The sequence below is a fragment of the Bolinopsis microptera genome, chromosome 11, assembly GCF_026151205.1.
Source record: "Bolinopsis microptera isolate Bmic1 chromosome 11, MBARI_Bmic_1.0, whole genome shotgun sequence".
In the NCBI taxonomy this organism is placed as follows: domain Eukaryota; kingdom Metazoa; phylum Ctenophora; class Tentaculata; order Lobata; family Bolinopsidae; genus Bolinopsis; species Bolinopsis microptera.
Window position 1 is genome coordinate 13228782 of NC_087082.1, and position 144179 is coordinate 13372960.

Genomic DNA, 144179 nt, shown 5'->3' on the forward strand with positions numbered 1-144179 from the left:
AGTATTAAAACTTATCTTACTTGATGTTTGTCGACAGCTGTTCCACATGTAGGATGATTGGTAGATGAATTGTGAGGATGGTTGTGATGTGATGAAATAATCCTCTCGTCGTGGTGACCTGTTAAATGATGAGTACAGTGATAATGGTTCCTCTAACTTATTAATTTTGAATAGTTCTAAGAGACAAGTGTACTTATACAGGTTGTGAACAGTTAACAATTTCTGATTCTTAAACAAGGGCTTAGAGTGTTCTTTTTTGTAAAAGTCCACACCTAGTCTTTGCTCACCAAATGGTCGTGTCCGGGCACAAGTTCTAAATTTTTCTAAGTAAGCTTCTTTATCCCCAAATAGAATTCTTATACACTTTTTCTGTGTTTTAAAGAGAGGTTCGAGTCGGTTGTTGCTAATACCACCCCATACAGATATTCCAAATCCCAAATGTGATTCGAATAAAGTATGGTATAAATCCTTATAATACTGTTTAGGGACAATGTGTCGTATTCTGCATAACTTACCTACTTCACATTTAAGTTTTGAGTTAAGTGACCGTGTGTGAGTTTTCCAATTAAGTTGATCATCGATAATGACACCTAGAAATTTAGCTTCTTGGACTTTTTTAATGACAACATTGTTCAAAGTTAATATGTTCTCGTCATTTTCTACTTCCTCTTTGGCACGTGACGGTCTAAAGTGGATAAAACAGCATTTCTTAATGTTAATATGTAATAAGTTTAGTTTCATATACTTATAAACAGATGCTAAAACTTCATTTCCCTTTTCGTACAGTCTTCTGACACATGTTTCTTCAATAAATATGTTAGTGTCATCGGCAAATAGTATAAACGTTCCTATAATTGATGAGTTTCGGATGTCATTTATGTAGATGATAAACAGCAGGGGACCTAAACAGGACCCTTGGGGCACTCCGTAAACAACGGGCAGTTTCTCAGAGTCTTCACCTAATACTGAGACATACTGGTATCTATTCGACAGGTAACTTGCTATAAGGTTGTTTGCATTTCCACGGATCCCATAATTTTCTAACTTATGCAGTAACTTTTCATGTGAGATTGTATCAAAAGCTTTGCTAAGATCAATAAATATTCCAAGTACGTGTTGTTTTTTCTTGAGACGTGATTCTATGTGGTTAACTGAGTAATTTAAAGCATAACTAGTCGAATGATTTTTACGGAATCCGTACTGGTTTTCATACAAGGAATTCTGTGAATGAAAGAAGCTATATAATCTGTTGAATATAATTTTTTCAAATATTTTACCAAATACTACAAGTGTCGACACAGGTCTATAATTTTCAAGGAGTTCCTGGTTATCTTTCTTGTAAATTGGACTAATCCTTCCAATCTTAAGGTCATCAGGGAATATGCCATCTTTCATACATTCATTGTACAGTACAGTAAGTAGAGGAGTGACTATTTTTGAGGACTGTTTTACAACATGAATAGGAATATCACTTGCCTTACCGTTCTTAAGTTCAGATATGATTTTGCTAACCTCGTCTGTTGTGCAGTCATGCATGTAAATGCTGGAGGTGTTTGAGAGCGGTAAATAGTCATAGAAACTAGGTAGATTGTTTATGTTCATTTGACCAAGTTCATTGTAAGCAGTATTTAGGTCAGAGGCCAATGATACGAAATACTTATTGAATTCGTTTGCTATGATCCTCCTGTTCGTTATCTTAACGTTGTCTATGGTGAACAGCGGCTTTATTTCACGCCGCCGTTTTCCTCTTATACTATTAATTAGTTCCCAGGTCTTTTTACTATTCCCGCTATTTTCTGCAAATTTACCAGAGAAGTAATCTGTTTTCACTGTTTGACGTGTTTTCTTTAGGACTTTTCTGTATTCTTTGTAGATAAGGTAGCGACTACGTTTTAGTGAGCATTCAGGGCACTGGCAAATCCCGCCCTTGTTATCAGTTTCCCCGAGTTTACATTTTCTATTTCTTATCTCAACCCAATTTTCGTACAGTTTATGCTGATTATTAATTGAGCAAATGAGACCGGGAGTTATCCAAGGGTTAACCTTAACAGTTCTCTTAGAGGTTTTCGGGGTTTCTAGTTTAAACGATTTTTCGATGCAGTTTTTGTAAGTGTCATGGAATTCAGTAAAGTTATGGATTATTTTAGTTTTAAGCTCATCTTCAAGATCCACTAGGAAGCCGTTAACATTTGATTGACAGAAATCATAATACTGTTTAATAGAAGTTTTTCCAGAGTTGACTTCAACATTCCAGTTAAATATGTTAAAAATAGGCGAGTGGTGAGTTATTCGTTCTTTTAGGGTGCCTGAAGTAATAACATTCTCAATGTCGTTGGTAAATATGTTGTCTATGCAAGATGCTTTACAGCCTGGTTTTTCGTGAGTAGCAATAGATATTAACGGACAAAATCCTTTACTGAACAATATTTCTTCATATTTTTGTACATTTTTGTTATCTTTATCATGAAGATCGATATTAAAGTCTCCAGCTAGATAACTAAACTTCGGCATGTGATCAAGAAGGTTAGAAAGTTCAACTAGAGCTTGGGAAATACAGCCACTTGGTGGACGATACAAAACACCTACATTAACAGGTTGATCTTCGTTACTTAATGATAAGACAAGTATTTCTAGATTTTCTGTGACTTGTGATATATTTTCAATTACTGTAGCATTTAATCTATCGTCAACATAAAGGGCTACTCCAGTGCCCTTTTGTTTGTTAGGTGCTGTGTCCTGATAGTAACTATTATAACCGTCGAGCTGAAATAGGTTGCTTAATTCTTTCTTTATTTGTAAAGAATCAAAGTTGCCATGCCGCTCGCCCGAGCGTTTGGAGTTTTAGGAGCCAGTCCAGACACTTGCCTGGATTGCATCGCAATAGCTCCGTATCGACTCCTTACGCCCGAGTAAGTTGTTATATCCTATATACTCTGTAAGTTTCACGTTAGCGTCTGAGGTACCAGTCCAGACTATGTGTCTGGTTCGCATCGCGAAGGTCCTATAGTGACGCTTTGTGCTTAACTCAAGAGATGTGATTACAATGAGATTTAATTTTATTGTATGACTGTAACTTGGATATGGGTGATCAGGATTAGAAAATGTATCGTTTGCAGTACCGAGAGGTTGGAACTAAGGGAGCCAGCCTGGACTCTTGCCCAGATTGCATCGCAATAGCCCCTTGTCGACCCTCGCTCTCGTTCCTGGTAACGGTGTGTGGTTACTATGGTAACAGTGTGTAGTTGCTATGGTAACTGTGTGTAGTTGCTATGGTTAGTTGCTATGGTAACAGTGTGTAGTAGCCATGGTAACAGTGTGTAGTTGCTATGGTATCAGTGTGTAGTTGCTATGGTAACAGTGTGTAGTAGCTATAGTATCAGTATGTAGTTACTATGGTAGCAGTGTTTAGTTGCTAGGTAGTGATTTGGAGTTGCTACGGTAACCGTGTGTGGTTGCTATGTTAAGAGTGTGTAGTTTCTATGGCAACATTGAATGGTTGCTGTGGTAACAATTTAGAGTTCTTCTTCGTTGACAAATTCTAGTAAAGTCGTTTCAAGTGATTAACATCGTTTAAATGAATAAAACTGAATAAAAAGTTGAAACAATAGATAATAAAATTACCCGCCATGCGCGCTACCAGAGTAGCTAGCGCGCAAAACGTATTAAAGGATTGACAGCGAGATCATTAGCACATACTGTGCTCAAATGGCGTTCGCGCGTTACGTAAAATATAGGAAAAATTTAAAATAGCAATCTCAATTCGAATCAAGATAACGCTGATAGGATGAATCAATCATTCATTGATAAACCAGTGTGTGCTACACTCATATCGTTTCATCTACACACTAAGTAATCACTAATCTATAATGATGAAGTAGTGGCAGAAAAGTCATGCCTTGTAACATGATCAGGTTTGACAGCGCTGCTATAGTCCCTTCGCATTTGATGGCTGAAGATTACTTCGGTGAGTCTGTTTGAGAGGTTGTGCTATTAGAGTGGAATTTACCAGTTGTAGGAGCTGCGCCTTGAGGGAAGAATGTAACCAGTTTTGGAAAACAGTCGCCCTGTCGTGTGGTAATATTTTAATTCTGTGAAAGCATGGTTCGAGGTAAAATTTATAAACAAGTAAGTAAAGTGAATCAATTTTACACGCTAAAACTTTATATAAACATGGGCTTTTAAGGAAAATAGATCATGTTAGGTCTGATATGTCTGGCCGGAGGCCTTTCTCTTTGATATGTGGTGTATGGCCATGGGCCGTTCTCTTTTGTATGATGTGGAGGATGAGAATTTCAATAGGTATATAATATTTCATATTATATTACAAATGACGAGATCAATTTCTTGCCTGTAGACACGGATTAGTAGATGGGTTGGTCGAGGGGGGTATAATGCATGTCTGACTGCGAATCTCAGTTAGACAACTCTGATTTCAGGAACTTGGATAGAGAGTTGAGCTTTGTCTTAATAAGAGACGTGATGTCTGATGTTGGCATTCTTGTAATCTGTGCGAATGTCTAGGGAGACATGAGCTGTATCCATCAGAGGAAAACAAATTTTTTTTTTTTTAGGAAAACAAATTTAAATTGGTTCAGAGCAGTATCTGTTGTCCTGCATTGTGGCTGAGTAGCTGTCTGTCTGTTTGGCTTTGATTTCCGTAGATATTTATGCCTGTTCCTGGGAATCTAGGGGTGTTAGTATACACACATGGGGGTGGAACGAATGTTAGTTTATAATTTTAGTTTAGCAGCCAATACGGAGGCAGGTAACGATCGAGAAAACAAGATGTGTTCTAAACGCCGTCAAAAACCGAAAGATGATGCAAAAAGGGTGTCTAGTCAACAAACAGAAGGACTGTAACTGAGACCCTGGTTCTATGAATGCTGACGATCTACAATATGCAGTAGAGAGAGACAGAATACAAATGAAAGAACAGAGCAATAGAATTATAACAAGAAACTTAGCCTGTAGAGTAAAACGGCTGAGAATTCCAGCACTCATATCAGAGAGTGTCCCCATTTCTGTTGGTGCTGACTTCCCAGAGAAGCAGCAGTGTCGTACTTTATCAGAGTTGCTTGTACCAGAGCGGTTGATATCAGTCTTCGTTAAGTTGAGGGGCTACTGATGATTTCTTGCTTCTATCCTGCTTCTGTTAGTTTATAATTTTAGTTTAGCCTGGAAGCTAAGAGGGGATTAGTAAACACGCAATAGTATGGTACACTGCTGCCAGCTGACTCACCAGCAACAATGCATGTCCAAAGGGGAGGCAGAGGGAGAGATACCACCGACAACCTGGGTGACAGGCCACCGACAGTGCACCCACCTCTGTAGGTCTGAGGGCGACAGGTCAAGAACCAGGTGAGACTAGTAATCAAACAGAAAAGGGACCGAACTGCTGAGGTGATTGAGTGAGTGAGATGCTGCATTGCTACTGGCTGACTCACCAGCAACAATGTAAGTCCAAGAAGAAAAAAGGAGAGACACTGTCTGTTATCTGGGTGAGCCACCACCGACAGTGCTCCCACTTCTGTGGGGCTGAGGGTGTTGGCTCCAAGAACCAGCCGTGAGCAAACAGCGCCTGTCCCCCTCTATGGTTAACTTGAGAGTAACAGGACTATGCCATTCTCCAGGCCAATCCGTTCAGTAACCAGCTGACCCAGCACCACCTCTAATGGAAGATGTGGTTCGGATTGGACTTCGCTAGGATTTGTCAGTTTTTCTGTAGACACTAATGCTCTCTCGAGGAGAGACATGAGCCCCGGCGAAACTGACCAAAAACGTGGCAGGGATTCTCACCCTACGCACTACCTAGTATAAGCCAAGCCGTATTTGATATATTCAACGAACGGGTGTTTTTGTTGTCATACGTTGTATGACCCGCCGCGCGCACGAAGTGCGCGGCTTCCCCTGTATCGTCAGGACAATAAAGTGAAACGACCGTGGGGTTGCAACGTGATACAATGTTTTTGACTTTTCATGTCTGCATTGCATTGTTGTGCAGTGCATTTTATAAATATAAATAATGTATAATTTTTTATTACATTAAAATTGACACTAATCAAAACATAATAATACATGAAATAATTTTAATTAGTACAGGGTGGGCCAAATGTAAATACCCATACGTTGGCCTTAACAGCTCCGCTGTGTTTTGTATTTGAGAGCTGTTGCTTTGCAAATGGTATACTGTACTTATTACTGGTTCGAGGATTCCGTCGTCAAAATTTGAAAATTCGAATATTTTAGACCACGCCCATTCAATATTAAAACACCTATATTATTTTCTCTGAACATGCTGAACGCCTAATTTTTTCAGAGACGGTAAATTATCAAATGTTGCTGATCTGAAAACATGAGGCAAAACGGATTAGAAATGACGAAGCATTTTCTGTATCTCGTTAACAAAATTGACTGGGTGATTATGTGCGCTCCTACTAAATCGCTCGCCCAAATTTTTTGTCATACGTTGTATGACCCGCCGCGCACGAAGTGCGCGGACGATAGTGAAACGACCGTGGGGGTCGCAACGTGATACAACAAATTTTAAGAAAATTCTTGTGAAAAGGCCCTTTCGGTATGAAATTAGTCTCGATCAGTTAAGTGTATTTTTGGACGCTGATTCCGAATCACCCCCCATGACGTATAGTATAGGGTAAAAATGCTTCCCTGGAGAGTTATGGGCAAAAAACCATTTTGGTCACGTGACAGGCTAGTAAAACATGAATTCGATTGTTTAGGGCTCGGGTTAGGGTAACGGTTGTGGTAAGGGTTATGGATAGCTTCGGGGTTATGGTTAGGGTTAGGGTTGGGATTAGGGTTTATGTAAAACCGTTTTGTACAGCTGCAATACCATAAAAACCAAAGTCATGTGAAATTTTTGGGCGAGCGAATTAGTAAGAGCCGATTATGTGACACCGTGACACGACACCTTAATTGGGCACCCTTAACAATTCCCATAATGTTTAACGGGGTAGTTAACGGGGTCACCTTATCACGTGATTAGGTAAACCACTCACCTGATCACACGTAATGAATAAACTCGTCATGCTTCATATTTTGGTCATCTGAGAAGCTGCAGTTTTAATTCTTTCAGGACAAACGTAATTCCAATGGCCATTGGCCAAACACTATTCAATAATATTTATTAGCTTGATCCGACTATCCAAACTATCAAACAAATGTGAAAATGAACCTCCATTTTAAAAAAATGAACGCGAATATTTTTCGAGTTGACAAATTCCTCGAACCAGTGGTGGTACTAAGTCATACCATGGTATACCAGAAGGAAGTATTTAAATTGGGCACTCAGTGAATGAGCTATAAAGGCCAACGTATGGGTACTGACTTTTGGCCCACCCTGTATTTGTAAAATATTTTAATAAATCGTTATTGATTATATAATTATTTATTTTGTATTGAAGATCAGGGGTTTTATTCATAATTTAACCATTCATACAATGCAAAGGTTTGTAAAAACATGATTCAATTGTCTTCTCCCATGTGGTTTAACTTTTTATTCCAATGACCATTACAACTATACAAGCCCTTTTAAAGTCAAATTTACTCAATGAAGAAACAGTGACACCAAAGTTACATGGTCAGTCATGATATCCCCTAAAGAACTGCCGTTAAAGCTAGTGGAGTGGTTGGTAACTGCCACCTTCAGTGTCCAAATTGCCGAGTATTATACAACAACTACCTCAGAATATTTTTCTATACCATGCGCAAAATCGTCATTTGAATGTGGGACAAAAAAACTTAACTGTTTGAAAAAATTAACTGAGGTACTAGCAAAACTGCGCATTTTGGGATTTGGGGGTGCATTTTTCGGGGGGGAATTAAACCACTGCTCCTACTGCCTTAAAACTTATTCGATTGGATGGCCACTTAAGTACTTAAATGTAGCTGTGCTAAACTTTTTCGACAGTATATTATTGTCTATTTTAAGTAACTACGCATTTTAATAACAATGAATTTGAGTTGGTTTTTTTTGTACTCTAAAAAGTAGCTGGAAATCCGGACTTCCGGTGGAGGGGGGGGGGGGGGGGGGGGGTGGGCGGCGGCGGTTTTGAAAATTTGGACACACCCGGACGGGGGAGGGGGTGGTCTGAAAATCTGCGATTTTGGCCTAAATGGATGGCCCCTTACAGCTCTCCCTACAGTGCTCTAGCTCTCCCTAGTCATCAATCAGAGAATAAATAGCTTAATCACATCTGGGCTCATCAGCAATTTAAGTGGCTGTATTTTCTTCCATTTGATCTTGGTACCGAAGTATTTATCTCTACTGTCATGGAAGGATTATTCTTGTCAATTTTCTTGTCAATTTTCATAGATTATGTTAATGCAATCACTGAGACAGGATTATTCCGGAACACTTGCTCCAACCAGAGCCCTCACGCTCGCAGTAACGCGCGCCTGCCAAACGGCACTATTTTACTTGTGAAACAAGCGCGTCACGCAGTATGCGTAGACTCATGGCTCTGTGAACTGGAACACTTCAACAATATCATATTTTTATTAACAGGACACATATTTTTCCCGCAACAAGGGCTATAACTAATTCAAATATGTAACTGTATAGACTTTTTATTATTATTAGTCAAATCCATACCCACCATGGCCTCCTAAACCTAATTACATTTAACCATGAAATTGAATCAGTTACGTGTTTTAAGACTCTACATCTCATAAGAATACGAAAATTATCCCAGAATGGATTGTCAATTTTAGTGAGGAAAATCCTATTTTTAAAAGACTCAAATCGTGCTGAAACATTACATTATATATTATATAGTAGTTACATTATACATTATAGTACAATTTTGTATGAATTTATCCACAGATGATTATAAGGAAATATATATAAAAGATAATATAAGAAAAGACATAGCTAGATTTTGAATTATTTAACCTTTTGGTGCTGTATAAAAATAACATTAATCTATTATTATTATATACAGGGTGGGCCAAAAGTCAGTGTGCAAACTTTGGCCTTAATAGCTCAGTCACTGAGTGCCCAATTGAAATACTTCCTTCTGGTACGACTTAGTACCACCACTGGTTCGAGGAATTTGTCAACCCGAAAAATATTCGCGTTCATTTTTTTCAAATGGAGGTTCATTTTCACATTTATTTGATAGTTTGGATAGTCGGATCAAGCTCAATAATATTGAATTGTGTTTGGCCATTCGAATTAGCCCATATATAAAAGATAATATAAGAAAAGACATAGCTAGATTTTGAATTATTTAACCTTTTGGTGCTGTATAAAAATAACATTAATCTATTATTATTATATACAGGGTGGGCCAAAAGTCAGTGTGCAAACTTTGGCCTTAATAGCTCAGTCACTGAGTGCCCAATTGAAATACTTCCTTCTGGTACGACTTAGTACCACCACTGGTTCGAGGAATTTGTCAACCCGAAAAATATTCGCGTTCATTTTTTTCAAATGGAGGTTCATTTTCACATTTATTTGATAGTTTGGATAGTCGGATCAAGCTTAATAATATTGAATTGTGTTTGGCCATTCGAATTAGGTTTGTCCTGAAAGAATTAGAACTGTAGCTTCTCAGATGACCGAGATATGAAGCATAACGAGTTAATTCATTACGTGTGATCAGGTGATTGGTTTACCTAATCACGTGATAAGGTGACCCCGTTAACTACCCCGTTAAACATTATGGGAATTGTTAAGGGTGCCCAATTAAGGTGTCGTGTCACGGTGTCACATAATCACCCAGTCAATTTTGTTAACGAGATACAGAAAGTGCTTGATAACTTCGTCATTTCTAATCCGTTTTGCCTCATGTTTTCAGATCATATGCAACATTTGATAATCTACCGTCTCTGAAAAAATTAGGCGTTCAGCATGTTCAGAGAAAACAATATAGGTGTTTTAATATTGAATGGGCGTGGTCTAAAATATTCGAATTTTCAAATTTTGACGACGGAATCCTCGAACCAGTAAATACAGTATGCCATCTGCAAAGCAACAGCTCTCAAATATAAAACACGGCGGAGGTATAAGACCCAACGTTTGCACACTGACTTTTGGCCCACCCTGTAGATACATTAAAACCGGGCCAAACATGGTTAAACATGAACATAATGTAAAGAATTAAAAGCCTGACTATCTGTAAACCCCAATTTACTGCAAACCCTGATTTACCACAGATTTTTCCTTTCTCCCAAATTCCGTGGTAAATCAGGGATTGCTGTAAAATAAGTTCATATTTTATATTAAATGACTTATTTATAGCAGATAATGGTTGTGAAGATAAAACCTGTGAAGAAAGAGAGTTATTTCACTCATGTGGACTGCATCATCTCTTCTCCCATTCAGGACAAGCTCATTGTGTCAACTAATCTGTGCAAGAAATATCTTGTAGATGTTAAAAGTGGCATCCTATCATGCAGCATACCATCATGTAAAATCCCTGCCATTGAGGATCAACGAATTTATAAATACTCAGAGCATAGAGAAGTATATGCCCTTGCAACTAATTCTGGAGTTTCTATCTGCAAATGGGACAATATTGTGTCCTCACCTGGCTCCATAGAATCAGACACATCATTCTACTCTGTTGACTGGATTGGTGACAACATAATCTCAGGTTAGGTCAACATTATCTTACAGACACATTCTGTATTACCAACATCAAACTAAGCAAAGAAAGCTATTTTCTTATGCATCTAAGGCATTTCAATAAGTCTTTATGATATTGCACCACTGATTGACTTTTAATCTGAACCTGTAACATAAAATTAATCAGTGAATTCTGGCTTGTAAACAGGGAAGATCAGTCATCATAGCAAGAGCACAGCAGGAGCTTTTGAGAAATTAATTAAACAAGCATTTTTTATATTCAGGTGGAGACAACGGTAAACTGATTGAAGTAGACGGTAATACCGGTACTTTAATTAACAATTATGATGGTCACAGTGGATCAGTGAATGTAGTGAGGAAAAGAGACCAGAACACATTCGTATCTGCTGGATTTGATGGAATCTGCAGGGTTTGTAAATTTTATAACTTCTTTAATTACTTTAATTACACTGTAAAGTGTAAACCCCCACATAAACAGCTTTTTTAAATGAGTTTAAATATAATGTAAATGTAAATTAATAAGTTTTCTTACCCTGGGCTCTGGAGTTAAAACTGAAATTGCTATTGTATACAGTTATCATATTATCCATAATTCAACGATCCACTAGAATTGAAATACCCCTAATAGATTTGGGACCGGAGGAGCAAGGAAGTTGAGCAACAGTTCACACCGTCAAGCTGGCAAAAAGCCAAGAGGAGTAAACTAGGATGTCACATAACTTGTCTAGATGTTTGGGATGATTGGGTGGTATGTGGGGGTGGTCCTAACCTCTCTTTGTGGTACCTCAAAGAAGGTACATACCTATTATCTAGTACCCCTCACAATATGCAAGTTAAAGTGTACATCTCTATTATAATTCAGAGAATTGTTTTTGTATGATAAAATTCGGTAAAAAGCAAAAGGTTGCAAAGTAACCATGGTAACGACCAAAAAGGGTTGTTACACGCACGTGCGCGTGCAAAGATTGTTAGAACGGCATTTTTATCGGTTTTGTTGATATTACGTTGTGTTTAGTGCGAGCAATATTTTTATCGGCTGTATCTTCGGTTGTGTAGGATATTTGTTGATTAAACTTACTAACAAAAAATACTATTAGCTTCCTTCCTGTGACCACGGGTTTTCTAGTTTATAATATAATATGTATTGCCTGTGCCCATGGAATTGGAAAGGAATATTTTCTAATTCTAAGGTCTGTAGAACTGTTGATTATTTTTTTCTTAAAACTTATAAACTTACTGACACTCTCTGTAAATATTTGTCATAGCTTTTGAAAACCACTGTTTTGCCAGAGAGTGGGATAGCCCTGTTGGATATGGGGGATGCAGTACCATCAGTTGTTCGCTTCATGCCAGATACCATTGTAGCTGCAGGAAACTCACCTTATCTCATGCACTGGGGATTATCAGGAAAACTCAAATATAAGGTAAGAATATCCTGTGTTTGATAGTTGCAGGCTGGGTGGTTTTAAAATACTAGATTGGACATGAAATTATAGTTAGTGGACACAGTGGGCTGTGAGTGGGGGTCATGCTAGCATAGGGTATTTTAGACCATCACACATGCCCCTAACTTTGTTTCTACGGTAATTTGGGTATAAAAATACGATTCCAATCATTTACAGGGCCGAAAATGTCTCAGAAAAAATTTTTGGACCGATTTTGAGCAATCTTGTAGTCCAAAAATAGGAGGCTGATCCCAGGAAAAGTTGTTTTTTTAGAGGTTTAATCAATTTTAAAGCTCTTTTATGAACTGTAAACGAAGGACAGCTATCTTAGAAACTCAAATCTTTTTGAATTATGAAAAAATATTGATCAGAACAAAAGTTGTGCCCATTTATATGACCAAAATTTTCTGAAACACCAAATTGTTCCTGTTATTTTCAAAAATTTCGTTTAAAATCACGATTTTTTGGATTTTTATCAATTTTAACTATAATAATTGAGATATCTTGATTTTTCATCCATATGCATCTGGTCTAGGATGCAAAAAATGCCACAAACATGGAGAATAACTAAAATATGTCAATTTAATAGCAAAATTGAGCTCATAAATTATCTAAAAATGCAGCAAATTTTACCCAATTTTTGAGTTTCTTAATTTTTTAAACAGATATAACCCAAAGTTGCCCAAAGTGATTCATATTGCATCTGATTGGGAATTGTCTAAGCTTTCTAATGATACCATGCATTATATCGAACTATTGCAAACAAACAACGATTTCTGTCATCAAATACCCCAAAAATTGCCTAAAATACACGCCATAAAAAAGGCGCGGTCAAAAATCAGGTGAAAATGTTAAAGTCATACAGTTTTTTTAGATGGCTGAGTATTCTTAAGTACTATACTGTATTTCAATTATTAAAAACTGCCTTAATCAGGCATTTTAGCCCAAAATAATAAATATTAGGCAATTTTTGGTTGAAAAATGCAAAATTTCTTGACAGTGAAAAATGGTATTTTTTCACGCGACGCCATTTTGGCATCTTACAAAGTTTTTAATTACGGTTTTTTGCATGAAATCGGGCTAGCTTTTCACAATAAGAAAAGCTTATTTTCAAAGAAATTTAAGAAAGTCGATTTTAGGCCTATGCTAGCATGGTAGCCCACTGTGGTGGAGGTGATGGATATGTTCATTTAATTACCCAATTATAATCACCCAATAATTATCTTGACTGCTCCACCAACTCTCCACACCTTAATTACACAGGTGACCAGTAAACTAGAATCAGTGAAAGACATATCAGTTAACACTGTTGCGAGAGAACAGCCTGTACTTCTCGCTGCCGGTACTCCTTCAGATATAAATGTGTTCTTAGACCTTGGTTATCTTAGTCACACTGTACCCTTTTTAGTGTAGTATTTGATGATGCATGTTGTGAAATTGCTTGACTTGCTTTCAATTCTTTTGCAAGATAAAACTGATAAATTTCAACTTAGATTATAAAAACTTAAGAACTGAAACACGTTTATTTATCAGGCCTGATATTTTTTGGACCACGGAAAGATTTTTATTTGAAAGCTTGTATAATATTAATGCTGCTCATGCCAAATTATTCTATTTAAAGATGTTATTCACAAACACCTAATATTTTACACTCGAACCAGTCTTTGCCAGAAATTAGGTCTTGTCTTCTCACGAGTATCAATATTTGAATAATTGAATTTTATGATGTTGAATGTTTATTAATTGAGTAAAACTTCAAAAACAGTTTGAATAGAGCTTTTTTATGGAACCTAGATGTAGCCTACAACATTACTGCGTACCTTCATATTACCCATATCCTAATTCTATTAATTCAAATTCTTTTCACTTGATGCGGAAAAGAAGATCAGTAAATAAACACTGTTTTATTAGACTGGTGTTTGATCACGAGTCTAGGCATCGTTATAAAATTCTTCTTTTTCTACTACTCATTACATTATCTAGGCACATGAATAATTTGAAGCACCTATGCTGAAAGAATGGAGAAGATAATCCCTTTAAGATCTTCAGAAATCCCCAAAGATAAGACCCTCTTTAAGCTTCAATTAAAATTTATTGAGGAAGGGTGGATTAAGGAGGAATGTACAGTTCAATTTTTCCGGTCGAAGCAAGGAAATATTTTTGGAATCATCTTCCATCTTGATAAGCAAGGACTGATTGACGGTCCTTTTGGGATAACCCTTTACATCGATGACAATGCAAACATTACTGAAGTTAATACATTTCTCCAGGATATTTTACTTTGTGAAGGAAATTTAGAACGCTTTAGCAAGCAGGCTATTGGAATTGCTTTACAGTCGTCAAAGTTGTATGAATGTGTATTAAAGCGGATAGAAGAGAAAATAGGTTCACGTTATAGAGAGGAGCATTCGATTTACAAACACAAAATGTTCAAGTCTCCAATAGAATCTATGGTGGACATACCAATGCCTCAAGGCTACAAAATAGGGCCATTGTTAGAGAACCATATCAACTTTATAGTAAAACATTGGGCAATTGATATTGAGCTGCATTCGGATCCAGACACACCGACAGAGAACTTTTCAGACTTTCCATTTCGCCCATTAGTCGTATCAAATATTACAGAAAGGCCTGGATTTGGTGTATTTTCTGAGAGTAACCCTGTTACACCAGTAGCATGGGCAGCGTTTTACCCTGGAGGGGACGTGGGGATGCTCCACGTCTTAGAGAAACATCGTGGAAAGAAACTGGGTCGCATTATCCTCCGACACATGCTGAAGGTACTTCGAGAGGCACACGGTTCGGACTACCGGACACAGGGCTTTGTAAAGTTACACAATGTTGCGTCTATGAATTTGTTATCATCCGAGGGGTGGGAAGAACAGCCTTACAATAACAAACGGATCTTCTTTCACGAAGATTTTCTTCAGCAACTTAAGAAATAGGCGCTTTAATCAGAAATTATAGATTTTTTTAGTAATTTTAATTTTAAACAGATTTTCTATCTTTTTATGGGGATATAATCTTATTATTAAAAGGATGACATATTTAATTCAAAGACATTATCTCTGTAATATCTAAACTAGTAACGCCGTTAGAGCCAGCCACTTTGGCTTACATTTTAAAGTTTGGCTAAGTGGTCATGATGATGATGAAACTAATACCATTATTTCGAATGACTTAGATTAACTTTTGATTAATTTGAATAAACGTTTAAGTACAGATATTTCTGTGCGAGGACCTAGAGACAGATCCTAATCCAATCAAAGCTGTTTGGTTAAAATTATATGTTGATCACCTTCTTCAGTTATATCAATATTGTTTTTAACTAATACTTGATACGTTTTAAAACGTAAAAAATATTCTGATTTATGTTCCTTTTCACTCACTTGTTGTTGACTGATGTGATCAGGATTTATATAATTTGAATTTAAACTCATTTATTTCAAAACGTGTCACTTCATATCTCAAAGTTCTGCAAACTAACCAAAATTATTCCTCACAAGTCATTGTCGTTAAGCTAGACTTCAAAACTGACTTCACCCGCTTTCTGAAAATGAAGAATAAGATACAACACACAGTGAAAGTGGTAACAAAAAGTGAAGTGATAGAATGCAGTGGAGCAGTGTTATGTCAACACAGTGGTATTCTCCAGCAACTAGTTGCTAAGGACAACGAACTTTTCCTAGATAACTACACTCACGTACAGGACTGTCTGCTAGTTCTTCACGGAGCTGAGGTTTCTCTTAACATGGACAATATCCTGGATCTTATGAAGTTCAGTGTTCAGTTTGGTATCAACGAGGTTTACTTGCAGTGCCTGGACTGGATTGAGACTAATTTTAGTGTGGAGAACTTTCTGGAGATATTTAATATATGCAGCAGTGTTTCAAAATTTGCAAAACTTTGTGGAACTGAGTTACTTAAAGATCCATGTATTCATATCGCTACGTATTTGAAGATGGTTGGACCTGATGCTGTAGTGAATCTTTATAAGAGTGATTCTGAGGTCAATCAAACTGATCTGCTCAAGTTTATGTTTGCCACAAAAGTTCTCGTCAGTTGTTTTGCTGATTTGATTTGCAAAATAGTTTCGGAAGAAAACGTCGCAATGGTGCTTCCTTTGCTTTGTAACAGCTTTGATGAGATTACGAAATTCTCCGAGAGAAATTTTCGCTGTCTGATCACGAAAATTGATTCCGCATCCATTGAAACTCTTGCGCCCAAAGGATATATTGATTATAAGAAGAAGCTTTGGTCAATTCTCATGGAAGCACGATCTCCTTGTAGTATTCCTCATTTTCTGTTTGATGGGGTGATTTGTCTCACTGATGCTATAGTTAAAGACAAGCTTTGGAAGAAAATGAACAAAGATCAAATTATAGAAGCACATAGGCTCTTTGATACACACTCGAAACATTTTATCTACTCAGAAATTATGATTGCTTGGATCGTTGAGAACAAACCATCCCCAGGAAACTGTGACTGAACTTCTTCTGGAATTAAAACCATACCAACTTGGTCCTGACTACGTTTCCATGTTGAATGATAAATTCAAAGTTCTTGGTTATACTGAAACCATATATCAGCTCCGTTATTTTCCACTTGGAGGCTCCCAAACCATTTCATATCAGAGACCATCTATCATCACCAAGTTAGTAATGGGTGCGGTATAGGTATGCAGTTTACAATTCATTGTAGGAGTAATGTCAGCCAAGTCAACCTCACTATGTCTCGTTTGGTCGACCTGAGAAGGGGGTGATGCAACGTCAATTAATGTCAGTATTCCATAAAAACCCCAAACTGACATTGACATTAATTGACATTAATTGACATTAATTGACATTAATTGACATTAATTGACATTAAATGACATTAATTGACATTAATTGACATTAATTGACATTAATTGACATTAATTGACATTAATTTGTCTTGAAATTTGAGATTATCATTATGTTTGTTTGTTTGTTTGGGCCCGGACGGTGCCGGTGGTTCTAATGACCATTTACTAAAATACATAAATACAAAATACAATATAGTATAAATATTATAATCAGAAGTTTTATAAATCCTATCCGTCCAAGTTAAACTTGAAGGGCGCTACACGCACGACGAAAACTCCCTTTAATGTGAGCTGAAGTAGACTACTAGTAGTAGAGCTAGTAGCGCTTGAAATTGACAGAACTGAAAACGAAATCTGACAATTGTCGCGAAAACTGACAGTTTTGTGTGCTCAAAGTGTCGAGAAATACTGACAGTGCAAGACTGGGCACACAAGAGTGAGTTAAAAACATCCTCCACATAAAAACTTGAATACACTAATAATAATAAATTATTACACACAAGCTCATTCTGCAGTCTTATTAGTCTTATCAGTACTCTTTATAGCACCGTTTCTGATAAAGTGTAGCTTATCAGGCTGCTCAGTTACCAGTCGTTTCATGTCCCTGACGAGTTCTCTTTGCTTGGCTCTCTGTTCTGGAGATCGATCTGGGCTGATAAAAACAGTTTAAACTTTTCCGTTGCTCGCAGGTTTCTCGATTTAGCGAGAATCTGATTAACAATTGTTGCACTTGCCGCAGTCACTTTAACTGGTCTCACAGCCTTGCCAGGTTTGAGCTTTCCGACTCTGCTAGCTTCGATTCTGGGTTTCTCTCCGATTGCTAAAAACACTTCACTGACCACGGTGCTGAGCTCCTCATTGTCCTGCTCCGATAAACCAAAAATCATCAGATTTTTGTTTCGGTCTTCCTCCTGTACCACAGTTTTCAGCACTTTTCTTGATCATTTCAGAACTGACAGGCTTCTGAGATTCTGGACAATTCGCCTGTAATACCGAGCTGAAGGATTTGAATCAGCCTTGACAGACTCTCCGACTGACGATTTTAATGACGTCTTGCAACGCTTCCAACGTTTCATTTTGCAGGCTAGTAGTTCTTGACTGAGCTTAATGATGGACTCCCTGTGTCTCGAACATCTGAGTTTAACTGAGTTTTGCGGCCATCTTGTAGTCCGTGGTACGACACCAGTGAACTCCCTCCAAATATCTTAATGCCTCGTGGCAACAAGTTACACGCAGTGTCCTTGTTCATCTTCTTCATTCACGCAGAAGGGGATAGTTGCTTCATTGCTGTGATCTCCACTCGTACATAGCGCTAGCTGAGAGGTTCAACTGAGTCTCTCCTTAACATGTTGATATCCTTTCACCATACTCGCTGGCGGGATGGTCATGGTCGGGTAACACGGTGATACACAAAGCCTCTGTAGCTGCACGTTACAATCAACAAGATAAGCACAAGATAAGAGAGTAAGAAAAGAGCAACGTATGCAATTAGTGTAATACTGAAACTGAGATAAATATCAAGATAATCCACTCAATGTAAGTTAGACCGGTTCCAAAAAACAAAAAGTCCCCTTGAATAATTAATGAGTATGTTCTTATCTTGTTGATCCATAGGTTCAAAACCACCAAAAAAAATTACAGCTTCCAACTCTTCCAGCTTCGTCCCCACCGGCCACTCCCATATTTTTATTGGTTTCTTATACGAGGTAAAATATCTTGAATCGGCTTTTTTAGTATGAAGAGTAATGTTAACTGTTTAAGAATTCGTTTATTCAAATATAAATGTCATGAAGGCATTTCGTTTAATATGTGGTTTTAAGTTTTCTGATGATGTTGAGAACCACGCCTTGGTGGCCACGCCCATTTAAGAAAATTAAATTGTTGGAAAAACCGTAATTATTTTAGTTTTATATTGTTTAATGATCTTAATTTTTCACATTTCACATTTCCATATGTGATTATTAGAGAATAAATTTATGATATAAACGTTCTAAATTGCAAAAAATGTAGAACTACATAATCTCTGGTCGAAAAATATCGTGTCAATTAAAGTCAGTATTCCGATAATTTTGCAAAACTGACATTGACATTATTGACATTAATATACATTAAATTGACATTACTTGACATATAATTGACATTAATTGACATAATTGACGTGCATCCACCCCCCCCCCCCCCTGAGAATGGTGACGAAAGATTCCACTGGGTTTGGTACAAAACTAACCCTCCATGTAACGATTCTGATGATTTCCTAAGATGTCCCCTTGATACAGTTCAGAACACAGGGGAGAAGGAGAGGATTATGTTTTATGGAACAACTAAAGATAACGTTCACCTTCAATTTCATACTGACTGCGATGATGCTATTTCTAAGTGGAACACTGGTGGACATGATTTGAATGTTAAATGTGTACAGTTTGATAAACTTTCAAATTAAAAGAACCGTTATGAGGTGAATGGTCTGAATAACTTCCGTTGCTCTTCAAACCTTGGAAAGAGAAACTGTAGTTGTAAAATATGGTAGATGTAATGGAGCTGTAATGTACGAGGTAGTGGCCGTCTTACAGGTCAAAATATATTTTATCTATGAATTTATCTTTTAAAAAACCTAAGGAAGTGTAATCGAACTCCTCGTTCATACTAATAAGTAGGATAAAGTTCGCTTATTTTACTTGGTATAGACTCCGACAAATCGTGTAAAGTTTTCTATACTTCTGCTTTTCTGTTTTCTAGTTGACTTATTTACTGACGCTGCCAACACTCTGAAGGCATAATGTCCGGTTTAACAGACATTAGGTATGACAATTACACTCTGTACGGTATCCAGAGCATGACAGAACGACAACTCCTTATTGGTTACACCTCTCTTATCTCAATATCTTCCCTTATCGGGGACACTCTCATATTAGTCGGATCTTCAAGGTACAATGCAATTAAACTTCATAAGATCATGGTGGTGTTTATCCAGCACATCGCTGTTGCTGATCTGGCTTTCTCCCTGTTTAAAGCTCTGCCTGGGGCCGTTTCTCTAGCTGCGAATGATTGGATCCTAGGTCGGTTCCTCTGCTTTGCTGCATACTATGCAACATATATCTCTGCATTATCCATGTGTCTTCTTATAAGTGCTCTAGCATTACCAAGCGCCTGATGTCAGGGATCCATTCCGCTGAAGCAATTATCTTCTTTCTCCAGTAAGTCTGCTCACATGATAGCTTGTGGTATTTGGGTTTACAGTGCCATCTTCCCTATTGCTGCCACAATAAAAGAGAAGTTCGACATTTATTTTAGTTATCTGGACTACAACTGTGAATCATACGGAGAGTGGAAGCCATTGGAGAACTTGATTTACACCTCGGCTGTTGGGTTTAGTATACTAGCCTCAGATGTGGTTACCTTGGTTAGCAGTGTAATGCTCATTCACCTGGCAAGGAAGGCCACTCAAAGAGGACTTGGGGAACTTCAATGGCGAGGAATCGCTACTGTTCTGCTGACTGGTAGCTGTTCACATTGTATCTACCCTTCCTCTCGCCGTATACTTCGTAGGTTCGGCAATTACAAGTTCAACTCTTTTCCAAGTGGAGTTCCACAGATACGCACTCTACATAGCCCTTTTTGATACCATGGCAAACTTCTACATCTACACTATTGAACTCTCAGGAAGCTTAGAAGTTCTTGAATAGTCCCAAATCCGGTGTAAGTTTCCTCTCTTTCGGTTGGATCACGTGCTCTAAACGAAGACAGAACAATCACTACTGATGCAGAAGAAACTGAACGACAGAAACTTCTGACTTAGCTGGGAAGCAGGTCCCACTCCAGGTTTCAATAATTGTTTCCATGTCCATATATGTTATATTTTCTGAATACAATATACATGCGTTTTTGGGAATCTTATCTTCATTTACTCAATTGTGGTACATAATATCAAATTACGAACTATTTTCTTTAGCAAGATTTTTGTGTTGAGGACCTAAAAAGTTAAGTTTCAAACCAGTGATTTTCATGATTAACTCCGACATGATTGCTGGATTCATTAATTGTAATATTTCTGAAACACTCTAGATAGTGGTTCACCACAGACCACCTCCTGTTGATTAATTTGTATTTACACAGCTGTGGAAAAGAGGGAAAATATAAGTTAATCCTGTACCGTGGGCAAAATCCCCGCACGACAATTGGGACGTCCTCTAAGTTTCTCGATGTAAATCCGACTTTTATGACCCTAAATAACACTATTCACTCGAGTACACTATTTCACCAGTGGGGCATTTCTCGGAATCACCCCCGCTATAAATTATCTCAGCTTATAATTCTGATTGATATACAGAACTCGGGGCTTGAAGAACTGCACCGAGAGAATCAGGCTCGGGTATTCAGAAAAACAGGTCTTGCATAGATCAATTTATTCGCACCGTACTATTATCACAACAGCATTGAGTTTAATCTCCCCCTTTACATAAAGCTGACTTAAAAGCTGCATTCGATTCACTTAATCGGGAGTTTATATCTGGAAAACTTCAGTCATTATGGCTTTGCCGTGTAAATACATTCGCATAATGAAGCGATTCTTTTGCGGCACCGTCAGCGCTGTCAGACAGTAATGGCGAGCTCTCTGAGTGGTTTGACGTTACATCTGTTCTAGGCATGGGATATTCCCGTGTCCCCCTAAATCATTAATGTATTGCATCAACTCGCCTGCGCAGCGGCGAGAGATAAACAAAGTGAGTTGTCAACACGGGGCAGTGCTGCAGATGAGTTTTACCACCTTTGCTCTGGTCATGATACAGTCGTCCTGGATACTGACTATGCAGGATGATTTAGCTATCATGGACACCCCCTAGGACGGTCTCCAGAGTAGGAGCGACTGATCTTTTATGCAAGATCTCGATGCGGCTCAGGCTGGACTCCCCCCCTCAGAATCAATGCAAGAAACAGATGGTTATGGCCATCGGCAAGAATAACATCCACAGAGGGCCTGATACTGAAGCATCAACGGTGGACATTACAGTAGGAGACACGGCTATCCAGCACGTCAGCAACTTCACTTACCTTGGGTCATTATATTGAAAGTGATGGGACTATTGACCGGTACTTGTCTGCACGGATCCAGAAGAGCCTCAGTAGCATTCAATCAGCTTCGGTAATACTTTGGAAGAATCGCCATCTATCCAACTAACACCAAAATACGGATATATGTTGCATCGGTTCAAACAATATTTACTTTATGGAAGCGAAGTCTGGAACACTACTTCAAAGCAACTACAGCGCTTCGAAGTTTTCATCAAAACTGTTTGAGGAGAATCCTTCGAATTAAGTTGTCTTCCCACCGACGAGCAATGTTCAATGTTGGAGCGGGCAAGAATAAACCCGGATTATAACTACATCAGTGCCAACCCGTCTTCGCTGGTTTGAACATGTTTTCTAGAATGCCGGACACCGAGCAATCCAAAGTAATCTATATGATGGACACCTGCTCACGGCAGAAGATCACGTTGTGCGGCCAAGAAAGAATTGGCGAACCTGTGACCTAAAGACGCAGTAACATTAACAGGAGATCCAGACATTGTATTTGATAAGGTCCGAGCGTTGGCAGGAAACCGAAAGCCCTGGAGAGAGATGATACGACATAAGCGGCAATTCCTTGTGCAGGCCACTCGAAATGATTGAGGAGACCCTCATCAAGTAAATCAAGTAAGTAACAGAACTCAGCCATGAACCTAAATGTGCCTAAGATTGCTGATCTTATCTTAGTGCTATGAAACAAACTTAAGGCCTAAGAGACTTAGCTTTTGAGAAATCGCCAAATATCCGATTTTACTATACATATTAGCAGTCTCACGAGTAACTATTATCACACTTATTTCAAGGTATCTCAGCTTCTGATTGTAGCTAAGCGATCATCTAGGGCATTGAAATGGTCAGAGTCATCATGTTGAGTGAGGTAGAGGATCGGTTTTAAAGTTTTCAGACTTCAGGTTGTTGAGTTATTAGGTCAGACCCCATTTTTATTCTCTCACAGTTAGCGATTGATGTACTTAATTCAAATTAAGCTGAAAAGTATACATCCATGGAAACCTGCACAATATAGAATTATGTAAATCTGTTCACTCATTTAAGGAGGGTGATAATGATAGCGGCAGCTCGTTATTGAAATATTTGCAAAACAAGATGTAGCTTATTTACCTTCTTCAGATCTCTTTTAACTAGTAGTACTAGTAGTAACCGACTAATAATTACCATTAATATTTCGGATACTATGAACAATAGATTTAATTCGGGGTACGAAATTTGAGATTTTTATATTACAAACTTCTTAGCATTGAGACATGACAAAACTTTTAAATATTATCAAATCCCATTCTCAGGAAAATCAAGACAAGGATTTAATTCTAGGATCAAATTTTTGTTGAGTCAGCTATTCTCAATACCATTAATTATTTCCCAACTCCCAGAATTTCCATCTCAGGCAAGCACTCTGACTGGCGTCTCCAAGTAATCGTAATTTCCTACTCAATTTGTTAAAATATGGTTAATCAACCTAACCCGCGTGGAACGTACAAGGAACTGAAATTTAGTTCTACGAACTTCTTGGCATGAAAATTAGTAAAATATATATCACATCCTTTCTCATGGAATCTGGACCACGGATCAAATCAAGTAATTCAATTATTTTATTGCCAGTAAATTTTCATAAGAATTAATTAAATTGTATCTTTTCAGCTCCTCCCTCAGCCTAGCTGATTGAGCGATTGGTGTTTTACCCCAATTCTTTGATCTACCATTTATAAAATGGTTAACATTTCTCACGGGTATGCTGTATGCACGTGCACGGTCGTTTAGTTATTAGGTTATACCCCATTTTTACGCTCTCACGAGCCAGTCACTTTTGGATATAATAATTGTTGCTATTTAAAGTTACCAAATACATTATTTAAAGCAACGAAAAGTTCGCAATTTTGCTTTAAAAGTACGTTAAGTGCGTACAAACCAAATATGATGACTCTGACCTTTTCAATGCCAAAGATGATCGCTTAGCCGCAATCAGAAGCTGAGATATCTTGAAATAGTTGTGATGAATGTTACTCGTGAGACTGCTAAATAGTAAATCGAAATTTAGGCGATTTCTCAAAAACTTAGTTTCGTAAGGCCCTTAAGTATGTTCATAGCACTAATATAACCAAACATGCCATCTTAGCACATTTTTGGTTCATGTCAGAGTTTCTGTATCTCAATCAGAAACTGAAGATAATTGTTAGTGGGGGCGCGATATGGGGTGTCGGGTCAAAAAGAGTAACCCGAGTAATGGTGCTATTTAGGGTCATATAAGTCGGATAAAATCGAGAAACAAGCCGGACGTCCCCAACTGTGTGCGGGACTGTTGCCAGGTACATGATTAAATTAAATAAAATACTCGGAATAAAATTTTAATTTTGTAAAATTTGCACAAATCAAGTGTTATCAATAAATAGCTTAATTTTGCATTGTTTACTTTTGATGTTAAGATTTACTAATATTTTAATTTTGTTTACTAAGATGTATTGTTTATTTGATTTCACAGATTTTGACTTTTATCATTGATTGGTATTTTTGATAATAACATTTGATTTTGTTATTAAGATTTATAAATACTTTAATTTTTTTTACTAAGATGTATTGTTTATTTGATTTCGCAGCTTTTGATTATGTATCATTGATTGGTATTTTTGATAATAACATTAATTGCTTTATTGTTTCCCTTACATTGTCATTTTGACAGTGAAAAAAAACTTGTTCCATGAAATATTAACGACTAATTATAATTATACAGAGTTCAGATCTCGACTATTGAGGAACTATTATACCTATTTTTTGGGATCATTATTCATATCTTCTGTTATTCAATATTCATAGTGATTCATTGAAATTTAGTAAAGTGTTATTTAAAAAAATCCAATCTAAAGCTGACATTCACTTTAGATTTACTAACTCAATAACTTGATTAGAATATAATTCGCGAATTGCGGTACTAAAGAAATATGGAGTCAACGCGCAGAGAGTTAGGTTTTGCGGAGATGATATTGCGAAAGGGACGTCCGAAGAAAAAGAAAGTTCCGGTGATAAAGAAAAGTGAGGTAGAAGAGAAGTTACTGTTTGAAATGGGGATGAGGGAGGCGGCACAAAGACTGCTATCTTCTGCGTGCTGCCCCAATCCACCAACAAAGGGGGGAGGAACCGCGCCGCGCTAGTCATATTATTAAGTGTCATTTATTTGTTAGGCACTTTTTTAACATGGCCAGAACAGTTAAAGTCACTCTTTTAGTCTAATTCCCTTATAATAATAATAATTATTATTTAATTACTAAATAAACCGCAACTAAGTAATATTTAATTTATCACCTAATTAATCTCAATTACGCAGGTTAGACGCAGGTAAGACAATACTTACCTCCAACAGCAGAACACTAGCACTTATGACAGCACTACAAAAAGAACATGTTAAAGAAGTAGAGGATGCTCACGGTCTCACTGACTTGTAAGTTATTTTTAAAAGTTAACAATTTAGAAGTTTAATTTATTTTGTATCGCAGAAACAAGGCCTAGACAGCCAGCTTCGTATTCCTCTGCAGTTAACCACTGATAGCTAATTACTACAAACCGTTGGATTGATTATTCTGATTCTCCAAACATTGAGAAACTTCCTTGTCAGGAAAGACAAAGACGAGCTGCTGAGAGAGGAAATGATGGAATCAGTCTCACTAGCAGACGTGACAATCTCAAACATAATCGTGCCTCTGAAATGGTGCAGGATCGACCACAATAAGTACAAGACAGACTGCTGGAAGTACCAGGTGTTCTGTCTCATTAGGAGTGGGATACAGGTTCTAGATTGTTCCGAGCTGACCAAAGTGGACATTCTCACTGAGAATATCCAGCTTAAGGATACATTCGTTCTGTAAGTGCTCTTATTCTGAAGTTTTAGTAAGTCCGAACTGTATCATTTTTGCCAGATTATTTGATTGGAATAGTGTGTGGTGCTTAACGATAGCCCTCAGGGTTTTAAAATTGATTAATAAGTCTGCCCTGATCTGTATCAGGTAATTCGATGGTAGTTAAACCTCCTTAATTGCAGGAAGGATATGGGACCGGACTTTGTTATAGACCTTGAGTTTTACTACACCCAAACTGAAGATCCTGTAAAGAAGAAAGATAAGAAGAAGGTATGCTCCGCTCTTTGTTTCTATTGTTCTCGTTAATTTCAGTCGGCGGTTCATATTCCATGTCTTTTCGATGTAGAGATATTGCTTTTCCGTGTCTATCTGTGATGATTAATTAGCATTTCCCTTAAATATGTTACATATCTTGACATATTCAGATCATCAGGTCTCTAGTCCTTGCAAGATAATCTGTGATATCATATCCAAATACCTTACACGGCGATCTTACACCAATATTCGAAATTGCCTCCAAAATGTTGGAGTACTTTCAGGCGGGCGCGGCGTCATGTTTGTTAATGCATGTGCGCAAAGCACGCACGTACGTACGTAACGTACATTGCATACCATGACAGTTTATTTATTATATTTTTTATATTTCTTGATTCATTGCCATTCGACGAAAACAAAGCCTTCAAAATTTTGAATTTTGCTTCACAATCAATCAAACTGTCAGCAAATTCAATAAGTCGCACTATCAATTTACACTATCAGATTCAACTTAACTGAAAAGTTAAATTAGTTATTAAAATTTCTCAATTTCTTCTGTTTTCAGGCCGAACAAACAGAAGCACCCGCGTAAGTACTGGGTGTTAGTCAAAAATATTCAAACAAACCCTTGATTTATTTACTTTTTCTACATCACTACAGAGCACATCCTGCATGAAACATTACCTTATCACTTTTTCAAACAACTCTCTTCTATCTCCCTTCCTGACAGGCCTGTGTTTGCGATAGCAGCAACCGCCTCCCTCTCCCTAGCACACTGCAATATCTGGTCTCAGAAAGCAGTCCCTGAAGTCGGGTGCTAAAGGGCTACCAGCGCACATTACAGCCCCTACCTCTCTCCCTGACCTGCCTCCTCTACCTGTTCTCAACTTTTATAGAGCAGAGATAAACGTTACTCCTCATTTCACTTTGAAACCTTCAAAGGAAGGGTTCCTTGGTTAGTTTGACGGAATCCTGCAGTTCATGTGTTTCACGGAACTTATATTTTATCTAATTTAACAGGTCAAAACGTTTAAAACTATCTAAAAACACCGTGTGCACAGTGATCCTTCGCAGCGTTGCTCAGTGCCTCTGAGGCGTTATTGTGATAGATTAGCCACCGTATCATTAAAATTTCTGTTCCAGATGTCCAGCAAATGAGTCAAGGTATGCCTCACTGGGTAAAGTGTTGGTGCTCACTCCAAGGAATGTACTTGAAGTCATGGAAACAGCCAGAGGACCAATTCGTTTCAGAGCCGCTACTCATTATCGAGATTAACGAGGTAACTCATAAATGATATGCGTATTTCTAAACTTGCTACCGTTAGTTAGAATGAAAAACAAGCTTTTTCTGTAACGTTTTGAAATGAAAAAGATATCTGGATGGAAATCTAGTCAATGATTGAGAAATATTTCAGCACATGATGCTGGATCACGTACCAAGGACATCAGTTCAGCGACCCAACAATATCCACATTAGTTACTGCAAGGCACCCTATGTTGATCATTTCCTTAGTACCGACACAAAGGAGGATCGCATTCTTTGGGAGATCGGTTAGTTCATCTCAGTACAGGTCCTGTTTCCTGGAAAGTTGGATGTGTAAATGTTTAACTAATTGAGAGCACGTTTCCTTGATTCTTGTAGTGGATTTGAGTGCTTTTTTCACCACTGCAGTGCTTTTATGTTCCGGGGTAGGTGGAACATATTTTGGTTAAAAATGGTTCTGGCCTGTCCCTAACCATCATAAAAATCAAGTTTCGAACTCGCTCAATACTCTCAACCGCCCACTTCGGGGCGGCCACTCCCAGGGGCCACGCCCCTCCCAAAATGAACCGAATCCCAGCTAAAATCAAGACTTTAAAATCTTTAACCCCTGTAGTGCCATTTAATGTCCGGGTAGGTGGGACATGTTTTAATTAAAAATGGTTCTGCCTGTCCCAAACCATCATAAAAATTCAAGTTTCGACCTCTCAACCCACCCGGGCCACTCCCAGGGCCACGCCCATCCTAAAATTACAGAATTAATCTAAAATCTAGACTTTAAAATCTTTACCCCTGTAATGTTTTATGTTCCGGGGTAGGTGGAACATGTTTTAGATTAAAAATGGGTTCTGGCCTGTCCCAAACAATCAAAAAATCAGTTTTCGACCTCTCAACCCTCTCGGGCCACTCCAGGGGCCACGGCCCATCCAAAATGAGCGAAATCCAGCTAAAGTCCAGACGTTAAAATCTTTCCCCTCCTGTAGTGCTTTTATGTTCCGGATGGTGGACATGTTTTAAGATTAACAATGGGTTCTGCCTGTGCCCAAACCATCAAAAAAATCATGTTCGACGATCTCAACCCACAGCGGGCCACTCCCAAGGGCCACGCCCATCCAAAATGACCAAATCCAGCTAAATCCAGACTTTAAAAATCTTTACCCCTGTAGTGCTTTTTATGTTCTCGGGTAGTGGACATGTTTTAGATAAAAAATGGTCGTCTGCCAGTCCCAAACCATCATAAAAATCAAGTCTCGACCTCTCAACCACACGGGCCACTCCCAGGGGCCACGCCCATCCCAAAATGACCGAAATCCAGCTAAAATCCAGACTTTAAAACACATCGTTTTACCCCTGAGTGCTTTTTGTTTCCGGTGGGTGAGGTGGAACATTTTTAAGATTCAAAATGGTTTCAGCCTGACCCAAACCATCATAAAAATCAAGTTTTCGACCTCTCAAACGCCACTAGGCCACTCCCAGGGGCACGCCTCATCCAAAATGACCGAAATCAGCTAAATTAATCCCGACTTTAAAGATCTTTACCCACTGTAGTGCTACTTATGTTCCGGGGTAGGTGGACATGTTTTAGATTAATAATGTTTTGCTGTCCCAAACCACCAAAAAATCAAGTTTTTCACCTCTCAACCCACCCTAGCAAATCCCAGGCCACGCCCATCCAAAAATTACTGAAAATATGCTAAAATACAAGGACTTTAAATCATACCCTGTAGTGCTATTATGTTCCCTCCTGGGGTAGGAGGAACATGTTTTTAGTTTAAAAATGGGTTCTGACTGTCCCAAACCATCATAAAAATCAATTTCGTTACGCGACCTCTCAACCCACTCGGGCCCTCCCATGGGGCCATGCCCATGCCCAAAATGAACCGAAATCCATCTAAATCCAGACTTAAAAATCTTTACCCCTGTAGTCTGTAGTGCTATATGTTCCGGGGTAGGTGGGACATGTTTTTAGTTTTAAAATGTTCTACCTGTCCCCAAAACATCATAATAATCAAGTTTTCGCTCGACTCTTCAAACCCACTCAGGCAGGGCCACTCCCAGGGCCACTGCCCATCCCAAAATTTCCGAATCCAGCTACAATCACAGACTTTAAAATCTTTACCCCTGTAGTGCTTTTAGTTCCGGGTAGGTGGGACCTGTTCTAGTTTAAAAATGGGTTCTGCCTGTCCCCCAAACCATCATAAATAATCAAGTTTCGACCTCCTCAACCCACTCGGGCCACGCCCATACTAAAATGACCGAAATCCAGCTAAATCCAGACTTTTAAAATCTATTACCCCTGTAAGTGCTTTTATGTTCCGGGTAGGTGGAACATGTTTTAGATTACAATGGGTTCTCTTCCTGTCCCAAACCATCATAAAAATCAAGTTTTCAGGTCCGATCGACCTCTCAACCCACTCGGGCACTCCAGGGGCACGCCCACCCAAAATGACCGAAATCCAGCTAAAATCCAACATTAAAATCTTTACCTCCCTGTAGTGCTTTTATGTTCCGGGGTAGGTGGACATGTTTTAGATTAAAAATGGGTTTCTGCTGCCTGCCCCAAACCACATAAAAATCAAGTTTCGCGACCTCTCAACCCACTCGGGGCACTCCCAGGGGCCACGCCCATCCCAAAATGACCGAAATCCAGCTAAATCCAGACTTAAAAATCTTTGCCCCTGTAGTCTGTAGTGCTATATGTTCCGGGGTAGGTGGGACATGTTTTAGTTTTTAAATGGGTTCTACCTGTCCCAAACCATCATAATAATCAAGTTTCGACCTCTTCAACACCCACTCCTCAGATGCCACTCCCAGGGCCACGCCATTTCAAAATTAACCGAAATCCAGCTAAAATCCAGACTTTAAATAATCTTTTACACCCCTGATTGCTATTTATGTCCGGGGTAGGTGGGAACAAGTTTTAAAGATTAAAAATGGGTTCTGCCTGTCCAAAACCAACATAAAATCAAGTATCGACCTCTCAACCCACCCGGCCACTCCCAGGGGCCACGCCCCATCCTAACATTACTGCATATAATGCTAAAATCTAGACTTTAAAAGCATTTACCCCTGTAGTGCTTTTATGTTCCGGGGTAGGTGGAAATGTTTAGATTAAAAATGGGTTCATGCCTGTCCCAAACCATCATAAAAATCAGTTTCGACCACTCCACCCTCTCGGGCCACTCCCAGGGGCCAGCCCAACCCAACATGATGAAATCCCCCTACTAAGACCAGACTTTAAAAATCTTTTACCCCTGAAGTGCATTTATGTTCCGGGATAGGTGGACATGTTTAGATTAAAAATGGTTCTGCCTGCCCAACCATCATAAAAATCAAGTTTCACCTCTCAAAACCCACACGGGCCACTCCCCAAGGGCCACGCCCAACCCAAAATGACCGAAGATCTCATGCTAAATCCAGAACTTTAAATCTTTACCCCCCTGTATTGCTTTTATGTTCCGGGGTAGTGGAACAGTGCTTTAGATTAAAAATAGGTTCGTGCCTGTCCCAAACCATCCTAAAAATCAAGTTTCGACCTCTCAACCCACACGGTGCCACTCCCAGGGCCACGCCCGATCCCAAAATGACCGAAATCCAAGCTAAAATCCAACTTTAAAATCTTTACACCCCTGTAGTGCTTTTATTTTCGCGGTAGGTGGGACTTGTTTTAGATTAAAAATGGGTTTCAGCCTGTCCAAACCATCATAAAAATCAAGTTTCGACCTCTCAACCCACTCGGGCACACTCCCAGGGGCCTCGCCCTCCTAAAATACTGAAATTAATCTAAAATCTAGACTTTAAAATCTTTAACCCCTGTAGTGCTTTTATGTTGCCGGGTAGTGGGACATATTAGATAAAAATGGGTCTGCCGGTCCCATACCATCATAAAAATCAAGTCTCGAACCTCTTCAACCCACACGGGCCACTCCCATGGGCCCGCCCCTCCCAAAAAGACCGAATCCAGCTAAAATCCAGACTTAAAATCTTTAACCCTGTAGTGCTTTATGTTCCGGGTTAGGTGGAACATGATGTATATAAAAATTGGGTTATCTGCCTGTCCCAAACCATCATAAAAATCAAGTTTCCGACCACTCACCCACTCAGGGCCACGTCCAGGGGCCACGCCCAACCCAAATGACCGAAATCCAGCTAAAATCCAGACTTTAAAATCTTTACCACCCCTGTAGTGCTCTTATGTTCCGGGGTAGGTGGGACAGTTTTTAGATAAAAAATGGGTTTTTGCCTGTCCCAAAACCACCATAAAATAAAGTTTCGACCTCCAAAAACCCACTCGAGCCACTCCCAGGGCCACGCCCATCCTAAAATTACTGAAATTAATGCAAAAACTAGACTTTAAAATCTTTACCCCTGTAGGTGCTTTATGTTCCGGGTAGGTTGGAACATGTTTTAGGTTAAAAAATGGGTTCTGACTGTCCCAAACCATCATAAAAATCAAGTTTCGACCTCTCAACCCACTCGGCATCCAGGGCCATGCCCATCCCAAAAGACCGAAAACCACTAAATTCCAGACTTAAAAAAATCTTTACCCCTGAAGTCATATCGTGCTATATGTTTTCCGTATGTTGGACATGTTTTTAGTTTTAAAATGGGTTCTACCTGCCCCAAACCATCAAATAATCAAGTTTCAGAACTCTCAACCCACTCAGGCCACTCCCATGGGCCACGCCCCATCCCAAAATTACCGCAAATCCAGCTACAATCCAGACTTTAAAATCTTACCCATGTAGTGGGCCCCCCTTTTTTATGTTCCGGGGTAGGTGGGACATGTCTAGTTTAAAAATGGTCGCCTGGCCCAAAACCATCAAAATAATCAAGTTCGACACTCTCAACCACTCGGCCACGCCCATACCAAAATGACCGAAATCCACTAAATCCAGACTTAAAATCTTTACCCCTTGTAGTGCTTTAAGTTCCGGGGTAGTGAACATGTTTAGATTAAAAATGGGTTCAGCCTGTTCCCAGAACACATCATAAAAATCAAGTTTCGACCTCTCAAATCAAACCCACCTCGGTCCACTCCCAGGGCCACGCCATACCAAAATAGGACAGAAATCCAGCTAAAAATCCAGACTTTAAAATCGTTACCCCTGTAGGCTTTGATGTTCAGTGTAGGAGGGACATGATTTTAGATTAAAAATGGGTTCTGCTGTCCCAAACCATCATAAAAATCAAGTTTCGACCTCTCAACCCACGTCGGGGCCTCCCAGGGCCACGCCCATCACAAAATGACCGGAAATCCATCTAAATCCAGACTTTAAAAATCTTTGCCCCTGTATACGTAGTGCGATATGTTTCCAGGGTAGGTGGACATGTTTTAGTTTTTTTAAAATGGGTTCTACCTGTCCCAAAACCATCATAATAATCAAGTTTTCGACCTCTCAACCCACTCCAGGCCACTCCCAGGGGCCACGCCCATTTTCAAAATACGCAGAAATCCCAGCTAAAATCCAGACTTTAAAATCTTTAAACCCCTTTAGATGCATTTATGTTTCCGGGGTAGGTGGGACATGTTTTAGTTAAAAAGGGATCTTACCGTTCGCAAATACCATCAAAAAAATCAAGTTTTCGAGCCTTTCGACCACTCAGGGAGCCACTCCCAGGGCCACGCCCATCCCAAAATTCACCCGAAATCCAGACTAAAAATCACAAACTTCAAAATTCTTTACCGCTGTAGTGCGTTAACGTTTACGGGTAGGTGGGACATGTTTTTGTTTAAAAATGGTCTACCTGTCCCAAATAACCATCATAAAAACAAGTTTCGACCTCTCCCCCTCTGAGGCCACTCCCAGTGGGCCACGCCTTACCCTGAAAAAGCAACAGTAGTGGGGTTGGGCAAAACAAACGTTACATACGTTTGAGTCTTATACCACCACTGTGTTTTCATATTATGTTACCGGCCCCCCAAAACTTTGCAGATGGCATGCTGAACAACTCATTCGGAGGATTCCTCGCCAATGTTCAAAAATTTGAATTTTTAGACACACCCATATAATATTAAATCACCTATATTTTTCTTTCCGGACATGCTAGACGCCCATTTATTTGAGATTACTGCAGATTATTATTGTTGCATCTGATCTGAAACATAATTAGGCAAACGTATTTGAAAATGACGAAGTTATCAAGCAAATCAATGTATCTCGTTAACAATATTGATTTGGTGATTATGGAATATGTCACATTGAATTTGGTTCCCCTGTGCAATTTGACGGGGCCAGCTAATCACCTCATCAGTAATCGAATCACCTGATCACACGTAATGGACAAACTCGTCATGCCTCGTATCCTTGGTCATCTGAGAGGCTACAACTCTCATTTTTTTTCCAGATACAAACGTAATATGAATGGCCCAAATAACACCCTATACAACTTGGCTTCGATCGGATTATCAAAACATCAATAAATGCATTCATAAACCTTCATTAAATAAAATATTTAAAATGAAAAATGAATATTCTTTGATTTAATATATTCCTCGAATGGAGTGGTGATAGTAAGTCATACCAAAAAGAACACCCCGGAACAGGGGTGTAGGAAGCGGGGGGGGGGGCAGGGGGCCATCCCCCCTCGCGCCCTCCCCATGAAATCAGGCAAGGGGCAAAAAGGCCAACAATTTTTTGAAAAAATTGTTTTTCCCGAAAATTTTACAAGTCAAAAATTTTGTAAGTAAAAGATTTTTGGACCTGAGGGTCCCCCTTTGTAATGCGATCTCGGAAGGCAGGCCCCCCTTTGCGAATACGAGCTTCGAAGCGGGAGCAACTTTCAGAGGTACCTATCGAGTATGACTTGACCGAAAATTTTCGAAGTCAAAAATTTTCAAAGTTTTCCTTGGAAACTACTTTGTCCAGTTTTCCTGCTACCCTGATCATTATGACCAAAACTATTTTTTCGTTTTCCGAAGTTCGATATAAGATTTTGACTCGAGGGACCCCCTTGTAATGCGATCTCGAAGGCAAAGGGCCCCCCCCCCCCCCCCCCCCCCCCCCCTTTTGCAAACGAGCTCGGAAGCGGAGCCAGCTTTCAGAGGTACGTATCGAGAGATGACTCGGACCGGAAATTTTCTAAGTCAAAAATGTTCAAAAGTTTTCTCGGAAACCTACTTTTGTGTCATGTTTTCTGCAACCCTGATCATTATGAAGCCAAAAATGTTTTTTTCGGTTTATTCGAAGTACGATATAAGATTTTTGGACTCGAGGGTCCCCCTTTGTAATGCATCTCGGAAGGCAGCCCCCCCCCCCCTTGCAATACGATCTCGGAAGCTGAGCTCAGCTTTCAGAGGTACGTATCGGAGAATGACTCGGACCGAAAATTTTCAAAATCAAAAATTATTAAAGTTCTTGAAAACTACTTTGTTCATGTTTCCTGCTACCCTGATCATACAACAATGTTTACCTGGGTAAGGTCTCCCTCCTAGTCGGTTATGGAGTGGCCTGCATACACACATCGCGTTGGCGGCGTAAAACATATGTCTCCCCAACTGTACTCGTTTGGTAAGCCAAGCTTTCTGTTGTGTTGTTGTCGATGTTTTTCAACACCTGTAAACTTAGCAGCATCTAGCATCTTCGAGTACGCAGGACTTCCCAGTTCTTACGGTCTGCCCTTGACCACTTTCCATAATTTGGCTTCCAGTTCAACAGAAATCTCGTTAGGGTAGAGTCCTGGCATTCTAACTAACATTCCATATCATACCAACGTAGCCTGGCAGCACTGATGAAAGTCCTCAACAGACTTGATGCCAGCCCTCAAAGAACTCTTCGATGGTTCACATGAAAGAAACCTTTAATCCTAAGGATCCTTCTCAAGTAGGTTTGATGGAAAACCTCGAAGCGTTTCATCTGCTTTTTGTGAGAGGTTCCAGACTTCAGCTACAAACAATAAGATGGTGAGGACAGCAGCCCTATAGATCCTGATCTTGTTGGAGTCTCTTTATAGTCTGCTATTCCAAATGTTCCGAGCTGATGAAAGCGCCATTAGCCTTCTGGATACGGACATCCAGGTCTCTGTTGATTGTCCCACTCCCCACTGATAGTTTCACCTAGGTAACAAAGTGCTAACCTGCTCGACGGTTCACCCTCAACCGGTCTGTTCACTACAATCACCTTGATGAAAGTGAAGGTTCCCCCCCGCTGGGAGGCGCACTTGCTTACAGCCATGCATTGGGTCTTCTTTGCATTTATTCTGAGCCCACAGCGTAGGACAGTAATGAACAAATAGATCAGTTGACTCCTTTAGCCCTTCCCTGAGGTTTCCCATAATAGCCAGTCATCAGCATAATCGGTGTCCAGAATGACGCATTTCCTCGACCGTCTTCATCTCTTTCTGCAGCACTGCGCCTTGACTGATGAACTTGTTGGTCTCAGCCAGAATGCAGAAAATTTAGGCATAATAAAGACAGGAGGTCTTGAATGTCACCCTGGACCTTGCCTGAGTTAACAATCAAAACCAGTCTGTTAGCGCCCGCATTAACCCTCACCGGAACGTCATGTACCCCCAAAAAATGACTGAAATATTCTGACAATATATTTCAGGCAGCCCATAGTGTCTCATACAGGCACCAAATAAATTGCCCTAACTGATAGAATTTCGAAACGCTGCCCTTGAATCGACAAAATTAATGTAAAGAGAATTTAAAACCCCGACATTTATGAATAATAGTTTCAGAGAATAAATCTGATCAATACATGAGCGTTCTGTCTAAATCCGCACTGATTTTCCCTGAGAATACACTCCATACCAGCATGTAACAGCTTAAGAAGAATCATCCCCTGAAACAGCTTTGATGCTGTAGACTTAAGGTGATCCCTCGTTTTCCCGCAACTGAAGTGTCTCCTTTCATCCCAATACAATGAATTACACCCTTTAACCAATCTCAGGAACATCTCTTCTTCCCACACATTCTTTGAATAGACACCTAGTTGATTCAACTAGAGCACTCGCACCTACTTCAGTTGCACGTTTTCTTTCCCTCGTCCACATCTCTGGGCTTTTGTTGTTCTTAACTTTGTCAGGGAATAACTAATCTGTCTCTGGTGGTTGGTCCATCCGAACAAGAGAGAGAGTCAAAGATGGGGGTTGGGGTGTACTGTATCAAGGTCTGCAAGGTCGACACTTGATAATGAGGGTTCAGAAGTTCAGTAAAGTGCTCCTTCCACCTATCTCCTCTGCTGTTGGGAACCGTGATCTCCTACCGTCTTGTCCCGGACACAAGATGCTTGTGGCTAATTTCTTGTTCTTTACCATAGAACTTCTTGATCTTTGCCCATACCCTCACGCGCTTCTGACCTTTGCTCCCTGCATCCTCAAGATCAGTAGCTACACTAACTGCCAGTTATTGTCGACTAGCTGCTGCTTTTCTTGACTAACTATTAAGTTTTAGAATATTCTGACCTGTTAGCGTCCGAGTTTGGGTCTATTGCGCTTAAACGTGCCCGCTGAATCAATAAAACCCATTGGATTTCCCGTGACAGGTTTTGCTCCTTTGCCTTCCGGGGTCTTTTTCCTAGTACCTTCCAGTGAGACCTCAGTGACGGTCGACTGAGGATTACTCACTCGCCCGCGGTTGAGTGTCCCGAAGGGACGACCTCGACTATCCAGACTTGCAAATTCGTTTTGAAAGCACAGTTGTACTTCTGTAACCGTAGTACTATCCCCTCCAGGCGCTCGATGGCATGCACATTGGGCCTGTTTGGCGTTGATCTTTGTCACTTGAACTGAAGTTTTGGATTTTCAGCAGTCCTAGAACCAATAGATGATCGGGAGGCCGATGTCTGCCTCCGCGACAGTACCCTAACATCAAAAGAGATTGACGAAACCGCCTGTTTCCCCCTTCCCCCCCAATGCAGATATGATCTATCTATTGACGGTGAGACCCGTTGGGGGACCGCCATGCCCTTGTAATGTCTTTGTGCAGAAGAGAGTTCCCCCGATGACAAGCTGGTTCGTCGCACAGAAATCCACAAGTCTTTGTCACCGTAGTCATTTGATGAGCTATGGAGTGATTCCCCACCGATGAGACCGCTTCACTTCCATTCTGTCTGATTGTTACTTTTGCTTAAAATCGCCGAGCAGTAACTTGATATCGTGACGAGGTACCCTCAAAATTATCTGTGAGTGTCCTATAAAACTTATCTTTCTCATCTCCTCTGGGCACCCTCATTTGGAGCATAGGCCACAACAACAGAGATTGATTTCTTACTATGCAGCCTAGCAGTTAAACCCGCTCCGATGTGGGAGTGAACGAATATCAGGGAGTTTTCTGATGTTTTGAAAGACTGAGACCGACTCCCTGTCTCTTGATCCCGTCGACTCTACCGGAATGGATGAGTAGACTGCCATTGTCCAGTAGAGTGGTGCCAGATCCAGGCATGTGAGTCTCGGTGATCCCCAAAAGATCCAATCTGTACTGATCAATGTTTTGACTAAGTTGGTAGAGCTGTGTAGATGAGCTGACAAGAGATAGAACGTTCCATGTTCCAAAACGTAAAAACTGTTTGCAATAATTTACTGGATTGGATTTGTTGGAAGCAGGGTCAACAAGGATGATCTGTTGACTAATAAATCTGGTCGGATGACGAGTACCCTGATCATTATGAGCCAAAAATATTTTTTTCGGTTTTCGAAGTTCGATATAAGATTTTGGACTCGAGGGTCCCCCTTTGTAATGCGATCTCGGAAGGCAGGCCCCCCCTTTGCAATACGAGCTCGGAAGCGGGAGCTCAGCTTTCAGAGGTACGTATCGAGAATGACTCGGACCGAAAATTTTCTAAGTCAAAAATTTTCAAAGTTTTCTTGGAAACTACTTTTGTTCATGTTTCCTGCTACCCTGATCATTATGAGCCAAAAATATTTTTTTCGGTTTTCGAAGTTCGATATAAGATTTTGGACTCGAGGGTCCCCCTTTGTAATGCGATCTCGGAAGGCAGGCCCCCCCTTTGCAATACGAGCTCGGAAGCGGGAGCTCAGCTTTCAGAGGTACGTATCGAGAATGACTCGGACCGAAAATTTTCTAAGTCAAAAATTTTCAAAGTTTTCTTGGAAACTACTTTTGTTCATGTTTCCTGCTACCCTGATCATTATGAGCCAAAAATATTTTTTTCGGTTTTCGAAGTTCGACATAAGATTTTGGACTCGAGGGTCCCCCTTTGTAATGCGATCTCGGAAGGCAGGCCCCCCCTTTGCAATACGAGCTCGGAAGCGGGAGCTCAACTTTCAGAGGTATATATAGAGTATGACTCGGACCAAAAATTTTCAAAGTCAAAAATGTTCAAAGTTTTCTTGGAAACTACTTTTGTTCATGTTTCCTGCTACCCTGATCATTATGAGCCAAAAATATTTTTTTCGGTTTTCGAAGTTCGATATAAGATTTTGGACTCGAGGGTCCTCCTTTGTAATGCGATCTCGGGAGGCAGATTTTAGCTTAATTTCAGTAATTTTGGGATGGGCGTGGCCCCTGGGAGTGGCCTGAGTGGGTTGAGAGGTTGAAACTTGATTTTTATGATGGTTTGGGACAGGTAGAACCCATTTTTAAACTAAAACAAGTCCCACCTACCCCGGAACATAAAAGCACTACAGGGGTAAAGATTTTAAAGTCTGGATTTTAGCTGGATTTCGGTAATTTTGGGATGGGCGTGGCCCCTGGGAGTGGCCTGAGTGGGTTGAGAGGTCGAAACTTGATTTTTATGATGGTTTGGGACAGGTAGAACCCATGTTTAAACTAAAACATGTCCCACCTACCCCGGAACATAAAAGCACTACAGGGGTAAAGATTTTAAAGTCTGGATTTTAGCTGGATTTCGGTAATTTTGGGATGGGTGTGGCCCCTGGGAGTGGCCTGAGTGGGTTGAGAGGTCGAAACTTGATTTTTATGATGGTTTGGGACAGGTAGAACCCATTTTAAACCTAAAACATGTCCCACCTACCCCGGAACATAAAAGCACTACAGGGGTAAATATTTTAAAGTCTGGATTTTAGCTGGATTTCGGTAATTTTGGGATGGGCGTGGCCTGAGTGGGTTGAGAGGTCGAAACTTGATTTTTATGATGGTTTGGGACAGGTAGAACCCATTTTAAAACTAAAACATATCCCACCTACCCCGGAACATAAAAGCACTACAGGGGTAAAGATTTTACAGTCTGGATTTTACCTGGATTTCAGTAATTTTGGCTTTTTGTGATGGGCGTGGCCCCTGGGAGTGGCCTGAGTGGGTTGAGAGGTCGAAACTTGATTTTTATGATGGTTTGGGACAGGTAGAACCCATTTTAAAACTAAAACATGTCCCACCTACCCCGGAACATAAAGAAAAATCAACAATAAACTATTACAGGTTAGATGTTTACCTGAGTTCTATATCTTTCGATAGCAACTCCATCTATAAATCTGATTAGCAAGTCATTCTGTATTCCACCAGTACTTGTGATCCTGGTTGCAGCTTTCAACATGTTTTATGGGCCCAACACTCAGCTTTCACAGTTTATGACTTCTGGCCTCCTTGCGATGTCGTAGCAGGTAGACCATTTCTTGTTGTCGCGGGCTAACCAGATTGTATAGGAACATCGAAGAGCGACCAAAGCAGCCTCATTCAGGGCTTTATTCTTCGTTCTCTTCGCCAATCCAAAGTAGTTGAATAGAGCTGGTACAGTATGGTGCCAGAAGCCCCTACACCCAATCTCTATTGTAAAGAGCAGAGCTTTCCAACCGCACCCGTCGATGCCAGGAATCAGCTCTCTGTTGTAGCGTGCTTCTTTACGTGCTACTTGGTCACTGAAGTTACTCTCGTCACCACAAGTCAGTTCAATCAGAACTACTTCTCTCAAACTATCCGACCATACTACCATGTCGGGTCTCTCCGCTGTGTTGTAGATGTGCTGTGGGAACTGGGCAGGTAGTGTATCCTCGTCCCATATCAGCTTCCAGTCTTTCGCTCTCTCAAAGGGCCTCTCCTTCCTCAGCTTTGGCTTTGGGTGTTCATACTTCCCATCCTTCGACTTGAACCGTATCCATTCTTTGTCGGAGGTCGTGGAACCTGAGGAATTGTACATCTTGAGTTGGTCAAGCAAGGCTCCGGCTATAACACGTAGGACGTTGTCATGTCTCCAGTTGTACCTTTTGGAGTTTCTTGCTATACTGCAGACGGCTAGGATGTGCTTGATGTTGCACGTCTTCCAACCACAAAGTGTACAATTTCCTGTACTCGAGTAGTTCCACAATTTCATGTTTGCAGGGGTATTAGCCACGTCGTGTGTCGAGTTTAGGTGGAATTTAAGGAGAGCCGGGCTCATCTTGTAGTTGTAGATAAGGCTGTTCCATCCTAAGTCTAACTGCATCGTGTTCTCCCATGTCAAGAACTTGCCCTGTACTCCCTTGTTTACCAGGGTGACTAGCATGTTGTTCTCTGACACCGATTCTACCAGTTGTCTTAGCTTCTGCCTCTCAGTCAACTTTGGTTTGCATCCGAGTCCTACTCGGTCTTTAGTCACTACTCCAACCAACTCCTGGAAGTAGAGATCTCGCTCTCTTGCCGTCAGCTCCGTTGTATAAGACCATCTCGGGCTGTTCTCCTGTTTCTCTCTCTTGTTATTATAGGCTTCTACAACTTTGGTGTCATCACTGTTCTTCAGGGCGTGTCCCTTTGATACCTGAAGAGACTTGTATAAGTCACTTAGCTTCTTCAAGTTTAGCCCGAAGTAATCCTTGCTCCTGTACAGGACTGTCACAGTAATTGATCTAGTAACACCCAACCACTTCTTCAAGAATCTGGTGCAGATAGCATCCAGTTCCTACACAAAACTTACAGGAAGGTTGTAAATCATCAGATCCCAGGACATCTTGCTAGTCAGCATGTTATTGTAGATCCAACACTTCATGACACCGTTGAGACCACACTCATCCACTGTCTGAAACAGAGTTTTTAGTTTGTCTTCAATCCGTTGTTCAGTGGCGTAACGAAAGGCCCTGCTGACCCCGCTGTGCAGGGGGGCGCCGTCTTAGGGGGGCGCCAAATCGTCGTTCGAATGTGGGACAATTTCGAAAACTTAACTAAAGTACTAGCAAAACTGCGCGTTTTGCTCTAGATACACACTTTTTTAGAGATTTTACCGGCGTATTCTTTAAAATCACCTAGTTTGTTCAATTTTAGGGAGGGGCACCAAAAGGGGAGGGGGCGCCAACAGGGGGGCGCTTTTTTCGGCAGGGGGGCGCCAACAGGCAACGTTACGCCACTGCCGTTGTTTAGTGTCATTTAACCCTAGATCGACATAGATCCAGTGGCCCAGGAACTTAATCGGGTTGTTTCCTACATAGCTGATTATCTGGCCGTCAATCAATATCTCTGGGTCATAAGCCTGGTACGTACCATCTATCACCTTCATTCCCAGGGAGACACACTTGCTAGGCTTGGCCTTCATTTTCCTACTCCAATCCAAAAACTGCTCCATCAACTCTATCTGCTTCTTTACCTTCTCTAGTCTGGAGGACATAAGTGTTAGGTCATCTGCAAAAGCCCGATTCGATGTAGGTTGCGAGCTAAAGGAGGGCTTATAACCCAGTTCTTTTTGATCTTGTAGAAGATCTAACAGTAGGTTGAATACAATCAGGAACAACACTACTGAAAGAGGGTCTCCTTGAAAGAGGCCTAACATGTAGTAGAACCAATTTGACTTCCAGTCTTTGGTTACCACCCTTACAATCAGTTCATCATAGTACTTAAACATGTAATCTATGAGCCATTCAGGGAATTTGTAATGCCGGAGGGCATAGAGGATCAAGTTGTGTGGGACTCTGCCATATGCATTCATTAAATCTACCCAGACAACGAATATCTGGCGTCTAGTAGTTTGGCGTCTTTTAGTTCTTCCATAAGCACTTGGGTGTGTTCAAGACAACCAGGAGTCTTCTTCAGAAAGCCCTTCTGAACTGACTTGTCTATGTACTTATTAGACACCATATAATACCACTACAGGGGTAAATATTTTAAAGTCTGGATTTTATCTGAATTTCGGTAATTTTGGGATGGGCGTGGCCCCTGGGAGTAGCCCGAGTGGGTTGAGAGGTCGAAACTTGATTTTTATGATGGTTTGGGACAGGTAGAACCCATTTTTAAACTAAAACATGTCCCACCTACCCCGGAACATAAAAGCACTACAGGGGTAAAGATTTTAAAGTCTGGATTTTAGCTGGATTTCGGTAATTTTGGGATGGGCGTGGCCCCTGGGAGTGGCCCGAGTGGGTTGAGAGGTCGAAACTTGATTTTTATGATGGTTTGGGACAGGTAGAACCCATTTTTAAACTAAAACATGTCCCACCTACCCCGGAACATAAAAGCACTACAGGGGTAAAGATTTTAAAGTCTGGATTTTAGCTGGATTTCGGTCATTTTGGGATGGGCGTGGCCCCTGGGAGTGGCCCGAGTGGGTTGAGAGGTCGAAACTTGATTTTTATGATGGTTTGGGACAGGCAGAACCCATTTTTAAACTAAAACATGTCCCACCTACCCCGGAACATAAAAGCACTACAGGGGTAAAGATTTTAAAGTCTGGATTTTAGCTGGATTTCGGTCATTTTGGGATGGGCGTGGCCCCTGGGAGTGGCCCGAGTGGGTTGAGAGGTCGAAACTTGATTTTTATGATGGTTTGGGACAGGCAGAACCCATTTTTAAACTAAAACATGTCCCACCTACCCCGGAACATAAAAGCACTACAGGGGTAAAGATTTTAAAGTCTGGATTTTAGCTGGATTTCGGTCATTTTGGGATGGGCGTGGCCCCTGGGAGTGGCCCGAGTGGGTTGAGAGGTCGAAACTTGATTTTTATGATGGTTTGGGACAGGCAGAACCCATTTTTAAACTAAAACATGTCCCACCTACCCCGGAACATAAAAGCACTACAGGGGTAAAGATTTTAAAGTCTGGATTTTAGCTGGATTTCGGTCATTTTGGGATGGGCGTGGCCCCTGGGAGTGGCCCGAGTGGGTTGAGAGGTCGAAACTTGATTTTTATGATGGTTTGGGACAGGCAGAACCCATTTTTAAACTAAAACATGTCCCACCTACCCCGGAACATAAAAGCACTACAGGGGTAAAGATTTTAAAGTCTGGATTTTAGCTGGATTTCGGTCATTTTGGGATGGGCGTGGCCCCTGGGAGTGGCCCGAGTGGGTTGAGAGGTCGAAACTTGATTTTTATGATGGTTTGGGACAGGTAGAACCCATTTTTAAACTAAAACATGTCCCACCTACCCCGGAACATAAAAGCACTACAGGGGTAAAGATTTTAAAGTCTGGATTTTAGCTGGATTTCGGTCATTTTGGGATGGGCGTGGCCCCTGGGAGTGGCCCGAGTGGGTTGAGAGGTCGAAACTTGATTTTTATGATGGTTTGGGACAGGCAGAACCCATTTTTAAACTAAAACATGTCCCACCTACCCCGGAACATAAAAGCACTACAGGGGTAAAGATTTTAAAGTCTGGATTTTAGCTGGATTTCGGTCATTTTGGGATGGGCGTGGCCCCTGGGAGTGGCCCGAGTGGGTTGAGAGGTCGAAACTTGATTTTTATGATGGTTTGGGACAGGCAGAACCCATTTTTAAACTAAAACATGTCCCACCTACCCCGGAACATAAAAGCACTACAGGGGTAAAGATTTTAAAGTCTGGATTTTAGCTGGATTTCGGTCATTTTGGGATGGGCGTGGCCCCTGGGAGTGGCCCGAGTGGGTTGAGAGGTCGAAACTTGATTTTTATGATGGTTTGGGACAGGCAGAACCCATTTTTAAACTAAAACATGTCCCACCTACCCCGGAACATAAAAGCACTACAGGGGTAAAGATTTTAAAGTCTGGATTTTAGCTGGATTTCGGTCATTTTGGGATGGGCGTGGCCCCTGGGAGTGGCCCGAGTGGGTTGAGAGGTCGAAACTTGATTTTTATGATGGTTTGGGACAGGCAGAACCCATTTTTAAACTAAAACATGTCCCACCTACCCCGGAACATAAAAGCACTACAGGGGTAAAGATTTTAAAGTCTGGATTTTAGCTGGATTTCGGTCATTTTGGGATGGGCGTGGCCCCTGGGAGTGGCCCGAGTGGGTTGAGAGGTCGAAACTTGATTTTTATGATGGTTTGGGACAGGCAGAACCCATTTTTAAACTAAAACATGTCCCACCTACCCCGGAACATAAAAGCACTACAGGGGTAAAGATTTTAAAGTCTGGATTTTAGCTGGATTTCGGTCATTTTGGGATGGGCGTGGCCCCTGGGAGTGGCCCGAGTGGGTTGAGAGGTCGAAACTTGATTTTTATGATGGTTTGGGACAGGCAGAACCCATTTTTAAACTAAAACATGTCCCACCTACCCCGGAACATAAAAGCACTACAGGGGTAAAGATTTTAAAGTCTGGATTTTAGCTGGATTTCGGTCATTTTGGGATGGGCGTGGCCCCTGGGAGTGGCCCGAGTGGGTTGAGAGGTCGAAACTTGATTTTTATGATGGTTTGGGACAGGCAGAACCCATTTTTAAACTAAAACATGTCCCACCTACCCCGGAACATAAAAGCACTACAGGGGTAAAGATTTTAAAGTCTGGATTTTAGCTGGATTTCGGTCATTTTGGGATGGGCGTGGCCCCTGGGAGTGGCCCGAGTGGGTTGAGAGGTCGAAACTTGATTTTTATGATGGTTTGGGACAGGCAGAACCCATTTTTAAACTAAAACATGTCCCACCTACCCCGGAACATAAAAGCACTACAGGGGGTAAAGATTTTAAAGTCTGGATTTTAGCTGGATTTCGGTCATTTTGGGATGGGCGTGGCCCCTGGGAGTGGCCCGAGTGGGTTGAGAGGTCGAAACTTGATTTTTATGATGGTTTGGGACAGGCAGAACCCATTTTTAAACTAAAACATGTCCCACCTACCCCGGAACATAAAAGCACTACAGGGGTAAAGATTTTAAAGTCTGGATTTTAGCTGGATTTCGGTCATTTTGGGATGGGCGTGGCCCCTGGGAGTGGCCCGAGTGGGTTGAGAGGTCGAAACTTGATTTTTATGATGGTTTGGGACAGGCAGAACCCATTTTTAAACTAAAACATGTCCCACCTACCCCGGAACATAAAAGCACTACAGGGGTAAAGATTTTAAAGTCTGGATTTTAGCTGGATTTCGGTCATTTTGGGATGGGCGTGGCCCCTGGGAGTGGCCCGAGTGGGTTGAGAGGTCGAAACTTGATTTTTATGATGGTTTGGGACAGGCAGAACCCATTTTTAAACTAAAACATGTCCCACCTACCCCGGAACATAAAAGCACTACAGGGGTAAAGATTTTAAAGTCTGGATTTTAGCTGGATTTCGGTCATTTTGGGATGGGCGTGGCCCCTGGGAGTGGCCCGAGTGGGTTGAGAGGTCGAAACTTGATTTTTATGATGGTTTGGGACAGGCAGAACCCATTTTTAAACTAAAACATGTCCCACCTACCCCGGAACATAAAAGCACTACAGGGGTAAAGATTTTAAAGTCTGGATTTTAGCTGGATTTCGGTCATTTTGGGATGGGCGTGGCCCCTGGGAGTGGCCCGAGTGGGTTGAGAGGTCGAAACTTGATTTTTATGATGGTTTGGGACAGGCAGAACCCATTTTTAAACTAAAACATGTCCCACCTACCCCGGAACATAAAAGCACTACAGGGGTAAAGATTTTAAAGTCTGGATTTAGCTGGATTTCGGTCATTTTGGGATGGGCGTGGCCCCTGGGAGTGGCCCGAGTGGGTTGAGAGGTCGAAACTTGATTTTTATGATGGTTTGGGACAGGCAGAACCCATTTTTAAACTAAAACATGTCCCACCTACCCCGGAACATAAAAGCACTACAGGGGTAAAGATTTTAAAGTCTGGATTTTAGCTGGATTTCGGTCATTTTGGGATGGGCGTGGCCCCTGGGAGTGGCCCGAGTGGGTTGAGAGGTCGAAACTTGATTTTTATGATGGTTTGGGACAGGCAGAACCCATTTTTAAACTAAAACATGTCCCACCTACCCCGGAACATAAAAGCACTACAGGGGTAAAGATTTTAAAGTCTGGATTTTAGCTGGATTTCGGTCATTTTGGGATGGGCGTGGCCCCTGGGAGTGGCCCGAGTGGGTTGAGAGGTCGAAACTTGATTTTTATGATGGTTTGGGACAGGCAGAACCCATTTTTAAACTAAAACATGTCCCACCTACCCCGGAACATAAAAGCACTACAGGGGTAAAGATTTTAAAGTCTGGATTTTAGCTGGATTTCGGTCATTTTGGGATGGGCGTGGCCCCTGGGAGTGGCCCGAGTGGGTTGAGAGGTCGAAACTTGATTTTTATGATGGTTTGGGACAGGCAGAACCCATTTTTAAACTAAAACATGTCCCACCTACCCCGGAACATAAAAGCACTACAGGGGTAAAGATTTTAAAGTCTGGATTTTAGCTGGATTTCGGTCATTTTGGGATGGGCGTGGCCCCTGGGAGTGGCCCGAGTGGGTTGAGAGGTCGAAACTTGATTTTTATGATGGTTTGGGACAGGCAGAACCCATTTTTAAACTAAAACATGTCCCACCTACCCCGGAACATAAAAGCACTACAGGGGTAAAGATTTTAAAGTCTGGATTTTAGCTGGATTTCGGTCATTTTGGGATGGGCGTGGCCCCTGGGAGTGGCCCGAGTGGGTTGAGAGGTCGAAACTTGATTTTTATGATGGTTTGGGACAGGCAGAACCCATTTTTAAACTAAAACATGTCCCACCTACCCCGGAACATAAAAGCACTACAGGGGTAAAGATTTTAAAGTCTGGATTTTAGCTGGATTTCGGTCATTTTGGGATGGGCGTGGCCCCTGGGAGTGGCCCGAGTGGGTTGAGAGGTCGAAACTTGATTTTTATGATGGTTTGGGACAGGCAGAACCCATTTTTAAACTAAAACATGTCCCACCTACCCCGGAACATAAAAGCACTACAGGGGTAAAGATTTTAAAGTCTGGATTTTAGCTGGATTTCGGTCATTTTGGGATGGGCGTGGCCCCTGGGAGTGGCCCGAGTGGGTTGAGAGGTCGAAACTTGATTTTTATGATGGTTTGGGACAGGCAGAACCCATTTTTAAACTAAAACATGTCCCACCTACCCCGGAACATAAAAGCACTACAGGGGTAAAGATTTTAAAGTCTGGATTTTAGCTGGATTTCGGTCATTTTGGGATGGGCGTGGCCCCTGGGAGTGGCCCGAGTGGGTTGAGAGGTCGAAACTTGATTTTTATGATGGTTTGGGACAGGTAGAACCCATTTTTAAACTAAAACATGTCCCACCTACCCCGGAACATAAAAGCACTACAGGGGTAAAGATTTTAAAGTCTGGATTTAGCTGGATTTCGGTCATTTTGGGATGGGCGTGGCCCCTGGGAGTGGCCCGAGTGGGTTGAGAGGTCGAAACTTGATTTTTATGATGGTTTGGGACAGGCAGAACCCATTTTTAAACTAAAACATGTCCCACCTACCCCGGAACATAAAAGCACTACAGGGGTAAAGATTTTAAAGTCTGGATTTTAGCTGGATTTCGGTCATTTTGGGATGGGCGTGGCCCCTGGGAGTGGCCTGAGTGGGTTGAGAGGTCGAAACTTGATTTTTATGATGGTTTCGGACAGGAACTACCTATCTAAACGCTAAAACATGTGCCACCTACCTCGGAACACAAAGGAACTACAGTGGTAAAGATTCTCGATCTGGATTTTACCAGGATTATAGTAATCTTGGGATTGGCATGGCCTCTGGGAGTGGTTTGAGTGATTCAAGAGCTTAAAACTAGGGGTTTGTGATGGTTTGGGATATGTACTACCTATTTAAACACCAAAACATGTTTCAAATAGTCAGCAACACAAATCATCTCAGGGCCCAGGGGTAAAGATTCTCATTCTGGATTTTTAGGGATTTTTCACAGATTTCAAGCTATTTGGGATTGGCGGCCTGAGTGGGATGGATGTGTTACTTAGATTTTCATATCTTATAAGTGTCTATAAAAGTATAAGCACGAGCAGTTTATTGAGACTTCTGACTTCTACCGTCGTAGATTCTACAATGATAAATATTGTAAAGTACGTGCGGCGCGCAAAATCCACTACAAAATCCACTACAAAATTTAAGGAAACGTCTTCTGACTAATTTTCACAAATCATAATATCACTCTCAGTTTTATTTTATGACTATAATCTTTTTTGTTTTTAGCTAAATTTAAATCATGTAATTCCCCAGTGTTACGTAAAGCAATGATAAACTCGAGCACATGGCATCCCAACAAGCTAAGTTCAGCTGAGGTACGTATATTTTTTCCCGATCCATGACTCAAAGTGCCGAAGGCACAAAAGAGTCAAGGACAAGGGTTAGCGATCGAGGTTTTTTTTAAATATGGTAGCTTTGAGACCGTGCGACCGTGCCTGCGAGTGTGCGACCGTACCTGCCCTCGCGCACTGTTATCGCCCACGTGACTACCTGCGCAAAGTTATTTTGCGCACAAATCTGAATTAAATAATTGTCTCGCTTGGCATGTCACTTCGCCATATTTGCATGTTTATATAAACAGTAAAGACTGGGCCGTCCCCAGGTTGTATGGAATATGATAAAATACGCCATCACGGATCGGGAAATTGAGCGGCCATCCACAAAAGAAAAGCGGCCGCATTTCTTGTTCTTAAGGGGGCCGGGGGGGGTCTTCATCAAAATTCTCTCGAAATCGAGTTTATAGTTGTTTCTGATAGAGGGGAGTGATATCTATCAGCTGCTTTTGGTCCCATGGAAAAATATTGTTCCTAGCCGAAATTATCGCCGGTCAAAGGTTAGCGCTTATGTGTAATTGTATTGCGCGAGCAATTTTCAATCGCGCGTTCTGAAAATCGAGTCTAAAAATCTATCTTCTCCTACATTTTTTGAGCAATCACCCTAAAATTTTCAGGATATGTTCTTAGGATCAGTTAGAAGAGAACTCTAGAGCCAGAATTTTGAGATAGGCCTTTAAAGATTTTTAATCCGATTTTGAAAATCTTGGACCTTTAAAAATCAAGGTCCAAGATTTTCAAAATCGATTTAAAAATCTTTAAAGGCCTATCTCAAAATTCTGGCTCTAGAGTTCTCTTCTAACTGATCCTAAGAACATATCCTGAAAGTTTTAGGGTGATTGCTCAAAAAATGTAGGAGAAGATAGATTTTTAGACTCTATTTTCAGAACGCGCGATTGAAAATTGCTTGCGCAATACAATTACACATAAGCGCTGACCTTTGGCCGGCGATAATTTCGGCTAGGAACAATATTTTTCCATGGGACCAAAAGCAGCTGATAGATATCACTCCCCTCTATCAGTGACAACTATAAACTCGATTTCGAGAGAATTTTGATGAAGACCCCCCCCCCCCCCCCCCCCCCCCCGGCCCCCTTAATACAATGAGAAAACTATCGATCAGTTTCCATCTTTAAAAGAACCTTCTCTATCTTATATCAAATATTTTGTAATATTCACCAAACCTACCATGACCCTCTCTAGAACCAAGGAACCTGCCCGTCCCCACTAAAGTCGCCTCCCCCTAAACCTCCTAGACCGGTTACAGGGCCCCAGTTCTGCTACACGCCTGATAATCCTTGTCTGCCTTCTTACCGAGCGCGGTATGAGGCCGGAAGGAGCTCCAGGTTCGTGTCCGTTATTAAACTTTTGTATTTTTATGGAACAGTTCACAATATTATTCGAAAGAGATCAGAATGTGATGACATAACTTCCATCACAAAACGTGTATTATATTTGATTTACAGAATGGGAAGTGGTTCTACTAAAACTCCCATTATACTGTCAGATTAAATATTTACGTCCCTCTTAAAGAGGCTTTGACATAGCGCTCTTTAGGAAAGATAAGCTGGTGGATTGGACACCAGGGAAGCGAAGTAAGAGCGCAGAACGTAAACCCAAGACTCCAGCCACTCATGATACGCAGCGATCTAGAGCTAACACGTGGTAAGTTACTAACACGTGGTAGGTTTCAAAGGTTGAACGCTGATGTTGGTAGTTCTCACCCCTGGGGACAACTGATAGCTAACTCATATCACCGTGATCAAAATAACATCGGCTTTACTATCTATGAATCATATGACAAGAATTAAGCTAAACTATATATTCTGAACTTATGATATATTTTGCAGCAAGAAGCCGAACAGAAGAAGGTCGAGGTCTGTAGAAATGACTCCCCTCCGCATGACCGCCCCAAGTACTCCTAATCCTCACATTATGGGAACTCCTAAAGATCCTAAAGATCGGGTGTCCGACGCTACGTACGTGTCCATGCACAAGTTCAGCAGAGTATCTGTGGATAGTACCCCCAAACCTTCCAGAAACCCGCCCCGACCTCCAAGTCTCAGTAATCTGCCCGGGTGAGAAATTTGCTGTTTACGTTACAGTGGTTACTAAGGTTACATGTCATGTGAACGAAGTCATACCACGACTGATTTGGCTCCGAGTGCTTATCTTGTTCTTACTAAATACTTGTCAAACATCAGGTCTGCTAGCAAGAAAACTCCCGGAAGACCGTTAAGCAAGATCAACGAGAGTTATAGGACAGCGCTGAACAAGAACACTCCTCCCTCCGCCTCTTCTACAGGGTAACACATTTTTAACGTTCTTGTAAAATTATTTGGTATTTTCTGTTATCTTGTCTTGCCTTGATAAATCTATAAATGGTAACAGCTGTATTTCAGATTAAATGGTTTCATACAGATTGTTAGTAACTTGCTACATTCCATTAAAACTTGTTCTTGTTAACAGCTCGTTTCCTATCAGGAAGGGGTCCCCGTCCAAAGGAACTCCTCGCCGATCACCAAGACAACAGAAGCTGCAAGCAGATTTGAGCAAGAGAGAGAACAAGAAAAGAGCTCCTATTCCACAAGGGACGAGTCCTCAGAAGAATTGTAATGTTCACGCCACCAGGTCAGTAATCGTGTCAGGTGAAACTATGCGACATTAATCAGGATTCATTCAAATTCAGCCAAATTTTCCATGTTTTTCTAATCTCAATTTGAAATTGTTGCAGATCTAAGAAGAGTCCAGCGCCGGAACCTCAGCGCAAAGTAAGAGTGCCCAGACATAGTCAAGGTGGAACGAACAACCTCGACTCTCCTAACCGATCAGATCTCAAAAATAAGGAGGGGCTCATGAATGTCTACATCGGCGAGGTTGGGAACTCCAAACTTCATTTTTTAAATACGTTTCAGTCTCAAGTCGCCCACATGTTTATGTTTGATCATCTTAACCGTATTCCCTGTGTAAAATGAAAAAAAAAACTGACTTCCCTGAATTTTTCAGGAATCGGACACATCACTCTCTCCCTCGATAAAGATATGCAACACACCTTCCAGCAGTGTCACCTCTACCCCAACCAGCTTCACCTTCGATGTAGAGAACTACATCGACGAAGCGTTCGGTTGCCTCCAAGCGGAGAGCACTGCCATGACAAACGATGTTACCCCTTCGTTCCACTCAGCAAGTGCAAGGAGAGCTGCCCCGAGGGCCCCGTCAACCCCTAAAACGCCAGCAGGGAGGACTCTAACTAAGACCCCTAATAGGAAAGTGTCCAGAAACACGCCTCTCACCTCCACCATGAAACAAGGAGCGCCTGATTTCGACCTTCCAGGTGAGATATTATAATCCCTCCCTGTGAAAAGGAGCCTAGTATTTTATGTATATATTTTTTAAATTCTGTCCAGGACTCCAGGATTGTATATCATGACTGCCATTATCAAGGTGGTAATTAAGTTGATGTTTGATTTGTTGATGATTAATGAATTTCAGGAGACGTAACCGCGATTGACAGCGGATCTATGCGACGTAAAGCAATGAAGGAGGTACTCGACATCACCCCCATCATCGAAGAAGAGGAGGAAGAAAAAGAAGATAGCAAAGAGCGAGGAGCAAGTATCTTAGATGGTTACTTTGACAGCTCTATCGACAGCACTATCGACGAGGATGAGGACACTAAGGAGAACGAAACACCCTGTAATATGTCCGATCTTTCTCCTATCTATGCAACTTCTCAAAAGAGGAGATCTGAGTCTCCTGTAAAGGAGCACAACTCTCCTTCAAAACGTCTCGCTACAACTGGAAAATCTCCTGCGACTCCTGCTTCAAGAAGTAGGAAGTCTCCTGCCACCAGAAGTAAGATTTCTCCAGCAACACCTGCATCCAGGAGTAGAAAATCTCCTGCTTCAAGGAGTAGTATGTCTCCTGCGACTCCTTCTTCAAGGAGTAAGAAGTCTCCTGCTGTGACAAGCAAAAGGAGCAGTCGATCTCCTTTGGGTTGTTTGAAAGGATCCAACACTACCTCTTTTAAGAAGGGTGAAATGTCACCAGCTGACCCTGATTTTAATGGCAAAGAGAGCCCGATAACCGTCCGACCGAAGCCTAAGTTTAAAGTGGTTAACGGAAAACTGATGCCCATATCATAAGGGCGTGTACATGCCCATATTAGGACAATAAATGGCGCAGGATTTAATGGAATCGTCATTTGACTCCGTATCGCTCGAAATGAACTGGTGAAAGAAATGAAACAGTTTGAAGATGATAAGGAACTCGCATGGTACTTCTCCTCAGACACATAGTAAAACAGTCTGCGAATATTTGAACATCATGAAAAATATCAAACAAAATTCACGCCCAAAAATGTACAATCAGCAATCAGAATATGTACAGGATATGCATTTTTATTTTTTTGATTCAATGATAATTGATTTATGATATGTCACGGAAAATATTAGCATTTGATTGGATCTGGATCTTTTTTTCAGGTTTTTATTTCATTATTTTTATGAATACAAAGTGAAGCAGTTAAATTCCCAGTTTCTTGAGATACAGTTTTTGCATGCATTTAGCTTAGACTCATCTGATAGTGATTAGTGATTTAAATCTTAATTAAAATGGGTACGAGATCTTGTGAAACTCCCATTTTTAAAGGTATGTGAATTTGTTCACTAATTTTCACTGCAATCATTTCGCTGGATTGTTTAGCCAATGGTCAAATTTTGATCATGTTTGGCAACGATTTGATCTAATTTTTTGAAAAAAATTTTCAGCACAGTTCAGTTTCAGAACTCAGACAATAACTGAGACCATTTTTTAATTAATCGTTTTCCATGTCAAAAATTAAATTGGCAACCCGATGCAAAAAGAGAAGACTCGTTTTTATTTACAGGGTTATTTTGTAATTCCAAAATTTTGCTGAAAACATTTGTATCGTTAACATCTCTGTTTTGTTTATTATCCTGGAGATGTTATGTGGTTTAAAACTTGACAATAATTTGATAGCTGAAAGTGGAAACATTGATTAAAAGCAAAATTATTGTGAGCTTGAAATTACTACCCATCATCACAATATGATGAAAGCATCGCTGAATTAAACAAAATATGCTATGATACGGAAGTATTATAATTACAATTGACCCATTACAATATCTACGATGAAATACTAGTAGGAACCCTTGTCAGAGTTCAATATCCATTGTCCAGTTTCAGTCCGTACAGATAAATTTATTCCATGCCAATTTGCCAAATCAATAAATGTAAAACTAATGAAGCGAGCTGAGGTTTTGAGATTTTATTGAAGATCAAAGATGATCCAATCTTTAGTGCTCGTGAGGATTTGGATTCTGGCGGATCTTCTTGTGTTGATCTTTTGACAACTTGTCCTAAATTGAGCTAGCCTTTACATTTGGTAATTCCAGAGCTCAGTCTGAGATACATTTTGCATTCAGCATTGGATGAATTACGTTAGTTTTTGGTATTCCTCAATTTGCGAGAGCAGTCCTCTAATCTGATAATTTTAACAAGTTCCCTTCTCAATGATTTTGGAGTTAAGAGATACACTAAGGGAGAGAATCCAATCAGGATTTGTAGCACCGAGTAGAAAACATCAAAAACAAAGGAAAAATATCTTCCCTCCACATAGCATAACAAGCATTTTAGTTATATCAACAGTGAACAGTGTAGACAATCATCCCAGCCCAGGGTAGCGTTGTGGTAAGACAGACTATCACAGTGGAGTTCCCACCTACGAGTGGTGGCTGAGAGGTGATGTACAGCGCAACAACAAAAATGTTTGGTAGAAGAAGCCCCACCACCAGGACAGTGCTGTAGAAAGCCTTGCATTCCGACTTGTTTCTATCATCGTAGCTACAGTAAACCATCTTATCGCTTTTGTCTTTGAATAATATGATTTGAAGAACCACTTTACAGAGCCCAAAACTTGGAGCAGCTGCTATAAGCCCACATATAAATACTGCCCCTCCGAATGCAGCTAGCTGGTATTTCTTCTTTATAAAGTCGAAACAACAGAGAGGGAAGGTTACGAAGTTGCTCCTTACAACAGTGATGATCAGAATACTGTATCCAAGCAGAAGAAGAGTTAACGGGTGATACTTGTAATATATCTGTTCCAGGACCGTCGACGAGTCCAACTCGGCGCGCGTCCTGGTAGGTTGTAAACCTACAAAAGAAGAGCAAATGTTTGGAGAGCTTGCTTTATTTTTGTATCACGTGGTGACGGCTCTTACTAAATCGCTCGCCCAAAAATTTCACGTGACTTTGGTTTTTTTGGTTTTGCAGCCGTACAAAACGGTTTTACATAAACCCAAGCCCTAAATAATCGAATTCACGTTTTACTAGCCTGTCATGTGACCAAAACGGTTTTTTGCCCATAACTCTCCAGGGAAGCATTTTAACCCTACGTCATGGGGGGTGATTCGGAATCAGCGTCCAAAAATACACCGGTTTAGATCACTTTCATGCCTAAAGGGCCTTTTCACAAGAATTTTCTTTAAATTTGGGCGAGCGATTTATAGTAGGAGCGCGTGGTGACCCCCACTGTCGCTTCACTATAGAGTTTCACCTGTAGAGTTTCTACGATACAGGGGAGCCGCGCACTCGTGCGCGGCGGGTCATACAACGTATGACAACTTTATTTCACATCTAGATTGTGTTTCTTTAGGGTCCAATAGTTCAGTTATCCATGAAACTGTGAGAAGCATTAGAAGAAGCATTATATATAGAACAATATGGAGACATAAATATTAATCAGTGATCTAAAGCGTTTGAAGATGATGTAGAAAGCCAAAAAACTGAATATTATCAAAGCAATGGAGCTGGGAAAAGAGAAGCTCATACTAAAAGTAAGATTGTGTTTAAATGGGTTTGGAACAACAGGATCTGGTGCCTCAGATATTGGGTAAGATGTATGGCCGGGTGTTGTTGATATAGTAGTTTACCAACAAACTAGGACTCGACCGGTGACCGAACTTTTGAGGGGGTCCCGGACCCCAACTGCCAAACGGTTCCCGCGGGGCAGCCACGCCCATATTTGGCCCAAATTAGGCTCAATTTTGCCAAATACCCTAAATATGCCCAAAACCCAGATTTTAGGTGCCTAACTTGTAGCTTGTAGTCCCTTGAACTCGTATATACATTTTCATCAAGATTGAAAAAAATGACTGAGTAATATGAGCCAAAAACCATATGACCATATTTGGGCATACGCACCAAATTTGATCGATTTTGGCCCATAAATTGGTCAAATATCAATATTTTTGAATGAAACCAAATTTATATGGAAGGTAAGCTTATACTACACATTCTCTATGATTAACAGCTCAGTATCTACCTAACTATGGATTCTGTGTTCAAATAATCGCAAAAAATGAACAAAATTGCCCATATCTTAGTTTGCGATATTTTCGAAACTGACTTCGCTCAAAACAATAGAACTCAATAGGGTTTCAATATTTTTACATCAAATTTTCAGAATCAATGTAGGATCGCATTTCGACCTTAAGTTTTAATATGGAATTTTGAGTTAGGCCTTTTTAAAAATTTGGCGGCCAAATTCTGAAAAATGCCCGGCTAATGAGTTGCGAATTATAAGGGTATTTTAAAGATTCTGTGCCGAATTAGGCTGCATATTGAATAATAATATACCCTGTATTTCATTTTGAGATTATACCACGAATTGATTTAATAACCTTTATTAAAGATAAACGGAGAAGCTGAATGAAATGCCTCGCAATTGAAGACCAATAATAGCTCGGCTAGCAGATCACGTGACGATGAAGCGAAGCGGATGTTAGACAGGGAGACTAGTTCATGGTAGTAAGTTTATTGGGGTTCCTTGATCTGAGTGGGGTTTTAATTAAAAAACGTAGATTTCAAATTAGCAGGCTAAAATTGATCAATGCAATGATAATTTATAAGTGTTGTAACAGGAGCTTATAATAAAAAGAGAGCTGAGGTGAGTATGGAGAGTGGTTTGGAATTTTAAATTTAGTGATTTTCTAATGAGCCCGGTATTTATCAATATCATTGTTACTGTTGAGTTCAATTATTATTAACAGTGGCACTAGTACGCTATTGATAAAACTTTTCTAGTTGGCAGATCGTGCGTTTTAGCTCCCCTCGGTCTGCACGTTTTCGACTCAATTAATATAAATGAACTCATTTGTAAAACGTGATCATTTGATAGATTATAGAATATAGGTAGTATTGTGTAATATGTATCTATGTTAGTGAGTTATTATTATGTAGTGGAAGTGGAACATCGAGTTCTGGTCTACGTGAAAGGTTGGGCGGATCTGCACCTGGGAGAGTGCAGTTAATGCACCACCTCAGAGGAGAGGGGCTGTGAGACAATAAAGTTAGAGTTAAGGGCTTTAAAACACAATGATGTTCAGCGATTTAGACTGCACCTGGGAGATGATAAACATATCGCTTCAGAGTTAACTTTAAGGATAACAGCCTCATATAATAGAGATCATCATCAAAGGGGTAGGAGTGGCTAGTCAACAGAGTGCGAAGGTAACAGCTGAACCTGTAACTCTGGTTGAGTTCTGGTTGGCCGGGAGAGGGATCGACAGGGGACATATTAGTGTCATGGGTCATGGTTTATTTAAGCTAGGATTTTCAGCGTGAATATATACAAGTATTGACGGCCGACTTTATAGTATGTCTGGATATAGTAAGACTAATAGTGTAGTGATTGTATTTTATATAGTGTATATTTCTATCGTTTTATAATACGTGTATTAAATTATTAATCATTAGGCCTTCAACGTCAGTGTGTAATAATCGCCACTGTTCGTATCAATTAAACTTAAAGCAGGAATACCCACTGCTTACACATTTGCTAAACTTGTGTGCTAAAACCGGGAAATCTGCATTTCTTAGTCTTACACGTTAACATGTGGTCAGGTGGTACTCATAAAGTCATAAGAACTTTAGAGCATAAATGATATTGATATCAAAAAATTATCCGACAATGTTTAACAATTCTTTGATTTATTAATTTTCATCACATTTTCATCATTATCATTATCGATTATTTTTCTATTATTAACGAAGAAAATTTGTATTTTGTTTTCCAACTGTATACTTGCAGCAATGAAGAAATTTACATATTTTATGGTCGGTTTTCTGCTTCTTTTCGGAATAAATACTGCTAGAATCAACACGGTACGTATTTCCGAATTCCAATAACAATTATAAAAACGAGCGTGCTGAATCACTCTACAGTCGATCTTCGAAATTTTTCTAAAAGGGCCCCTAACAGTTGAAACCAACTTCGATCGACGTATTTTCGGACGCTGATTCCCAATCACCCCCCATGACATAGGGTTAAAATGCTCCCCTAGCGAGATATTGGCGAAAAACTGACTCGATCGCGTGATATGACCATATACGGAAGTTAGTCTAATTTCTCGTTAGGGTTAGGGTTTCAGCATATGCTTTTGTTAGAGATTGGGTTAGGGTTAGGGTTGGAATCAGATTAGAGGGCTATGATTTCGAATAGTCATTCAGGGCCACCAAGAGAACGTGTTTAAGAAGTCACGTGACAGTCGAGTGTAGAGTGATTAATCATCATCCTTATAAAAACATAACTGCTGCATCTCCCACATATTGTTAACTCCTTAGAGTAGTAATAGTATACACTATAAACTATACAGTAAAACCCCGAAAATCAGCATAAATTGAAATAATATTAATGGTATTATTGCAGAGTTCATTTTAAAAATTAACCTTATCCTTATTAGTATTTTTTCATTTCATGGTGCTTGCCCCTTAGCTATTTTACGTTTTTCAGGAACAAGAATCGAAAGAAATTGCTGCGGACGATCTCAAGGACCTTATCTTTACATCTATGCACAACATCGTATCCCTAAATGGTCTGGTTACTGAACTTACCCAAAGAATAGCCCAACTTACACTCTCGTTCGTTGATACTAAAACAGAAACAAAAATGGTGAAAACAGATATAGAAGACTTGAAGAAGGAGATGTATAAAGTAAATGAGGAGTTAAAGAAACTGAAGGAGTCTCGTGAGGGAAAGTGGACTGAGTACGGTGACTGGTCAGAGTGCTCAGCTGAGTGTGGGGGTGGAATACAGAACAGAACCAGATCCTGTACCAACCCTGGCCCTGCTAATGGAGAAGCTAATTGTGAGGGAGATGAAGAACAAACTCAGACGTGCAATATGGACAAATGCCCAGTTAATGGAGGATGGACAAGTTGGGCAGATTGGTCCCAATGTTCTGTGCCGTGTGGAGGAGCTGGAACTAAAACGAGAAACAGGACCTGCACAAATCCCTCTGTAGCACACGGAGGTAACGAATGTACTGGAACAGGCTCGGAAACTGGATCCTGTAACAAAGGAAACTGCGGCAATGTGGCCCGGATAGGAACAGCAACTCAAGTGAATACATACCATTCGCCTTCAACTGCCGACAAGGCAATTGATGGTAACACTGATGGTCATTGGAGTAGAAATTCTGTTGCAGGCCCTGCAACGGCTGGAAGTGGCGGTTGGTGGGCTCTTACGTTTCCTGAACCAATGTACATAGATTCTATCGATATTTATGGTCGAACGGGTTGCTGCGAACACGAAATCGACGGATCTACTGTCTCGATTGACGATCGAATAGTCAAGACCCTATATCACACCGGAAGTTTCCTTTACCAACTGACAACAATCAGAAGGGTTGGATCTCGAATAAAATTCAGGGGTCACGGGTCAGCTGATAGCAATAAGCATCTCGTCTTGGCTGAAGTTATGGTCTATGGAACATATGCAAACGGTTAAATTGAAAACGCGACTCTCCTCACGATTGTATTATGAGCTATGCAATGAAATATATTACATATATTAATATAGTGTAACATAATCAATTAATGATACGTTTGTCTCACTGTTTCCTTTATTGTTTCCATTAACTCATTAAGATTGTTAAACATATAGAAAGTAAATCAATAAAATTCTGTTGGGATAAGACTGAAAAGCACAAAATCGTCACAGATGGTTCCAGATATGTATCGTATATCTCCCATACTAATAGTTTTTAAGTAGGCAGATCTTGCGTTTCAGCTCCCCCAATTCAACCTATTTGTTAAAACCAGGAAATTTGTATCTCTTACACGTTAGCAGCTCGCACCTTTAGACTTAGAGTATAAATGACATTGATATCAGAAATATCCAGCCTCTGGCTTTAGTTATTTGACCTCGAATAGTCCAATCTGGTGACCCATTAACAAACACTTGCAATCAGAATCTCCATCAAAAGATCCGACTAGAGCTTAAAATTCACATGTTCGAAAAATTAACGTTTACACCACCACGTGTGCTGATTATAATGCATAAACGGGGGTTTCAATAATTTGATTAGAATTTTTACACAGTTCATGTTAAATGTCAATGGCTGAGTTGTCGCTGTTCATTATATACGGATCACTGCATAAGCTGCATTAAATTTAATTCGGAAAATTATGGGTAGCTGAATCGAACCAATGATCGGAATTTAATTTAATAAGTCAGGTCTCCGTCTAGGTGGTGTGTTACATCTCTGATTCACGTTCTCATTTTCAACACAAGTGTGATTTAGTGTGAACTTATTATGTTGCACTCTTGTAGTACAGCTGCTGCTCTCATTATGAATTGTATTTGTAAAACGGGGGTTTCGATAATTTGATTCGAATTTTTACACAGTACATATTACTATATACAAAGAAACACTATTTTGATGAGAAAATTAAGTACAAGCCTCATGAAAGATCTTCGAATACATTTTTTGCTAAGGATTATTATAAATATTTTACACTGCAACGTTCAGTAATGCTATTTAAAATTGAAAGGTTTCTATTATAATTCGAAATTGTAATGATAATACATGAATAAAATATAGCGCACGACATTGATCAATTCCTGGTACCCCTTCCCTAGTGACATTTGTAATATCTGCAAGTAAATTGTTTCGGAATCCCTGCCCAACATTCCTTTAATAAAAATTCTGGAAAATCTCCCCTCCTCTTAACCCAGCTCGTGCCTGAAAGCAAACATCTACTTCTCCTAAAGTGCCACCAGTTTCTCCCTCTTCTCTTTCTCCAGCAATTTCATTTCAAGTTCCTTGATCTCGGCAGTAGTCAAGTACCTCAGCACTCCATGCACTCGGTTATCCTCGTCTTCAGTCATTCTACCGTCCATACACCGGTACACGATTCTACCAAGCTCGATCACATCTGGGAGGGTATAAGTCAGTTTGGAAGTGTCTTGAGATGAGATTTGAGATGCAGTTTGCCGACGATACAGTTTGCTTACGGTTAAATTAAAGATAACAAGTAAAAGTAGCTTAGTTTGCAGCATAAATTCGCAGAATAAGTAGTAGTTGATAACCTATCGAATATGATTTGACTTTAAACATAGTCTTCAATTAAATCACAAAAAATAACTGTGGACGTACCATTGTGAAAGACGATATTGTTGTTGATGAAACAAGGGCAGTCCTTCTCCTCGCAGTGAATAATGTCGTTACCGTAACACGTGCACATCTCACAGTCCTTCTTGAACTTCTCCCCAACATCGTAGTTCATTCCGTTCACTGAGCACTTGTCAGGGCACTGCAAAGTTTGTTTGATTTTTGAATGTAGGTATTGATTTCTTGGAATCTATAAAGTACAGTTTATCTTGATAGTAGATCGGTTCCCCGACAGACGCCCTAAGTTGATGTGCTTGGTTCCTCACTAAGTCTGGTTATTAAGGCGTGGTTAAGCCAAACTTAAGGGACACTTAAGGCACAGTATTCACTGAACTTATAATTCGATGTACTATGAGGCCTCATGTTGTTGTGTTAAATTTTTGCTCTGTGAAGAGAGAAATAAGAAAACATTGTTATTGCTAGAGTTTTTATTGTGAAGAGCAACTCTGGCGAACACACGAAACTAAAACATCAGTCGAACAAAATATAAGTTCTTCGAATTGCATGGGGTCAAGCATAGTGAGGAAGTGTTACTGTCATGACTCATGATTATAGAGATAACGTTAATTGAAAGTTAGCATTGCAACTATTCATAAATTATAGTGGATGCAAACAAAAAGCTTGCAATAGATAAACAAAGCTATAATGTATTATTGTTACTTAAACTTAAAAGTTAAAGCAACTATTATACGAGGGGAATAAATTCCAACTTTTATAATTAAACAATATTCAGGACGCACCTCTCGGTTAATACAAGTGAAAGATCCATCATCGCACTCGCAGTTGTCACATGTTTCGTCATTGTACCACTTCGTTCCATGGTCGTATCTATTCCCCTTGTAGAAACACTGTCTGGGGCACTTTAGTGTTGCTGGGCACTTAATGTGGCCTGGGGTGGTGCGGTTGAAACATAGAAGTGAATACGATAGTTTGTAAACAATAGCTTTAAAATAACAGATGTTAATTGTCTTCAGCTGTGCAGGTGGAAGGGTTAAAAGTCAACCTGCAGTCTGCACCACTTTATATAAAATATCTTATGATATTCGGTCCTATCACGGATTGGTCTGGGAATGATATATCATATTTATAAGTTGAATTAAGTATGCATTGCTTAAATATGAATATCACATGACTTCAGGTTGAAACTATCAGCACCTTTAAATCGTTATCCTAGTCAACATTTCATTCTTACCGGGTAAACAGACGCACTCATCACATCCGATCGTTATTATCTGGTTGACTCTGTACTCGCTGCCATCGTGACTGCACCCATGAGGGGCTAAGTGAGCCAGACTCACCAGTGTGCTCAGTGTTACCACAATCAGCAACATCTCTTCAAATTAGTCCTTTATCAAAACTTACCAGGGTCTCCTAAATGGAGTTTTGAACGAAATTAAATGGATGAATCAGCTTTTCTAAATTTAATACGGCTTTGAGCGGCATTTATAATATAGGTGTCAAATATACGTTATGGGTGATAATTTATAGAATTGGGTCACGGGACTCGGAACATATTTCAAAAATATGCTTATATTAGCCACATATGGCTATATTCCAAAACGCTAGAACTAGAAGTACATGACATTAAACGGCACAGTTCGAACCGAGTACGGTAAAATCGGTATCATGTGTAAGTTTATAACCTACTAAAAGTACTAACGACGTTATAATATTTCAAATAAATATTTGACGGGTATCTGTACCATCCACCCGTTAAGGTATCATCATCACAGGTTAAAATTGTATTTGTCACCTTAAGGGGAGATACACCAAAAACGTTTTTGCTCCGAACATCGATTTTATTTTATATTATGGTTAAATAGACAAAAAGAATAAGATTGCAAACCTTCAAAATTTTCTAAAAATATTCCCTCATCGAGAAAAAAAATATTTTTCTTTTTCGAAAATTTTTAAAATTTTGATAAGTCTGTCACTGTGATACCGATAGTTCGGCCATTTTAAAAGTTTTTTAGCTGATTTTTTTACTGAACATTACTTACAATCCGTACAAGAAGCCATTGAAAGGATTATATAATTCTTCCAAGCAGAGTTACTGGCTTTACTCCACCTCTGTATCCACCTCTCCAAGAACTTTTACGAAGCTACTGAGCTCCACATCTGTATCGACAGCAAAGCAGTTCTTCTTGCCTTATCGGGCACTATAACCCGATCCCACCTCATCCTAGACACTCTAGGAGCCTTCAACGCACTTAGCAGGACGCTATCCGTCACCCTCCACTGGGTACCGGCGCATAGTGGAATTAAAGGCAATGATCTCGCAGATTCTCTGGCAAACAAAGGATCCGACTCTCCTCCCATTGGACCGCCTCCTTTTGCCCCTTACACTCACTCCTCTCTCTCTAATATTTTAGACAGTTACTTTTCTCGACTTCACTATATTCGTTTATTACTCTTCAGATCCTCCACTGATTTTCACCAATCCAACATTATTAGTTTCTTTGACAGACACCTTGACGTTAAACGACATAATAGAGACAATATCAGAATTCTTACCCATCTATTCACAGGATGCAGTTATCTCAGATATTTCCAAAACAAGATTGGCAACGAACCCAACAGCATATGCAAAAAGTGTGATGAAGACAAGGAAACTACAGCACACTACCTCACAAGCTGTCCAGCATTCTCCATACACAGGAAATACTACCTTGGTAACTATACCATCAGAGAGGACACCTTCCATCAAACCTTCTCTATCAGTAACATAGTGGGGTTCGCTAGAGCTACCAAGTATCTAGATTTCTATGAACCCCCTTAGTCTCTTTCTCTTAGCCATAGCTGACGTAATTGTCCCTCTACCACAATCACCCTCCCCTCCCCAGATCGTGTTCAGACTTGCAGCAGGTCCTGCTACCCAGCCAGTTCTAAGGGCTCAATAGTCCACTGGACGGCTCTCGTAGCTTGACTTAATGCTTGTCTCTCTCTCCCCCCCCCCCCCCCCCACCCCTTTTTTTCTTCTTTGCTGATTGTGGAAGGGACAACCACGTTACATACTCAGTCTCCTTTTATTTCTCATTCACATGATTCAGTGACCTCCCCAGCCCTCTATATCTTTAACATGATACCTCCCAGGACCATAGTATTCCATACCAGACATTTCTTTAACTCCTCGTTACAGCAAGACTAATACAACACGGAGAAGAAAAGAAATAGAGACAAGAATACGACAGCCATGGACTCTTACAAAAGACTAACAGAAGGAACATCCCGGTTTGATCCTTCTGAACTATGCATCTTATATCGGTATAGTATTGGTATCTATTTATTACCTATTGTTATTTTTTATCTTTGCTAGTTAATCAGGTTTTTGGGTACCGGGCCATCCTGTTTACCTTGCTATGGGCCGTTCCCCTGGCTTCTGCAGGTCTAGTTTACCCATATATATATATATAATTGAACGATAAATGACGAAGTTACAGACCAAACAAGGTCGAAAAAATACAAATTGAAATGTTTCCCACTTCTAAAGTTGTACATTTCACCAATCACCCGGGTCAGCAGATATCGCTTCAAAAATTCTTGTGAGTGTAGCTGATGATCATATCAAACTTTTTGGAGTAGGATTTCTCTCAGATTTGAGTTTTAAGCTATGCAATGTGGCCTCAAACGACTTAGTAAAATTCATCGTAAAAAAGGGCAAAAAAAGGCAGATTTAAGGCTTAAAATGCCTATAACTCAAAAAGTATCAGTTTTTTTGAAATCATTTTTAGCTCGAACACAAGGGTCCCCCCTTGTATAAATTTTGTACAAATTGTACACATTTTTTTACAAATTTTGTGTCTTTAAATATTATAAATGTCGTACTAAAAGATTCGTCTTACCAAGCTGATTACGATCCTGTAGAAATTATTTCAAAAAAACTGATACTTTTTGAGTTATAGGCATTTTAAGCCTTAAATCTGCCTTTTTTGCCCTTTTTTACGATGAATTTTACTAAGTCGTTTGAGGCCACATTGCATAGCTTAAAACTCAAATCTGAGAGAAATCCTACTCCAAAAAGTTTGATATGATCATCAGCTACACTCACAAGAATTTTTAAAGCGATATCTGCTGACCCGGGTGATTGGTGAAATGTACAACTTTAGAAGTGGGAAAAATTTCAATTTTTATTTTTTCGACCTTGTTTGGTCTGTAACTTCGTCATTTATCGTTCAATTATATAATCCTTTCAATGACTTCTTGTACGGATTGTAAGTAATGTTCAGTAAAACAATCAGCTAAAAAACTTTTAAAATGGCCGAACTATCGGTATTACAGTGACAGACTTCTCAAAATTTTTAAAATTTTCGAAAAAGAAAAATTTTTTTTTTCTCGATGAGGGAATATTTTAAGAAAATTTTGAAAGTGTGCAATCTTATTCTTTTTGTCTATTTAACCATAATATAAAATAAAATCGATGTTCGGAGCAAAAACGTTTTTGGTGTATCTCCCCTTAACCACCCAATTAAATAATGAATAAGCTAGTACTGTACTATAGCTCCATTTTACCCTAGAACAGGGCAGAATGTGTTTACTATATAGTTGACGAGGGTCGAGGACAGCAATTCACGTACTCTTATAGTTCGACACAAATTCTAGTTCGACAACTTAAGTTCGTCAGAAATCACCCCTTTCGAAGTTACGGTACGTGTGGAACTACAGTCCAGGTAGCGTACTCTATGACTATAATTCAACAAATAGTATCTGCTTGTGATTCAATAGCTATTACTGGGTCCTTATCAATATCATAGGATAACAGTGTTCAATGACAGGTGCACGGGATCATAAATTTCAAAACGTTTGGGTTATTAAAAAAAGTATTTTCTGACATCAAGCAACCAGCGGTAGGAAATTTAAAAACCATTCAGTATCGTTTTAATTTTCCTGTTTGCCACTCAGTTCCGGTCTAGCAAACAGGAAAATAGATTGATATCGTTTGTGTTTATATCTAAAAAGATGTGTATAGATCTAAAAAGTACGAGTTACCTGGGACACCATGACGATAGCCGCTTAGTGCAGTAAATTTTGCTCACTGACAATTATCCACATTACACATATTATTAGTTAAACAGCATGCGATTAAAGTGGAAAGGAAATAAAATTAAAAATTGCCAATGTGATATCAATGAGGACCGATTTTCGTGTTCTTTCGCGATCCCATATTGGCAAGCACTTAAAAGCACTGGTGGCGGTGCTACTCATATTAAACTACTTAACTGTTGCTGCACGCTATTGGATCACATTTGATTGGGATAACAAGCTCTCGTGGTATATAGGCCTCTCTTTTAGTCTTGCTGTCTCTTCCAACCGGATATTATCCAACTATCAGTATCGGTATATAGGCCCAATCCCATGAAGGTACAATAGTTTTATTGAACATCATGTCCTCTACTGTTACCTTAATTACTTCTGGCTCACGGAATGTTGTCAAATTTCATATATGACTCAAAATTGTTCGATAAAAAACTAAATTGAAAGATAATCTGAATTACAAAATTTATCTTTATAAATATCTTTTAATTCATCCAGTCGAAGTTCTTTTGTCGAACATTTGTCAGCAAAGCAGACAAATGTCATGTCAAAAATCAAAATATAATATTATTATCGAGAACTTCAGTTCGATTAAGATCAGAGAAATTAGCCACGTAGCAAAAGACAATACAACAGGTGTAAAAAGCTTCTTCTAGCGACAGTACTAGCGACAACAAAAAGCTTTTTGATGAGAACATATACACATTAGCGCTCATCAAGCTAAATAACGCCCTTGAATTTGCAATCCATATTAATCACCACATGAAAATTTTCTCATGGCTAATGAAGTGATTGCGTGTGCTGCTCAGTGCTAAGACGGTAAAATACATTTGCACATGGTCCACGTACTAAGTACTTATGTTTCATCGTAGAGCGTACTTCGTCTTCACTTCATAGGTATGCATATGGACACCAGGAAGAACTGAACTTAACATTGGTCTTTAAAAACACATTCCAACTCGAGTCGTTTCGTCCCATAAGTTTGTGATAAATCATGCTTGTAGAGTGAAATGCGTTTTGAAATGGGCACTAGGGGACTCGATGGGCGTGACTACCATCATAAATCATTCCTCGAATTCAAAAATTACTAATTACAGTTACACGATCTCCAAATAATAGATTTGCTCGATGTTTTTAGAAATGTCCCATCCTTGAAACTGTATAAAATTGCAGGGTTTGATTGTACAGGAGCCATATTTCCGTTAACACATTTTATACAATCAATGCTCGTTGGTCGATCTAAGATTAGATTTATCCTATTATTTTCATTTATTTAATACGAATCACCAGTAAATTATCATTTAACATTAACGTTTAATTTAGTCAACTTCGCAAAATCAATTGGTGATGTTTAGATCTGAGAAGAAGTACTGTAAAACTAAATCACCCTTAGTACCCTTGCCACCAGTGGTACTAATATCGTGTACATAACACAATATCAAGTCTTCTCAACAAACGTGCTTCAAGTCCTCATTTTCAGTGATTGCTGTAAAACTAACTTGAACTTTGAAGTATAAGAGTTGTTGAACTTTGAAGTATAAGAGTTGTGAACTGTGAACGGCAGTACGCAGGTCCAAAGCGTACATCTGACAAACGAATCTATGATTGAAAAAGATGTAAATCAGTCATGGTTTTGTTGACTGTATTGCAGAATACTGATTTTCAAGTCCTCTCTCCGTTGGTTGAATCGTAAAGTTCATTTTCAGTTCCACTTTCACTGCTATGGTTTCTCCTCTTTCCCAGAAGGGGTGAAGTTGCTGAGGTGTATTCTGATTTTGCTCCAATTACTTCCCTCATGTAAGGCTGAAAGAACATTTACTGTTATACTCACTGCTCTATTAACATTAAGTTTAACATTTAATAGATAGCTGCGGTTAAATGTATTTCAAACTGTGTTTATCATTTGTAATTCTCAACAGATTCTTTCATTTCATTTACCTTGTCATAAGCTGATATGACGAATATGGTGTTGATGAGACCATGAAGACAAAGAGAGAACCCGAAGATGGTGGCTATAGAGTTGTAGGACATGTAATCGTACAAAATACCTCCCACCGCGTTACCTGCACCCTGTTGGGACATGTCACATGAAATGTAGCACGTGGTCTCTTATACTTCGGTACGTGGGTTTAACATTGATCTTATAACGGAGGCACTTAATCTTACGTTCAGGAACTAATTTTATAATTAAGCGCATGAGTTTATGTGACCAATCATTCATGCGGTAAGTTTTAGATTAAATTAGACCAAATGTTGAAGAATTGTGGTCGATTGAATCAGATAATCAGGAATCAGCTCATAATTGATAGAGGGTGTTTCAAAAGTCTGGAAAGTATGATCTTATTAACGATTAAATGTATTATACTCATATAGCTCAGACCATACGACATCATATTAAACTCCGGCCTTACCTCACCCAAAGAGAAAGTAACAAGGAAGATTGAGGTGATGTAAGCAGAGTAGTCGGTATCTCTGTCAGGTTGGATTCCTCGCCACATGGCTGTCAGTGATCTCAGACCTGGTCCACAGGCCACTCCGAACCCAGAGGCTGTGTAAGTGAGATATTTTAACCATGAAGCTGTTTTAACGATGTTGTAGTGCGATGTTATATGCAGTCTTAAATTATAACAAAACCTAAATTAGGACATCATTCGAGTTTAAGATTATTTCACTCGAATGATTTGAATATTTTTATTATTGAAGCAATGCTGGATGTTTTTTAAAGTGACCATTTTGGTTTTTACAGTAATTAATGCAAAGTGTACAACTACCAACTTACAGCTGATTGCGAACCCAATGAGGATCCAATTGTAGGAGGGAGTGAAAGGGAGGAAGAACGCGGGACCAATCAGTAGATTACCGAACGCTTGGATGAAGGGACATATTGCAAAGACCCAAAGTGCCAATTTTTTGAACCTGGAACGAAATTTATCGTTTGCAGAATAAATATGTATAATCTTGATTTGCGTGACAACATGAAATCTTTGGTACTTTAACGCTGATACCCAAATTCAAACATCATAGATTGAAATGCAGCAAGAAAGCTTTAACTTTGTAGCTTGTGGTATAACAGTAACTAACCTGGGGATATCAGTAAGGAAGCCTGATAAGATAACAAACACTAAGTATCCTACTGCGTCCACTAGAAACAGGACTCCCGCCGAAACTGATCCCTTGTCAAAGGCATCGTCAATATAGGGTGCTGTAATTATGATATCTAGATTAGCTTTAGAATATCACAACGAAGTTCTGCTATATGGATTCTTTGTAAACAAATAGAGATGATGGAATGATATTTCACATAAAAGGTGAAAAATGGTACACAAAAAGAACCGATGAGAAAAGAACCGAACAGATAATTTAAGTAATTTCAGGTATTTTAGTATCAGTGACAAACCTGTTATAGTTAAAGGTAGATTAGTAACAAAAGATCCGTAGAAGGGTAAGAAAAGAGTTAGAACAATTTGCCAGTAACTGAAAGTAGTTAGTTTCAGAAATTTAAGCTTCAGATCAACGTTCAAATTTTATTGTCAATCTTTCGCAGCTCGGCGTCGCCCAATGGTGCATGATCGCGCTAAAACGTTCAAATGATGTTAAAAAATGATCTTAAATTTATAGATGATTTAAGTTACGCTTTATGAAAGCTTAACAATTAACTGTATTGTCTTTTAACCTCAAAACTTTCAAAAATCCCCCACTGCTGTTACATTCTTCTGAGCCAGAGTTTGGTCTAGAATAGGTTCTCCTTTTGAACTTAACGTTCAACTCTCGTGAAACTTGTCCCACAAACCACATAAAAACCACCGTTGCCAGGCACATTGGTAGTAGACACGTTGTGGAAAACTTCCCTGTCCTGCAAAAATATCTTAAACACAAAGAAATGTCTGAATCTCAGTTGAATTATCAAAATAGCCAGCGCAGTGAACTTGAACTATCAATAACATATTCTTACTAATACTATATAGCTAAAAATTTATTTACCATGTGTATAGAGCTCCTCCTAGAATTGGTCCTATCAAACAGCCGACGTTAATAGCGGTTTCAATGGCCGCTGAAAATGAGAATTTAATGATAGATTTCAGTTATGATCTAGCAATTATAAACTTTTCAACATTTATGCTTTGAAAACTATTACAATTACATACTACGCACAATTGAAGTAAAATTGATTTAGCTTGCTATGTTCAATATTAATCGGTGACTTACCGCTAAAGGCACCTATTCTACCAGGAAATTTCCTTACAAGAGTTGTGCTAAGAATATTCTCGAAAACCCCTGCTGAGAAACCAGCCAGTGCTCTCAACGATATCCCCACGCCTGGAAGCTGCAAGGAAATTTCAATGTGGTTATAACTTCCTAAGAAATAGTAGTAGTATTAATAATAAACATTAAATCTAAACACGCGATGTGGTGACATTAGAATCTAAACATAAGACTAAATTTGAGTCACAAATCTGCGGAACGATGTGCAATGGATTTTAACAGAGGCCTACCTTGAATGAAGTTGCCATTATTATATCCGACACAAATTGGGCTACCTCATTCAAGTTCAATTGTTAATCATATGATAGTTTACAAAAGACTTGATTGGATAGTAAATCTCACTCACCAAATATCGAGGTAACCCGATAATGAAGGAGAATGCGATCCCAGATATTAGAAAAATGAAATACGATACGACCATTATCAAATTTGAATCCAGACAGTCGTCTAATTTTGGGGACACGATGCACGACAAAATGTACGTAAACCTGAGGATGAGCTTGGTTACTCGGCGCTAACGATGATCGTTCGTAATTGGATCGACTTAGCTGATTGAATTAAAGTTATACATTTCTTTTTGCAATGTAACCAACAATTTTTAAATAAAAAGAACAGTAAATTTAAATTGATATATACATAAAACCTATTAATTCTTTGCGAATGAGTTCAAGAACCTAACAGAATAAACAAAAGGCACAGTGATTTTCAACCATGCCGAAACCCAACAAATATTTTGATTAGTCCCACAATTTAAATTAGTTGTAATATCTAACGTTGAAGATGATATGATGATGGCAGATGTGCTCTCCGGAATGCCATAATCTTGTCTGAGAATGACTGGCATGTATGTGGAGGGCATGGTCTGGAACAGGAATGTAATCCCAAGAAGTATGAGTCCAGGCGTTGCGTCCAGTACTTCCCGTAACATCCTCCTTTTCAGGGTTCTAGTATCCTGCTCATATCAACAATTAAAACTGGAAACATGTTCGAAAAATTGTAAAACTAAGCAAAGGCTTTTAATTCACGAAAAGCGTTTTTATTTCTTAAATCACTTTTAGGCAAGAAAATAGGAATTTTGTGTTTCAGCGTTGGGAGTCGGAACTGATGCTAGTATTTCAAAACATGATTTTTAGCTTTCACGAAGAGAAGTTTGGGAGCAAAATAACACAATTATGCATATGACACCATCTGAAAACACCAATGTGCAAGAGCAAGAAAATTGTCTAATCGCAACTTATTCATCATAAAAACTGAAATAGGATCATCTATTTGCTTCCTATGTGATATGCAGTGGCTTGAGTGGTAAGTGGCTGGGCTATGACAAGGATGGTAAATGCGTTTTGGGGAGACTACGCGTAGGTACTACGCATACGTATTTCCCGATGATAAATTACGTATTTCAAATTAAGTTGCAGTAACGCGCGAACATCTATATATAAATATTACATTATAGTATATGGAATCGTGGCTTAATTGGTTAATACGCTAGCTCCATATCAGCAGATTGCGAGTTCGAGACTCGGAACACGGAAAGGATAATTTTTTCCCATACTTTTTGGCAATTATGAATAACTAATGAATAACTAAAAATACCTCTGTAATATAACTAGCAAGGTGAAATGAAATCGTCATCCGGCCGAAAAATTTATTATAGCCGTTTTAAAAGTTTATTATAGCCGTTTTTTCTTTCCAGGCTGGATTCCTAGTCACTTTTTAAACTTATGCCACTGGGAAGTCCGTGTTAATCCGGTAACCGGTTTCAAAATTCAAGCAAGAGAGACTTGTGATCTTAGTCTGCGAATATTGTAATAGATAAAAATGCACTGGAACTGGGTCTCGGTTGAAAGTCTATTCCTCGAGGGAGGCATAACTGCTTTATAACCTGAGAAGCTCTGCTCTGCAGCAGACTGACTGATTGGTTGGTTCAGCATAAGAATAGCAAGTCGCTGCAGCGTTTTCATTCGAGCACCGTGAAGTCTCCAAAACGACTGTCAGTATTGCTATATTAATATACCACTGCACACTGGGCCAGCGACGCACGCGCAAATATCACTAATCTGTAATCACGTATTTCGAAAGAGATACGCGCGTATTTTGAAAAATTTTACCATCAAAGAATTTAAGCGCCAAATTTTGCCGTATTTCACGTATTTCTTAGAATTTTTGAATACGGCGTATTTACAGGCGATTTTTTGACGTATTTACCATCGATGGATTAATCACGAGTCATTATTTCTGTCTACTTTCAACAATTATTGATAATTCGACTTGTTTCACAAGTTTTAGCAATGCGAAAATTTCTAAACTTGATTATCTCTAATAAGGAAATTTACATCTGAGACAAAATTTTTGAATCTAAAATTGAAAGGTTTGACACCGGTAAAATGTCGACCGGGAAAATGTGATGGGTTTTGAGCAATTTCGCCATATTTTTCCCGAACCATATTTTAACCGGTCGTTAAAGGGATCATCAAGTGTCCCCGACTTAATCGTCAAAACATTTCACATATACTATCACATAGAAACACTAATATAAGAATAGGGCTCGGAATTCCCAGATTCGTAACTTAATTATGTCGCGTGAAATCGATACTGGAATATCGCCCTATTTTGTTGGATTGCGGCTAACTGTCAGACACCGCAATAGAAACAGTGTTAAAATACACATTTTTATTCATGTGCTGTGGCGCCAATTTAATTGATAAAATCTTCAAATTAACGACACTTGATAGATTTGAATTGACTTTTATCTTTCGAAAATTGTGGTTGTATAATGTGCATAATATACACAAGCGTCAAATAATTGTCTTATAAATTTCCTAGTAAAAGCTCTTACGGGCATTTTCTGCTCGATACGCTAGGGACTCCACATACATCTTTCTAGACGTACTTTTGACCGTAGAATCGATTAAACGTGGTTTTGAAATGATAAGTCTGAGTTTCCCCAGGTAAAATCGCAAAAACTGATTTTTGGGCCAAAAATATGCCAAAAAACCATGTTTTTTGAATTTTTGAGCAAGTTAATTTCGTTGGCATATCAGCAAAATGTGCATGAAGATAGCTGATACACAGCCGCACATGATGGCATTAAAATTAAGCTATTATTCCAGGATTTCGTGCTACATTCAAGTTCCATGAAGTGAGCTGCCTTTAATTGCTTGTAGGAACTAGATTAATCGCTGTACACCAAATTTAGGAAGATATGTGAAATATAATGGTTTATACCTGATGGTAATCTTGTCGGTTCAAAAACATAACCAACAGAAAACTTGTTATGGACGATTAAAATCAGGTGTTTTTACACATGTCGTATATGCTATCCTGTCACCTAGCCGCAACTTGGAAAAATGTAATTGATATGCCCCATATTATCTCAGCTTGTGAAGCAATTACGACGGAGCTATTTTGGGATTGCGGCAGAATTACCAAGCCTAGCTCACTACCCAAGTTTCGAGTATTTTTGAAGAATTCGCAAATTTACACTTCATGATCTCGTCGCAATAATCCCGAGTAAGGTATAAGGACAGCTGTGCTCATCATATTTGGTCTCAACATTCCTCCTTATCTGCTTACTTGTATCAAGATAATATATATCTGTATCAAGATATATATCTGTAGTCTCGTGCGAACGTAGTATTTAAACTGTGCTACACTTCAGTCTGTTACTATGATCTGTGATAAATTTAAATTAAATTAAAATTTGTAAATGTTCAAGTAAAAGAAGGCTGTTATAAATGAGAATTTCACTGTAGTTTGCTTGCATCAAGATACCTTACTAGCTTGCATCAATATTAAACTTATAGTATGGTAGTAGTATGCTGTTATATGGTAGATCTAAATGAACTCTACTACACTTCAATCTGTTACTGATCCGTATAAGTTTTAAAAGGAATTTAAAGTATACAGCTGTCGAAATGGAAACTCGTTACTGGACTGGAGTGGAATAAAGGCAGCGATCTCGCTGCCCGGGTGGTCAGCAACTCTGATGACCCGATAGAGGATTCTATGAAGCACACCAAAGTAACCAAAGTAAATATACGAACTGAACTCATCTGACCGATATGGTGCGCAAATTTCTTTAAAACCTCTACATTACTTTTTCTTATTCATGTCATCTTTAACATTGAATTAGAATTTTGAACTTGAATATACCTGCTGAACTACTTTCGATGAGTCTAAATGCCTGAAAAACAATTAAGGGGTATAATAGTAAAGGGGGTATAAAAGTAAAAGGGGTAAATAGTAAAGGGGGTAAATAATAAAGGGGTAAATAGTAAAGAGGGTAAATAGTAAAGGGGGTAAATAGTATTGTGAAAATAAGAGGCACGGTCATGCTTGCCAGCATTGTGATACCGTACACCCCGATATTCCATTCCCAAAACTGTACGGTAAATCGGGGTTTTGCTGTATTTAAAGAGAACTGAGGTAAAATTAAATGGATACCAAATCAAATTCAAATCAAAATTCCAGTCATTTCTTAGACTTAGAGATAGTGGGATGAAATAAACTTATAAACAGAATGGAATTTTATCGGTAGGGATCAAAGTTTTCTTCAACCTATCGGGCTTATTATTTCCATGGTAACAGTTGCGGTTCAAAGATAATGGAAAATTGAATAAACGCACAAGGATAAGATAAAGTGGCAAATAAAAATCACTGGCATACCATATATTATATATTTCTACGACCGAAAGTTGGCAAGGATATCAAAACAAATGCTTTGTTATAAACCGAGTATGTGACTATCAGAATTCAGATAGACACATAGCTGTCAACAACTTTGGTCTTAGTTAGTTCACAGGTTCACTGTCTCTCTCTCTCTCAGTCTTACGGTCAACGGAAACTGGCCTCCAGCGGTAAGCGGGAAGCCTTCTCGCAAAGTATATGCATATAATCATAAAAAAATAAATATCAACAGAACAGACCTCTGGAGTCTTGAAGCTGTCACTATCTGGCTCAGAGCATGAACCCGTTGTAGAACTTTTGTGGGCAGACAAGGGACTTACGAGTAAGGTTAGTTCACTGTATTAAGTTACTGAATTCATCTACGTTTAGCATTTATAAAACCTTACAGCAGTGATAAACTTTAAAATGACGCTTGACTGTTGATTGTTTAATGGTTAAAATTTCAAGTTATAGCATAATCAATTTTAGTGACAAAAAACTATTTGGTTCAGTTATTAGATTTTGACTAATATTTGGATCTAAATTTAAGTTGAAAGTGTTGCAAACCAACGTCGAGTATGAGTGCGCACGAATTGGACATTAAAACATATGCTCTAGTAGTAGGGAGAGGTTGAGTGTGCACTTCACTGCATAACGTTTTTTTATACTGAATCGGGTTAAATAGGTCATTGGTAACTCAAATCACCGAACGGCAAATGTTGTGTCGCTAGTCCCAACCCTGTGGGGGCCACGCCCATATTTTACATTAGGCGCATATATGGAAAATCTCAGCTTCTAAAATAAGTCTTAGGGACTCAAAGTTTGACATCAAATAACCGCAATTCACATGCGTCATTTTATGTCAAAATCAAACATGCGGTCATTTTATATGAAAATTTTCACTGGGGCGAGAGTGAAAAATCTACTACAACTTTTCTAGAAATCAGGTTCTTTGTATGGTCATTCTGGATCAGAATTGATAAGGTACGCAATTTCGATCAGTAGTTCCAACCCTAGGGGGAAATTTCTAAATTACCCTCAGGCGCAAATATATGACTTTTGTATCTCGGCTTCTGAACGTTGTAGGGGCCTCTAAAGCAACATAGGGTTTATAGTGCTTAGTTTTGGAGATATTCATTAAAAACTGTTTTAATTTTCGTGCATCCTAAAATAGTAACATCAAACATGTACCTAATTTTGGTATTCCAGGCTGAAAAATTCTTACAGACACTTTATTTGCAGCACAGCAAAATGTTCAGCATGAACACATTCAGATAATATTTAATATTTATGGAGCAAAACAATTCAGTTTCAGAAGCTCCTTCCAGCTATTTTATCTTATCCCCAAATGTATACATCTAACCACCAACTCTGGTTACCTCAAACTACTTCAATTATACATGAATATCTAGCTATCTCGTTATAGCTACCACAAGTTTGGCCCTCTCCAGTACTGTTTGGCTATTATGGCTAGTCAACTTCAATCCCACCTCATGAAGTAGAATCTACTTCTAGCTACCTTCAATTCTGCTACCTCCATGCCATGCCAATTCTACCCAGCTACCTCCAGCACGTTATAATTCTAGCTCTTTCTAGTAACCTCTGAATGCTACCTCCTGCTCTATACAGGTACCACCAGTGGGCAGAAACCAAAAATTCCAGCTCTTTTCACCTACTTAGGCTACATCTATTTAGCTACCACCAAGGCCCCCTGGCCCCTACAACTTCTGCTGTTTCTAGCAAACAGCAACATTGTATCATTTGGGACGGTAGTGTCAATGGTAAAGTGAGTATCATGTGATCCGCTTTAATGTCCATTTGACGTAATGTCCAGATCGCCGTGCCTATACTGACGATATTTATGAAACCATATAAACATAGTACAAGTACAAAATTCATTCAGATGTGAAAGTATATTATATTAAATCTCAGTCATATTATTCTAGACGACAAGTTTATGATTAATATAATCATACTGTCAAACCTTGCAGCCCGAGTAGTATAAAGATAATGAAATCGAACTGTACATTCTAGCTTTAATACACTCCGAGAATATAATATAGAATGGTATGTATTCATGAATTGAATCCGGGCGAGTGATCGATCATCGAAGGTTACTAAGAATTAATGGTGACTGTTTGATAATACTGTTAAACATGACTCAAAAAGCATTTGAAATAATACGTTCAATATTTCAAATCGATTCCATTCATGAACTTGTCAAACAAACGGAAACTATTCAATCCAATATTATTACACAATTCACCTGCCTAGAAGATGTTGTTATCTCTTCAAGCTTGGAATCAATCTCTTGGTACCCAGTGATCAAATCCTGGGATTCCAGCACATGAACAGAACGAGTTCCGCCCATCACCTTACTGGATTTTATACTTGATGAAAGTATTGTGCCATTCAAGCTTCCTTCTCGTGAGTGAGTCAACGTCAGGGGTGGTCTTGACATTCCTCAGCATCAACTGTGGGAGATCAGGTTAGTCTCACTTTTATCTGTCATGGGGGGGGGGGGGGGGGGGGTGGGTGGGGGTCAGGCTCTAACCTGAGATAAGTCAACATAACAATTAACAAGCTACGACCTAGGTATAGTAGTTGGTACCCTAATATTAGGTACCCTTTCCCTAACAATTGTTGAAAACCACATGTTTCTCTCGCTCTGTTGCCTTTTGGGATATTGCATATGGACAATTTACTTTCAATAAAGGTATTGAGTCAGAGCCTTCGTCGCTCGGCTCGACTATTATATTGGTTGCAGGATCAGGGTTACGCAACCTTCGAAAAGCAAACAATGTTGCAATAAATAATTAAAGGGATAGATCAAAGAGGAATCCAAAATTTGGCAATCTGGCTGCCGAGGCCCCAACATTAGTGCGAAATGATCTCTGGTTAATTGTAATGTAAGATTACAATTAAGATTATAATTAATGAATTCATGCATATGGTGAACGTGTGAGAACTGAGCTTATCTTACTTAGGTGATCCTGGTGAATCAAATAACAATCAAAGGTTTGTGATAAACTAATGTTTGGGTCAAAGTACGGAAAAGGAATAATTAACACGTGGCGAAATATACCAAGGTCGAAATTGGGAAGTTGCCAACTGTGCCAGACGGTACCAGCCAATGTTACTAGTTAGTAGTTAGTCTGCAATTATGACGTTTAAGTTAAACTTGATTATACCATCAACTTTTCCATTTTAACAACTTATGTACACAAAACTTATTTATAGACCATAAAACTATTGTGCATTTTAGTTTAATTTGAGTTCACTTCACACTTCTTCTCTTCTTCAAACATGATCAACACCTAGACAAAACACCTGTGTTCAGTGCCACCTTTCTTCATAGACCAGCACAGGTTTCAAATTTTGGACGAATTTTCTTTTATAGATCTCATCAACTTGTGCAGCTGTGTTGGCTCGGCCAGGTTTTAACAAACAATAGGCCGAGGCGAGATGGATATATCGATTGGGGATCAAAATCTTAGGTATCACTAAAATCAACTGTGTTGTGGAAATTTGAATCGTATTGTCACCATAAAGTCAAAGCTTTAAAGGGAGAGAGTTTTAAATTTATCATTATCTTCATTCGTTAAGCCCTCTCAATCGACCGATGAAGACACGTAACTGTAATCATTTTGAAACCGCCCTTGCATTTTATTTGCAGAGATTATTAAGTCTAAGAAATTTAAGCCGATGGAGTTTATTTAACTGCTGCCACTGTTGGTTGTAACGCAATCATCAGATCTTATGTATAGTGTATGCTCCTTTGCATCGGTCTGTGTAAGTAATAACAGGTATATGTAATAACGTACTTAACTAATAGTTATAATTAATGCTCTTATAACTAAATGGCTATACGCATTACATGAACAACAGCTTTCATGCTAACAAGAATGGAAAATATTGTTGCGGAACAAATGATACAGAATTCGTGTACTTGTGCCAATAATCACAAAACAAAGAAAAATTTTAATTCACTGCAACACGCACTGTAAATTGTATTCAGGGTCGAAGCGTTCAATTATATTTGAGGGTTATCGTATGACTTATTACGTCTTCAAATCAGACCACTTGAGGTAACTTGACCTGTGATTTGAACCCGACACAGACTGAACCATGTTAATATTAGAGTCTAGAGCTAACTAGTTGGCATGGCAGGTCTGACCGTTCTGTAACTCGCTAGCGTTAGTTTTGTCAGTTTATCAAACCAACTTTAAGTTTAATATTCGTATCGGTTGTTCTCAAGGCGCTAGAGTCTTTGAAAAATGTTTTTGTTATAGCAATAAACCGGCCATGTGTGTCACCTCAAAGTTAATTACCTCAAAGTAATTATCAAATTAGCAGACAATGTCGGACTGTCGTGGCATATTTGAACCCACCTAGTATAGCCATAGGAACCGACCACATATCCCGCTGAATCCGGTTCCGGCCGGATATTCGGCTTCAATATCCGGTTCCAGTTCCGGTCCGGTTTCCGAAAATTTTGCCGGATATTTCTTGAATAAAATGTATTAAGTATTTCTAAAATCTTGAAATGCATTTTTTTCGTCACATTTTGACGAATTATTACATCAAAATTTGTTTGACTTGAAACGTGGAGAAAAGTGGTTTCCAGAAAGACTTTGAAAACATTTTGACTTACAAAATTTTCGGTCCGAGTCATTCTCAAAGTCAATACGTACCCGCTTCCGAGCTCGTGTTGCAATTGCAAAGGGGAGGCCTACCTTCTGAGATTGCATTACAAGGAGGAAGCATCGAGTCCAAAATTGTGTATCGAGGCCCGAGGTACGGACTTCGGAAAACCAAACAAAATATTTTCGGCTAATAATATTAATGGACAGGGTATGATGAAACGTGGAGAAATGCGGTTTTCAGAAAAACGTTATTAAAAAGAGTTCGGGAAACCGAAAAGCCAACCCCCACCCCCTAGTACTCTGAACCGGGAACTTCTGTGCCGCTTAATTGGAAGTACGAACCAGTGATTTAGTGCGCCTGCATGTTATAAAGGTAATATATATTGTGCCCTGAATATCGGGAACTATTGTGCTTTGATAATTGATATTCAGACCTGCATGACAAAAAGGGAACAACTGTGTCTCACACGTGCAATCGCGCTTAAGGGGTCTGGTAGGATATGCATATGCCAATTGCACATAATTTCTGATAATAATTTGTCTACTCTTGTTACTTCTTGTTAACTTTGGTAACAACGTACTGCTTGTTAATTTGATATTTGACTTATGTCTACTGCTAGGCCTAAACAGCAAAACTCATCGGTGTAGTTGTATTACTCTTAGGAATGCGGAACTTATTGTATAATTACAAACTATGGCTTATAACATGTATGTTATAGGATGTTTGTATAAGGATTAATATCATAGTTGATAATGACAAAAGCCCAATAATAAGGATTAATTTAAATTTTCCGGAAAAATGCGGCATATTCCGGCAGCTTTATATTTGCCCTTCCTAACAACCGGTTCCGGTCCGGCTAACCGGATAATAGATTGCTATCCGACAAAATTCGGTCCGGCAGCCAAAAGCCCATTCCGGTCGGTTTCTAAATTTATTTACCCTGCACCAATATAGTCCTCACAACATAAACGCTCTTATTTACAAGCACAATAACGGTAAATCTTTTTGCAGATGGCTTTATGAACGTTGGAAATGCGAAAAATGATAACGTAACACCAAAAGGTTTGAAGTAATCACATAACACTACCTTACTCGGGATTATTACGACGGGTTTATTAACGACCGGTTAAAATATGGTTCGGGAAAAATATGGCGAAATTGCTCAAAACCCACCACATTTTCCCAGTCGCCATTTGACCGGTGTCCAACCTTTCAATTTTAGATTCAAAAATTTTGTTTCAGACGTAAATTTCCTTATTAGAGATAAGCAAGTTTAGAAATTTTCGCATTGCTAAAATTTGTGAAACAAGTCGAATTATCAATAATTGTTGAAAGTAGACAGAAATAATGACTCGTGGTTAATCAAACTTCGAAAGAATGCATCGTTCACATTGTTTAGAATTATGAATAAATGACTGATGAAACTGATTCATGTTATTGACAGTTTTAATTAATTCAAGTTTTAATTTAACTGTTACTTTTACTTTGAGTCTTATTTCATTATGTAGAAATAGTCAATACCTAAGAAATTAAAAATTGGCCTATTTAAATAAACAATTTGACTATAAGGATATATGACAAGAATTGGGCAAAAAGGTGAATTTTTTGCAATTTTAGCCAAATGAAGTCGAAAAACCTACAACAAGTGTCCCAGTAGTCTTCTTTAGTGAATATAAGACAACGATTAAAATATGAGCACCCATACCCCTTGGGAACCCTAAAAGCTGAGACGGCGGGTTTATTAACGACCGGTGAAAATGTGGTTCGGGAAAAATATGGCGAAATTACCCTAAACCCGCCACTTTATCCCGGTCATAATAATCCCGAGTAAGGTAATCGAATTGGGACTGATCAGTTGGTCAATTATCTTAATTTGATTTAATGAGAACGATCAGGGTCCTTATCTTATAAATATCTCGCCTAAATTACTAAACCAAGTACATGTAATAAAAATAAAATTAACCAACTGATCAGTCCCAATTCAATTATTGTTATGTGATAACTTCAAACCTCTCCATGCATGAGGGGCACTGCACGGTTCACCGTTCACGGACCAGTTTAACGCGTACAACGTACGTGTTTAATAATCAAAGAATCCAGTTAGGGATCGTTCACATATTCTCGTAATCAAGACCCAACCCCCCTCCTATATTACGTAATCAAGATTAGACACCCCCCCCCCCCCCCCTATCACAACGGATTAATGAATGAAATAACTTACTAAACGAAAATTGGTTTAAAAAACGAAAATTTTGATAACATAATTAACGAAAATTGTCCAATTGGTATTTCGAAAATCGGTATAAAATTAAAATTTTGATTACGTAATCAACAAACCCCCCCCCCCCCCCCCCCGTAATCAACCGTAGGCGTAAGCATTTGAAACCCCCCCCCCCCCCCTGGGCTGATTACGTAATATGTGAACGACCCCTTAATCTCTCATTTTCCTGTTAACATTTGATACAAAAAATAACAAAAAATCGTGCCAAAATCTGGAAAAATTAGGCTAAAAGAAAATAATTGCCAAGACTAGGAGGCAAACATCACGAAATGTTTATTACTTATGGTGGTCATAAGGTAGCAGTTCGCGGTTCTATGCGGTGCAAATACAGAGATAATCGCCGCTGGAGCTTTATATGAAAAGCTGCATGACATTGCGATACTATAAAATTGCTAAAATGAAAGACGTGACATGTAAAATCATCAACAGTGAACAAAGATTACCAAATACAGAAATACACAGCAGAAGAACCGGATATTGGACTGACATATCAAACTAGTCTATTTGGCTGCTGAACCAGCTGTCACTGCATGCTGTGCAGATAAATTTGATTCATTTTCTGATAAGAAGGGAGAGATAAACCTGTTTGCTTGTTTACCAGCTTTGTGTTGGGTTTTAATACATTAATTGTAGATAAAAGTCTGTATTCCTCCGCTCAGTACACACTACACGTGGAAGATGGAGTGATACTAACGGTGTTCTGACTAATTAACTGATTAGCTAATTATCGGTGGTAATTACGCAACTGAATAAGTAGTCTTCCTCAGACGATTTAAATTACAATTAGTTTACAATTACATAACATACAGGGTGGGCCAAAAGTCAGTGTGCAAACGTTTGGTCTTATACCTCCGCGCTTTATTTTATATTTGAGAGCTGTTGCTTTGCAAATGGCATACTGTACCTTCTTGTTCGAGGATTTCGTCGCCAAGATTTGAAAATCCAAATATTTTAGACCACGCCCATTCAATATTAAAACACCTATATTGTTATCTTTGAACATGATCGATGGATGCCTAATTTTTTAGAGACGGTAGATTATTAAATGTTGCATCTGATCTGAACAAATGAGGCAAAACGGATTAGAAATGACGAAGTTATCAATCATTTTGTGTATCTTCGTAAAGAAAATTGACTGGGTGATTATGTGACAGTGACACTGACAGGACACCTTAATTGGGCAGCAGCTTGACGATTCCTGTAATGTTTAACGGGATGGTTAACGGGGTCACCTAAGGAATACAAAGAATACAAGGAATACAAGGAATACAAGGAATACAAGGAATACAAGGAATACAAGGAATACAAGGAATACAAATTTAAATCTTAAGTTACAAATACAACAGCAACTGTCAAGATAATAAATATAATAATATTATAACTCGCCCCTCTCCATAATGATAATGCTAATATTCACAAATATAAATAGAATTTAACTACATTAAATCTTTTATTTCATAAACTTCGATATATCGCCATTTGCATAGGGTACCCTTGCTCGATGAGTGTAGCTTTGTAGGCAACGGTGCTCAATCACGTGATTAGGTTAACCAATCACCTGATCACACGTGATGAATAAACTCGTTATGCTTCTTATCTCGGTTATCTGAGAAGCTACAACTCTAATTCTTTCAGGAAAAACTTAATTCGAATGGCCAAACACAATTCAATAAAATATAGCTCGATCCGACTATCCAAACTATCAAATAAATGGGAAAATGAACCTTCATTCGAAAAAAATGAACACGAATATTTTTCGATTTGACAAATTCTTCGAACCAGTGGTACGGTGAGTCATACCGGAAAGAATTATTTCGATTGAGCACTCAGTGACTGAGCTATTAAGGCCAACGTTTGCACAGTTACATTTGGCCCACCCTGTACAAAATTACACGACTAATTGGCGATAATCAAAATTATTTATTTCAATCCCCTATATGTACAAAATATATATATATATTTCGTACATATAGGGGATTGAAATAAATATATATATACAAAATTAGATTTAAATAACAATAATAAACATGACTACTGCAAAAGACACGTTGTTGCTGTTATTTGCTGGCAACGGCTGGACTAGGTAGTTAAATAATTAATGGCTAATTATCGGAAGTTATTAGACTTTTGCCAATATTATTATTGGTGTATTATGACAAATACTTGACCATATACTACGTTGTTTTACCTTGAAGTCGAAAAATTAAAAACAGATTTCATAAGTGGTAGTTTTTGGTGCTATGGGTAATACAAGGCTAGGTCCCTCCCGGTGTTGGGATGACCTGAGGTGCTTATCTCCTTTTCATTAACCTTAAGCCTGAAGCCACTCTGTGCCAAGGCACTATACTACTGTAGTATACTAGCTGTAGGGGGGTTAGTCGGGCGGGTGGTGTAGTGGTAACACGATTGCCTCCCAAGCCCCGGCTCCCAAGCAGAATGCCCGGATTCAAATCCGGTCGGATGCAAGTCGGCCAGTTACCAAGCTGTGATTTGGTACAACTTCGGCTGGTGATACGCACTCCCTGGCTATGGGTAATAACCGATGGCAAATATTAGTCGTGCATGGTATTTACAGAATCGCGTTTCTATCATTTTCTGTGGCGAATCAAGAATATATCTTTTTAACGCAAAATATCGCTACTTTTCGTGTGAATTTTTGTCTTGAAATGACTTAGTGTCACAGTGATTGTCACTAGTAACGTGACACCACAATATTAAACTTGTTAACCAGTATGTTAACTACTCTGTGGAATTTCACTTGTAAGATGTGGGGGTTTGCATATTGTTTAAAGATTTTCTGGACTGAAAGGGTAGAGCCCTGCATGAAGTGTGTAAATGCGTATCAAAGAGGAAAAGAAAATGCAAGATATTGGCCAGAGTGCAGAATATGATTAGAGTAATATTATGGCCGTGGCCTGGGAAAGATAATCCAAATTAACAGTATCTTCGATGAACTGTTAAATTTCTTATCTGATTTCCGAACTGCTGTTTTATCTTTGTACATTTTAAGATTATATGATTGGTGAACGCTACACATGTTTTATAACTTTTAAAGTTGTGCAAGACCTCAGATTGCTTATAATTTACTTTGAACTTGATATCACGAAATTGAACAAATAAAATAGAAGAAGTTCAGTGCTATCAAACTTAAAAAGTTGAATTCACATAATACAGTATGGCGAAAAACTAATTATCAATTCAATTGTAATTATACCATTTAAAAGTTACCAAGCATCTCACCAATAAATATCATGATCACAACCTTGAGTTATAATACGATTAACAAAAAAAGTCGATTTAAAATGTAATTGCATTCTTAAGCAACCACGATAAGTTCGATATCCAGTTATTTAGGGTCTTTAATTCTACTGACCGCACGAAGATTAACTATGGTTAACACGACTTGAGTTATCTATGGGGATTGGGGATCGTTCACATATTATTATCATCAAGCCAGATTTTTCCCATTTTAGACCCTCTCTCCTCTACTAAATTACTTTCACACATAGCTATTAGACATTTTGTAGAAATTAAGATAGCCTTAGCAATTCCAATCACCCTCCCCTTAGGCTGCTAACGTAATATCTGAACGATCCCAAGCCATTAAACACAGATGTTGGTAACATTTTGTGGGAGTGGCAAAATATATAAAGTTTTATTGCATACAAACAACCGAAACATGGACGAATAATTGATAAAATTTATCAAGGTTTACTGCATACCAACTTTAACAAAGACAAATAATTGATAAAATATATCAAACACAGACTAATAGAGTGACCAATAGCCGCACAGAAACATTGGCACTGGTACAGATCAGTAAGAGGGCAATAACAATAACAGCAATAATAATGAATTGACCCGATAACAGTGCAGTAATTACCAGTTACAAGTTCATGTTTCTTCGCTGCACAGAAACATTGGTAACTTTGTTGTATGGCTCTTTAATCATTATTATACCCAGTAAAAATACTGGCATTATCGTAAGTCTTTAGTCATCATGCACAGTTAATCAATTCGTTAAGATAATCAAGTGATCCTAAAATTTCAAAATATCGAAGAAACCTTAAAAATTGCAGATCGCTAATAATAACGCTATAAAGTATAAACTATTAACATGATCATACAACTATTATCTTAGTTTGCATATAAACTCGATGACAAAACCTTACAAATATACATACACAGTAAATATGCATTACCAAATGAGCTGTTAACAGCGCCAAATATCAGTCAAAATGTAGATTATGATACTGATCGGGAAGTGAGCAATAGTATTTCTGACACGTGATAGAGATCAATAGATCAGCTTTTACTAATGACCAATCAAAACCCGTAATCACTGTCACGTGTCAAAACAAAATTGGTTAACCTCCCCGCCAGCATCCATATCTATGAAGAGTGAATATTGTTGCTATGAAGGCGATGCTCAAGAGGAGTGAATATTTGTTCATGTTCATTGTCCAACTAATAGAGCAGCTCTTTAAGCTGATTTCACCTCTCGCACATAATATGAAGACAATAAACCAAAGTTATGAATTAATTAGCAAGTATGTCATCTCTTTGAAAGAAACTGCACTAGAAATGCAGCCGCGAGGCTAATCCCAAATATCTTGAAGTAATATGCAGCAGCGCCCGTAAAACTGGATTCAGTTTTGATGTTCAATCTGTTTTCAAGTGTGATCACTTTTTGATGGAGAGCTAGGATTCGATTGGCGAGAGTTAAGATGTCTTCGTCTTGTTCGAAGTTTGGTGCAGCAGGAATCGGCCTAAGAATATAAAACAATGAAAATATGAACAATCCATTAGCAAACACTGATACAAGTGATGAGTTTTAAACAATCAGAAAAGAATGTTCCCAACTGACAATTTGATGGACAGAACATAATGCAAGGAAAGTTTCCCTATTAGTCAAATAAACCTCTCATCTACAATCGCCCAATATTCATATCTTAATCAGTCCAACTTACGCGGAAACAGAACCGTTGGTGTTGACATGAGATCTTCTTTTAACGTCCCCGACGGTAAGGACCCTGGGGGGTGTATCCAAGTGTGGAACGTGGTAAGGGTTAGTCATGTCGTCTACTAGCAGCCTGTCTGGAACCATCATCTGAAATATCTAGTTGAGTTGGAAATATGATGTGAACATTTGAGGTGTCCGTATAACAGTGAATGTATTGATGGAACCCTTTCCGTCAAATTTATACCCGTATTTGAATGTGTAAAATGAAATATCGTCTGACATCCCGATATCAGTTGTACAAAGTGGTCTAAAATTGTCGGGATTTAGCTTTTTAAACATTATAAAACATTGAGTCAGAAGGCCTGGAGGAGAAATCAGATACAGTGGCAAAACGACCGCTCCTGAAGGGGCCGGCTTTTTCCCGAAATTCAGGTATTTATCAAAGAAAAAAAGCCCAATTAGTGTATTATGCTGTCCAATTTAACGTTCGGTCAACGTGAAAAAGTTGGGGTCTTTTTTGCTTCCAAAAAAAAGCTGGCAAAAAGAAGGCCCGACGTTTTTTAAATTTTATTTAGGACCAATAAAATTTTTGGGGCGGCAAAAAAATTAGCGGTGGGGGCTGGGGCGGCACACATGTACGTTTCGCCACTGATTAGATAACAAAATTAATTATAAAACCATCAGAGCTTATCCATAATTATCATGCAACCAATGCTAGGAAAACAATCATAATTTTGAAACTAGAGATAATCCAAACCCGTTGAAAAACTAACGTTATCGCTGGTGTTACTCAAATCAGAGTTCTTCCTTGTTCTCAGATCGTCCGGGTCCACACTCAAATGTTCCGGTACCGACATACTGGAGAACCGATCCGTGCTCGAATTCCGCTCCGGTGTTCCCATGCTAAAATAGGAATATAAAGTGGAGTTAAAGTAGACGATACATTAGATCATACTACTCAGTATAAAAGTTTCGAATATTGAGTTAGATCATGCCCAGGTTAAACTTTAATATCTACAAATATTGCGAAAGAACGCGCGTGCAACAAATGCTAACGCGCTAAGATATACTGCTTCGCGCGTTCCTAAAAGTGAAATTCCTGAGTTCATTATTAGGGTGGGTCAATCAATTTGACAGCAGAGTAAAGCTTACACCCACTTTAAAATCTTGACTAAAATAACACAAGAGCTACCGTGAAAAAAAGCATTTTATCAACAATGCAATTTCATTCATTGGTTATTAGCGAATAATTCAAGATCCACACTAGGATTTCGCAACGTCACACCACACTGAAATAGTTCACAACACGGCAAAGTTAAACTACAATTCTACATAATAATCAAATTTTATTATTCAATAATTTAGATAAAAGGTAAATCTAAAACTGAAGTCTGATCACCTTAGAAAAAACAACAACCCAAACCGTATAAAGATCGTTTTTGGAAGATGTAAAAGATCGTATAAAGTTAAATCACAATTATTATTCACATTAGATGTTCATACATCATAAAGCACGTTTTTTAATCTCTTTTCTGATAAGCATTTCTCTTATTCTGATTTATTTCAGAAAACCTACCAAAATATCAATATATTATATTCACATAGTAAATCACAAAAGACGTTTCAAGAGATCCAAGATCCAAGACAAATCTTTGTAGATATATCAAAAGCACATACTTTTATGAAAAGAAAAAAAGTGTCATAAAACAGACAATTACACTGCGTACTAAATCACAATTCTACGAAAGATCTGTTAGAAAATTCGGCAAATAACTGAAGTGATTTGAAATGGCAAAAAAGTTGAAATTATAACGCACAATCACAAAATGCTACCTCTAAATAGCAAATACCGGCCCCTTTTTTTACCGCAAAACGATTTATAGTAACACTGAAACCTCAGCGACAGTTCACGATCAAGAATCAACTTGGCTAGCTCAACAATTTTACTCTTTGTATACCTCTATCGTATAGTATACATCTCTGTATAGTATAGTATACATCTCTGTGACACTACATGTTATTTTATCTAAGGTCGATAACTTGAGCCGTTAAACTGTTGTCCATTCTCACGTGTTTACAGTCCTGAAAGTTTAAAATTTTAATAGCTAATTGAATGATTAGCTAATTAACTAACACGCGTTAAAACCTGGATCACTGCCAAACATAACCGGTATTATTTATCAATCCAGCATGATGAGGACTAAACAAAACAACACAAACACGTACAGCCTACAGGCCACATTGTAAACAAGATACAAAGTATAATATTCAAACAGCAAACAAAAGCGAGGATTAAGAAATACGAAATGTTGGAGAACCGGGCAAGCTTTACAAGTAAAATGATCTGTCATACAACGTTACATAACGTTATGTAATGTTATGTAATGTTATGAAATGTAAGATTACAACAATAGACCAGGAAGTAAGAAACAAAGAGCCAGCAGCGAGCAGGGACTAATTGATCTGGCAATCTCAACACTAGATGTATACGGTCTAATGGCTGTACGCTGCACTGGGCCATAACATTGGTGTAAGTTTGTGAGTTTATTAATTAGTGACATTTAGCTTGGTATTCATGCAATGATCCGCTGCAGTTTGATCAGTTATTCGATCAAATAATTGGTTAATTAATTAGATAATCGGTCACGTGATAACTGTTCTTACCTCGAACAATGCAGGGATAGTGGGGTGGGGATGAAAGCCTGATTTTGTACACCTGCTAACAGATTCCATTCCGTGTGGGTCCGTCAGTGAAAATATTCCTGTACTGAAAGAGAGGTAAATTGAGGTTAAACTTGTAAACTTGTAAACATGGTAGAGGTTTTACTGATAAACATCTGGAACACATTTAGTTTTTTAATAAATTTTTGAAGTTTGTCTATGGTATAACTCCAATAGTTTGTCTATGGTATGGTATAACCGTATCGTATGGTATAACTTCAATATTTTAAGTAATTAGTGTAAGTAACATTCAATAAGGTCCAGGCACCTGGCACATTGCAAACTCCAAAATACCACCAAAATACCGATCATACTAGTGCTACATAATACATATCATGATATGCGTGTAATTTCAAATATTCAAATAATTACCACGTGTCAGCACAGTAGATTAGATGCTTACATTACATTATAAGATCTCCACATTTCATATTATTCTAATTGTCAACCAAAATTCGTCACCAAAATATTGAGTTATCTCTTATCTAGATCTCTTATCTATATTTCTTATCTATATCTTTATCAGATATAAAATAGGTACTAGATAAAATAAAACAAGATATTTTTTAAAGTTACACTCCAATCTTGTAATTAGTAATTACGTCATTAAAAAACAAGGATTGTTCCAGAATTGTACTGGTTTTTGAAACATGACCTGCTGCTAGTAATTAGTATGATGTTACCTTGGTATACCGTTTTAACATTAGCTGTTACGTTATAAACATGAGTTTGGATTTGACTTATGTGATGAAAACCTCTGATAACAAAAATTGGGTTTGCGACATTCTTGCCACGCTCGGGGGTATGACTAATTTGACAACATCATAATTAGCAGATAATTTAACCAATTACCCTTCTTTAATTTGACACAAATTCTAAGACCAAATCTGTGTTTCACATACATTACACCCCTTAAAACTTTAAAAAGAGGAATTATTACCTGTTGTGTTTAGGCGCACACACGATAGCTATAGCCTCCTTTAACATCAGCTGATAAGAACAATGTGTGTGTAGATCTACACTCGAAAGGAATGCTGATTGAGTCGGGTGAGTCTGAAAATAAAACCACTATATTACATTAAGTGTATTTATCATGTGAATATTACGTGCATAATGCATATTGCGTGCAAGTTTACCTCTCCTTGTGCTGATGATAGAGCAGTGTCCAATGTCCACTGATCAGTTTCTTTCTTAGCTAATTATTGTGACTGTTACGTGGCTCAAGTACATTGCATATCATGTTACATACTGAGTTACTAAGTTACTAGCTCAGTCACACTATAGTAACACTACAGTATAGTAACACTACAGTAACATTATAATAATGGTACATTTAGTTAAAAGCATCAAGATATCAGTATCAAGACTTATTTAATTGTCCGTTAAATATGTTTGTTTTAAAGTTAAGTAAATGCATCATGTATGTTTGTTTGTCTCTTTGTATGTCTGTATATTTGTTTGTCTGTATGTTTGTACGTACATGTATCCATCCGACAGTTATAAGATCTAGTTTGTCCTGATACTCGAACAGTTCCTCCTCCGCAAGCGTTTGACAAGAGTCAGGTGTTCCGTGCTGTTTTGGTAAGATCACGTGCGTTACTGAAATTATGTAATTATATTTCAGCTGAATCTTTTTGCTCACATTCCATCCCATTTACCAATTAATAGTGAATAGTTAATATAGTTAATAGTACTATGTTTACAGTATGTACTGAAGGGGTACTCTAGGAAGTTTCTTGAACTTTTAACAGTTACCCCTCCTCATTTAACCCTCAATCAAGTTTCCTATCATTCGGCTGAATCGACTGATGAGATCACATAGATCCAATGGATCATTAGCTAGACTAAATTAATTCCCTAGACTAAATTAATTAAGAATAATAGAATTAAAAAAGTGCCGGTGTAGACTGCAAAAGCAATTTTCTTTCACTTTGCCGTATTATTTGAGCTAAAACACATCTTTATCGTGGAATGTGTCCAAATTTGATCTAATTTAAGGCTCACAAAAAGTTAATAAGACTTACTTGTAAAATTATTAGCTGTCAGTTTAGCAGCCAGAATGCCACAAGTCTCAATGTTTTTCTGCGTATTGTCAAGACAGACCGACAGGAATTTGTCAGGTAGCGAGGTGGGCACAATAACTTCGCGCTGTGAATCCTCCTTCATCATGTCTGCGAACATATCGCTAGCTGCTAGGGCGGCTGGTTTCGTGGACCTTCAGGTGAGAGGTTAGAATTATACTAATGTAGTTATAAAAAGGGCAGATTAAATATACTGAGTTAATGATCTCCGTGGTGTGAAATAAATTTGTTTTCAAACTTGAAAGTATGAAAACAATCCGATGTTCTCTCACGGACTCTTTGGTCAAAACAAGCCTAAAAATGAAAATTCTCACTTTTTGACTTTAAAAGGCTATAAAATTAAAAACACAGCCTTTTGAGACACGATATATTTACACACGTGCAGAACAGCACGTACAAATGATGGTCAGTAAACTGTCTGGACAGATTTGGTGTATGGGCCCTTAACACCACACTAGTAATCTATAAAAGAACTGGACTCTTCAAAGTTTCCTAAAATGGTCTAATAGCTAGTGGATCGCGGAAAATATTGTATGTTAATAACAAACGTAAAACTTAACTTGCAATAAGTTAAGCTATTCAAATTTCAAGTGATTTTAATTTATGCATTTGCATTATATACAGCACTCACGTTCTAATGAGATTTTCCTTAAAAAGAAATAGCGAATTCGTTGCAACCCACCAAAACACTTGGATCGCTTTAACGATTTAATAAGAAACTTCAATGAAACCTGTCAATTTGAGGCACAGCAGGTTTTGTCGACCTATCAACTGAAGGGAAAGGACCAGTGTCGCTTATAATCTGTATTGGCGCACTGGGCGGTAAAGTGTGCTGTAACTCCAGAGGGGGCAGGATAAGAGGTGCTGAAGCTGCAGGGCTTATTGCATTGTTGTATGCTTCGTTAAAGCTGATAATGCTAGCACTGTTGTTATTACTAGGTGCAGGACGTGAAGGCTCTGCTGTTTGGAGGCTTGGGTAGGTGGGCTGCCTGAACAGTTTGCTAAATTATAGGATCTATTTAAATTTAAATTAAAAAATCGATAAACTTAATGCCACAAAAAACAATCTTATTTGGGATGAATTATATAAAGCAAAGTTACAGTACATCCTTCTAAATACTAGTTCTTTACTTACCTCTGCATTGGTGGAGGAATAACAATGGGTTTTTCACTAGCTTTGACGGCAATAGTTCGAGTTTCTTCCAATTGTTTCTCAATTTGTTCCAACTCGAGCGCTAGTTCTGTTTCACGGCGCACCATCTCGGCTCGCTTTGCGGCAACTGCCTCTTTTTCTAATTGTGCTTCTTTTTGTAACCTCTTTTGTTCTGCCTCTGCTTGCTGTGGGAAAATGTCTTGTTATTTGATGAAGCTTGCTAAAGTAACTTTGTGTTTTTTATTTTAAATATTCCGTAAAATAGTGCTTTATATCCAGTATTTACCATTTAACAGCAGGTTGCTCAGGAATTTACTACATTTGTTCTTGCAGTTATTCAAATTGTCACAGTTTTGGAAGTTTTTATCAAATTCTCAAAGGATTTTTGTCTTACCCTAATCTGTTCCTCCACAATCCATTTCTTATGCTGTCCCGCATAAATTATGGTAAGGTTATTCTTGATGATCTCAGCTCTATCAAATATTGTCTTCAGCTTACCCCGGACAATTTTTCGTTCATTTGAAGTTTGTGGGCTTTTGTATTCGGGATGTTTTGGTAGACACTCCACAAACAATCTGTACAATGAAGAATAAGATCATACTAGCAAGAGGGATATAATCAAAATAATCTAATAAAAATGATGAGAGATATTTAATTAGTCTTTAATGCCTGACTGTAGCTGACTGGATACTGACTGGACACTGACTCAATGATCAGATAGTAAGCACTTACGTTGTGTATTTCATGTACAAGAAGAATCCTTTTTCCAGATTCTTTTCGTCCTCATACACTTTTGCCTGGGAGTACCCATTAAAAGATAGTACCCCGAATATTCCACGTTTATTCAAATTAAATTTAAATTTACATAAAGTAACCAGTCACCACCACACTTTTGCAAAAAACAATCTTAAACATACCATTCTTTCGAGCTCCACCCCTGAGCGGTAATATCTCTTGATAGGAATGCCATGATTGATGCTGACACTACCTGAGGCGAGCTCGCTCAGTGCCTTAATTCGTTCTCGTGGGTCTATACTCCATGCTTTAGGGAGATCACTATTCTCCATGCCTTCTAGGAGATGTTTGGTAAAGTTGAACAGGTAATTCAGCAGCTTTATAAAGATCAATTTGTGAACATTGCATATGAGTGGCAAGTTTAAACTTAACCAAACATAATATTATGGGACTTTCCAAGACTTTTATTTGTCTCAATAACGAAAGTTTTCTTTAATTGTTTGCATACAACAGAAGAACATGTTCATGTTGTGACAAAGTAAAAACGGTGAATAACCACAATTTTAGTTACAAATATAGTATTATGTATTTTTATCAATCAACTTGATTTGTATAAATTAATCACACAGCACACTCATAAATAATAATTATCATTTTTTATGCAGATGGAATTGTTAGAGAAAACTTTGCAAACTGTTCAATCTATACTTGTAAACATCCACAATTCATGGACATAAACCATAGCTTCATGATAAAAACGTGAAAAGATTTTTTGACCCAAAATTTTGAATGAAGCAGAAAATTATTTATCATATATTATATCTAAATCAAATTTCTACAATGGTGAATTGTTATTCTGTCAATGATCTGACAGTTAACATCTGTGATATTTACAGCTAGCTTCCATGATCCATATTCAGCTTACATCCATGTCACAATAAGGCATATTTAATACATCATATGGCTCAAAATAGCTTCTTCATCTCCTATCTTTATACACTCAACCGTCTATTCACTACATATTGCTAATTCACATTGCATACAATATTGCCTTTCACAGCAATATCTATAGCACATACTGATTATTGCAGCAATATCAACATCGACTATCACATCACACCAGCTCAGCGTCAATGATCCCCACTAGAATCCCAACACCAACAATTCATAGTTGATATCAGAACCTCTAACCAGCACCCCACTACGGATTATCAGAAATTGTATTAGTAGTCCTGACGCCCACCAGAGGAATCTCCTCCAGCTCAGTGTACCTGCACAGGTACTCTCCCAGAAATGTGGACACAATGCAGGAGACCAGAGTGAGTAGCCACCATGATAACAATGTAGGGAATCCAGTGTAGAGACAGGTCAGGACAAAGTGCCAGAAGTGGATGGTAACGGTGAAGTCAAGGCACTGCTTGGAACGTTGGACTATGTACCACAAACCTACAGCTGTGATGAAACAGTTTGTAACATACGCAAAGAGAGTCACCAGATCCAACATATCACCTTTTTTACTGATGAATATTCTGTCCAGAGAGATGTCCTCAACGTGTAAGAAAGCAAGTAAATACATGACAGTACCAAGTCCAAAATAGAAGGTGCATTGCATAGCTAACATTTGAGATATGATCAGTAAAGGGTCCCATGAGTAGTTCCTGAATTGTGCCATGTTCCTGAAGAAATGGTACAGGTTTAATAGCATAACGTGATTATTAATCTTAATTAAAACAGTGTTCGGAAAGAATTTGTATCATCAGTTATGGATAAATTTGATATGCACATGCATCATGCACCCTAATACAATTGGTAACTTTAACCTCAACAAAATTCTTGACTAGTTTAGCTACCTGATATATAACTAAGATATTTTCTATAATTGGCACAAGAGAATTGCTGTACTTAAAATCTACAATTATTATCTTTATTTCAAATCCAAACTAGATTTATGGTCAATATTAATAAGGTAACAGTTGCAGTGGTAATACAAAATTCTGGATAAAACATGGATAAAGAAAGTTTATATTTCACAGGGGATCCATGATATAATATAACTAGATATTGAGAACTATTGAAAAACATAAGATCAAACATCATCTTAAAAAGTTGAAAGACTGAATAAGTTAAAAATAACCATAGCATGGTATAAAACATTGAGTTGAATGAGAGATGTTATGCAAGTTTTAAGGCTAACATCTGACAAGAAGAATCAGTATGAGTATGCAAATGCTTTTTGAATTTTTTCAACCTGGTAGTCTTAAACGTGCATTTTGGACACTGATAATAACTATCTTTGGATTCTTCTTGATTCTTTGTGTTGTTAATTTCTGAATCATGATTACTTTTTGACAAAATAGATTGTTTATATTTGATGGTTTCGGTTTCAGTAACCCTGATTTGGGCTGTGTCTTTTGCAATTTGTTCTTCTAGGCTTTTAATTTCTTCATTGATCTTGAAGAGATTCTCCTCTACTGTATTGATGTGCCCTTCCTTTTTCTCCTCTGCATTTTCTACATTTATAGCATGTGAACTAGATTTGAAATGGTTAACAAGTTTGGCTTTGGTGTTAAAATTTCTGCCAACAACAAAGTTTGGCTCACAAGCAGTGCATCCAACTTCAAATCGGCTAATAAGTAGCTGGTCGGGTGGCCCCAGCTTAGAGATGAAGTTGTCTATATCTTCGAGATAATTCCCTGACATAATCTGAATACAATGCAGTTACAATTCATAGAGTTAACTACAAAAGAAACAAATCACAAAATGAATGACACAAACCTGGAATAATTTGCTCATTAATCAGAATAAAGTAATCAAAACATTGGGAACTTATAACTATTTAAAGGAAGAGCTATAAAATATAATTTCTGTCAAAGAGAAAGCAAAAGTTGATAAACAATAGCTGTCCCAGGTCAGAAACGAATCACAGGAGGGGAACTCAATACAAGCCATTGCTACCTTACCTCTCATTTATTAGCTGTATCAGTGACACCACTACTACAGTGATGATGATTGATAATAGTGTCCCAGTATGGAGCTTACTGCTTAAGGTGGCTGGATAAACAGCTGATAGATATCACTCCCCTCTATCAGAGACAACTATAAAGTCAATGAAACATATAAATGGGACAGAATTTTATATACAAAGCCTGTCAATCAATCATCTTTTTTTATTTGAAAATTCAATTAATTATTATATATAAATCAAGCGTTACATTTCAGCCATGCAAAATTACAATGACATATTTTGATAAACTAATTGATAAATGGTACTGCAATATAAGTTGCTTATTGTTTGGCCGGATGACAACTAACTGAAAGAGAAAAATAAACTTGATTACATAATAATTAATTCGGCTGAACCAACACATAGCAAGAGCCACATTAACGTTGGGGGCGTTATTATTACAAATACAAAATAGATCAACCTGATAACTTTACAAAATTTTAAGTCTTTGAGCAGGGTCCCACATTGTTTTATTTACAGTAACTAATATAAAATTTATTTGTGATCAGTTACTATAAGTAAACAGTTATTTGGCGTTTAAGCACAGCGCCATGAGTTTCATGAGCGTGCTTTGGAATTTCAATATTTTTCTAAAAGGGCCCCCAATACACAATCATGCTAAATCACTTTACCATATATGTACACTCGATCTTTTAGATTTTTCTTAAAGGTTGACACTGATTCCGCGCCGAATCATACTCCATGACATAGGGTTTACATGCTCCTCTGGCGAGATATTGGCAAAAAACTGTCTCGATCACGTGATATGACGGTATAAGGAAGTTGGTCTAATTTCTAGTTAGGGTTAGAGTTTCAGCATATGCTTTTGTTAGGGATTGGGTTAGAGTTAGGGTTGGGATCAGATTAGAGGGTAAGGATTTCGAATAGTTTTTTAGGGCCAGCTAGAGAACGGGTAAGAAAAATCGCGTGACAGTCGAGTGTCGAGTGATCAATTATCATCCATCAATACAAGTTCAATTGAAATCAGCTTAAATCGATGCATTCTTGAACGCTGATTCCGAATCACCCGACATGATATGATAGGGTTCAAAATCTCCCCTGGCGCACCCCGGCTAAATCGCTTGCCCCAATTATAAATAGATCCTTATGAAAAGGCCCTGACGGTAAAAAATCAATCTAATTAAACAATGTATACATTCAATTAAATCAAGTGATGCAATTGGCAGAGCACAACCAAGTTAAGTGTTGCAATAGGCAGAGCACAACACATTGCTACCAATATTTAAAAACTTTAACAATCCAATATATACAAGTTTCAAAACAAATGATCTACTCCATTATAAGGGCAGAGATGAGGTTGTACGAGACTTTTGATAGATGGGTCCCATGTTTGGTGTCCACCTTCTTTCCTCAGTACCCTCGTAGAGCAATAAGAGTTGTTGCAAATCTTATCCTCGTTCTCACATGCCTTACTAAATTGCAGTATCTCTCCTTTCTAATTTTTGTTACTCTGTTGACAAACTGCTTACACTCTTTAGACATTTCTCCAGATGTGAGAAATACAGCCGAGGTGAAGGTTGCCTTCTCCACATTCGACACTCTCTTAGGACATCCGCCAAAATTGCAGATTTTCAGACCACCCCCCCCCCCCCCCCTCCCCCAGAGGCCAGATTTCCAGCTACTTTTAGAGTACGAATAAAACTCGCACCCCAGCGAACGCCGCGGGCTTCATGCGCCGCTAAAACGTTTAAATTTCATTTTTATAATTCTCCCAAGACTCCTGTTAAGACAAATTGCGAATGTTTAGCTTTAAAACTACTCTGTTCTTAAAACAATTGTTTTAATCATCGAATACTGAAGAGTTCAATTCAATCCAAGGTAAATTGTTCAAATTATGAGTGATCATGAATGAAAAATGAATAATTTACACGTAAAATTTGCCTCAAAATTTGTCTTGAAAAATAACCATAACTCTGGCTATGATTTGAATTTTGAAAATTTAAAATGCTAGTGCCGCGCACAAAAATATTCCGCGCATTTAAAACGTGTCGATAATGCGCCCAAACCAATGTCGCGTTGGATAATAGTATCCAAGCTTGTTGAATTCACAATTTTCATTTCTTGTTCCAGTTTGTAGCTTTGTGTGGCAGCCATATTGGTTTTATGCGTGCGCATATATATTGCGCGCTATCTATATATCTTACCGTTAAATGTACGTTTACAGATTTAATCGAGATCTCTGCGAGGCTTTCATAATTATGTATGATATAGCTTGATATGCTGTTACTTCAAATTGCTGTAATTTCTATTTATATTGACTGAAGTAGAGTACAAAATAAAATTATTTGCTCTCTAATTTTAAGGATGTCGACCTGCAACTGAAATTGAGTGATATTCGACTATTTCAATTTAGATTCGCTAGTCAACAAAATGATTGCTCACTCCGAAATAACGACTTTCAAGGAATGGTATGTACCCTATTATTTACAACAAGGCTCCCAGCATTATAGTAAAACATAGACAATAGACAACATTTTAATATAAACTATAATTAATTTTTGACCGGGTACATTCAGCAGTTAACTTTGTCGTATTTTAAAACAAGTAACTCGGGCCCAGTTCGTAGAGAAGATGGATTTGCTGTATTTTAAAACAAGTAACTCGGGCCCAGTTCGTAGAGAAGATGGATTTGCTGTATTTTAAAACAAGTAACTCGGGCCCAGTTCGTAGAGAAGATGGATTTGCTGTATTTTAAAACAAGTAACTCGGGCCCAGTTCGTAGAGAAGATGGATTTGCTGTATTTTAAAACAAGTAACTCGGGCCCAGTTCGTAGAGAAGATGGATTTGCTGTATTTTAAAACAAGTAACTTGGGCCCAGTTCGTAGAGAAGATGGATTTGCTGTATTTTAAAACAAGTAACTCGGGCCCAGTTCGTAGAGAAGATGGATTTGCTGTATTTTAAAACAAGTAACTCGGGCCCAGTTCGTAGAGAAGATGGATTTGCTGTATTTTAAAACAAGTAACTCGGGCCCAGTTCGTAGAGAAGATGGATTTGCTGTATTTTAAAACAAGTAACTCTGGCCCAGTTCGTAGAGAAGATGGATTTGCTGTATTTTAAAACAAGTAACTCGGGCCCAAATCGTAGAGAAGATGGATTTGCTGTATTTTAAAACAAGTAACTCGGGCCCAGTTCGTAGAGAAGATGGATTTGCTGTATTTTAAAACAAGTAACTCGGGCCCAGTTCGTAGGGAAGATGGATTTGCTGTATTTTAAAACAAGTAACTCGGGCCCAGTTCGTAGAGAAGATGGATTTGCTGTATTTTAAAACAAGTAACTCGGGCCCAGTTCGTAGAGAAGATGGATTTGCTGTATTTTAAAACAAGTAACTCGGGCCCAGTTCGTAGAGAAGATGGATTTGCTGTATTTTAAAACAAGTAACTCGGGCCCAGTTCGTAGAGAAGATGGATTTGCTGTATTTTAAAACAAGTAACTCGGGCCCAGTTCGTAGAGAAGATGGATTTGCTGTATTTTAAAACAAGTAACTCGGGCCCAGTTCGTAGAGAAGATGGATTTGCTGTATTTTAAAACAAGTAACTCGGGCCCAGTTCGTAGAGAAGATGGATTTGCTGTATTTTAAAACAAGTAACTCGGGCCCAGTTCGTAGAGAAGATGGATTTGCTGTATTTTAAAACAAGTAACTCGGGCCCAGTTCGTAGAGAAGATGGATTTGCTGTATTTTAAAACAAGTAACTCGGGCCCAGTTCGTAGAGAAGATGGATTTGCTGTAGTTGTCAGTTTACGGACAAATAAAGTCGAAAAGCATTAATCAGAATATGTTTTAGGCTGTCCCAAAATTTCGGATTCTTTTTCTGGAGTTTGAAATTGGCGGGAATTTTAAAACTCTCGTTGTGATACCAAACCAATATTTTCAGCGCAGAGTTTTAGCGCGCGCCAAGAGCACACACGTATTTTTGCATCGAAGCTGCGCGTTATTTGCACGTGCACTTCTACAGATTAAAATTAGGAGAGGGCCCTTACTGCTTACATTACTAAGTTGTTATGTAGTAATATTGTGAATTTGTCCAAAACTGGAAACAAATCTTGTAAAATTTTACGAATAGAAGTTATAGTATTACTTGACTGTAAAAATTTACTGAGTTTCACTTCCATATTTCAGGATCCGACCGCTGATATTAAAATTGAAGAGTTAGATTTCATTGGAACATGGAATTACTGTAATGGAAAATAAAACAGGTCTTGCTGAGGATGAAGAAATGTTATGTGGGGAGAAAATGGGCTACTGGAAGTGGACCTTCTTAAACAAAGACGACTTTCACAAAATGTTTAAAAGATCACGGTCGCGGCATCGAACCTTGGACGCTTCCCCTGCCGCTGTCAAACACTCTAGAATAGTACTAGTAGTGTGCGCTACTCGAGCTGTTGATATATGAGTTCTTCGGTGTTATTTATATAATTGTAATATGTAGTGACTGACAGTGCGAGATATCTTTTTTTGTTTCTATTTGATGTGTTTAGTGTTTGTGTTGCATTCTAATATAAACCGCGTATTAGTTTCGTGTCAATTTTAAATTTGATAAGTTTATCTTTAAACTGTATTTATTAGCAGTAATAGTTACATTTTGGTATTTACCTATATTTATTATTGTAATACTGTTTATTACAATAAACAGTATATTTATATTTGGATGGATCAGGCGGCCCAACACTAACGGACTCAGATTTGTGGAAGCATATCATCTGCAGCAAATCATTTGGCAAAGCATCAGTGACACTTGCTGAGTCTATAGCAATTGTTGCAAGGCGCCTGTGTAGAGAAGATATCCATCATAGCTGTCTGAAAGAGTTCACTGCATGCAGATTAATCCCTCTTGATAAAGGCCAGGATAAGAACGGGAAACCTGGTGTAAGACCAATTGGAATCGGCGAGATATTGCGCAGAATCATTGGAAAAGCAGTTATAATGTCTTTCAAAACTGATATACAATATGCTGCTGGCCCACTGCAGACCTGTGCAGGGCTCAAATCAGGAATAGAGGCTTCCATTCATGCAATGAGACAGATCTGGGAAGACAGTGACACTGAAGCAATACTACAGGTTGACGCTGATAATGCATTCAATCGTCTTAATAGAGAAGCAGCCCTTCACAATGTTCATGAGATCTGTCCTCCGCTCTATCAGTATCTAAAGAACCACTACCAAAAGCCAGCAGACCTGATCATTAATACTACCGAGGACCACTACCAACTTAAGTCTGAGGAAGGTTCAACTCAGGGAGATGTAGCAGCAATGGCATTCTATGCGTTAGGGATCAAGCCTCTAGTAGATGACCTAGCCACAGCCTCCAAGCCCAGTGTTTGCAAACAGTCTTGGTATGCAGACGACAGTAGTGCTGGTGGAAAGATTGAAGGTATTAAGATATGGTGGGATACGCTGTTGGAGCAAGGACCAAAGTATGGATACTACCCAAAAGCCAGTAAGACCGTCCTGATTGTGAAGAATAGCGAGGACCTAGATCTTGCGCAGAAAGTATTCTCAGGCACTGGTATTAAAATTGAATCTGAAGGAGAACGCCATTTGGGTGCAGCAATTGGCAGCGAAGCTTTTAAGAACAAATATGTCTCAGATAAAGTCCATAAATGGTGTCAGGACATCAAGCTGTTGTCATCAATTGCTGTTGAGGAGCCCCAAGCTGCTTTGACTGCATATACTAAGGGAATTTGTCACCGGTGGACTTTCATTCAGAGGACCATCCCGGGTATAAGTCACATGTTTCAACCATTGGAGGATTGCATCAGAACAGATTTTATTCCAGCAATCATGGGTAAGAACGTATCAGACTTGGACCGCTCCATATTTGCATTGCCAGTCAGACATGGTGGCCTAGGTATCTCCAACCCAGTTGAAAACTGCAATAGAGAATTCACAGCCTCAGTCACCATCACAAAAGACCTCACAGACCTGATTATCAATCAGCAAAACACCCTTGAACATTACAACATGTCAATTCAAAATGACACTATAAAAAGTCTCAAGGCAATCAAGGAGAAACACTTATTTACGGTTAGCAAATCAATAGAGGACAGTGTAAAAGATCCCAACCTAAAGAGATCTCTACAGTTCATCAAAGAGAAAGGTTCAGGATGTTGGCTTACTGCACTTCCATTGAAGAGATTTGGCTACTCCCTGAACAAGATTGAGTTCCGTGATGCTCTGTACTTGCGTTATGGTTGGGAGATCCCTAACACCCCATTTCACTGTGCTTGTGGAGAGAGAAATAATGTGAATCACACTCTTATATGCAAGAAAGGTGGCTATGTTTCTATGAGACACAACAACATCCGCGATCTAAATGCAGAGCTGCAGCGTGAAGTATGCAGAGATGTAGTGACTGAGCCAGCATTGATACCCCTTGATAATGAAGAAATTGTTGGTACCAATGCTGATAGAGCTGCACCTGATGTATCCTCACGAGGTCTCTGGAGCACATTTGAACGAACATTCTTTGATGTCTGTGTTACCCACCCCAACTCACCCACATATGACAAAAAAGATATGGAACAGATCTATAAAGCTCATGAAATGAGGAAAATGAAAAAGTACAACAACAGAATCATCCAGGTGGAAAAAGGCACCTTTACCCCACTTATATACTCAACAAATGGCGGATGGGGTCCACAAGCCACAAGATACCACAAGAGACTCGCTGAAAAACTATCCCAGAAGAGAGGAGAAGACTATGCGGCTATTATGTGTTACATGCGCACCAGGATTAGATTCTCAATCCTCAGGAGCACCCTGATAGCGGTCAGGGGTGAGAGAGGGAGACGGCAATCGTATACATTGCCAGTCAGTGTTACTTCGTTTAACTTGATACCTGCCACAATGGACTATGAATGTTTCTAGACACTAGATCCTTTTAATATTGAGATATTGGTATCTCAGATCATGTGTACATCGTTCCTTTTTTTATGAGACACAGTAATTTATTGACACTCACAGCTATAATTTTAATCATTGAATCAGTATTTTTATCTATTAACTTATTACACATTTGTGCTCTGCTTTAGCATCACTTGACTATTAAAAAAATTGTTTGTTCAGGCCATGACCTTATAGTCAGCCAATTGGCCATTGCTATATTATGTGTATATTGTTTGAATATTCCTATTGTAATACTGTTGTATAATGCTGTTTCTTCCTCATTGTAGCTTACATATAGGATAGCATACTTTGCTATGATCTTTAATCACAGTTGACAATACTTGATTAGAGTTAATGATTGTACGCGTTTGAAATCTTGATTTGATATCATTATAACCTTTACTAATGTTCAGATGAATGAATTTGATGTTTTATTTTTCCTCGGCACTATTGAAAATCCTTTAAGGGATAGAATCGGCACTGTCAAATATCTTTAAAAGGTTCGTAAACGGAATTACAGTCGATCTCCTGACAAATTTATGCCGAAAATTTGTTTTAACACGCGCAGCAATATGAAGCCCGCGGCATTCGCCGGGGTGACTCGGCTCTCATGAGCTGATCTGGGAATCGACTTCTCGTTCAAAATACAGGGATCTAAACTTACAAAGTAATTAGTGTCAAAGAGTTGAAATAAATACCTAAGACTTTTTTATAAATTCTGCCAAAATTTCCGTAGCTTGCTACTTTATTATTTGTTTTTTCTGTTCACTGTTCAGGAAGCTTAAAAAAGCGCCGCGCACAGGGATCGGAGTGCCAGGTAACAGCAAATGAATAAAATAATTACGTTATGCTCCTCCATTTCACCGTAGGTTGCATCACGCTTTTCGTGTTTCACGTTGCTATACCTGGCCTGATTTGTTTTCGTCATGTCATTGCTATTTGCTGTGCCGTGCACTTAATTGTGTACAGTATGGTAACCGGTACACGGTCGCGCTCACTAAATCGCTCGCCCAAACTTTTTTCATTTAACTGTTAATGCGTATTTTCGCATTGGATAAATTGCAAAATTGGTTTTGCTGTCAGGAGTGCTGCGCTGGTTCTATATCCTCAGTAGTTTGCTTCAAGCTCAGTTAACGTCTAGCCTTAATAACACCTTATTCAGTTATTCTATACTTCATATTTGACTACACTATTTACTCGATTAAAAGTCTGTGATTCATGATCAAAGGTATAGCATGTTAATTTCGAGTGATTAAAACTAAGTTCATCGCCAATTATGGTCAATTTGTACTTTCGTTAACAATTTCAGGTTTACTGCCGAGTTTTTGTTGGGTTGACCATTTTGTGGAAATCTACCGGATCATGATGTCTCCATCCATTCGTGTCCCACTAAAGCTTCATCAAAAACAAGGTACATATACGTACACTTAGAACACCTTCACCATTCAACTCTACTCCAGCTTCTATCAATCACGATTTTTCACTATCGCTGTTTCATACATCTTTCAGCAGTGCAACTTCATTATAAGCAGCTGTTTCTGGTTTCGATTGTTAATCATATTTTTGAGGTTTGAAGTGTCGTTTTTTCCATGAATTTGCTGGTATGTAAAATTAGGTGGCTTACGTAATAATATCGATTGACAGCAGTGTAAATAATGTAAATGTTAGTGAACACTCAAATTATTTGTTGTCACTCCTTATTTATGGTTGTTCTTGTCTCAGTGATTTTATGTAGTCGCAATTTATTTAAGCTGACTATCAAAACCTTCCCCGCAGCTTGTTTTAACATAATATCATTTGAAATCATAATTGGACAGTGGTCTCTCAAAAGAGAGTGCTCCTTAAAATACCCAAACTCAGACGCCTAACATCACTGCACCAGCAATATGAGTTATCATGTAGAAAGGAAACCAATCTCACTGCTCAATTCCCATTATATTAAAAGATTTTATATTTAGATCTTCTAAAATCTGGAGCACGTCATAGCGCCAAAACTCAAGCTTCTTGACTACTCCTATAAAGATAGCCTCGCTCAAAGATAAAACATCCGATAACTCGCTACAATTACAAATAATATACTACAAACAATGTATATGGACACGTTCATTTGAGTTTGAGGATATTAGTAAACAAAAATGATAGCGTTTTCGACGATAGTGGATCCAAACTACGAAAAAGATCTGTTAATCTGATGACGATTACCTAATTCTAAGTCTGATAATAACTGATGTGACAAAGTAACCATGTTTTGCCCTATTTTGAAGATCTATAACTCTATTAGAATTCAGCATTCTTTCTGAAGAAGATAGACCCAGCCCTCGTCGAGACACACACGAAGCGAGGAGTGAGGAGAAGTCTCAAGTACAAATTATATGTCCACTGTACAAAAAGCACCAATGCCCCTATGGTGCAAGTGGTCAAACCGAAGTGCAAGGCAAGACCTGTGAGCATGCACACCCCAGAAGATGCGTTAAGTTCTGTCGCTTTGGAAAAAGAAGAGGCGGTTGCACCAAAGGAAATTCCTGCAAACAGTACCACCCAGTACTGTGTAAGTTTTCCCTCAAATCTGGCAAATGCCTGAACCCAGACTGTACCTATACACACTTGGTAGGTACAAAGAGACAAAATTATGACGAGGATAAAGATAAAGATACCCGTCAATACAACCCACAAAGATTCCGCCCTACAGCTGACACATCTAGGATGGACACAAGGCCATCTAGATTGAGAAGAGATAGCACCACATCTGTGGAAAGCCATAGTAGTGAAGCATTCAGAACCCCCTTCACTAGAAGACGAATGAACAGTGACCAACAGAGATCCACTGCTCCAAATGATTTTTTAGAAAAACTTATGGAGAACATGAAGCAGGGCTTCAGTCAACAACGAGCAGAGATAGGAATTATGAAACAGGGCATAGACACACAGATAGAAGCCCTCTGGAAACAACTGAGCTCCATCAACCAACTCAGCCTTCCCCAACCATCAACATTTCACCAGTACCAACTACCCAACCAAATGGTACAACCCCCAACTGCCCCGTGGAACAACGGCCAGAATCAGTGTTCCATCTACTAAATGCGCAGTGTCTATCCCCTAAAGCCACCAGCACGACAAAGTGGAAAATACCCTTCATTTCCGATACCATTCTCAACAACAAAAATACTTTCGTGCCATTCATGGGGATAACAGAAACGTGGCTGAAGAGCTACATTACCGATGCACAATTACAGGTAAAAAACTATTCAGTCTTCAGATCAGATAGAGACCTGAGAAACAATGGAGGTGCATTGTTATACGTTCACAGCTCATATATTGTGTCTGACTACAAAAGTTTTGGCGACAAATTCTGTAATTGTGTAATCCTCAGGATAGAGGAACTGAACTGTGTTACCGCAACAGTCTATAGACCACCTGACTGCCCGGTGGCTTCGTTCAGATATATATTAGAGCAGATTCAATTATTCATTGACTCAAGACCTGAAGAAAATCAGGAGCTCTACGTAACAGGAGATTTCAACTTACCCAATATAGATTGGAAAATATTAACTGCAGACAGCTCTCTAGGGAAGAGAGGAACAGAGTCGGCGACCCTTCTACTTGACTTCATGTCGAAAAATCTTCTCTCACAAATCATTAACCAGCCGACACGTGGTAACAACACCATTGACCTGGTCTTAACCAACCGTGTGCAATATGTTTGTGAGACACAGTCCACAGAAACTAGTTTATCTGACCATAATCTTGTGTCCGTAGTTCTAGGCTACGACGCCAGAAGAAATGAAAACTACTATCACAATGTGAAGGAAGCAGAGGATTTCACATACTTTAGCCTCAACCTCCACAAAGCAGATCTTGATGCCATAAACAGAAAACTCATAGATGTTGAATGGAACACACTTCATAATCTGTGCCCACAAGAAGATGACGGATCGATGTTTGCAGAAATCGTCCGACTGACAACACTACAGATCTGCTATGCCCATACCCCTCTCAAGGAAACTCCAGCAGCTAATGCCAGGCCCAAAATAAGCCGACCCAGAAGGATATTATACAGAAAAAAGAGAAAACTCAAGGCACGCATCAGATGTCTTAAGATATTAAACCCGGACTCCCTCTCCTTACCTACCCTAGAACATAAAGTAAATCTGATGGCTTATGAAATTCAACAAAACATAAGTATGGAGATTAACGGAAGAGAGCGCAAAGCTGTACAATGCGTTAAGAAAAACCCGAAATATTTCTTCAGCTATGCAAAAAGATTTTCTAAGCTGAAATCAAATATCGGTCCGCTAAGAAGCAGCTCCACAGGAACACTACAACATGATGCTAAGAAAATGGCGGAAATCCTTCAAGACCAATATTCTTCAGTGTTTAGTGACCCTGACAACGAGAAGAAAAAAGACACAACCAGCAATATAACATCGCCCTCAGAAAAGTTAACATCATTCAACTTTAGTAAAGAGGACCTCATCACAGCTATTGATGAAATTGATGCTGACTCGGCAACATCTGATGGGGACATTCCAGCAAGGATACTGAAAGCTTGCAAACAACCGCTTTCAGAAGCCCTGATGATCATTTGGGAGAACTCCTTCAGAAATGGTCAAGTTCCTTCAGTCTATAAGGAACAATATATCACACCAGTGTTTAAAAAAGGAAACAAAACAGACCCGGGAAATTATAGACCTGTCTCGTTAACTTCCCATATGATAAAAGTGTTTGAGAGAGTACTAAGAAAGAACATGGTAGAGCACTTGGAGTCGAATCACATATTCTCTAAGAAGCAACACGGCTTCCGGAAAGGTAGAAGCTGTCTTACACAGTTATTACAACACATGGACTACATCCTAAACAACTACCTAGACAGCTCCGAAACAGACGTGATATACCTTGATTATGCTAAAGCCTTCGACAAGGTGGATCATTCCCTACTTCTTAAAAAGGTTAAGTCGTATGGAATACAAGGTAATCTGTACAAATGGATTGAGCAATTCCTCCTTGATAGGACTCAAACGGTCATTGTCGACGGAAAGCATTCTAGGCCAATGCCGGTTATCAGTGGAGTACCGCAGGGGACTGTACTTGGTCCAATCCTCTTTCTTCTTTACGTCAACGATCTAGATCAGTACGTGAAAGATTCCAAACTTAGCAGCTTTGCCGATGACACCCGAATAGGCAGAAAAATATCGACGTTAAACGACTGCAATCTTCTTCAAGAAGATCTAAACAGAATCATACGTTGGTCCGAGGACAACAACATGAAACTGCACGAAAACAAGTTTGAACTTGTTTGCTATAGAACACCGGCCTCTAAATCACTTTCAGAGGAGCTGCCATTTATGAGTGACATCACAAACTACACCACTCCAAATGGATCAGTCATAGATAGAAGCCCATTAGTGCGTGACCTAGGAGTCAACATGTCCGATGATTACTCCTGGACACCACATATCAACATCATGGTTGACAAGGCACGTCAGATGGCATCTTGGGTTCTTGGAGTATTCAAAGACAGGAAAACACCTGTTATGCTCCAGCTCTACAAATCCCTGATAAGGTCCAGAGTGGAGTACTGCTGCCCGCTTTGGAATCCAAACAAGATCTATGATATCCAGTCTATCGAGAGCATACAACGCCAGTTCACTAGACGAATTCTAGGGCTGAGAGACACCGATTATTGGAATAGACTGAAGGAACTGAAACTTGCATCACTGCAAAGACGCCGAGAACGCTACACCATCATACATCTGTGGAAAGTTCTCCAGGGTATATGTCCAAATGACCTAGATGTACAGTTCAGAGAGAATGCCAGACTGGGAGTTAAAGTTATACTCCCTTCTCTCACAAAAAAAGCATCAGCTGCTGCACGCTCCACCTACGACCACTCATTCGCAGTGAGAGCTGGAAGACTCTGGAATGTTCTCCCCAAAATTGTCAATACTCAAAGGACTTTGACAAGCTTCAAGACATCTCTTGGAAACTTCCTAGACACCCTTCCAGACAAGCCCCCTACTCCTGGATACAGTGCAGAAAACTCTAACTCGATAATAGACTGGTGCAGTCAAGGAGGTGGTCCGCAGATTGCGTGATGGCCGTGAAGATGCCTACTTCTAAACCTATCAATAGGTTCAAAATAGGTAGAAACGATTGGTAGAATATTGTCTAGAACATCAGAGCTCAAGTTTAACAATTTTGGGGGGGGGTCAACCTCATTTTACCTCATTTTACCTCATCCCAATTTTGCCTTTTTTGGCTGGCCTCATGAGGTAAAATGAGGTAAATCTCGGCAAAAATTTTTAACAGGTAAAATTCTCTAAATCGTCAATTTAGTCACGAAGGAGTATGGAAGGAGTTCTAAATGTGTGCTCCTCTAATATAAACAGTAGGAAATGGTTAACTTAAGTCGAGGTCTCAGGTCTCTACAATGTCGGAAAGTTCCTGCAGGAATTTGCGCATTGCGCTTGAAGCGCAAGATTCACAGCGCCAAAAGCGAAGGTCGTAGAGACATGAGACCGTGACTAAAGTTAACCATTTCATACCATTGCTATAAGAGTATGCCACTTTCAGAGTCCTAAACACACTCCCATATCTCTTAATCGTCAATTGTATGAATTTTACCTGTTAAAATATATCATCTTTTACTGATATCAATTTAGTTTAACACTGTTAGTTTTAAAAAAGAAAATAATACTTCACACCAAACTCACACACAATATGAGAATATAAAGAGGAAGGTTTTCTTGGAGACCTGGACCATCAAAATAGTGTACATTGCTGCTGTCAATTGTCATTGTCAAGACTCCAGGATAAGAGGGTCTAGTTAGTAGTAGTGGGATTATGCTGGATAACAGATATGATAAGTGGTAACATCCTACAAAAGAATTTTAGCTTACTAAGGAATTTTCCTCTTACCGAATTATACAAGAAGTTAACTAAGTTCCTCCTAGTCCTGAGCATTATCTTGTTTCAGAGGGAATGAGTGATTTAAAAAGATGAGGCCAAAGAGTTAGTTCTGAAGAAGGCATTTGTACTCTGTAATTTCTAAGCTAATTTTTTTCGATATTTATAGGGGGGGGGGGGGGGGCCAAGTGGATATTTGTAGATATTTGTAGATTAATGTAGAATGGATAATCCACGAAAAAAGTGGATGCCATTCTACAAATATCTACATTAATCTCCAAAAATTCAGTAGAATTTCTGGGCATTAACTTCAATTTCATCACGTTTTATATATGCTAAGTGCTTTTAATGATATTATCTGACTACTTGCACAGTTCTTCTATGTTTATTTGAGTGTATTTACATGGAGATTATGGTCCATAAACACTATCATACAATAGAGAAAAGCAATGATCTAAAAGGGTGGAACTATCTAATTTAATGTTGCATATTATGGGGGGGGGGGGGGGGGGGGGGCGCGGGGGGGGGGGGGGGGGACTAAAGTTCTGATCTCTAGTACCGGTGCTGTCAGTCTGAACTTCCACCCATGCCATCCGCCTGACTAGGGAGAGATAAAAGAGGTACTGTTAAATATGGCAAAATAAAATTGTCACAAGGTGGAATGAGGAGGAGGAGGTGGAAGAGGAGGCTAGGAGGACTGTGGAGAAGGAGGGGACTGAGGAGAAGGAAGAGGAGAACTGAGGAGGAGGACTGAGGAGAAGGAGGAAGAGGATGAGGACTGAGAAGGAAGAGGAGGAGGAGGATGAGGACTGGGGAGGAGGAGGAGGACTAAGGAGGAATATTGAGGAGGATGAGGATCACTGATCGGCTTAGGGCGAGGCCGAGGGGTACTTTTTTATCTTAATAGCCGAGGCCGAGGAGTGCCATCTTAGTTAAGACCGAGGCCGAGGGAAGCCGTGGGGTGCTTTTTTGACCGAGGCAGAGATCTATCCTAGTATATGCCCTTTGAATAAACGCCATCATGTAATTAGGGAAAAAATAGGAATACCGTTCTCAGAAATGAGAAATGAGAATGTGTCGTACATATAAGGACTGAGGAGGAAGAGGATGACTGAGGAGGAGGAGGACTGAGGAAAAAGAGGACTGAGAAAGAGGTGGAGGAGGTTGAGGAGGACTGAGGAAGAGGAGGACGGAAGAGGACTGAGGAGGAAAAACACTCAAGAGGATCAGTAGGACTGAAAAGGAGAGGACTGAGGGCAACTTGGTCGTTTAGCTCCGGACAGTCTATGCAACGTCTATGCAACGTCCATGCAACAACAAAAGAACCGTCTATGCAACGTCTATGCAACGTCCCTGCACAATGAACACTCTATGCACACTCCCTGCACGGTCAGTCTATGCAACGTCTATGCAACGTCTATGCAACGTCCCTGCACAGTACCATATGAACACCGGCTACTAGCCGGCTACTAGCCGGCTAGTAGCCACTTTTGTAATAACAGCTCCTCAACTTCACATTACCAACCGGCTACTAACCGGCACTTGAAAAGTGGTCACTAGCCGGCTACTAACCGGCTACTAGCCGGCTAGTGACCACAAAGTGGCTACTAACCGGCTACTAAGCGGTCACTAGCCGGCTATTAGCCGAGCTCTAAAGCAGACCTATTAGTAGCCGGTTCTAAACCGGCTACTAGCCGGCACTTAGAAAGCGGTCACTAGCCGGCTACTAACCGGCTACTAACCGGCTAGTAACCACCAAGTGGCTACTAACCGGCTACTAATAGGTCTGCTTTAGAGCCGGCTAGTGACCGGTTAGTAGCCGGTTAGTAGCCACTTGGTGGTTACTAGCCGGTTAGTAGCCGGCTAGTGACCGCTTTTCAAGTGCCGGCTAGTAGCCGGTTTAGAACCGGCTACTAATAGGTCTACTTTAGAGCTCGGCTAATAGCCGGCTAGTGACCGCTTAGTAGCCGGTTAGTAGCCACTTTGTGGTCACTAGCCGGCTAGTAGCCGGTTAGTAGCCGGCTAGTGACCACTTTTCAAGTGCCGGTTAGTAGCCGGTTGTTAATGTGAAGTTGAGGAGCTGTTATTACAAAAGTGGCTACTAGCCGGCTAGTAGCCGGCTAGTAGCCGGCTAGTAGCCGGTGTTCATATGGTACTGTGCAGGGACGTTGCATAGACGTTGCATAGACGTTGCATAGACTGACCGTGCAGGGAGTGTGCATAGAGTGTTCATTGTGCAGGGACGTTGCATAGACGTTGCATAGACGGTTCTTTTGTTGTTGCACGGACGTTGCATAGACGTTGCATAGACTGTCCGGAGCTAAACGACCAACTTCCCGAGGAAGAGTTAGGAGGAGGACTGAGGAGGAAGAGTTAGGAGGAGGGGGAATGAGGAGGAAGAGTTAGGAGGAGGGGGACCGAGGAGGAAGAGTTAGGAGGAGGGAGACTGAGGAGGAAGAGTTAGGAGGAGGGGGACTGAGGAGGAAGACTTAGGAGGAGGAGGCCTGTAAAAATGTCCGCTTTCTGAGGAGGAGGATGCGGATGGGGAGACGGAGGACTGAGAAGGAACTGTACAATGTACATGCGATGACTGAGGAGGACTGAGGAGGGAAGGATGACTGAGGAAGAGGACTGAGGAAGAGGAGGACTGAGGATAAGGTGGAAGAGGGTGAGGAGGACGGAGGAAGAGGAGGACTGAGGAAGAGGAGGTCTGAGGAGGATGATAAGGAGGAGGATGTCAGGATGAGGAAGAGGATGAGTAGGAACACTGAGAAGGATGAGAAGGAGGATGAACCATCTAAATGTCATTTCCGTAACAGTTTTTGTTCACTCCGGACTGCGGAGGAGGATGATTGAAGAGGAGGAGGAGGAGGTTGAGGAGGACTGAGAAGGAGAAGGACTGAGGAGGAGAAGGACTGAGGAGGAGAAGGACTGAGGAGGAGGAGGTGTAGGAGGACTGAGGAGGAGGAGGAGGAGGAGGAGGAGGAGGAGGAGGAGGAGGAGGAGGAGGAGGAGGAGGAGGAGGAGGATAAGGAGGTGGAAGACTTGGGAGGAGGAAGAGGACCAAGGAGGAGAAGGAGCAGTGTGGTTGACTATTTCGTAATCAGCTCATGGGCAAGAGATCATTGCTTTGTGAAATTAGTATGAATTTATCTTGAGCCGTCCTGCAGGACATGCAAACTTTGCTGGAGTATAGTTTTGCGAAACAAACTTAACCCGACCCTTGGAAATCATGACATTTGAACTCCCTCAGCTTCGCTTTCTTGATCGAAAGCTGATGCTAAAATCCCCCCCCCCCCCTCCTGAAGAAGAGGAGGTCTGAGGAGGATGATAAGGAGGAGGATGTCAGGATGAGGAAGAGGATGAGTAGGAACACTGAGAAGGATGAGAAGGAGGATGAACCATCTAAATGTTATTTCTGTAACAGTTTTTGTTCGCTCCGAACAAATCATGAACATTTGAACTCTCTCAGCTCCGCTTTCTTGATCGAATGCTGATGCTAAAATCCCCAAAATTAGTTTTTCCCCGTTCAGCAACAGAGTTTCTGCCGATCTTATGTCGATCGTTCCGAAGAGGGTTGTGCTGACCTCAGTTGCTGCCTCCGAATCTGCTTCCTCCGATTCTAACATATTATAAGTATCATCAGTGCAAGTGGGACAGTCCACTTCATCATTCTCACACTCAGTCAACTCTGCAGGGTCATTTATATCCTCCTCTCATTCAATCGGATGATGTTTTCATCTTCAAATATTTGCAGGAAAGGTAACTTGAACTTCTTACCATCGTCCACGACAGCCTTGGTACCTCGTTCCATGGCTTTCTTCAAGCTATCTATTTTGATGTCACTTGAACTCAAATCGTGGACCTCCTTCGTATCATTCTTCCATGTCTCGTGTGGTAGTGGAACTTCTTCCCTGAAAATACTGCGTCCACGGGAATGGGCATAGGCTGTCATGTCATCTGCAAGAGCGAGCTCTGAGCGAAGATTTCTTTTCTCGCAGCCGTATGCTAAAGTTATGGCATCGAGATTTGTGCGGCGACCAGCAAAGATACCAGTTCGAATCCAAGCAAAGAGTTGTTCATTAGCATCAGATCCTAGTAGGTATGTTGTTACTTTTGCAGAAAAAGGAGATAGAGAATGAGTCCATCGCAAGTACATTTCAGATCTTTAAACGTCTGCCAAAGGCATCATGTAGCCTCCAGGCTCGACAAACCCCGACAAACCCCGACAAACGGGGTTTGTCGAGGGGTTTTGCCTCGGGACCACCGGCTACATGAGGCCTTCTTGTATAGTGTTTTTCCACGTAAAGCTTGATGACTCCGTCTCGGCTTTTTATTGGGAGACTCAAAAAAAAAGAAAAAAAAAAGAAAAAGCCTCCAGGCTCGACAAACCGGAAACCCCGTCAAACCCCGTCAAACCCCGACAAACCCCGACAAACCCCGACAAACCCCGACAAACCCTGACAAATCCCGACAAACCCCGACGTGTCAAGATATGTCGTATCATGTCGGGCCCACCGGCTACATGATGCCTTGCCAAGTTATAAACTGATAACTATCAGTTATATTAGATTTCCAGAGAACAAAAAAAGACTTGCAGTACCAAGCCTTTTCTACTCTCTGCTCTGGACTAAAATCCTTGTCTAAGAAAGCCTCAGCTAGAAAATGGATACTCTTCAGAAAAAGTCCTGTGGCTGAATATCCTTCTCTCAAAAAATACTAGTATAAGCAGGACAGATCCAGAACAAGTGAAGGATCTTGACGGTCAGTCAGATTCAAAGCACTGAGAGAAGTATAGGCAAGCATATAGGGGTTGTCCTTGATGAAATTATAGATGAGTGGTTACATCAAATATGGAACCTAATTCAGGTATTTAATGACATGTATGATTACTGGAAGCTTTCTGGAATCCAATAGATAAAACATGTAATGGATAAGAAATCACACAAATTTCTATACACTTTTTGTAGATAAATGTAGATATTTGTAGATTATTGTCAATGGATAATTCACGAAAAAAGTGGATGACATTCTACAAATATCTACAAATATCCACTTGGCCCCCCCCCTTTATAGCTATTTACTGATCTTGTTTTGATGTATCAGCAAGAGATCACTTGACCTCGTTAGTTGTTAGTCATGTTATGCTGATCCAGTTAGTGACGAGCTATGAAGTAATCATTCGACCTCATTTAATACTGATCCTATCTATGACGAGCTATGAAGTAATCAGTGGATCTCGTCAATGCTCATCCTGTCCGGACTGTCAATGACGAGTTATGAAGAAATAAATGAAGACCTCATTAATTCCTTGTTCAAGAAGATATTCCTCTGGTAACAACCCCTTCTGGCCTGCTTCTGAACATAATATGAAGATTCGAAAACCTAGTCTACCTAAATTGGAACTTGCTGACTGCATTGGAAAATGGAGAACAATCGAGAAGTGATAATCAGTGCCAGGATATAATCAAAGTTGAATTCGGAATCCAAGGAAAACCTTCCTTTTTTATATTATCATATTGTGCGTTAGTTTGGTGTGAAGTAATATGTTCTTTTTAAAAACTAACAGTGTTTTAAACTAAATTGATATCAGTTAAAGATGATATATTTTAACAGGTAAAATTCATATAATTGACGATTAAGAGCTGTAGGAGTGTGTTCAGGACTCTGAAAGTGGCATACTCTGATAGCAATGGTATGAAATGGTTAACTTTAGTCAATGTCTCATGCCTCTACGACCTTCGCTTTTGACGCAGTGAATCTTGCGCTTCAGCGCAATGCGCAAATTCCTGCAGGAACTTCCCGACATTGTAGAGACCTGAAACCTCGACTAAAGTTAACCATTTCCTACTGTTTTAGAGGAGCACACATTTAGAACTCCTTCCAAACTCCTTCGTGACTAAATTGACGATTTAGATAATTTTACCTGTTAAAAATTGGTGAAAAATATGGGCGTGGCCCAAGTCAGTATTATACGAAACCGTAGACACAAAAAATTGTTTGGTTGTTCCTGATCCTATAGAGCAACTAATTAGAGGTGATATCTAATTATATGAACGAAAAGTGGTTTTGTGAACCGCCCTTTATTCTACAGCGAATCATGAACATTGAAAATGTACATGATAAGAACTTAGAATTGTATGAAGTATGAGTTTATATGAGTAATTTATTATGAAATGACCTTTCACTATCTCACTATGCAATTTCGACTAAATTCATGTAGATATCCAATCCAGTTCCATGCACAACTGTTGTTTACATTTGGTCTAGTTAGACACAATTTGTTTCAGAGTGACTCGATAATCGCAATATCAAACTAAGATATTATTTAAATGGTCCATGTCATGCAATGCGGAAATATCCCCATAAATTGGCAACTGCCAAAGTGACACTAAAGTTATTGCTAATTCCTTTACAAAACTTAGCAAGTGCAATTAACAATTTCCTAATGGATCATGGAAATTGAAATGTTCAATTTTCTTTTCATAAATAATAATTATAATGCTAAGTTTTATTTACCCCAAGTTTGGAGAGTAAGTATGTTAAACTGGGAATGCCCCTTCCCAGGGACCACATCACCCCTAATAAACCATTAAATATCATGAAAGACCATGCACAGCCTCGAATTATATTATAATGACTTCGAATAAACCTTTTTTGTCTCTAAAAAAAGGCTTAGAAAACTAGATTTATTTACCTCATTTTACCTCATTTTACCTCATCCCAATTTTGCCTTTTTTGGCTGGCCTCATGAGGTAAAATGAGGTTGACCCCCCCCCAATTTTAGGTTAAATTTGTCAAAGTCACTAAAAATGTGACAAAATTAACTTTTCCTGCCCCAACAATATCAAGATAGTGTGTTTAAATTGGCATAGGATGCTTTATTGCCTGTATTAATCGATACAAACTACGAACAAGATCTGTTAATCTGATGACGATTACCTAACTCTTATAATAATTACTGATGTGACAAAGTAAACATGTCTTGCCCCTATTTTGAAGAGCTATACCTCTATTAGAATACTATGTATCTTTATCATCAATGAACTAGTTATTTTGCCAGCAAGCTAACAGAGTTATAATAATTTTTTGTGACGAAATAACCCTATTTTTGACCATGTTGCGGTAGTTTAATTGTGACACTGTTAACATATTACCACCTGATAATGATTTTTGTGACTGGTGCGTGGTACTAGCAGTGTTGTTTGATCCATCTATCAATATTAGCTTGCTCACTGTGACCACGGGTTTTTTAATAGTACATAATATAAGGGGTTTAAGCTGGTATATCATTATTTGTTCAATTTCACAGTTCACACATGTAGTTAGGGCATGAGTTGATTTTTCTGTGAACAAATTCGTAACAAAGGTTTGTCTACTGGAATGTGTTGTCCATAGTCCCAGGAACCACAAAAAAAAACCGTCCAGCTGAAACTTTTGGGCAAACATTTTTATAGTCATTTTTCTCCAGGAACCCATACGCCCCACCCCTAATATTGGTTATTCGGCTCCCGAAGGTCTTGAGATCTCCATAGGGGGTGCAAAATGACCGCAATGGCCACATTATGGCAGGCGAATGATAGTTTCAGAACGATTGGGGCTTTATTTTTCGAAATAAATGGAATTTTTCGAAATTTTTGTCAATTTTATTGAAATTTCGAAAAAAATAATGTTCAGATATCATCAAGATTATGCGACAAAGTAAACTTGTTTGTGCCTTCTGTGTTTTAATTCCTTACGACTATTATGATATAATAACAATTACTAGCACTTCCAGGCCATCAAATAAACCTACACTACTCAGCATTGCTTATCAGGGCCAGGGTGCCCTAAACATTCTTCACATGTTTTCTTAAACCGTTTCAGTCACCGGCTACACCACCCAGTCTAAGTACCTTCTCTGTTCTAGCCATACCAGGGTCCTAGCCATACCAGCGTTCCTTACGCTCAGTACTAGCACATAACTGCCAACTGGTAGTCCCATAACGAGCACAATCGCCCCTACTTAACAACACTCTTCGATGCTCCCTGTACTTGTATTTTGGACATTTACTTTACTATCAATTAATTGAGTATTAAATAACAATCAGATTAATCAATAACTAATTACCCACATTTCCAGGTCACCGCCAGTCCGAGTGTCCATTGTGATTGCCTGAACTTCAGGTCTTACCCAGAATTACCGTGCAAACATTTATTGGTGGTTATTCGTGAGTCGAACGTTGAATGGACCGATCTTCCGCTTTCATTCAGGTAAGAAACGGATCTTGCTTCATTTAAGTAATTATGAATAACCTATTTCAGCGTAAAACTAGTTGTTTGATCATTGCATCCTCTTGTATCTGATAAGAACGCTATGCCTATTTTGATACGGATTCTATAACAATTAATTTCATTGACACTGTATCGCAGGCACAATCCTCACCTATGCACGGATCCTGGTGCTAGCTGTTCGACTCAAGAAGTTAGTCTTCCACTAACAGTACACGATAGTTTTCCACAAGACCAGAGCCCGAAGAAAACAGATAAAAACACTGAGGGAGACCTAAATGCAACATTCGGAAAGCTTGCAGATCTTAGGAGCATGATCTATAAGTTCGTTTTTATTACGCTATAGTTTAGATATCTTGTATTAAGTTGAAAAGGTGTTATTCGAGTGTTATAAAAAATGTCGATGGTTAGGCTCCTAAATTGAAAGGACAGATAGGTAGATAGGGTAAAAGGTAGAAGTATTAGGTGACCTAGAATAACATCTGGAAATCCAAACTTTCAAGAAACCTTAAAATAATATTGTTCAAAGCGGCTTGCAAATCATTACTAGTGTGCGAATCACAAACCTGATGAACAATACCGTGACACAACAAAATTTGCGACCATCTGTATATTTACTCATAATTTTTTCAGTGTTGCTCCTGAAAATAGACGTGAGATGAGAGACCTTGTCTCAAGTGTTATTGATGGGATGCTTCTTCCACGGTAAGTAAAATAAACTAAATAACAAAAGTAGATAGATAAAGTGAATATTTAACAAGTTAACACTTTAACACAAAGGTTAATTGATAAAATTAACAATCACCATGTAAACATGCGGGGTCATGAAAGCCCTGAACAAACCCCTCCTTCATGAAGAGCTAGCTAAAGTGTTCAACGAGTCTTTCGAGAAAAACATTCACATTGAAGCAATAGGAGCAGGCATCCTTACACCACTGGCTAAGCCTGGTAAAACTCGCGGCCCAGTTAAGTCGATATGACCATTGACCATGCTGAATGTTCTAGAAAGATCCTGTCACTGATAGTGCTAAACAGAATAGAGAGAGCTGTGGACAACTTCACCGGACCGTTCCAAGCTGCCTACAAAGCTGGCAAGAGCTGTGCCGACCTAGTTTGGGCACAGAGCATGCTCATATCTGTAGTAATGAAGAAGGAGTTTGAATGGAACAAAGTGAGTATTGACATGTCAGCTGCCTTCAATACCATCTGCAGAGGTACAACAATCAGACTACTAGAAGCTGCAGGATGCTCCAGAGACGACCTGAGGCTTGTACAATACCTCATGGCTAACACCACTCTAGTAGTCAGAGTGTGTTCTACTGACTCAGAGATGTTCTCTTTCAACATAGGAGCCTCCCAAGGAGACAGCACAGCTGGTAAATTGTTTACCCTCAATCTAGCTGGAGCTGTAGTGCACATAAGAGCAGTCCTCCCCTCAAGACCCAACCCTCCGATAGCCGATAACCACATGCCTCTTGAGTCCGGCTATTCAGACGATGTAAAGAAGATTGGTGAAGATATGGAGGAGTTACAGGATATATTTTAGATCTCCAAGAACATTCTCAGTGAATGGAGTCTCTTTGTCAATGACACAAAGACAAAGTTTACCAGAGTGTATTTAGAAGAAGTTGGTGCCTGCGACGAGTGGGATAATGAGCTAAGAGGAAAAGAGGAGTGGAGAAACGAGACGCTTCTTGGTACTAAGCTTGGATCAGAGCAGGATATTACTAATAGAATAAATAAAGCTAACACCGCCTTCTGGTCATTTGACAAGCTGTGGTGCCAGGGATCAGAGAGGAGTCAGATAACTGAGAAGAGAAAGATCAAACTCTACGACTCACTAGTAGTATCAGTGCTCCTGTACAACTGCTGCTGCTGGGCCGTACCTCAGCATGTTCTAGAGTCTGTAGATGTTTTTCAGAGGAAGCACCTCAAGCGCATCCTACACATCTATTGGCCTAGCTCAATATCTAACAAGGCCCTCTACGCTCGTACCCAGACCAGGCCCCTTTCCGAGAGAGTGGAAAAGGCACGGTGGACAATGCTAGGTCATGTTCTACGCAGTGACAACGACACGCCTGCCTACCAGTCTCTGTTATTTGCTACACTAGGATGTCAAACGCTAAAGGGACGAGTGGGTAGACATAGGACTAATTTGTATGATATTATTGTGAAAAAGGACCTATTTAAGAGACAAATTTATTTGAAAAACGAAGATGATTTTACCAACTTAGTGAACTTAGCAAGAGATAGAGTAGGATGGAGGAGTTTATTTACTTTGAGACATATTGAACAAATGAGTCTTCGTAAGCGTAAATAGGCCAGCACTTTGCTGAGCCTCTTTAGTCTTTAGGTGCTCTTTTGTTTATAGATGTTATTATATATGTAAACATGTAAACGAACAATTTATGAATTTGTGAAAAGGTGAAATTGTGAAAATCAGGTCTTTACGTGTCAACTGTCATGTGATACAGTTTCTATGTGAAGCTGAAAAATATTATTTGTATTTTATAGCTGGACAATGACCGTTGCTAATGACCGCTGCTAATGTTATGTATATGTTACTATCTTGCTGTTCAAATATGTGTATTGCAATGAACATATATTTTTTCGACGATGTATCAAAACATTTAACATTCAGGCTTTCGGAGATGACAAAGATTGACATGACGGTAACAGCAACTCGGGACGATTTGTCACTGTTGTCAACGACTTCTCGGGCAGAAAAGCGGACGGACTTCGCAGATTCGCTCCCAAAGCGAGCAAAAAAAGCGAAAGAAGTTTCCCGAAAGGAAACTAAATTATGGTTTCGGATCAGACTCTGATTTCGAGAATGATGTATGATTTGGTCGAATTTTATCAATTTAAATCTGATTTTTGTTTTATTTTATTGCATCATTTATTGCTTGATTAATTTTTTCTTTTTTACAAAACAAGTTGTTTTCATTTTAATACAGTATAATGAATGAAACCATCTCCTCTTGATTCCCTGTTCTACGTAACACTTATTATGAGTCTCCGATCGCTTAAAAGAGGAAAAATGTATCTGTTCATTGTTCAAGTAGGTCATTAAAATGGATTAGTTGCTTACCCAAATATTATATTCAGAAAAACAGCAAGCGAGCATTATTGGGATTGTTGTTAAAGCAACCTCAAACAAATTGATAGATTATTAATACACAAATGCTGTATGCTATTGAGACTACACTTACAGCGAACCACGCTGATAGTATGCTATAATTTCAAATAATACTGGATATAGTGAACTGTATTTCCCAATAATACTGGAGATAAGTGTACTGTATTTTCCAATAATACTGGAGATAAGTGTACTGTATTTTCCAATAATACTGTCGATAAGTGTACTGTATTTTCCATTAATACTGGAGATTAGTGTACTATATTTTCCAATAATACTGGAGATAAATGTACTGTATTTTCCAATAATACTAGAGATAAGTGCACTGTATTTTCCAATAATACTGGAGATAAATGTACTGTATTTTCCAATAATACTAGAGATAAGTGTACTGTATTTTCCTATAATACTGGAGATAAGTGTACTGTATTTCCAATAATACTGGAGATAAGTGTACTGTATTTTCCAATAATACTGGAGATAAGTGTACTGTATTTCCCAATAATACTGGAGATAAGTGTACTGTATTTTCCATTAATACTGGGGATAAGTGTACTGTATTTTCCATTAATACTGGAGGAAGTGTACTGTATTTTCCAATAATACTAGAGATAAGTGTACTGTATTTTCCAATAATACTAGAGATAAGTGTACTGTATTTTCCAATAATACTAGAGATAGGTGTACTGTATTTTCCAATAATACTGGAGATTAGCGTACTGTATTTTCCAATAATACCGGAGATAAGTGTACTGTATTTTCCAATAATACTGGAGATAAGTGTACTGTATTTTCCAATATTACTGGAGATTAGCGTACTGTATTTTCCAATAATACTGGAGATAAGTGTACTGTATTTTCCAATAATACTAGAGATAAGTGTACTGTATTTTCCAATATTACTGGAGATAAGTGTACTGTATTTTCCATTAATACTAGAGATAAGTGTACTGTATTTTCCAATAATACTGGGGATAAGTGTACTGTATTTTCCAATAATACTAGAGATAAGTGTACTGTATTTTCCATTAATATTGGAGATAAATGTACTGTATTTTCCAATAATACTAGAGATAAGTGTACTGTATTTTCCAATAATACTGTATTTTCCAATAGTACTGGAGATAAGTGTACTGTATTTTCCAATAATACTAGAGATAAGTGTACAGTATTTTCCAATAATACTAGAGATAAGTGTACTGTAATTTCCAATAATACTAGAGATAAGTGTACTGTATTTTCCAATAATACTGGGGATAAGTGTACTGTATTTTCCAATAATACTGGAGATAAATGTACTGTATTTTCAAATAATACTAGAGATAAGTGTACAGTATTTTCCAATAATACTAGAGATAAGTGTACTGTATTTTCCAATAATACTAGAGATAAGTGTACTGTATTTTCCAATAATACTGGGGATAAGTGTACTGTATTTTCCATTAATACTGGAGATAAATGTACTGTATTTTCCAATAATACTGGAGATAAGTGTACTGTATTTCCAATAATACTGGAGATAAGTGTACTGTATTTCCCAATAATACTGGAGATAAGTGTACTGTATTTTCCATTAATACTGGAGATAAGTGTACTGTATTTTCCATTAATACTGGAGATAAGTGTACTGTATTTTCAAATAATACTAGAGATAAGTGTACTGTATTTTCCAATAATATTGGAGATATAAAGTGAACTGTATTTTCCAATGTTATTATTTTGCTTTCCCAATTATATATTAGCAATAAGGAAGTGCTACTACTAAAATGACAACGAACCACTCTGACTACTGATAAAAAGAGTTTTGATGTCTGTATAGACTTATCAGGTGGCCTTTTTAATGATCCAGATATGGCAATATCTGGTCTCTGAAAACCACAAATATTGACTTATCCGCGGGCGCGGAACGTTTTGAGTAAACTTTGCTAGTAGGCAGAACATGTGGTTCGCCGGTGCTAAATTATCACAGATAACTAACGCGCATTTAGGAGACGCGCAAAAGTTGAAATTGTTATTACGGTTTGGGCGAGCGATTTAGAAAGAGCCGTACACGGTACGTAACAGTGTGATTGTGAAACATAGTGTTGAAACATATATAATAGTGTTGCACGATGCTGCAAGCGCAAAATTAAAGGGCTAGGCTCTAGCTTTGGTCAGATTTAACGGGTGATACTCGTAAAATATCTGTTCCATATACAGGACCGTCGACGAGTCCAACTCGGCGCGCGTCCTGGTAGGTTGTAAACCTACAACAATTCGATAAAATATTTTATCAATTATCAAAGTTGTGTTTGTAGGTTTACAACCTACCAGGACGCGCGCCGAGTTAAACTCGTCGACGGTCCAATATATGGAACAGATATTTTACGAGTATCACCCATTAAAGTTGTGTTATATTATATATATTATGTTCATTTATTACTGGGCCGCGCTCAGCCTGTCATTCCGCCGAATCTTTGTAGCGCAATGCACTACTGGGTCGCGCGCGCGCATCCAATAATGCTTCTCGCAACCACGTATGCAGATCGGCGAGATGCGAAGGATTGACATCGTGAATCAAGCCGAATCTCTATTCTATGTTAATGAACATGATAGCCTGAGGTCCCCAGGTAAGTTCATTTATTGTTTATGATTTATTTCACAGCACACAAGTGTTTTCGCAATGTTTTCAATGTGCATTGTGCCAAAGCATCAAATGTCAAAATTTATTTTTATCGCAATTACAAATTACTCAAAAAAAAACTTTGGATGTTGGATGACTTCGCCGCTTCGCTGCACCGCGCAAACTAGCATTCTTGCTTGATCACAGAGCAACGATTTTTGTATCACGTTGCGACCCCCACGGTCGTTTCACTATGGACGATACGTGCGCGGCGGGTCATACAACGTATGACAACGTATGACAAAACGATTTCAGATTTGGAAGGGTGGACATCATCAATCGATCGAAGAAAACCTTATTAGCTGGAGCTTAGTACTATATATCTCCGGGCTTTTACTAATTCGCTCGCTTACAAATTATATTGACGGATGTTACTCGTCTAAATTTCTGCGGAGTAGCGCGCGTCGGGCTAGTCCATTAACAATGAACTTGTCATACGTTGTATGACCCGCCGCGCACGAAGTGCACGGCTCCCCCTGTATCGTCGAAGACGATACACTAAAGTGAAGCGACAGTGGGGGTCACCACGTGATACAACAATGAACAAGGAGCCGTCAGTTTGCAGTTGAGCTTGCTCACTGGACTCGTTTGTTGAAAACATCGTGTACAGTGCTTCATTAGTAGTACAGTACTAGCTTAATTCACAAGTACCAACAACGATAATCCGCCTCCGATCCCCAACGAAAACTTTATAAATCTATAAAAATTGTTACTCAGAGTCAATTAGCTATACAGGGTGTTTCAAAAATAATGTATATACTACGTGTCCCATTGGGAGATTGACAGTACCCAGCAAACCTTTGCTCTGATCTATCGATCCAGGCCAGAGCCCTTGCGCTTGCAGTGGCGCGCGCCCGCCTCCCGGTTTCTTTACAGTTACTTATGAAACAAGCGCGCCCGCACACCGCAGCGGCGCGAGAGCGCATGGTTAGGTAAGTGAAAGCAAATCTTACTGGCTGGGCGACGGCCGCGCGTATTACTACAGGTGATCGCGTCTTCACAGCGTGTTTAAGCTCGCGCTTAATCATTAATAAGTTTATTGCACGCTTCATACATTGCAAAGTCCAGTAACTACTTTTAAGGTCTTTTCAGTTAAGACAGCTAATGCCGTGAGGCGGGCGCGCGCTACTGCAAGCGCAAGGGCTCTGGATAGAGCAAGTGATTTATGGGCAAGAAACCGTTTTGGTCACGTGACATGAAGCTAGTAAAACATTAATTCGATTGATTAGGGCTTGGGTTAGGGTTAGGGTTGTGGTAAGGGTTATGGATATAAGCTTCGGGGTTATGGTTAGGTTTAAAAGGTTGGGATTAGGGTTTATGTAAAACCGTTTTGTACGCGTGGTACGGCTGCAAAACTACAAAATCAAAGTCACGTGAAATTTTTGGGCGCGAGCGAATTATATTTGTAATAATATTTGTAAAAGCCTAATAATATTAATAGTGCGAAGTTTTAACTTTGAGTTTGCGGATTCTTGTCCTCTGATTGGCTGAATTGTATCACGTGATGCAATCGCATTCTTGAAAATGGGATGTTTGCTTAACCATTAACGGGTGATACTCGTAAAATATTTGTTTCAAATATTCAGGACCGTCGACGAGTCCAACTCGGCGCGCATCCTGGTATTGGTAGTTTATATTAAACCTACAAGATGTTTGCAAGCGTGCAATAAACTTACAACTTAGGATCGAGCGCAGCTTGGACAATGAACATGCTAGCTGTAAGTGTAAAGACATGCGATCACCTATAGTACAGGGTGGCCCATAAGTGACTACCCACACGCAACCTCTTAATAACTCACGTAATTCGTCTCCAAATTGCACCAAAATTTCAGAGATTATAGATATGGGTCAAACTTAGATTTCCTGAAAGTTTCGTAAGCCACGCCCAATTACAGTGGGTGTGGCGTGACACTCCCTCTTGGACGTATATAATACGTCCAGCCAGTAAGGATTGCTGGGTATTTAAAAGTTTAAAGCTCTTAGAACCCTTTAAATCTAATGGCATGGCGCTATCAATGTCTGTTATTAGTATTAAGTATCGAATACAGACAATGTGAGTGATATATCTATATTCTGGCTATGATTATAAACCGTGGTGTTGCACCAGATCATGGTTAATAGATTGCCATCAAACAGTAACTGTCTATTTTAGACTATTGTATATACTAGTAGTTTATTACTAGATCAGAGACGTGCGACTTTAATTTACTATTATCCTTTATTGTTCCTTAGTCTACATGACAGAAAATGGAATCATTTTGATTTATTCATCAGCATGACTAGTGCATGACTCATCCCTATTCTCAGTTTCCTGCCTTCAACTCAAGCTATGTCTAGCTTTGACGGATGTTACTCGTATAAATTTCTTCGAAGTATTTGTCATACGTTGCATGTATGACCCGCCGCGCACGAAGTGCGCGGCTCCCCCTGTCATGTAGCGTCGAAGACGCTACATAGTGAAACGACCGTGGGGGTCGCAACGTGATACAACGAAGTATGAAGCAGCGCGCACCGCTTTCTTCTCGAAATTAAATGGCCCGATGGCAATTGACCATTGTTATTACCTGGAGACCTCAGGCTATTATGTTCATAAACATAGAATAAAGATTCGGTGGAATGACAGGCTGAGCGCGGCCCAGTGACCATTGTTAATGATCTGGCGCTACTTCGAAGAAATTTAGACGAGTTACATCCGTCAAGATGGCAAGTGCTACGCGACGGAGTAGCTCGCGCCGGGCCAAACCATTAACAATGGTCAATGTCTAGCTATAAGGGCTCTTTTATCCTTTAATTATCTTCTGCTCCACAACAATTAAGGCTATACACTATAAGTATAATATATCTACTAAAATTGTAGCCGCCATTCTGTTTTAGATTTAAGATTTAAGAAACAATTTTGGCTGATCTTTCTGACGTCACAATGAATTATAAAGAACCGTTTTTAAGTTTATTGATTTTTTATTGGTTTTTAATTTTTTTTAAAAGAGAGGCTGGGCCAAGATAGCCCACGAAAGGATAGCATTGAAATGCTCTGCCTACCTCTAGTCTGGGGTGTGGCAACCCTGGGGAAGGTTGCCGGAGAAATCAAAGTGAATGGTGGAGGATGGTGTTAAAAGTAACATGAGTCAAAATGATACGCTTAAGTGCCAGCTGGGAGGTATTAGTCCTTGTCATGTTTGCAATGACGCTAATTTTGCCGTTCAAATCACAAAAAGTATGTTTTTTAGATTTGTAAGTCTTGGTTGCCCTGTGTAATCGAGCATTTGCTTGGTGATCTTGTCTCAAACATGATCACTTACGGTTAAGTTCAATTTTGATTCCCTAAGGGCTTCAGAAGCTCTGCATGCTTTAATTTTACGTATCGAATCTAACCACCAGCATGCTGGTGTCCGGACGGAGGGCTTACATTTCGATGTCGGTGCTGCCTCTGGATCGGGTGCGAAGGTCCGGCAAACCATCCACCTTAAATCAATCCGCTACAGAAACGTCTACAGTGTCATTCAATAGTATTATACGTGGAGGCGCAGGTGGAGTGATGACGGCGACTAGGCAAAGCCGAAAGGACCCTAGTAGCTTGATGTCTGTTTGCAACTCCCGTAAGAGCCGACGTAAACACTGTAAATACAGAATTCCTTCATCAGATTTATCATTTGTAAACAGACAGTCAAGTATGTCTAATCCTGTAAATATAGTAAAGAATCCTCTCTGTATCAGTACATGGAATGTTACTTCTCTTGTCAGCAATTCCAGCAAAATGTATCAATTGGGAAAAGGGTTTGATGATTATGGACTAGAGCTCCTTGGGGTAACTGAAACACATATGGCTGGATCGGGAACTCAGACTTTGGGAAATGGGGCTGTTTTGGTGTATTCTGGCAGGAATGATGGGGTACGGAGAGAAGGAGTCGGTGTTGTACTGTCCAAAAAGATGAAGAATACTCTCATATCATACACCCCTGTATCAGGACGGGTTATGACTGCCCGTTTACATAGCAAACACATCAACATTAGTGTTACAGTGGTATATGCTCCAACTGAGGATGCAGAGATCAGTTTAAAAGACTCATTCTACAAGGAATTGAATGATGTTCAATCGGGACTACCTGCTCATGATATAAAAATAGTTTTAGGAGATTTTAATGCTCGTGTTGGAAGGGACACTGATGCTCACCCTGGTGTTATAGGAAAACACTCATATCACACAGAATCCAATGATAACGGAAAACGGATGCTAGATTTCTGTACTATGCACCAGCTGACGATCGGAGGCACACTTTTTGAACACAAGGATATCCACAAGACAACATGGAGATCCCCAAATGGTAACACCGTCACTCAAATTGACCATATTTGTATTTCAACGAGATGGAGCCATTCATTGCTTGATGTCAGGAGCATGAGAGGAGCAGATATAAATACTACTCACTACCTGGTAAGAGGATATGTATCTATTAAGCTTAAGTGTCCACAGAAAAGAAAGAAGCGTGTAAGACAGCCTGCTTTAGAGAACTTGCGTGATAGATCTAAGAGCCAGGAATATAGTAACAAAATAGCTGAAAATACTATACCAACGATCAGGAGCTTGGAAACTCTCCTTTAGAAGAACAATGGAAGAAATTGAGAGACATTATAACTGATATCTCGTTTGAAGTTCTGGGTGAAAGGGGCCGGAAAAAGAGAACAGAACATCTCTCAAAGGATACTAAGAATCTCCTAAAAGAACGAGGTGAGATTAAAAAGAAACCTAGTACTGCTGAGAATCGTGCTAAGTACTCGCAGATTAACGGTCTTGTTAGGCAGAACTGTAAAAGAGATGATAATGCCTGGGCTGTTAGAGTAGCTGAGGAATTGGAAGAGGCTGCCAAGCAGGGTCAACAAAGAGATGTTTGGCAGAAAATAAAATCCCTTACAAACAAGAGAGTAAACAGATCTGCGGCAGTGCGGGATAAGAATGGGACACTTATATCAGATCTCGAAGCTCAGTCACATCGCTGGGCCGAATATTTTGAAGAACTCTTAACGCCAGCAGCAGATGCGGTGGATTTCTCTCTATTGGATGAGGACGAAAAGGTACTTTCTTTTGAATATCTTAGTAATGATGATGAGCCACCGTCCTTGTTTGAAATTGAGGAAGCTATCAAGAAGTTGAAGAACTACAAAAGTGCTGGAATTGATGAAATTTCAAATGAGCAGTTAAAGTACGGTTCTCCTGGACTTCTGCCTTGGTTAAAAGATTTGTTTGAAACTGTATGGAAAAGTGAGGATATTCCTAGTGATTGGAGGAAAGGAATCATCACCATCATCCCAAAGAAAGGGGACCTCACATATTGCAACAACAACAGAGGGATAACTCTACGCTCCACAGTATCGAAGTTATTTCAAATCGTGTTGTTAAAAAGACTAAGTAATGGGCTTGAAAAGTTACTTAGAGAAAATCAGTGTGGTTTCAGGAGAAACCGTTCTTGTATAGATCAGCTATACTCCCTTCATTGTATAATACACAATTGTATAGAATTCAACGTCCCTTTTATTTGTATATAAACTTTATTGATTTTAAAGCTGCTTTTGATTCAATCAATCGTGACTTTATTTGGAAAGCTTTTGAACATTATGGTCTTCCAACAAAATACATCAATGTTTTCAAAGCGTTCTTTAGAGCAACTGAAAGTGCAGTTCGTGTCAATGGGGAATTGACAAGATGGTTTGATGTCGATTCGGGGACTGGACAAGGTGATGTGCAAGGGCCCCCCATTTTCAACCTTGTACTTAACTGGGGATTAGAACTTGCCGAGAAGTTTAAAAATATATCGCGTGGTTTTACTCTTCAGTACAGACAAAGTTCCAGACAACCGGAAAAATGTGTCATTGATTTGGACTATGCTGATGACATAGCAGGCATGGATGACACTGTCGAGGGACTGCAAGAAACAACGGACAATATTGCGAAATACTGTGGGCTTGGGGGTTTAAAGATGAACGCAAAGAAAACAGAGATCATGGTAATTGGGAAAGATACGTCGCAGCACCCACTCCCAGAGAATAGGACCATAGATATTACTGTCGATGGAAACTCTGCAAAGCAGGTCACTCAATTCACTTATTTGGGTGCCAAAATTACATCGGATGGCAAGATCGATAAAGAAATAAGTGTCAGGATTGGAAAAGCAACCGGAGCTTTTAACCAACTCAATAACATTTGGAAGAATAAGAACATAAGCATTAACAACAAAGTGCGAATCTACATCGCAGCTGTTCTTACCATTCTGACCTATGGAAGTGAGATATGGAACACGACTCAAGTGCAGACAAGAAGATTAGAGTCTTTCCATCAGTACTGCTTACGCAGAATCCTGAGAGTGAGGTGGTTCCATCGAGTAAGAAATGAAGATGTTTTAAGAAGGGCTTCAATAACTGCTCTTACTGACATAATAGCAACAAAACGGCTACGTTGGTTTGGACATGTCAGTAGAATGCCTGAAGATCGGTTACCTAACTATCTACTTGAATGGAAACCCAAGCATGGGAAACGATCAAGAGGCAGGCCTAGGAAAAGCTTAAATGATGTATTTATTGAAGATGCTGAGCAGAGATTGGATCGTAATGGACTCACGATTGATTGTATGAGAAGATTGGCTGCAGATCGAAAAGGATGGAGAAATATTACCCGCCGAAGTTGTATAATACAAAGTAATGACGCAGATGACGCAGACTAATCCTTTTGGATGGAGATTTCGCCATGTAACATGTATGTAAGAAATGTAAACTTTTGCACAATTTCATAGATCTATTGCCCGTTATCATCAAATATTTTTGACCTGGATTTCTACTAGTACTGTTATTCTATGTGTAATTGAACAATTCTTTAACCCACCTTATAAAACTCGCTGTTCTCTACGGTTCGATTATCCAAGTACTAGGAAACACATCAATGAGCACCGCCATCTTTTGAACAATGGAAATTTTATTTATAGCCGCTCAACTTACACTCTGAGTCCAGAGCCAGTACAAATGGATCTCTTAATGGCCATTAGAGGGACCGTAAAGGGTCAGGTTTTACAAGTTTAACTTTGTTTACAAGTTTAACTTTGACCTGGATTTCTACTAGTACTGTTATTCTATGTGTAATTGAACAATTCTTTAACCCACCTTATAAAACTCGCTGTTCTCTACGGTTCGATTATCCAAATACTAGGAAACACATCAATGAGCACCGCCATCTTTTGAACAATGAAAATTTTATTTATAGCCGCTCAACTTAGACTCTGAGTCCAGAGCCAGTACAAATGGATCTCTTAATGGCCATTAGAGGGACCGTAAAGGGTCAGGTTTTACAAGTTTAACTTTAACAGCTCATGGATTATACAGAACTTCAAAACGATCCTCAGTATACCTTAAACAGACCCGTGTGGGTTCAATCTGCTATTGTTTGTCTACTTCAAAAATTATCACAATGCCCCTTACTTCAACTACCCTAATAGACTTGATGCATGGACAAGTCTGTCTGTTAGCTGATGCCTCATGGTTTATGCAAACATTAAACATCCTCCCAGTCCCTGCCTAATCGTATTTAAATTTTTCTGCAGGCGCAGGGCGCCTGAAGCTGAACCTTGACTCCGGGTTTCCCATTGATTCAGCAGGTTTGTGGTGTCATGTCATTTGACTCTTATAAAACTAAAAGGTCCATTCTGCAGTTAAGATATGGATAAGTCAGTTAAATATTCCTGTTCGTACATCATGGTTTATAAAGAATACTAAAATGCTGATCTCATGATCACGTATATAATTTTCTGCGAGCAAGCCTGGTTTTATTTTTATATTGAACCTTAAATCCAGGTTTCGCATGGGCTGGGCTTTAAGTCACAATTCTAACGTTAGCAGTGCTTTATTTTGCACTCCATGTCATCTTATCGTTATGTTTTTGGATATTGGGTCCAAGCAAGAATTCTAGTAGATCTACATTCAAGGGCGGTCACAGATAATTGAGATAAATTATAATTTGAAACCCTCCTACGCCTGTATTAATGTGAAATTAATTTAACAGAACAGAGAGCTGAGATGCTTAATTTATTTAACTTATCTATAACGACCAATTTTAACCAATGTTCTGATAATTTCTATGTAGCCCTGATTGTTAAACACACTAACTAGCAGAATGCCCGTCCTTCGGACGTTTTACATCGGTTAATACCTCGTTTTCCTTCCTTGTTTTATTTTCCCCCATTTTCTCTCTTTACCCCTTATCCTTTTTGCTATCATCCCTCTTTATATGTATAACGAAAGATGGGTCTCTGCAATTGGAGTAATACCACAAAATTTTGCGGAGTTTGTAAAACATACACATACCAGCCAGCTCCTGACCCTCATGAACAATGGGGGTGCATCTTTAGATCTCAACTTAGGCTCAGAGGCTAGAGCCCTATAATAATCAATAGTCATTATTTTGAATACAGTAATTGTGGGAGGAGATGACGTGTCAATTGTCGTATAGTTAGGTTATTAACCGTCAATAGTCAACATGACCAGTTCATGGATTAATATAACATGAAACATCCCTGCTTACCAGGGACCTATTACTTAACTATTGTTTCTTTTGTCCAGAGGTCTCGTATAATTGAGACAAATGTCAGTTATACAACTAATGGATAAATAGTATTTGTCTGATCCCATAATTGCTTTGTTCCCTAGTGACAATGCAATTGTTCTTTGGCTCCAGAGGTACCCTCGACCCCATAGCTTCGATTTTAGTATGTTCAGCCGCTTCAAGTTTATTTCCCGTCTCATGTCATCCTTTTTAGATTCAGGCAAACATTTTGGTTTCTCTATTCGATCCCTTGATTATTTTTCATATATTTATATACTTTCAAGGGTAGCCAAATATAAGCGAAATGATCACGAAGCCACTACCGTTAATTTCTGTTTTAAAATGATATTTTAGCTAGTATCATACCCCTATTTAGATATACATGTTAGCTACCTGCTACAATAACATAAGGTAGAGAATGTTCCATATAACACATTTTATCCTTGATCTACTTTTTAAAGGTTACAGAGTGTGAGTATTAACAACCAAAAATTTACATTATAAATATTTACTACCTACAGAAAGCAAGACAATGTCAATGTTTCTCTTGTTAATCTTACGATCGATCACTTCGTCTTTAAGTGGTGAGTTAGGCTTCAATTAAACCGTTCTGTTTCAAGTTCTGAGGGTGAATCAGCGCAGTGCAATTTTCGCCTTCCAATTTTTGGAATTTCTGGGATAAATGTTCTGTTGCCGAAAAACCACTGAAATATATCATTATATTTCCTTAAAATTTCAGTCCTGGAATGTTGGGATGCCTATGATAGAAGTAACAAGGGATCAGGATATCGGGGGACTAAATCTACAACAGTTAACGGCGTCACATGTCAGAATTGGTTGTCAGATAGTCCCCACGAATCAAAGATAAGGGAATTGTGAGTATACTTATAATAATATTTTAATAATGATATTTTATAATCACTTGTTTTTAACAAAGTTTGGTAGTTTAATCACCCAAATTCTGGATGTGGTTCGCAGAGACTTGCTTAGCCTTAGCTTGATATTCACAATAACTTAGATTTTTATCATTATTAAGTAAAATTTCTTAACAAGGAATAGTTAAAACAACGCCCAAGTTTAATCTTTCCCTAAAACAAATAACTAAATATCAAAACGTCATTGTAATTTCTGCCAATATATCTGGTCATAAGCTAAATTACGGAGATAATACAGATCAAAAATATCATTCACAGAAAGATTTCTTTTACATATTTAATCGCAGATTGTCAGACCACCCCCTCCCCCTGTCGGGGTGTGTCCGAAGTTTCAAAACCACACCCCCTCCCCCGGACGTCCGGATTTCCAGCTACTTTTAAGAATACAAATAAAACCAACTCAAATTCATTGTTAATAAAATTCAAAGAGTTGGAATAAAATTCAAAGAGTTGAAATAAATAGGACTTCTTCTTTAATTCTGCAAAACTTTCCGGACGTCAGGATTTTCAGAAACCCACCCCCCAGAAACCATTAAAAAAAATACACGATGTATAATTCTTCTCACCAATCCCTACTGCAGTGCGGGTACTGGCGATCACAACTATTGCCGAAACCCAGAGGCGGAGTACGATAAAGTTTGGTGCTACACGATGGACTCAGGAACTAGATGGGACTACTGCTCCGTCCCAACTTGTTGTGAGTTGACATTGTTAGCTTCTAGTCAGCTTTAATTTTCAAATTGGGCTCCCTGAGCCCAATACTTTATTTCAAGATTTGTTGATTGATATTTTAGAAAATGCTGCGTAAAAATTTAATCGGCCTCTCTCAGCCCCGAGGAATGGAGGTTGGAGTTCCTACTCTTCTTGGTGGTCCTGCTCTGCAGAGTGTGGGGGAGGAACACGGACAAGGACACGGACCTGTACTAATCCTTCCCCAAAAGACGGTGGTGCTGACTGTTCCGGATCATCCTCCCAGACTCAGTCCTGTAACGCCCATCCCTGCCCAGGTATTATCTCTTACAACTATGTTGTTGTAAGTTACAATTATAGATTGAGTATGTATATCGATCGTCAGCTGAAGCTTTGCAAAACGAATAATGAGCTAAACAAACATTTGTTTTCATTTTAACTCCTCTGTATTATATACGTAATTTAAAAGATTTCGTGTCGACACTACTACTGCACACTTTATAACTATAACTCTATAAGACCTTGATCCATAGATAACAGGGATTATTTCAGTTGACTGCAAGATCCTAGACACAACTTGGTCTAATGTTTTAGTAGAACCAGCACTACCGGTTCAACACGGAACGGAGATTACCTTGAGCTGTCCTGAAGACTACACCAACAAGGGAGGTGACACAGCAGATTGTCAGGACGGAGAACTCATTCCAACAGGACAACATCCGGATTGTCGTGGTTAGTGTACGCTTAACATATATAGTTTCCCCGTTGTTATACTAGAAATACTGATCATTATTTATTTAATGGTTAAGTTAATTGGGGGAGAAACAACATATCACTATTTTAACCTTTTTGGTTTTGGGTAGCGTGGAATTCATTAATTAAACCTGAAAATATGCAATTTCAGCTGATTGTAACATTGTCGACCCAAAGAATCTCGTAGTAGATGACTCTCAGTTACCAGCTGAACATGGGACAGAAATAACCTACACCTGCCCACCAAATCACGCAAAAACAAGAGGGAACATCAAGGCCATCTGTCAGGATGGAAAAATAGCGTCCTCTCCAGAAGAAACATCACATTGCTCAATAATTAGTAAGTTTACCTTGTTGTATACGCATTATCATTTTCCTGTAATGCGTGTAATTGTAAAGATAAGATATATGACAGGCGAAATAAACCCCCATATTCAGAACCAATTAAATATTCAGAATTAAATATTCAGAATTAAGTATTCAGAACCAACCCGAGCCATTGCATAGACTATTTTGTTAAATTTGTTATTATCCGTAAACACTATAAATTCACCATATACATATACCACAGCGGCGCAGAGCAAACACATAACAGTGCCTTACCTAGCTTGCTATTCTATTACTCGCTTCTCTCACGTATAGCTTCCTGTTCAGGAAGTTTGAAAAGAGCCAGGTAAAACAGTGCCATGCGCGTCATATAAGTCATATGAGAAGAAATTCTAAAAATTTTGTACGAGATGTTTGCTTAACTTAGATATTAGAATGTTGTATTTTGCAATGTCAAGATAATTGATTAAGACGTCAGCAGTCAAACTACACCATTGACCATCACATGAAATGTATGCGGCAAACAGAAAAGACTGTTCCTGGTGATAAAAAATTGGTATTTATATCCATTGGTCAAATTTAATTTGTCTCACTGCTTACTTAATAACCAAAGCGTTGGCCAGTATATATAGTCATTAGAGAGGACAGAAAATCAAATTTCAGCTATTGTACTTCAAATTAAATACGTGTGTTTCAGATAAACAACCAGGAGGCAGGAACAAGTTAAAACAGACTATGAGATTACTTTCAGGGAAAAAATACTCGTGGGGATCAAATAAGCTTTTAAATTTGTAATATTCGCCGATACATTTTAATTCATTGCAGTACTAGTAACAATTATATTATTAACATGTTTTTTGATTGTTGTTACATCTGAAAGTTAAACAACGATTTGATCTTTTTTAAAGACAACCCAGGAAACCCTACCGGCTGGGGTATATCTCCAAAAGTAAAATAGATAGAACCTTCCGGTTTTCAACAAAATGTCCGTCTCGTAAATTTAAAGGAGGCTCCCCAGGAGCACAATTGGGGACAATTTAGATTCTGAATTAAACCAAAAAGTTTGATTTTTGGCTAAATTAAAGATTGCAGCTTTTAAACTTTGCAAAGTCATGTCGTTGTCATGACTACTAAACTAAATGCAGCGTGTGAAAGGTAAACTCGATGTGACGCGCGACGCCCAACGTGCTGTTGAAAATCTATAACCTCTAGCAAGCCCAGCAGGCGGTAAGGTTTTCTGGGAAATAATAGTATTTGTATTTAAATAACTTAACGGGTGATACTCTTAAGTTTTAAAATGTTAATTGTTCCAAATTGATCGTCAATATTGATATCAAGACTGTCGACGAGTCCAACTACCAACTCGGCGCGTGTTTTGGCAGATTTTAAATTGATAAACTCGATGGTTGTAAAACAAATATTTTACGAGTATCACCAATCACGCGTTACAAGTTATAACCACATGTATATTGTTTACAAAGCCTTGGGTCCCTGGGGTCCTTGGCATGGGGTCCGGTCCCCCATTGGCCATTTATATATAATATAATCGCCACTCAAACTTTTTACGCAGTTTCGAGTTGTATCATGTTGTGACCCCTATTGTTGTTTCACTTGTTTCATTAAGTATCGTGGCAAAAGTCACGATACAGCCGTTGCTCTAACCATACTAGAGCCCTCTCGCTTGTGAAACAAGCGCGTCACGCAGTACGCGTATACACATGGCTATGTGAAATACGGTCACGCACTCGATCGTGTGCGCGGCAGGTCTACCCAGGAAACCATACCGGCTGGGGCCTAACTAACTTCAAAAGTAAAAGAGATAGAAACTTCCAGTTTTTTGAAAAATGTTCGCCTGGCCTTGCGTCATTTGTAAAAATAACGCTTCCCTTTGTATCACGTTGCGACCCCCACGGTCGTTTCACTATCGTTTCACTTTATCGTTTCACTTTATCGTTTCACTTTATCGTTTCACTTTATCGTTTCACTTTATCGTTTCACACTATCGTTTCACTTTATCGTTCTGACGATACAGGGGGAGCCGCGCACTTCGTGCGCGGCGGGTCATACAACGTATGATGACAATATTGAATATTTTACGAGTATCACCCGTTCGTTAAAAAATGATTTAACTTTTTTGGAGATTTTGAGATAATTCAAAATTTACATTGTACATGTTTCAAATTTTTCCTCTAAGGGAAGCTTGTCATACGTTGTATGACCCGCCGCGCACGAAGTGCGCGGCTCCCCCTGTATCGTCAGAACGATAAAGTGAAACGATAGTGTGAAACGATAAAGTGAAACGATAAAGTGAAACGATAAAGTGAAACGATAAAGTGAAACGATAAAGTGAAACGATAAAGTGAAACGATAAAGTGAAACGATAGTGAAACGACCGTGGGGGTCGCAACGTGATACAAAGGGAAGCGTTATTTTTACAAATGACGCAAGGCCAGGCGAACATTTTTCAAAAAACTGGAAGTTTCTATCTCTTTTACTTTTGAAGTTAGTTAGGCCCCAGCCGGTATGGTTTCCTGGGTAGACCTGCCGCGCACACGATCGAGTGCGTGACCGTATTTCACATAGCCATGTGTATACGCGTACTGCGTGACGCGCTTGTTTCACAAGCGAGAGGGCTCTAGTATGGTTAGAGCAACGGCTGTATCGTGACTTTTGCCACGATACTTAATGAAACAAGTGAAACAACAATAGGGGTCACAACATGATACAACTCGAAACTGCGTAAAAAGTTTGAGTGGCGATTATATTATATATAAATGGCCAATGGGGGACCGGACCCCATGCCAAGGACCCCAGGGACCCAAGGCTTTGTAAACAATATACATGTGGTTATAACTTGTAACGCGTGATTGGTGATACTCGTAAAATATTTGTTTTACAACCATCGAGTTTATCAATTTAAAATCTGCCAAAACACGCGCCGAGTTGGTAGTTGGACTCGTCGACAGTCTTGATATCAATATTGACGATCAATTTGGAACAATTAACATTTTAAAACTTAAGAGTATCACCCGTTAAGTTATTTAAATACAAATACTATTATTTCCCAGAAAACCTTACCGCCTGCTGGGCTTGCTAGAGGTTATAGATTTTCAACAGCACGTTGGGCGTCGCGCGTCACATCGAGTTTACCTTTCACACGCTGCATTTAGTTTAGTAGTCATGACAACGACATGACTTTGCAAAGTTTAAAAGCTGCAATCTTTAATTTAGCCAAAAATCAAACTTTTTGGTTTAATTCAGAATCTAAATTGTCCCCAATTGTGCTCCTGGGGAGCCTCCTTTAAATTTACGAGACGGACATTTTGTTGAAAACCGGAAGGTTCTATCTATTTTACTTTTGGAGATATACCCCAGCCGGTAGGGTTTCCTGGGCCGAACCTACGCGCGTATAAAAGAATTTGCGCTCTCATTTTAAAACGTTCACTTTGACAAACCATAACTCTCCACCAATCAAGTCAAATTTCAATTTTAAAATATCAAAAGAAAGTAGAGAATTTCGCCAACAAGAAAGGGGACTCCTGGATAGGTAGGTAAAAACGCGATCTTCGTCCTCAAAATCGACTTTTAAAACTTCATACATTTTCCGCCGAAATTGTAAGTCTTATATCGCAAAACATCCCCCTACCTCCCTGCAACTCCCCCCCCCCCCCTCTTTCCACTTCCCCCCCCCTTCCTTCTGCTTTCTTTTGCAGCTGAACTATGAACTCTTAGCTCTCTCGCCTACCCAGAAAACCTTACCGCCTGCTGGGCTTGCTAGAGGTTATAGATTTTCAACAGCACGTTGGGCGTCGCGCGTCACATCGAGTTTACCTTTCACACGCTGCATTTAGTTTAGTAGTCATGACAACGACATGACTTTGCAAAGTTTAAAAGCTGCAATCTTTAATTTAGCCAAAAATCAAACTTTTTGGTTTAATTCAGAATCTAAATTGTCCCCAATTGTGCTCCTGGGGAGCCTCCTTTAAATTTACGAGACGGACATTTTGTTGAAAACCGGAAGGTTCTATCTATTTTACTTTTGGAGATATACCCCAGCCGGTAGGGTTTCCTGGGTTGTCTTTAAAAAAGATCAAATCGTTGTTTAACTTTCAGATGTAACAACAATCAAAAAACATGTTAATAATATAATTGTTACTAGTACTGCAATGAATTAAAATGTATCGGCGAATATTACAAATTTAAAAGCTTATTTGATCCCCACGAGTATTTTTTCCCTGAAAGTAATCTCATAGTCTGTTTTAACTTGTTCCTGCCTCCTGGTTGTTTATCTGAAACACACGTATTTAATTTGAAGTACAATAGCTGAAATTTGATTTTCTGTCCTCTCTAATGACTATATATACTGGCCAACGCTTTGGTTATTAAGTAAGCAGTGAGACAAATTAAATTTGACCAATGGATATAAATACCAATTTTTTATCACCAGGAACAGTCTTTTCTGTTTGCCGCATACATTTCATGTGATGGTCAATGGTGTAGTTTGACTGCTGACGTCTTAATCAATTATCTTGACATTGCAAAATACAACATTCTAATATCTAAGTTAAGCAAACATCTCGTACAAAATTTTTAGAATTTCTTCTCATATGACTTATATGACGCGCATGGCACTGTTTTACCTGGCTCTTTTCAAACTTCCTGAACAGGAAGCTATACGTGAGAGAAGCGAGTAATAGAATAGCAAGCTAGGTAAGGCACTGTTATGTGTTTGCTCTGCGCCGCTGTGGTATATGTATATGGTGAATTTATAGTGTTTACGGATAATAACAAATTTAACAAAATAGTCTATGCAATGGCTCGGGTTGGTTCTGAATACTTAATTCTGAATATTTAATTCTGAATATTTAATTGGTTCTGAATATGGGGGTTTATTTCGCCTGTCATATATCTTATCTTTACAATTACACGCATTACAGGAAAATGATAATGCGTATACAACAAGGTAAACTTACTAATTATTGAGCAATGTGATGTTTCTTCTGGAGAGGACGCTATTTTTCCATCCTGACAGATGGCCTTGATGTTCCCTCTTGTTTTTGCGTGATTTGGTGGGCAGGTGTAGGTTATTTCTGTCCCATGTTCAGCTGGTAACTGAGAGTCATCTACTACGAGATTCTTTGGGTCGACAATGTTACAATCAGCTGAAATTGCATATTTTCAGGTTTAATTAATGAATTCCACGCTACCCAAAACCAAAAAGGTTAAAATAGTGATATGTTGTTTCTCCCCCAATTAACTTAACCATTAAATAAATAATGATCAGTATTTCTAGTATAACAACGGGGAAACTATATATGTTAAGCGTACACTAACCACGACAATCCGGATGTTGTCCTGTTGGAATGAGTTCTCCGTCCTGACAATCTGCTGTGTCACCTCCCTTGTTGGTGTAGTCTTCAGGACAGCTCAAGGTAATCTCCGTTCCGTGTTGAACCGGTAGTGCTGGTTCTACTAAAACATTAGACCAAGTTGTGTCTAGGATCTTGCAGTCAACTGAAATAATCCCTGTTATCTATGGATCAAGGTCTTATAGAGTTATAGTTATAAAGTGTGCAGTAGTAGTGTCGACACGAAATCTTTTAAATTACGTATATAATACAGAGGAGTTAAAATGAAAACAAATGTTTGTTTAGCTCATTATTCGTTTTGCAAAGCTTCAGCTGACGATCGATATACATACTCAATCTATAATTGTAACTTACAACAACATAGTTGTAAGAGATAATACCTGGGCAGGGATGGGCGTTACAGGACTGAGTCTGGGAGGATGATCCGGAACAGTCAGCACCACCGTCTTTTGGGGAAGGATTAGTACAGGTCCGTGTCCTTGTCCGTGTTCCTCCCCCACACTCTGCAGAGCAGGACCACCAAGAAGAGTAGGAACTCCAACCTCCATTCCTCGGGGCTGAGAGAGGCCGATTAAATTTTTACGCAGCATTTTCTAAAATATCAATCAACAAATCTTGAAATAAAGTATTGGGCTCAGGGAGCCCAATTTGAAAATTAAAGCTGACTAGAAGCTAACAATGTCAACTCACAACAAGTTGGGACGGAGCAGTAGTCCCATCTAGTTCCTGAGTCCATCGTGTAGCACCAAACTTTATCGTACTCCGCCTCTGGGTTTCGGCAATAGTTGTGATCGCCAGTACCCGCACTGCAGTAGGGATTGGTGAGAAGAATTATACATCGTGTATTTTTTTTAATGGTTTCTGGGGGGTGGGTTTCTGAAAATCCTGACGTCCGGAAAGTTTTGCAGAATTAAAGAAGAAGTCCTATTTATTTCAACTCTTTGAATTTTATTCCAACTCTTTGAATTTTATTAACAATGAATTTGAGTTGGTTTTATTTGTATTCTTAAAAGTAGCTGGAAATCCGGACGTCCGGGGGAGGGGGTGTGGTTTTGAAACTTCGGACACACCCCGACAGGGGGAGGGGGTGGTCTGACAATCTGCGATTAAATATGTAAAAGAAATCTTTCTGTGAATGATATTTTTGATCTGTATTATCTCCGTAATTTAGCTTATGACCAGATATATTGGCAGAAATTACAATGACGTTTTGATATTTAGTTATTTGTTTTAGGGAAAGATTAAACTTGGGCGTTGTTTTAACTATTCCTTGTTAAGAAATTTTACTTAATAATGATAAAAATCTAAGTTATTGTGAATATCAAGCTAAGGCTAAGCAAGTCTCTGCGAACCACATCCAGAATTTGGGTGATTAAACTACCAAACTTTGTTAAAAACAAGTGATTATAAAATATCATTATTAAAATATTATTATAAGTATACTCACAATTCCCTTATCTTTGATTCGTGGGGACTATCTGACAACCAATTCTGACATGTGACGCCGTTAACTGTTGTAGATTTAGTCCCCCGATATCCTGATCCCTTGTTACTTCTATCATAGGCATCCCAACATTCCAGGACTGAAATTTTAAGGAAATATAATGATATATTTCAGTGGTTTTTCGGCAACAGAACATTTATCCCAGAAATTCCAAAAATTGGAAGGCGAAAATTGCACTGCGCTGATTCACCCTCAGAACTTGAAACAGAACGGTTTAATTGAAGCCTAACTCACCACTTAAAGACGAAGTGATCGATCGTAAGATTAACAAGAGAAACATTGACATTGTCTTGCTTTCTGTAGGTAGTAAATATTTATAATGTAAATTTTTGGTTGTTAATACTCACACTCTGTAACCTTTAAAAAGTAGATCAAGGATAAAATGTGTTATATGGAACATTCTCTACCTTATGTTATTGTAGCAGGTAGCTAACATGTATATCTAAATAGGGGTATGATACTAGCTAAAATATCATTTTAAAACAGAAATTAACGGTAGTGGCTTCGTGATCATTTCGCTTATATTTGGCTACCCTTGAAAGTATATAAATATATGAAAAATAATCAAGGGATCGAATAGAGAAACCAAAATGTTTGCCTGAATCTAAAAAGGATGACATGAGACGGGAAATAAACTTGAAGCGGCTGAACATACTAAAATCGAAGCTATGGGGTCGAGGGTACCTCTGGAGCCAAAGAACAATTGCATTGTCACTAGGGAACAAAGCAATTATGGGATCAGACAAATACTATTTATCCATTAGTTGTATAACTGACATTTGTCTCAATTATACGAGACCTCTGGACAAAAGAAACAATAGTTAAGTAATAGGTCCCTGGTAAGCAGGGATGTTTCATGTTATATTAATCCATGAACTGGTCATGTTGACTATTGACGGTTAATAACCTAACTATACGACAATTGACACGTCATCTCCTCCCACAATTACTGTATTCAAAATAATGACTATTGATTATTATAGGGCTCTAGCCTCTGAGCCTAAGTTGAGATCTAAAGATGCACCCCCATTGTTCATGAGGGTCAGGAGCTGGCTGGTATGTGTATGTTTTACAAACTCCGCAAAATTTTGTGGTATTACTCCAATTGCAGAGACCCATCTTTCGTTATACATATAAAGAGGGATGATAGCAAAAAGGATAAGGGGTAAAGAGAGAAAATGGGGGAAAATAAAACAAGGAAGGAAAACGAGGTATTAACCGATGTAAAACGTCCGAAGGACGGGCATTCTGCTAGTTAGTGTGTTTAACAATCAGGGCTACATAGAAATTATCAGAACATTGGTTAAAATTGGTCGTTATAGATAAGTTAAATAAATTAAGCATCTCAGCTCTCTGTTCTGTTAAATTAATTTCACATTAATACAGGCGTAGGAGGGTTTCAAATTATAATTTATCTCAATTATCTGTGACCGCCCTTG

General features: G+C 39.2%; 7 protein-coding genes and 1 long non-coding RNA gene across 8 annotated transcripts; 4 read left to right on the forward strand and 4 right to left on the reverse strand.

The window, feature by feature from the left end:
• The first annotated feature begins 10252 nt into the window (after nucleotides 1-10252).
• LOC134822911 (THO complex subunit 6 homolog) lies at nucleotides 10253-13844 on the forward strand. The gene is made up of 5 exons (XM_063834189.1): nucleotides 10253-10616; nucleotides 10873-11018; nucleotides 11238-11403; nucleotides 11900-12033; nucleotides 13318-13844. The coding sequence occupies exons 1-5, from the start codon at nucleotides 10268-10270 to the stop codon at nucleotides 13465-13467; spliced, it is 945 nt and encodes a 314-aa protein (XP_063690259.1). The 5' UTR covers nucleotides 10253-10267; the 3' UTR covers nucleotides 13468-13844.
• Nucleotides 13845-25287: 11443 nt separating this feature from the next.
• Nucleotides 25288-26903, forward strand: LOC134822926 (rhotekin-2-like). The gene is made up of 5 exons (XM_063834204.1): nucleotides 25288-25412; nucleotides 25587-25832; nucleotides 26010-26097; nucleotides 26648-26670; nucleotides 26813-26903. Exons 1-5 carry the CDS (start codon nucleotides 25351-25353, stop codon nucleotides 26901-26903), a joined length of 510 nt encoding a protein of 169 aa, XP_063690274.1. The 5' UTR covers nucleotides 25288-25350.
• LOC134822925 (mucin-2-like) lies at nucleotides 26813-53613 on the forward strand. Its single transcript, XM_063834203.1, has 12 exons — nucleotides 26813-27037; nucleotides 27226-27362; nucleotides 27498-27633; nucleotides 48598-48659; nucleotides 49881-50023; nucleotides 50235-50342; nucleotides 50528-50755; nucleotides 50882-50983; nucleotides 51162-51308; nucleotides 51412-51553; nucleotides 51684-52011; nucleotides 52170-53613. The coding sequence occupies exons 2-12, from the start codon at nucleotides 27237-27239 to the stop codon at nucleotides 52820-52822; spliced, it is 2175 nt and encodes a 724-aa protein (XP_063690273.1). The 5' UTR covers nucleotides 26813-27037; nucleotides 27226-27236; the 3' UTR covers nucleotides 52823-53613.
• Nucleotides 53614-60437: 6824 nt separating this feature from the next.
• Nucleotides 60438-62513, reverse strand: LOC134823520 (kielin/chordin-like protein). The gene is made up of 4 exons (XM_063835009.1): nucleotides 62349-62513; nucleotides 61897-62045; nucleotides 61142-61298; nucleotides 60438-60920 (listed from the first exon to the last, which is right to left on the reverse strand). The coding sequence occupies exons 1-4, from the start codon at nucleotides 62485-62487 to the stop codon at nucleotides 60751-60753; spliced, it is 615 nt and encodes a 204-aa protein (XP_063691079.1). The 5' UTR covers nucleotides 62488-62513; the 3' UTR covers nucleotides 60438-60750.
• A 4096-nt stretch (nucleotides 62514-66609) lies between these two features.
• On the reverse strand, nucleotides 66610-77671 carry LOC134822930 (MFS-type transporter SLC18B1-like). Its single transcript, XM_063834207.1, has 12 exons — nucleotides 77382-77671; nucleotides 71224-71402; nucleotides 70797-70938; nucleotides 70394-70511; nucleotides 70169-70238; nucleotides 69861-70040; nucleotides 69585-69661; nucleotides 69269-69389; nucleotides 68967-69103; nucleotides 68599-68735; nucleotides 68126-68257; nucleotides 66610-67990 (listed from the first exon to the last, which is right to left on the reverse strand). Exons 1-12 carry the CDS (start codon nucleotides 77574-77576, stop codon nucleotides 67850-67852), a joined length of 1629 nt encoding a protein of 542 aa, XP_063690277.1. The 5' UTR covers nucleotides 77577-77671; the 3' UTR covers nucleotides 66610-67849.
• Nucleotides 77672-85176: 7505 nt separating this feature from the next.
• LOC134822931 (uncharacterized) lies at nucleotides 85177-87910 on the reverse strand. Its single transcript, XM_063834209.1, has 3 exons — nucleotides 87780-87910; nucleotides 87014-87153; nucleotides 85177-86812 (listed from the first exon to the last, which is right to left on the reverse strand). The coding sequence occupies exons 1-3, from the start codon at nucleotides 87906-87908 to the stop codon at nucleotides 86599-86601; spliced, it is 483 nt and encodes a 160-aa protein (XP_063690279.1). The 5' UTR covers nucleotides 87909-87910; the 3' UTR covers nucleotides 85177-86598.
• Nucleotides 87911-88310: 400 nt separating this feature from the next.
• Nucleotides 88311-94029, reverse strand: LOC134822635 (STAM-binding protein-like). The gene is made up of 10 exons (XM_063833774.1): nucleotides 93879-94029; nucleotides 93694-93758; nucleotides 93356-93536; nucleotides 92944-93146; nucleotides 92540-92797; nucleotides 91752-91942; nucleotides 91208-91326; nucleotides 90668-90780; nucleotides 89671-89773; nucleotides 88311-89088 (listed from the first exon to the last, which is right to left on the reverse strand). The coding sequence occupies exons 1-10, from the start codon at nucleotides 94026-94028 to the stop codon at nucleotides 89029-89031; spliced, it is 1443 nt and encodes a 480-aa protein (XP_063689844.1). The 5' UTR covers nucleotide 94029; the 3' UTR covers nucleotides 88311-89028.
• A 25009-nt stretch (nucleotides 94030-119038) lies between these two features.
• LOC134822604 (uncharacterized) lies at nucleotides 119039-121525 on the forward strand. Its single transcript, XR_010161209.1, has 3 exons — nucleotides 119039-119104; nucleotides 119414-119485; nucleotides 121422-121525. It is a non-coding gene; the product is annotated as an uncharacterized LOC134822604 (long non-coding RNA).
• Nucleotides 121526-144179: the final 22654 nt, after the last annotated feature.

Excerpts from the sequence above, each read along its gene's own strand:
- LOC134822911 (XM_063834189.1), top strand. The coding sequence starts at position 10,268 with ATGGTTGTGAAGATAAAACCTGTGAAGAAAGAGAGTTATTTCACTCAT. Across the intron at positions 11,404-11,899 it reads TTTGTGGTACCTCAAAGAAG|AGAGTGGGATAGCCCTGTTG; the intron begins GTACATACCTAT and ends CTGTTTTGCCAG. Across the intron at positions 12,034-13,317 it reads CAGGAAAACTCAAATATAAG|GTGACCAGTAAACTAGAATC; the intron begins GTAAGAATATCC and ends TTAATTACACAG.
- LOC134822926 (XM_063834204.1), top strand. The coding sequence starts at position 25,351 with ATGACAGCACTACAAAAAGAACATGTTAAAGAAGTAGAGGATGCTCAC. Across the intron at positions 25,833-26,009 it reads CTTAAGGATACATTCGTTCT|GAAGGATATGGGACCGGACT; the intron begins GTAAGTGCTCTT and ends CCTTAATTGCAG. Across the intron at positions 26,671-26,812 it reads GAACAAACAGAAGCACCCGC|GCCTGTGTTTGCGATAGCAG; the intron begins GTAAGTACTGGG and ends CCTTCCTGACAG.
- LOC134822925 (XM_063834203.1), top strand. The coding sequence starts at position 27,237 with ATGAGTCAAGGTATGCCTCACTGGGTAAAGTGTTGGTGCTCACTCCAA. Across the intron at positions 27,363-27,497 it reads TCATTATCGAGATTAACGAG|CACATGATGCTGGATCACGT; the intron begins GTAACTCATAAA and ends GAAATATTTCAG. Across the intron at positions 51,554-51,683 it reads TGAATGTCTACATCGGCGAG|GAATCGGACACATCACTCTC; the intron begins GTTGGGAACTCC and ends TGAATTTTTCAG.
- LOC134823520 (XM_063835009.1), bottom strand. The coding sequence starts at position 62,487 with ATGTTGCTGATTGTGGTAACACTGAGCACACTGGTGAGTCTGGCTCAC. Across the intron at positions 62,046-62,348 it reads TGAGTGCGTCTGTTTACCCG|GCCACATTAAGTGCCCAGCA; the intron begins GTAAGAATGAAA and ends GCACCACCCCAG. Across the intron at positions 61,299-61,896 it reads TCACTTGTATTAACCGAGAG|TGCCCTGACAAGTGCTCAGT; the intron begins GTGCGTCCTGAA and ends CAAACTTTGCAG.
- LOC134822930 (XM_063834207.1), bottom strand. The coding sequence starts at position 77,576 with ATGTCAAGACCACCCCTGACGTTGACTCACTCACGAGAAGGAAGCTTG. Across the intron at positions 69,390-69,584 it reads TCTACCTTTAACTATAACAG|CACCCTATATTGACGATGCC; the intron begins GTTTGTCACTGA and ends TCATAATTACAG. Across the intron at positions 69,104-69,268 it reads TTCCTTACTGATATCCCCAG|GTTCAAAAAATTGGCACTTT; the intron begins GTTAGTTACTGT and ends ATTTCGTTCCAG.
- LOC134822931 (XM_063834209.1), bottom strand. The coding sequence starts at position 87,908 with ATGGGAACACCGGAGCGGAATTCGAGCACGGATCGGTTCTCCAGTATG. Across the intron at positions 87,154-87,779 it reads TGAGTAACACCAGCGATAAC|ATGATGGTTCCAGACAGGCT; the intron begins GTTAGTTTTTCA and ends TAGATATTTCAG. Across the intron at positions 86,813-87,013 it reads ACCAACGGTTCTGTTTCCGC|GCCGATTCCTGCTGCACCAA; the intron begins GTAAGTTGGACT and ends TTATATTCTTAG.
- LOC134822635 (XM_063833774.1), bottom strand. The coding sequence starts at position 94,028 with ATGGAGAATAGTGATCTCCCTAAAGCATGGAGTATAGACCCACGAGAA. Across the intron at positions 93,147-93,355 it reads TTGTGGAGGAACAGATTAGG|CAAGCAGAGGCAGAACAAAA; the intron begins GTAAGACAAAAA and ends ATTTTCCCACAG. Across the intron at positions 89,774-90,667 it reads TGTGCGCCTAAACACAACAG|TACAGGAATATTTTCACTGA; the intron begins GTAATAATTCCT and ends CCTCTCTTTCAG.